General features: G+C 44.5%; 3 protein-coding genes and 3 long non-coding RNA genes across 7 annotated transcripts; 5 read left to right on the forward strand and 1 right to left on the reverse strand.

The window, feature by feature from the left end:
• Positions 1 to 12815: 12815 nt before the first annotated feature.
• Positions 12816 to 13700, forward strand: LOC120639589. Its single transcript, XR_005661504.1, has 2 exons — positions 12816 to 12908; positions 13347 to 13700. It is a non-coding gene; the product is annotated as an uncharacterized LOC120639589 (long non-coding RNA).
• A 2019-nt stretch (positions 13701 to 15719) lies between these two features.
• LOC120643118 lies at positions 15720 to 16160 on the forward strand. The gene has a single exon (XM_039919643.1). The coding sequence runs from the start codon at positions 15720 to 15722 to the stop codon at positions 16158 to 16160; it is 441 nt and encodes a 146-aa protein (XP_039775577.1).
• A 3737-nt stretch (positions 16161 to 19897) lies between these two features.
• On the forward strand, positions 19898 to 20338 carry LOC120643119. Its single transcript, XM_039919644.1, has one exon. The coding sequence runs from the start codon at positions 19898 to 19900 to the stop codon at positions 20336 to 20338; it is 441 nt and encodes a 146-aa protein (XP_039775578.1).
• A 2510-nt stretch (positions 20339 to 22848) lies between these two features.
• LOC120643120 (60 kDa jasmonate-induced protein-like) lies at positions 22849 to 23984 on the reverse strand. The gene is made up of 2 exons (XM_039919645.1): positions 23946 to 23984; positions 22849 to 23256 (listed from the first exon to the last, which is right to left on the reverse strand). The coding sequence occupies exons 1-2, from the start codon at positions 23982 to 23984 to the stop codon at positions 22849 to 22851; spliced, it is 447 nt and encodes a 148-aa protein (XP_039775579.1).
• Positions 23985 to 32804: 8820 nt separating this feature from the next.
• On the forward strand, positions 32805 to 44807 carry LOC120639590. Of its 2 annotated transcripts, XR_005661506.1 has the most exons (4): positions 32805 to 33361; positions 44161 to 44307; positions 44395 to 44626; positions 44769 to 44807. It is a non-coding gene; the product is annotated as an uncharacterized LOC120639590 (long non-coding RNA). The 2 variants fall into 2 exon arrangements; XR_005661505.1 differs by having other exon boundaries at positions 44161 to 44626.
• Positions 44808 to 63442: 18635 nt separating this feature from the next.
• On the forward strand, positions 63443 to 65194 carry LOC120639591. Its single transcript, XR_005661507.1, has 2 exons — positions 63443 to 63739; positions 64502 to 65194. It is a non-coding gene; the product is annotated as an uncharacterized LOC120639591 (long non-coding RNA).
• Positions 65195 to 138154: the final 72960 nt, after the last annotated feature.

The raw sequence follows: 138154 nt of genomic DNA on the forward strand, positions 1-138154 counted from the left end.
CTAGTAAGCCATTGCAGTTGTACATCAATAGTGTTGTCACCCATGAGTTTCATTCTCAGCCAAACCGCAAAGCTATTTATGTGATGACGTGTAATCTAGGCCTCAGACTTCCCTATTTTTTCAGGGAGGACAATATTCATGTGCTCATCCATATATGGGGCCACGAGGGATGAATTCTGTAGAACGGTGAAATTTGCTTTGCAGATTTCACTTTCAGGGATGTGCATATTAGATTTCTTACTTAGTGTGCCCTTTCCTTTCAGTCGCCCATCATAGCGTGACATGGGGACCCCAATCGGACTAAGTTCGTCAATGAAATCATCACAAAACTCAATGACCTCCTCTGTTCCATAGCCCTTGGCGATACATCCTTCTGGCCGAGAACGATTCCGAACGTACTTTTTTAAGTCTGCCATGTATCTCTCGAAAGGGAACATATTGTGTAGGAATACATGGCCTAAAATGTTTATCTCTTTCACAATATGAACTAGGAGATGGGTCATAATATTAAAGAACGAAGGTGGAAAGACCATCTCAAAACTAACAAGACATTGGACCACATCATTCTGTAGCCTTGTGAGCTTATTTGGATCGATTGCCTTCTGCGAAATTTCATTAAGAAAGACATATAGCTTCACAACTGCTAATCTTATATTTTTTCGTAGAATAGCCCTCAGCGTGACTGAAAGCAATTGGGTCATCAGAACGTGGCAATCATGAGACTTTAAGTTTGTGAACTTTTTCTTTTTCATATTAATTCTTCCCTGCATATTCGAGGACTAACCGGACAGTACCTTCATACTGTTCAAGCAATCAAACATGCTTTCCTTCTCCTCTTTGCTGAGAGTGTAGCTAGCAGGACATAAGTAGTGCTGTCCATTTTCTCTCTTCTCAGGATGTAGGTCTTCTCATTGTTTTGTTTCTTTCAAATCACGTCTTGCTTCCACTGTATCTTTTGACTGCCCATACGTACCGAGGAATCCTAGCAGGTTCACGCAAAGATTCTTCATCAAGTGCATCACATCGATTGCGTTGCGGACCTCCAGGACTTCCCAATATGGGAGCTCCCATAGTATGGACTTCTTCTTCCACATTGGGGCATGGCCGTTTTCATCATTCGGAACTTGTTGGCTTCCATGGCTCTTTCCAAACACGACATGGACATCCTTCACCATCGAGAAAATACGCTTCCCATTTCGGAACATAGGCTTAGCACAAGTTTCTGGTTCCCCTTTGAAATATTTTCCTTTTCTTTTCAAGGGGTGGTTGAGGGGAAGGAATTGACGATGACCCATGTACACGACCTTCTTACAATTTTTTAGATACAAGTTGTCGGTTTCTTCTAGACAATGAGTGCATGCCTGGTATCCCTTATTCGACTGTCCGGATAGATTGCTAAGTGCAGGCCAATCGTTGATGATAACGAAAAGCAATGCTCGCAGGTCAAAATTTTCATGTTTGTACTCGTCCCAAACACGTACACCTTCCTCCTTCCACAGTAGAAAAAGTTCATCAACCAATGGTCTTAGGTACACGTCAATATCATTGCCCGGTTGTTTTGGGCCTTGGATAAGCACCGGCATCATCATGTATTTCCGCTTCATGCATAGCCATGATGGGTGTACCTTTGTAATCGTTTGAGAAAATACGCGATGAAGGAGTACGGCCTTGGTCCAGATAATTTCATTCTCAACTCGCTCAAAAGGTGTGGATTTCATAATTGAGACCAAGACCGTACTCCTTCATCGCGTCCTCATATATACCGCACCGCATCGTGGATATCGATGCTAGCCTCGAATAGCAGTGTTTTCACTGAAGGATCAAGATTAACGACATATTCATGATCCAAAACATACACTTTTTAAACTTCTCGATGGTTTCCATATGAGCCCGAATAAATACATAATTAGAGTGCTAAAATAATGCAACTAAATGCATAACAAATAACAAACTAATTAACCATGCCACTTGAAAAAAATTAAAAAAATCCCTATAAAATATCCACATTGAAACAATCCAAAACACCTTCTCCAAATTCAAGTAATGGGTTCTATACATCTCAAATCCATCTATAAATCATAGGAAACGTGCTCATTCTATATATTTCTAAAAATCACAAATATCTCAAACTACAGAGCATGAAACAAATAATAAATACCATCAAACAAGAGAGAAAAAAGTTACAAACCTTTAGTGCACTTGGATGAGTGAAATCTCCACAAAACTTGAGAAAATGGGGCAGCACCTCCACTTTAGGTCGCCAAGGAGAAGAAGAACCCGAGCTCTCGGTCAAATGCTGGCTCGGGCTCGAGGAGGAAGAAGGGACCAGAATATATAGAAGCGAATTAGTACCGGCTGGAGACACCAGCCGGTACTAAAGCTTCACTTCTAGTACCGGCTAGTGGCTCAAGCCGGTGCTAAATGGCCACCATCACTACTAGAAAAAACTCATGTAGATACGCTTTAATTTTGGGATAGCTATGCTTTATTTCATCCCTAGTGGAGTGTAGATACGTTTCAGCAAAACGTATCTGTAACGTCTCCGCATGGACCGTGCCAAGATTTGTAGAGATGATTTTTTAACGTATCAATAGAAAATATGAGACGCTTTGTAGAGACGCATGCAGGGTCTTCCGCTTCACAATAATTGTAAAAAAAAAAGGAGAATGAGGATTCGAACCAGGGTCTCCCAACCAGCATTAAAGTCAAAGCCAGCTAACTAGTGCGTCCCCAGCAATTTATTGGTATTAGTATCACTGTTAATTGTTTTATCATGTACTTCTTGACTGAAGTGCCGGGACTTGATTTTAACACCTCCAAACTCCTAGTCAGATTCACGAAATAGATCCGACAGAGGAGGAAGACTTGATGCATAGATTTTTTGGTTACTTTGATAGACCATATATTTATAAAATATATAAAGGAAGACAGCAAGTTTACAAATTTTTGATACACTTTTTAAAGACATGTCAACACTACCTGTAAGACGATATGTGCATCAGCAGAAAGTTTTTGATACGCTTTCTAAAGACATGTCAACACTATCTAATAGCATGTCAATTTTTTTTGACATGTCTAATAGCGTATCTAGTTACTAACTTTACAAGTTCTTTATAAAACGTGTCAATACCGGTTTAAAAACATATCTAAGTTGTAAGTTTTGAAACGCTTACTGAAGCGTATCAACAACCATATCTAATAGGGGAACCACACAAAATGTAGACACGCTTTTAATAGCATAACAATGCAAGCGTAGTTAACAATGCAAGATGTTGTCGGCGATTATCAACATCACCGCTAGGATGGGTGCCCCTAGGCGGCTCCGCCCACGAATGCCAAGGGTGTGCAGGTATTTCGTAAACAACATATAAATCCGCAAGTACACGGAATACCGATGTAACATTTTATCAGGGAGTATTCTGGGGTGTCGTTTATATTACCACTGGGAAGGCGGCGGTTAAAGTATAGATGAATTGATGAACTAATCTTTATTGGATATTCAATTACATAAATATGGGTAAAATAAATGGTAGATAGTGGTAGTGTGACACAAGTTTCATACTCAACTCAGGATAAGATAAAAGGCAGTGAGATAGGAAGAAGTTAGCAGCTCGGGTTTCATGTACATTGGTTAATTATATAGTTTATATGATACTTTACAACATACACATGATCAAACTAGCTCTAGTCAATCTAGCACAACCGGGAGACCTCTTACGACTATTGTCAACTATTACGGTACTTTACGGACCTCCTACCCCCAATCCGAACGTAGAGGATTTCGATGGCACTAATAGGGCTGTCACCATTTGAAGGCTACCTCTACAAATCGTGGGAAAGGGAGACATCCATCAACACTTAGTTAACCCAGACACCACGTCTGCGCTAATAAACGATACTCTAGTATCCCGCGGAGTCCCACCCTTCGTATGGACAGACATCCTACTAGAACAAACATACGAATACTGGAATGGGTACCGGTGTACTAAAGCTAATTGACTAATCATGTCAAGCATAGAATAAGTATACAAACTAATTATGAAGTACATGTTTGACATCATAGGATATAAGTCATGCCAATATAAGCAACAGAATGATATGTCTAATACAAATATCTGAGAATTACAAAGGAGAGTAAGAGACGAACCCATACCAATTCTCCTAGGCAACCTCGGGGACTTGACGACTACTACTTCAGCCTAAACTCAACTAACCTATACAGCTAAACAAGTGAGAAGCTTGAGATTCAACTTGAGGTGAGAACTTGTGGTGTATCTAATCTCACCCCCTCTACATTTTATAATAGGGAGCCATGGGGGTGCACGGTGTCCTGCAACAGCTGAGCATTGCATAACCAACATCAGGAGCCAATCAGCGAGTACCACGTCGAAGAAGTAAGGCGGTGGTGGCTAAATGGGCTCGGTCGACCGAACTAGTCGGCTGATGGGCCAACGGCTCCAACCGCCCTAGCTTCGGCTGGGGGGGGGGCTGCCAAGTGGGCCCTCATTCCAAATCCAGGTGAGAGGCTTCTTGTCTTAGACCCGTTGGTGGGCCCTATATTCCGTGTGAGCCTGAATTCTGTGATCTGATTGGTAGACGTATTTTTACCTTGGATCAATAGGTGTTTGTAGCTTGCATTTTAGCTCAAATACCAATATTGCATATTTTCTAGAGGCATAGTGGGTTTTCCCCTTTTTTTGGATATGGATACGTGTAAGAAATGCAAACTCTCATGATTTTTTAATCAAATTGATGCTTGAAAATGGTCTTTATTGAGCGTCACAGACATATTTGCATGGAAACCAGCACATATGCCAGGGTTGCCAATGGGATTGATCGAGCACTCTCTGAACATTGAGCCCAAAGCAACACCCAAGAAACAACGCCTACGGCAATTCTTCCGGGACAAGCGGGAGGCGATCAAGAAAGAGTTAGCAAAACTACTCATGACTGGTTTTTATCAAAGAAGTGTACCACCTAGAGTGGCTAGATAACCCTGTACTTGTTCTTAATAATAATAATAATAATAATAATAATAATAATAATAATAATAGTAATGATAATAATGAAGGATGTGTGTAGATTATACCGATCTCAATAAGCATTGTTCAAAGGATCCCTTCGGGCTCCCTGCAAGGTGGTACTTGCTGATTCACATGGGATTCCATGTGCCCCATGCTACTCAGGTCAGAGCGTAAGCTAGCTATGCTTTCGGCTACTGGACTTTAGCAATCTAGGGTGCAGCACTCAACCGCTTCGCCTAGCAGGACAATGCTTGTATTGCTGTCCCATAGCCTCGTTTTCATGGTTTAGGCCGCTCCCATTTCACTCGCCGCTACTACGGGAATCGCTTTTACTTTCTTTTCCTATGGCTGCTGAGATGTTTCAGTTTGCCTGGTTGCCTCTTGCCTGCTCATAGATTTAGTAGACAGCTCAAAAGGTGGACCTATTATGGAATCTCCGGATCTATGCTTATTTTCAACACCTCGAAGCATTTTGTCGCTTGCTACGCCCTTCCTCGTCTCTTGGTGCCTAGGTATCCACCGCAAGTCTTTCCTCTTTTGAACCTCGCCATTAACATTAAGGCTATGTCATCCTAAGGTGCTACTAAATGGAAGGATCTTATCAACATCCATGAATGCGAAATCATTGATCAAACTGACGAATTGGTAAAATTGGTGCTATCATTGTGTCCACTAAGTTCACATGGTGGAGATAAGTGGACTCGAACTGTTGACATCCGCCACAAGGAAAACCACCACCTATAAGGCCTCCCCGACTGGTTCTACCATAGAGGACAATGATAGGCAATAATCCCCCCCCCCAACATAGCTTAAAACATTCATAGTACTATGCTCTCCAAGGTCTCTTCTCAAAATCTCAAAACAGAAGGTGTCGAGTAGGAATCCCATTCTAAGGATTCTTGTGGTTCTCGAAAATCCAGCTCTCCCCTTTGTTCGCCCGACTCTTAGATCTTAACTTAAGAATAATGGTTTAAGAACAAGTGATTGCTCTTATTTGACCCTTACTGTCCAACTAGAGAGTGGATGGCTAATGTGTTCCACTTGTTGAATAGGGTGTATGGTCGGTATGTGACCCCTAGACACCAAAGGCGTCCTTGGGGTGATCTCATTGTTCGTATGGGGTGGAGACGATGGGGTCGGTCCATCGATCTTCCTTCCTTTTGCCACATTTCACTCAAAGGGTTGAAGGGAGATAGTTCATCAAGATTTTTGCAAGGTCCAACTTGATCCTCTTCCCTAGGGATCCTAGATGAGGGAAGCCTAGGAGAGCCGTCGACTCTAATTATCGTCCATGTACGATCTATGCTAGATCTGACCAACTGCCCATCCTACCCCCTCTACCTTTTTGACAACCCATCTTTGAGTGGCATGTTTCCATCCTTTCCCCCATTACTTATAAAATGTGAGCCACTAGTTCGGGTAGAAGATACTATCATTACCGCCTGGAAAATTAGACAGCCAACCCATAATCGCAACGACCCAATTACAAGAGCGGATCTCTTCCAATTGAGCTATATCCCCCCCTCCTCCCCCCCCTGAGCCAAGTGGAGTATGCATAAAATAGTCAGATGCTTCTCATCATCGACTTGAATGCTGATTGCACTCTGCTATCCTTCCTTGATGGTTGCTGATTTTTTCCAGTATCACAAAAGAATACACCAGCGCAAGGATATTGTTGTAGCTTTCACACAAGAGTATTCTAGGGTATCATATGCACTAAGGAATGTGACTAATTATCTGAGACTTGGTCCAAGGATACCACACTACTGAAGAGGTAAGGAACATAGAGGATTTCTGAGGCCAAGAATCAAAGGTAAGGTAGAGGTAACTAGTCGTTTACTTCAGGCTACCAGCTTCCCAGGATAAGAATACCAAGCTCTGCTAAAATGGCTACTATGATATACCCGAGTATGGAGGATTTTGCTGGCACAAAACAGGGTTGTCACCACCTGCAGGCTACCTCAACAAACCGTGAGCTATATCACAACCAAAGGTAGAGTCTAGTTTAGACACAATGTCTACACCATCTTTTACTAACTCAAGAGTTGTACAGAATATCCATCTCTATATGAAGTCTTACTCTAGAGGCATCCACTAAACTAGTGAACGATGGTCCTATAACCAACTAGGGGACCAACACTACTTAACTAAGAAGTTAAAGCACAAAGAAGATCACAAACACTTACTATGATTGATAAGCATCCGTTGAAGGTACAAGCAGGCGGAAGGTGCAGTGCCGACAAACCGAGCGCACCATATGAGTGCCAATTGGGTTCGGTACAACGGAGCAAAGTACATCTCCCCGATCCTAGCGTACGTGGAGTGCGAGGATCCCACATGGTGGGATTTTTGCGTCAACACACTTCTTGGCACGCATGGTGGGACACGTCATCAACATCCACGACAACATCATGTATGGCTACATCAACATGGTCGAGGTTACATTAATTGACGAAGCCAAAGTCACTGATGATGAAACTCATGGAGAAGTCCACCATGACAATACAGTCAAGGTCACCAAGGAATAGCTCAGTGACGAGCAAAAGCAGCAGCTTCCTAAAGCCATTGAGGACTGAAGATGAATGCCTCTTGACATTCAGCATGCTCAACAGAAGGGGCAAAGTGATTCCGAAAGGTAACTTCCCCACGTTGTGCCATATTAACGTCACAGAAGATTCTGTTAAGTTCCAAGAGATGTTCGATCAGGCCAGGCATCTTGTTCTAATCAATCATTCAAAGTTCATGATGAGCTCAGTCCAGAATGCTATTTACGAGATGATGAAGAACATCAGGACTCCTGGATACACAAGGCCATGTTACTCCCAACTAGAGTCCTCGAACACCGCATTAGACAAGGTAGTAGCATCCGCTGCAGCGACCATCGGCTCCCAACCGATGGCACCCAGTACAGCCTGGCAAGCGCAGGATCCATTATAGGAACAGTGGGAATCTAGCGACCATCGGCTCCCAACCGATGGCCCGGCAAGCGCAGGATCCATTATAGGAACAGTGGGAATCTCATTAATCTATTCATGTGTGTCACTAATTAGATGACGAGGCATTTGTCTACCTTAAGAGAGTCATAGTTACTCCCGCCGTTTACCTGAGCTTGGTTGAATTTGTTCACTTTGACATTCAAAGCACTAGGCAGAAATCACATTGTGTCACCATCTGCAGGGACCATTACAATGCTTTGTTTAAATTAAACAGTCAGATTCCCTTGTCCATACAAGTTCTGAGTTGGTTGTTCGACACCTGAGGAAGGCCCCCAAGAAGGCCCTTCCTGGTCCGTCCCCCAGCCGGCATGTGATCGCCCGCTCTCGCCGCGTGAGTAGCTCAAGCAGTCTGTTGGCAGCCGACGGGTTCGAGGCCGAAACCCCAGAGCCCAACCCTTAGAGCCAATCCTTTTCCTGAAGTTACGGATCCATTTTGCTGACTTGACTTGCCTACATTGTTGTTCCATGGGCAGAGGCTGTTCACCTTGGAGACCTGATGCAGTTATGAGTACGGCCAGGCGTGCACGATACTCGGTCCTCTGGATTTTCATGGGCCGCCAGGAGCGCACCAGACACCGCGCGACATGCGGTGCTCTTCCGACCACTGGACCCTACCTCCGGCTAAACCATTTCTAGGGTTGGTAGGCCGTTAAGCAGAAAAGATAACTCTTCCCGAGGACCCCGCCGACGTCTCTGGACTTCCTAACGTCGCTGTCAACTGCCACATTCTGGCTCCAAAAATCTTAACCCGTTCCCTTTCGGGCAACACGCATGATCGTGCTCTCTGCCAGGGTTACACAGTCCCTTAGGATTGGCTTACCCATTTACAAGTGTTGTTCACATGGAACCTTTCTCCTTTTCAGCCTTCAAAGTTCTCATTTGATTATTTGCTACTACCACCAAGATCTACACCGACGACCACTCCACCCAGGCTCACGCCCCGGGTTTTGTAGCGGCCGCCGCACCCTCCTACTCATCGAGGCATGGCGCTTGCCCTAATAGCTGGGTGTGCATTGTGTGCTTCAGCACCATCCATTGTTGGGGCTAGTTGATTCTTGTTGTCGTTTCGTAGCGTCACAAATAAAATTCGCAAGCGCACGGATATCATCATAAGCTTTCACTCGAGAGTATTCCAGGGTTCCATATCTACAAGGGAATGTGAGTATACTATCTAAGGCTCTAACTCGTCCAAGGACATGACACTACTGAAGAGGAAAGGGGCTGAGAGGATTCCTAAGGCTCAGAACTTTGGATAAGACAAGATCTAGAGTCGTCATTTACTTCGGGCTAACGGTTTCCCCTGGCTAAAAGCTAGACACTCCGAAATCTGCGCACTGTTATGTAACCAATCATGGAGGATTACTGGGCAACAAATAGGGCTGTCACCACCTGCCAACTACCTCTACAAACCGTGGGGATACACAACAACCAAGTGGTAAAAGCTAGCCTAGACACCACGTCTATGCTAGTAATCACTGGATAATAATTGTCATATTTCCTAACAATAGCTTAGAGGTAGTTATGGACTCAATGAGGAAAGATCCAGAATTATACAAAGACATGACTGACATGTTGAAAAAGTAATTAATTCCAACCATACCCCCTCAGTCACCATTACTTTGAAATCATTCGATATATTCATTTTTTATCATGCACAGGTTTTGGAAGAAATTTGTTCACAAACATAGAGGTACTTTTACAGCCGAATTAAAATTTAAGAAAGACTTTTCAGTAAGGACTAGATTCTGCTTTACAGGTCCCATTTATTTTATTATGTATTTAAATGGATTTATGATGACTTTATTTTCTCCTGAAGTGTCTGCGGCAGGCACAGGGCAACAATATATGTGCATACTATGTTATGGAGAACCTTTATTGTGTAGTTGGAGCTCAGAAGACGTACACCAAATGATAGAAGGAAGTAAGTAAAAAACTTTGTCAATATTTCTACTCGTTTTGTAAATTGTTGTAGCTAATATTCTCACTTTTCCATGGATCGCTGCAATGCGAGGTCAGCTCCTTCCAGAGGAAAGGGTTTTGGTGATTCAAAAAGCCCTGTGTGGATTCACTAATGAGCAGGTCATCGACAAGAAGGGCGAATTCTACTATGATGGAGTGTCTAATATGATAATATTGTGTAAAACTTTTGTTGCACTTTGTATGTAATTAAGTATATGTTTATATCTATATATGTTTAACTTCTTATGTAAATAAGTATATGTATATATCTCTGTATATCTCATATCTATGTATGCGTATGTAAATATCTATATGAGCTCCAATAATCTTGTTCAAGATCTCCTCTAACTTGCAGAATCGAAGGTAGACTATCAGCCAGTCCACATTTCATCTCTTATGCTGGTAGATTACAGTTGGTCAAATCATTAATTTTTTTTCTTCAAACTTATTACATGTGCTCTCTGAAGCTCCCTGTTGCTGTGATTGAAATCATTGACAAGCATAGGGAAAAAATTTTGCGGCAAGGAAGTGACTTCAGAAGGAAAGGATATAACTTGGCTGCATGGAATTTGGTTCAGAAACCTAAATGATAGGGGGGCTAGGAGTCATGAATCTCAGTCTTCAGAATGATGCTTTGTTAATCAAGCAACTGGACAAGTTTTATAGAAAAGAGAACATCCAATGGATCAAGCTAATTTGGCAAAAGTACTATGTGGATATTGTTCCTCACCTTGCCAGGGAGAAAGGTTCCTTCTGGTGGAAGGACATCTTGAGACTACATGTAAAGTATAGAGGAATTACCCATTGTATTCCCAACAAAGGACATGCAATAAGTTTTTTGGATGATCTGATTGATGGAAGAATCCACTCTCAATCCCTGCCAAGCTTGTTCCAGTATGCCAAGAATCCAAAAATTTCCCTTTGGAAACTAAGGAATGAGGAACTTCTGCTGGACTGCTTCAATATCCCCATGTCCAGACAAGCATATGATGAATTCCTAGTCCTGCAGCAATATTTTTCACAGCTGCAATAGGTCACTGAGGAGCGTAAGGATGAATGGACCTTTATCTGGGACCATCAAAGATACTCTTCCAGCAGATTCTATCAACACCATTTTTCTGCTGAGGCCCTTCCTCCAACAATCACTTGGATATGGAAATCCAAATTTGTCCCCAAAATGAAATTCTTTGCTTGACTGGTGCTTAATGATAGGCCGAATACCAGAAACATGTTAAGAAGGAATAAATTTTTGGAGGAAGGTTACAATTGTGTTCTCTGTCATGACAATTGGGAGGAAACTATCAAGCATCTCCTCTTTTCCTGCACCTGCACAACTTCTAGATGGTTTGCTTTGGGGATTGTTCAGAGAGATGATGGTAACATCCATGAAAAACTATCTGCTGCTAAACAAAACTTCCCCTGTCCGTTCTTCATGGAGGTGGTTATGATAGGTGCCTGGTACATATGGAATGAAAGAAATGCTCTTATTTTCAATGGAAAGGCTCCAAGCTTGCTCGCTTGGAAGGCTTCTTTTAAGAAAGAAGTGGGTGATCATCTGTGTAGAATCAAACCTTCTCTTCGTGAGTCTATTTCTCTATGATGCCCTGTAATTTCCTAGCTTTGTTAGTTGATTAGCTAGTTTCTTTCTCTTTCTTTAGGCTAACCTCTAGTTAAGCCCTCCTTTGTAAGAGTTCAGGCGCACCCTTGTTTAATATAAGTTGCCGGGGAGCTCTTGCCCCACGGTTCTCGTTCAAAAAAAAATCATATATATGTATAGATATTCGTTTACATAATATTTATTCTTAATATTTAACATCCATCCATCCATCCTATAAAGGACCGATCAAACAATGCTATAGCCACCAAGAAAATTTCCCCCGCTGAGAAGGTGGAACATTGAGTACCCAAAAAACTACTCAGAAATCCCCCAACATGAAATTCAATGGTCCACAGCCTTTGCATGATGAGTCCAATGCCATCCAACGGCTGATCTTATATGGATCATCCGGCTTCAACGCAACGCACCGCTTCAGCCAACCGCCCGCGCGTCCGTCCCTCCCCCGCTCCCCTCTCCCTCTCCCTCACGCGCCCGACTCCCAGCGCGCGCCCGCAGTTCGAACGCTGGCGAGTCCTCATTTTTTTTTCCATTTTTTCCTCCCTCTCCCCCGCCACTCCGGCACGCGCCGCTCCCCCACCGGCGGCCACTGCCGCTCGCGGCCCCGCACACCAGCACGCGCCACGGCCCCACCTACTGGCATGCGCCGTGGCTCATCCGCGCCGACCGACGCTGCCCCGCGCGGGGGATGGGGCAGCCTGCACTAGCCGCCGCTGCCCAGCGCCCCTCCTTCGCCGGCCGCCATTGCCGCTCGCACGTACAGTTGCGCCCCTGCCCGCCGGTAGCCCGCTCGCCCCACGCCCTTGCGCCCATGCCTCCGCTCGCCCTCGCAGTTGCCGCTCCAGGACCCACCGACGACCAGATCTGGTCAGCAAAGGCCCCCCAGCACTCTCTCTCGATCGAGAGGGGCAGGGGCGGTGGATCTAGGGCGGGGACGCGCCGTGCCGCCTCACCTACCCGCGCAGGAGCTGTGCTGCTCACCCGAGTGTGAGCAGCCGCATGCCCCCCATCCCTCCCGGCGGGAGCCATGTGCTGGCCCAACCGGCCGCGGCCCTCCGCTGGTCGCGCGGCCGTGCGCAGGCACATGGAGCCCCGCCACTGCCGCCGCGGCCCTCCGCCTGCGTGCACGCACCGCCGGCCACGTGCCCTGCAGCATGCTCTCCTTCGGGACTCCCGCAGTTGTGTACACGATGTGGACATGCTCAACAATTAAGTACTTCGTCGTCCGGGGCTCCCACAGCTGCGTCTTCATCTTCTGGGCCGTAGGTGACATGCTGCTCAAGCTGGGAAGCCGGTGCCTCCGGTTAGTCACAGGTACCATGCTCTTCACATTCCTCTCGCCACACATTGCAGTTGCTATGCAAATCTGCTGCAGTTTTTACCGGACTGCATGTTCTGCATCCTCCCAGCCTTTCAGTCACTATTTCCATTTTGGTCAAATGTCCCAACTTAATGGTTCTGTCTTGCAGTGACAATCGGCTAAAAAGGAATTTGGGAAGAGAATGATGCTTCCCATCAAGAATCTGAAACTTTAATAAGGCATACATGTGTGGTTTGCCTTCTAACTGGCTCACTGCTACTTATATGCATATTTACAGGACGCAGCAATTAAAACAAAAGATTGGAGTAATATTGCCTAGAATGGCAGGAGCTATGCCATTGTTTAGTTGTTTTCACTCGATCAGCTTTTGTGCCAAGATATGTGGATGCTTATGCGGTGAAGTGATGGCCTCTGTATTGTCTTTGTGCCAGGAGCACACGAGCCATTAGCATCACTCATGGCACCTCTCATGCACAGATGCTCTTGAAGCTTCTCTCTGGTGAGTATTTGCTAATCATTGATGAGAACAAAAATGAATTAACCAGGATCTTGACTTGCATATGCATACATATACTTATATGCCTCTTGTCTGATGCTGATTGCTGTGAGATTCAGCTATAAGGCTACAAAACCAGTTTTACTCTCTTAAGAGATGTGGCTGAATGGCAGAGTGAGGAGGAAAATTACTCTGTCTTGGACATTAAGTTAAGTAATAATATATGTCTCACTTTGCTTTACCAAATTCATTGACCTATTTATTTTGTAAGTCATATTTGAAAACAACAGATATTATAAATGGTAGCTCTTGTTTTATCTATGTAAAAGTTGCATTTGTGAATTTTGTAGGTTGCTGAGTGATCATTGGGTTTCATTCATTAGTTTCTGAAAGCATCACGAAAACTCTGCTCAATGAATCTCATTGGCAAAGTTTATTGTTTGATTAGTAATAGTCATTATGTTGATTTTGGTATTTGTTTTGGACTCTGTCCTTTGTGTGAAACATATTTTCGGTTTTAACTATGTGTCTTGTATTGTTTGGTATACATCTAAAATTTATCCATGGCGTTAGCACGGGCATCTTACTAGTATATAGTAATTCACGTATACATATAATTGTAGGTCGTTTTGACTTTTCTAGATTCATATATTTTGATACGTATCTAGGCATACGTTGTATCTAGATGCATAGCAAATACTATGAATCTAGAAAAGCCAAAACGACCTACATTTTGGAACGGAGTACATGTATATGTGAATTCCTCTATATATGTAAAATATTAAGAACAAATATTATTTAAATGAATATACATATATATATATATTTATATGTATGTTAGTGGAGTTCGTACTTAGCTAGATTTTCAAAACAAAAGTATAATCGAAATAAAAAAGAATTGAATGAAAAGGAGAGGAGGGCTCCCGGTTGGTAACTCCAATCAGGACCAAAGGTCCTCTTTTGTCCCGGGTGCCTGACCAGGGAAGAAAGGTTCTCCCTTTTTTCCCGCCTTGGAGGGTTTCCCAACCGGGACAAATTAAGGGTTACGTAGTACTTGATGCACTATGGATTAAACTCTAGAATTAAAGAGCTTGAGGACATTAGTCGGGGTATCAGACTCATATTATAGAAGATTAATAATTCAATTTTTCAAATTGTTTTTTATTTTTCCACATAGGTAATATGAAATTATTTAGGCCTGTCACCTATATGTTCAGTTACTAGTAACGGGCATCGTCGATGTCGATTACCCATATGCCGTTACTGGTAACGGGTGTGATTGATGCTCTTTACTAATATTCTGTTCTTGGTAACCAGCATCATGTTAATGCCTGTTACCAGTGACCGAGTGGTAGTAGACGGTGGCTGGAGAGTGAGGAGTCGAGGACAAGGTAGGGTTCGAGAGGTTAGTCATATGTAGGAGGGTGCCAAAAAGGAATCATGGGTCGTTGTTTTCAGTCATGGGCTAGTTGCCCAAGGCCCAGTACGACTGTGCCGACACATAGTTAGACCCAGTTTTTAGTTTAACTAACCGACCATTCAACAAAATATATAAATATTTTTACCGACTTATTATATGGAGTCGGAAAATATTGAAATAGTGACAGACTGGTCGCTAGAACTCTATACCGACCAACTATTTATCGGTATTTATCTAGTTACAGCTACTAGTGTCTGATGGGATATTGGTGTTGTGGTATAGTGACGTCCTCTAATTTCACTACTTGAGAATAGTTTGTAGCTAATTCGTCTTCACTCAGGTACACATGGTCTACTTATGAAAACAATGTCGGCCATTATGTGGATCGGATCGGAGAAAATATTAATGATAGGAATTCCTCTGCCCAATGGAAATTGCTGTTTACAATCTTGTGGTGGTGGGGATTTCAAATTTGGGAGATGCCATGGTGCCCAAGACAAGCGGAGCTACGACGAACCTTGGGGTCGGAATGAGGGAATGTTTTAATGTGGTTTTATTGCCACTTTTAGCATTCAATCAAAGAAAACGAGGGAATGTTAATACCCAGAAAATTGAGCGTCAATAAAATCTGATACGTTTGGATCCTACCATTTTGGAGCATTGATCCACATCCATGCAGAGAATGGTACAGCAGGATAAGTTTAATTTCTTTGATAAATGGAGGGACGTTTTGATGGAATGTTAATTAGGCCGGAATAAATGCAATTAAAACTTATTCTTTTTTATTTGGCTGGCCGGCTATATATACGAGGCCAGGGCCACCTCCACCAGTATCCTAGCGCTTGTAACTCTAGACTTGCTTTCTTACGTACCATCCGACCAACCGCCATGGGCAAACAACAGAATCTCCTCCTTGCCATTGCCGTTGTGGCTTCCATCGTCCATGCCGCCACCTCCCAAACAGATGCGGCCACGACAGTGTACGACGTCCTGCAGCAGTACAACTTGCCGCGGGGTCTGTTACCGCTTGGCGTGCAGTCATACGCGCTCCACCCAGGCGGTGCTTTGGAGGTGACCCTCCCCGGCGAGTGCAACTTCTTCGTCACAGTCGCCGGCAAGCAATTCAAGTTTCGGTATGACAGAAGCGTCAGCGGGATCATCAAGTCTGGTTCCATCAGCCGTGTCTCCGGCGTGAGGTTGCAGGTGGAGTTCGCGTGGCTCGGGTTCAACCAGGTGAGCCGCGCTGGCAACGAGATCAATATCCAGCTAGAGAAGTCGACTCAGTCGTTCCCAGTCAGCGCCTTCGCCCAGAGCCCCCGCTGCAACTGAGGCTATATATTAGTCAGGAACCTACGGCCATTATACTTGGGATATGGAGCGTGTGTGCTAGCTCCTTGCCATACTTCAATTTTAATTCGTTCGTTGGCTGTTTTATGAAGTGACTATAATAAAATAATTTCGCCCTTTTCTGCACGTGAATGCATGTGCTACATGCTTTACATAATAATAATGTCTATCCGCTCTGCATGAATCTTGGAGACGCTCAAAGGCTATTTAACTAGTTTTTTTTATGAAATTCTACCAATATCCAAACATGAGATTGATGAACTATATATAATCAGTCGAGCTCTACGAGAGACCACCAAAAGTAAATACATGCAACCCCTTTTCTCCGCAGCCACTCGACTACCCTAGGAGTTGGGTGTGGGTTCCTGTACTTTTGAAGCAAGGCAGTATTAGGCTTACCGGTTTCGACTACCTCCTACTCCCGGCATGAGGTTAGTACAGTTCAATCCCCGATCAGCACAGCCAACAACGGTACGGTCCTTAACTGACACAGACGGGACTACACATTCCCCGTTTGGTCTCTGGTCCCAATACTTTCATCTTGAATTCAATGCTCCTGTACTGAAATAGAAATACATCCTATATCTCGCGAGTAATAGAAAATTACTCGACTTCTACCGAGTCCTAATTAGCGTGGCAAGGCTATCGACATACACCAACTAGTATAGGGCCCACGGAAACCTAGGGATCATGCAACTAAGGTTTCAAACAATTGTTGTAACTTAATGCATAAATACTTAATTAGATACATTGCATAAATTTAAATTAGGGGTTATGCACCGGGGCTTGTCTTTGGGCTGCTGCCTAGAGTTAGGGTCAACTGGGCCTTAGGCCGAGTCATTCGAAGTCCCCTCCTGAGTTTGCTCCGGCTGCTCCTGGGTTGGCTCAGCAATCACTTCATACACAACCTCCTCCGCTGCGGCTGCTACACGTATGCATATGATATGAGTGAATGCAAATATGATTTTTCAATTTTAGAACACCTGATATCCGAAAACAATTGCTAACGACTTGCCTTAACTTCCCTAAGTACTACATGTCAAAATAGAGCTAGTCCAACTGGTTTTATGTTTTTAGCATGCTCCTAACTCCAATTATGCATTTAACAAATTAGAAAAGCATTTTATCAAACATAAACAAAACTGCATATAAAAAGTTGTCAAACAACACATTTTATGGTTTAATCATATAGAGCATGAAGATACGAAGCTAACAAAATTAGTTTCTTCCCATTTTAATGACCGTGGGCCATCCGGATCAACCGGTCTGACTGACTGCTCATACCGGTCTGACCGACAGCTCACACCGGTCGGACCGATCCGGCCCGAGCTGACAGAAAAATTTTATCCCGTAATTAATGGTGGAAGTTTAAAACTAATGGTCGTGATTAAATTTAATTATAGGTAATTAACACAAGAGTGAGGTTGCTTCCCATTTTATTGACCGTGGGCCATCTGGATCAACCGGTCTGACCGACTGCTCACACCGGCCGGACCGATCCGGCCCGGGCTGACAGAAAATTTTTTATCTTGTGGTTAGTGGTGGATGTTTAAAACTAATGGTCGTGATTAAATTTAATTATAGGTGATTATCACAATAGGTGTTACATTAATTAGGCCGGAATAAATGAAATTAAAACTTATTCTTTTTTATTTTGCTGGCCGGCCATATATACGAGGCCAGGGCCACCTCCTATAGTACTCGATTGCGACTTTCCATGTAACCCTGTCCCGCCAGACTATATAAGGGCAGGCAGGGACCCCTCCAAAACAGACGATACACCATCAATCCTTAAGTCAATACAAACAACCACACAGGACGTAGGGTATTACGCTCTTGGCAGCCCGAACCTGTATAAATCTTTGTGTTCCTTACGCCATTGTGTTATTGATCTCAGCGAGTCTCTTCCTACAATCAACTACTCCAGGGATACCCATAGTAGGCTTGGCGGTTAAACACCGATAGTGTGAGTGTGATCTTTTAGAATTTTCGGCGATTTGAACGCCGTTTTGGTAAAGCATCGCCTGTGCAAGCTCAATGCACTGAGCGAGTTTATCTGAGACGCAGTCGATTCCGCTAGTATTGATTAGTCCTTGGGTTTTTCGAGCTGGTCGTCTACGCAGCCATTGAGAATTGTGGCATTAGTTTCCAAATCTTCAGGGCCGGCCATGTGGCTTCTAAAATAGGCGCCACGGTTAAGCCATGAACTGAAGAGGATGGTTTTGTTCCGTTGGCTAAGCCATGAACTGAAGAGGATGGTTGTGCTCGGTTTAGGGACGCCGGTGAAGTCGGAGGGATGCCATCAAATTCGTCGAGAGATCATCGAAGATGTGCCGCATGGTGGGCGCTAGCTGTCGGTGTTTTACTGGCACGTCTACCTAGGTATACCCCATGGTAGAGTATTAGTCGTGGGAAGTCGCCGAGACTAAGAACACGATGGTGCAAGCAATATGTGGTTTAGACAGGTTCGGGCCGCATGGATGCGTAATACCCTACATCCTGTTGGTGGTTTATTGTATTGCTTGAGAATTGTAGATGATGGTCTAGGGAGTCTATGCTTCGGACGGGTCCTTGCCCGCCGTTATATAGGCTGGGGAGCAGGGTTGCATGGAAACCCTAAATCGTTACGAGTCTTAGAGTATATCCCGAGTACTACTCGGGTGGTTTTCCTTCTATACTGACTAGTTCTAAGTCTAGGGAACTAGTTACACGATATTCGGGTATGAGACATGCCTGATCCCAAATACGATATTGATCTGTGCCATGTCAGGTTTCCTATGGCCCCGGGTCTGACACATGGCTCTTGACGAGTGGTAGTAGACGGTGGCTGGAGAGTGAGGAGTCGAGGACAAGGTAGGGTTCGAGAGGTTAGTCATATGTAGGAGGGTGCCAAAAAGGAATCGTGGGTCGTTGTTTTCAGTCATGGGCTAGTTGCCCAAGGCCCAGTACGACTGTGCCGACACATAGTTAGATCCAGTTCTTAGTTTTACTAACCGACCATTCAACAAAATATATAAATATTTTTACCGATTTATTATATGGAGTCGGAAGATATTGAAATAGTGACAGACTGGTCGCTAGAATTATGTACCGACCAACCGTTCATCGGTATTTATCTAGTTATAGCTACTAATGTCTGACGGTCCTCAGATTTCACTACTTGAGAGTAGTTTGTAGCTAATTCATCTTCACTCATGTACACATGGTCTACTTACGAAAACAATCTCAGCCATTACGTGGATCGGATCGGAGAAAATGGTAATGATAGGAATCCCTCTGCCGAATGGAAATTGCTGTTTACAATCTTGTGGTGGTGGGGATTTCAAATTTGGGAGATGCCATGCTGCCTTGGGGTGGGAATGAGGGAATGTTTTAATGTGGTTTTATTGCCACTTTTAGCATTCAATCAAAGAAAACGAGGGAATGTTAATACCCAGAAAATTGAGCGTCAATAAAATCTGATACGTTTGGATCCTACCATTTTGGAGCATCGATCCACATCCATGCAGAGAATGGTACAGCAGGATAAGTTTAATTTCTTTGATAAATGGAGGGACGTTTTGATGGAATGTTACTTAGGCCGGAATAAATGCAATTAAAACATATCCTTTTTTTATTTGGCTGGCCAGCTATATATACGAGGCCAGGGCCACCTCCACCAGTATCCTAGCGCTTATAACTCTAGACTTGCTTTCTTACGTACCATCCGACCAGCCGCCATGGGCAAACAACAGAATCTCCTCCTTGCCATTGCCGTTGTGGCTTCCATCGTCCATGCCGCCACCTCCCAAACAGATGCGGCCACGACAGTGTACGACGTCCTGCAGCAGTACAACTTGCCGCGGGGTCTGTTACCGCTTGGCGTGCAGTCATACGCGCTCCACCCAGGCGGTGCTTTGGAGGTGACCCTCCCCGGCGAGTGCAACTTCTTCGTCACAGTCGCCGGCAAGCAATTCAAGTTTCGGTATGACAGAAGCGTCAGCGGGATCATCAAGTCTGGTTCCATCAGCCGTGTCTCCGGCGTGAGGTTGCAGGTGGAGTTCGCGTGGCTCGGGTTCAACCAGGTGAGCCGCGCTGGCAACGAGATCAATATCCAGCTAGAGAAGTCGACTCAGTCGTTCCCAGTCAGCGCCTTCGCCCAGAGCCCCCGCTGCAACTGAGGCTATATATTAGTCAGGAACCTACGGCCATTATACTTGGGATATGGAGTGTGTGTGCTAGCTCCTTGCCATACTTCAATTTTAATTCGTTCGTTGGCTGTTTTATGAAGTGACTATAATAAAATAATTTCGCTCTTTTCTGCACGTGAATGCATGTGCTACATGCTTTACATAATAATAATGTCTATCCGCTCTGCATGAATCTTGGAGACGCTCAAAGGCTATGTAACTAGTTTTTTTTATGAAATTCTACCAATATCCAAACATGAGATTGATGAACTATATATAATCAGTCGAGCCCTACGAGAGACCACCAAAAGTAAATACATGCAACCCCTTTTCTCCGCAGCCACTCGACTACCCTAGGAGTTGGGTGTGGGTCCCTGTACTTTCGAAGCAAGGCAGTATTAGGCTTACCGGTTTCGACTACCTCCTACTCCCGGCATGAGGTTAGTACAGTTCAATCCTCGATCAGCACAGCCAACAACGGTACGGTCCTTAACTGACACAGACGGGACTACACATTCCCCGTTTGGTCTCTGGTCCCAATACTTTCATCTTGAATTCAATGCTCCTGTACTGAAATAGAAATACATCCTATATCTCGCGAGTAACAGAAAATTACTCGACTTCTACCGAGTCCTAATTAGCGTGGCAAGGCTATCGACATACACCAACTAGTATAGGGCCCACGGAAACCTAGGGATCATGCAACTAAGGTTTCAAACAATTGTTGTAACTTAATGCATAAATACTTAATTAGATACATTGCATAAATTTAAATTAGGGGTTATGCACCGGGGCTTGTCTTTGGGCTGCTGCCTAGAGTTAGGGTCAACTGGGCCTTAGGCCGAGTCATTCGAAGTCCCCTCCTGAGTTTGCTCCGGCTGCTCCTGGGTTGGCTCAGCAATCACTTCATACACAACCTCCTCCGCTGCGGCTGCTACACGTATGCATATGATATGAGTGAATGCAAATATGATTTTTCAATTTTAGAACACCCGATATCCGAAAACAATTGCTAACGACTTGCCTTAACTTCCCTAAGTACTACATGTCAAAATAGAGCTAATCCAACTGGTTTTATGTTTTTAGCATGCTCCTAACTCCAATTATGCATTTAACAAATTAGAAAAGCATTTTATCAAACATAAACAAAACTGCATATAAAAAGTTGTCAAACAACACATTTTATGGTTTAATCATATAGAGCATGAAGATACGAAGCTAACAAAATTAGTTTCTTCCCATTTTAATGACCGTGGGCCATCCGGATCAACCGGTCTGACTGACTGCTCATACCGGTCTGACCGACAGCTCACACCGGTCGGACCGATCCGGCCCGAGCTGACAGAAAAATTTTATCCCGTAATTAATGGTGGAAGTTTAAAACTAATGGTCGTGATTAAATTTAATTATAGGTAATTAACACAAGAGTGAGGTTGCTTCCCATTTTATTGACCATGGGCCATCTGGATCAACCGGTCTGACCGACTGCTCACACCGGCCGGACCGATCCGGCCCGGGCTGACAGAAAATTTTTTATCTTGTGGTTAGTGGTGGATGTTTAAAACTAATGGTCGTGATTAAATTTAATTATAGGTGATTATCACAATAGGTGTTACATTAATTAGGCCGGAATAAATGAAATTAAAACTTATTCTTTTTTATTTTGCTGGCCGGCCATATATACGAGGCCAGGGCCACCTCCTATAGTACTCGATTGCGACTTTCCATGTAACCCTGTCCCGCCAGACTATATAAGGGCAGGCAGGGACCCCTCCAAAACAGACGATACACCATCAATCCTTAAGTCAATACAAACAACCACACAGGACGTAGGGTATTACGCTCTTGGCAGCCCGAACCTGTATAAATCTTTGTGTTCCTTACGCCATTGTGTTATTGATCTCAGCGAGTCTCTTCCTACAATCAACTACTCCAGGGATACCCATAGTAGGCTTGGCGGTTAAACACCAATAGTGTGAGTGTGATCTTTTAGAATTTTCGGCGATTTGAACGCCGTTTTGGTAAAGCATCGCCTGTGCAAGCTCAATGCACTGAGCGAGTTTATCTGAGACGCAGTCGATTCCGCTAGTATTGATTAGTCCTTGGGTTTTTCGAGCTGGTCGTCTACGCAGCCATTGAGAATTGTGGCATTAGTTTCCAAATCTTCAGGGCTGGCCATGTGGCTTCTAAAATAGGCGCCACGGTTAAGCCATGAACTGAAGAGGATGGTTTTGTTCCGTTGGCTAAGCCATGAACTGAAGAGGATGGTTGTGCTCGGTTTAGGGACGCCGGTGAAGTCGGAGGGATGCCATCAAATTCGTCGAGAGATCATCGAAGATGTGCCGCATGGTGGGCGCTAGCTGTCGGTGTTTTACTGGCACGTCTACCTAGGTATACCCCATGGTAGAGTATTAGTCGTGGGAAGTCGCCGAGACTAAGAACACGATGGTGCAAACAATATGTGGTTTAGACAGGTTCGGGCTGCATGGATGCATAATACCCTACATCCTGTGCTCTAAGCACATGGCGTCCCAGTGCTCGATGTACCCCAGGTGCTCCGGGGTGAGATGCGCGTCGCCGCTCTCCCACCCCCGGGAGACCGTCTCCTTGATTGGCGTCAGCCGCAGGGCCTCGCACTGGGTCACTGTCAGCGTCGCCAGCCCCCGCTTCAGCGCCTCGACGTCATCGCTGCCAGCGGCGGCCGGGTCGTGGCCGGAGAGCGCGTGGACGGCACGCTGCGTGGGGTCCTGGCCCAGGGGCAGGCTCGGCAGGTTCGCCAGGCCGCCGATGAGGTCGCGGTAGCTGTTGCCGAACGGGAGGAGCGTGGCGTTGGGGATCACATGCTCGTAGCCGGGAAAGGCGTGCCAGTGGCTGGTCCGGTTGGCGAACCCGGCGAGGGACAGGTCGCACTACTGGAAACAAGTTATGGAACCGGTTGGAGAAGGCCTTAGGCACCGGTTTTCCAACCGGTTCCCGCAAACCAAGACCAATAGCCTAGTCTTAAGACACCGGGTTTTTCAACCGGTATCAAAGAGCCTGCCACCACCAGCGTGGCAGGCTCTTTGGTACCGGTTGGTCTTTCCAACCGGTACCAATGACCTTTTTTTTCTCCAAATCCAGTTTATTTATTACTGTTTATTCTTTTATAATTGCTAAACGCACTCGAGCTCTACAGTACTATACGTTCATTGGTCGTTCGTGTTCGTTTTCAGAGAATATTTGAAACTAACTAAAAGTGAAATGCGAGCATATAATTAAACTAATTAGATGAACACATATATTTACAAATATACAAACATCAAGGCATCACGTTTATAAATATTTACAAATGTCAAGTCATGTTTGTAGTCCAACTACTGGTCCCCTCAGGAGCTCGATGGAAGTCCTCTATGGATGTGACCGTCGTGATAGAACTCGCCTCTAGGATCCAAGATCTCGTTCAAAATGAATCCGGCGAGCTGCTCGCACACGGCGTTGATCCGTTCAGTACAGTAACATTCATCCCCCATTTGAGACATCTATCATTTAGGAAAAAAATATTAACATCATGTACGTTAGTACAATTATGAAAATGTACTAGTGAACTCTTTGGACGTACTCTCATGTCCTCATCAGTAGTCTTCCCACATGAAGTCATGATGTGTGAGTAGTCGCATACGTAGTAACCGTACCAATCAGTTTCTTGTTGTTGTCTCGCACACTTAACGAGAAACAAATAAATTACTCAATTTAGAACAATTTGGGATTATATACTTAACTAGACAAATCTTTATGAATCAACATACCGGATAATCCATGTTAACGTTCAGTTCGGGCCTCCATTGACCACGTCCTTTGTTATTTTTCACAAATTTTTTCCAAACCCTGCGCTCAAAGTTAAGTTTGATATTCAGGAATTGTTATTAACAAAAAAAGAATATGATTATGCAAACTGAACTTACCTGTTCAATGGGTCTATGATATGTTGGATTTCTCATTGAGTCAAAGACTATAAGATTGCTGGTCTCTACGGAAAGTATGAGTAAAATCCAATGATAACTGCAGATATAGATAGGATATATACATACATGCATTAGATGACTTAGTATTTATTTAGTAATATAACAGAGGATTGAGTCGACCAAGGCTTACCCAAAGTTGTATGATATGAATATATAGGATTTGTAACTTTGCCTAGTCAACGAATCGTACATGTTTTGCCACGTTTCCTTGTAATTTTCGTTGAACACATTCTGGTTGACTAGCAAAGGAGAAATGAAGCTGATCTGATGGTGCCATCCATGTTTTCGACTTCTTTGGGTCTCCTGTCTAAACGATACAATAGAAATTTTATAATGCACATATATAATTATGTTCTTATTAACAAAAAGTATTAATGTAGAGGTAAGTGATACTTACAAAATCTAAATAGTGATGATAGAGGCGTCGAGGGCTTGTCGATGGTAAATGTGATATAAATTTTCGAAGTACACCCAGAAGTCGTCCTCTCCGCGGAAGAAATCATGGTCCCGATACTTGACTCCAAACATTTTCTCTTCGGCATTCGACATTCGCAGGACCATAAATCAACCTGTTAATTTATGACGATAACACATGCCCCCTGGTTTTGGCAATGATAATTCCAAAACCACTTCGCCGCTTCATCTTCCCGTTGATGCTCATTAAAACGCACCATAACCACCATGGAAGACGCAACGTCTCTGCAACTGGCTCCTCGTGGAATGTGAAAGTGCCGATTCATCTTCCGTTTTCTCCTTATTTAATCTTACCCTGAACCGACTGCTTTCGCCACAAATTCATCTTCCTCCCTCAGCCAACAGCGCAGAAAACCCCAAACCTTCAGTAGCCATGGCGATCTCTTCCTCATCCGGCTCCAACTTCATCGACTATCCTTCTTCCCCTTCTTCTTCAAGCTCCTCCGCCTCCTCCCTCGACTCTATTTCTGAGAGCTGGGAACCAACGCCGGAGGACGTCCCGACGGCAGCGTACGAGGCGCTCGCTCCTCTACACTGGGATGCAGAGGAGTTCGACTTCGGGATCGTCTCCAAAGACGACGAGCCCAAAACCGATGGCAAAGACCTCCGACTCCTGTTCCAGGAGGAGCCGGAGAGCAGCAGTGATGAGGGCTTCTCCTGGGATGGAGCCGATTCCTCCTCGGAAGAGGAGATCGGCTCCTCCTCCAGTGGCGACGACCCGACAAATGGGAACATCTTCCTGTTCCTCGGGTCCTCCGAAGAGGACAGTGAAGAAGAACGCAGCGGCGGCGGCGGTCGGAGCAGCAACACCGAGGCCTGTGGCGGCAGCAGCGACGACGACGACAACGGAGACGGCGGAGATGCACCGGTGTGAAGCCCCAAACGCCGTAGGTACTAGGTACCTACGAGCGGTAGATGTAGGTAGTACTGTAGGAGTAGTACTGTAGCCGAAGGATTCATCCTTTGTCAAATCGGCTCTTTTGCTTGTAAAATTCAACCTCAATGAAATCCCTTATTTTCTAATCCGCTCACTCGAATCATCCCCCAAAAGCCGATGGCAACGCATCTGGCTTCATTAATATCCAAGAGCCGACAAAATTCAAAATTGGAAGCAACCCACATAAGAACAGAACACCACTTCCACTCTGAATCCAACTCGAAATAGACACTCCAAATCCGAGAGTAATTCGAGAATCCCGCTCCATAAGTTCGAGCAAAGACTCGCAAAGCATCCAGAATTCGAACCAGAGCCCGCAAAACGACCAAACCCTAAGTCAGCAGATCTGAACCATGGCGGACCCTGCAGCTCAAACAGCGAGATCTCCAAATGACGATACGGCAATTTTCGGCCTGAAGGTAATATTCAGCCTGTCCTTTTAACTTTCTTCAGTTCATTAAACCTTGAACGAATTAAACTCTGAAATATGACACCATATATAAACTTCTGAATCTCTGAACTCCAGGTGTCAGACATCCTTCTGCCGCATCCTTCCAATCCCAACTCCTTTTGTCTTGGTCCACGAGCTCACGAAAATCCCACATATTTAATCTCCTGTGAAACGAATAGAATCCCTTTCGTGAGCCAAAACATCAATTTAAATTCCTGGGCCGACTGCTTAAGAGCCTAGCCTAATCCACCTGAAAGTTGGATCACATGGTATAGCAGAGTAGCAAAAACCTATATACCCTTGTGGCAAGAACTGAACATAGCCGATGCACTCAGTCTGTCATTATCCCCTCTAGATAAAGATGAAAACCTTCTGAAGACCATCGGCTATTTCTGGTCCGACGCTCTGAACTATTTCCTCTTTGGTCATGGACCCATGACCCCTACTCTGCTAGATGTTACCATGATTACTGGCCTAGACATTAGATCCCCTGATCCTGCAGCTCACAGAATGGTAGAAGTCCCCTTCAAACTTTCATCTAAAACAGACTGCACAAACTGGAGCACTTACATGAACCAGCACATGAAAACAAAAGGCCCAGTAGGTAAAAAGGAACACACAGCCTTTCTAAATCTTTGGTTAGAACATTTCATCTTCTGTGGTCCCTCCTTAGCCCCAACCAAGAATTATCTTTCTTTGGCTTACCATCTGGCTCATGGCAATCGCACCAGCCTAGACAAGCTTTTCCTCGGAGAAACATACAGATGTCTCTATTTGATGACAACTAGCTTGCTCAGCCAAAGGAAACTCAGAACTGGAGGCTCTTGGTGGTTCATTCAGTTATGGGCACAACTCTATTTCCAGCACCAGATTCCAAACTTTCAAAGCCTAGCCAAGAATTCCTTCCCTGACGAAAATGGCAAACCAATTAGATGCACCAGCTACGGCCAAGCCCTATTCAGCCTCCCTGGCAGTAAACTGAACTCAACAGATGCAACAAAATGGTTTAAAGTTTTCTACAAAGGCCTAGAGAATCCCTTCTTTCCATTCACTGAATCTGAAGCCTTTGAGAATCCATCTACCTTTAGGCAGGATAGCTTTGCCGATGACAACAGCACTCGGCATCTATATTCTCTAATGATCCGACCTGGCTTCCTTCCTGTCGGCACAAGCACTTCCAACAGAATCATCAAACCAGGTTATGAAACCTATCAACCAGTCATAGCAGCTCGGCAATTCGGCCTAGGACAAGTCCCTCCCCACTTTCATATTCACCACATGGTGGAGAGTAGAGCTGATCTACCTGATGGTCTTACCGGTTCAAGATGCTACAGCATGTTTGACAATCTCCACATTCCAATACCAGCCGATCTATCCTTTACTCCCTCATCAATCGGATTTAACACCTGGTGGGAAATGTGGAAAACTCATGTATTCAGAAGAGCTTTAGGCCCTCTACTGCAGCAAATTGATCCTGAATATGCAATCCCCGAGGAAGAGGTACTGAACCTGTGCTCTTATTCTTTCTAAGCCCTCTCCCATTTCTCTTGGCTAACCTTGCTCACCTTGCTTGCAGCAACAAGATGGTCCAGAACCCATGACAAATAACGGGGAGCCATTCCACTTTCTCCCAACCGCTCCTGATATTCTCTTTTGCAAGGGATCACCGCCAATGAAGAAAGTGATAATGACTGTTCAGCCAGACTCACCCCAGTTGGCCTCTAAGCGGAGACAAACCTCTTGAAGTGCTGCCCCCCGAGTCCCAACTAAGAAAAGGAAGATCTTCATGAGACGGGTCATCAAGAAGACAGCACAACCTTCCCCAAGTCCATCAGACTCCAACACCGACCAGGTAATTCATCTCTCTGAAATTTCCTGAATGATTCTTTTCTTATGCACACGTACTCTAGTTGATTGTAATCCTTTCTCCAGGACGCAGCTGAAGACATCCTTAGCACTGGAAGCCCATCACAACAGGGAACCCCCGTTCATGAAGTCAATACTGGAACAACTGAAATCCCTGAACAGCAAGATCCAACCATCATCCGAGCAGAAATCCGCAGCGAAGAAACTGCAACAGATGACGTGATGATGGAAACCCAACCCGGAACTCACGATGCTCCGATAGAGGCGCATGACGAACAAGCTGACATAGCCGATGCTACTGTCGCTGCCCCAACTGAGCCGATCACACTTGGATCGACCATCGCTTCTTCCTCACAACAGGTAACATCGCATGAGCCGATTTTAAATCAGCTGATAACTCTGTTGATATACCTTGCTCCCAAAACTAACTCTGATATCTCCACAGGGCTTCAATATTTCAGATTTGCTCACCTTTGACCCAGCATCAATGGGTCTGATCGCCCCCGGAGCGAAGGTACCACCACCACAGCAGCCGATTGACCTCGCAGATCAGCTTCAACACATCAAAAATCTGATATCTGCTCCAATCAGTACCCTGGTCGATGACTCCAGTGAAATATAGAAAGTCCTCAAGCAGATAGAATCCCAACTCCCAGAGTCACTTCGGGTCAAGCTCTAGCCAGCCGGCGCTGCACTCTGCGCTTCTGTGAGCGGCTGAGCCCGTCAGGACACCATCGTGGACGATGATATTTATCCTCCCCTTCTAGCTCAAGGTCATCCCTGGATGGCTGCTCAATATGGTCGTCGTGACGTGCTTTGGGCCCCAAGCGCTGGAACACCGATATCTCGCCTGGCTGGTGTCCCCGAGGCCTGCACTCCAAGCAATCATCGATAGTAGGCAATCGGCTCATGCCGGAATTCCAATAGTACTTGAAGAACGGGTAGTGCCAGTGGTCACGTATAGCCTGGCGCCTCCCCAGCGTCCTCCCTGTGCGGTGCTCATACTCCTCCTTTTTCGATTCATATCGGCGGCGCAACTTGTACTGATACTGATATTTTTCCAGAAGCCAATTGGAAGCTGGGAGTTGATTGCGGATGTGATGCACTTGTTGGTCAGTAACATGTTGCTGCTCCGGCTCGTCCTCATCCTGGGGCCGTTTTCCAGAAGCGGCCTCTTTCCTCTGCTCGTCACAGCGGCGCATGGGTCCCGCCATGTTAATCTGGAACGCCAAGTTCTGGCCCTCAGGCCTAGAATCCGACAGCTCCACCACGTTAGCTTGTGGGAATGGTTGACTGTCCACCTTCATCGTGTGTTGGGCCAAAATTAATCGGCCTTGCTCGATAGCCGATTGGATCTGCCGATGCAGCTCCTTGCAGTCATTCGTGGCATGAGTGAACGAGTGGTGCCACTTGCAGTACAGCCTCCCCTGCAGCTCTTGCGTCGTTGGCAACTTGTGATTCTCTGGGAGTTTCAACAGCTTTTCCTTGAGCAGTAAGTCAAATATCTGCTCTGCCTTGGCCTTGTCAAAGTCAAAGCCCTTCACAAGTCCCTTCTGTTTGACCCACTTGCACGGGACGGGGCTTGCCCCCCGGGTCCACTCTGCCACAGCCACTTCTTGTTCCCCGCTAGAATCATCAGAATCATCTGCTTGGGCCATATTCACATGGCGCTTGAATTTTTCCTGGTACAGATCAGGGTGATAGTCTTCATATGCCATGAGCTTCTGTACCATGTGCGCCAGAGAGGTGAATTCCAACTGAAAAGCCAGATCCTTGATCGGCTTAGCGAGCCCCAGAACTGCCAAATCGACTGCCTCCTTTTCTATGATGCACGATGAGTAGCATTGATTCTTGACCTCTCTGAAGCGCTGCACGTACTCCGACACACTTTCCCCTCGCTTCTGCTTGACTTGGGCGAGGTCAGCAATCCCGGCTTCAGCAGCCTCTGAATGATACTGGGTGTGGAATTGATCTTCCAGCTGCCTCCAAGTCCGGATCGAATCTGGGGGTAGTGACGTATACCACCCAAAGGTTGAACCCGTGAGAGACTGGGAGAAGAAATGGACCCTTAGAGGATCCAACACTGAGATCATCCCGAGCTGCGTTAGATATCGGCTCACGTGCTCGATAGAGCTGGCCCCTTCTAATCCGCTGAACTTGGTGAACTCCGGGAGCCGATACTTGGACGGCAACGGGATCAAGTCGTAATCACTTGGATACTGCTTAGAATAGAGGATCGCCTTTCTCTTGGGCAGGATGCCGAACTGGTCCCTTAATATTGCACTGACTTGCTCCACACTCAAAACTCCGGGGACCGAGGGCTCAGCACTCGGCCCGATAGCGTACTTCACTAGCCATGCCTGCTTCTCCACATCTGTCCCTGAAGCTCCCGTATTTGCCAGCTATCCCGCATGCATTGGGTTGATGTTATCAGGTATGTACGTGTACGTGCACGTGTAGCCGTGCAGGATCTCCTTAGGCGGCTCGTTCAGGAACTGGCCTTCCCCGGGATCACCGCCGATCTTGTAGACGACGTAGATCGGCGAACTCTATGGCCCTGGAGTTGTGAGCGAGTACGATATTGGCGGCCTAGACTGAAGTGAGGCTTCTCCCCTATGACTCCCCAGGATTGGTCCTGATGGGTAGTACTGGTTCTTGATCACCTCCTGGACGACACGATGCGCCACACACTCGAGCTCATTCACCAGGCTTTCTGAGTGCCGATGAAGCGTGTGAGCCACCATGTAGTTCATCTCCTAGCGCAGGGCTCTGGTGCGCTCCTCTGATGGTACGGACAAATCAACATTGTCGAGAGCACCTTCGGGTGAGAACCCCTTCCACCTGATGCCGTGGTTGCGGGTCCTCTCGAAAGAGCCGATGAGATCGTCTTCAAACTGAGCTTTGACCACGTCGTATTTATGCTTGTGTTCTGGAGTCAGCTCGTCATATGTGATAGGTTTGGTGACCGGCGGGATCGGTGCTTGGTCCTGAGGTCCTGTCATCTCTGCGGCGGGCGTTGTTGCTTATGAGGGTCCCACCAGGTGTGCCAGAATGTGTTGTCAGTCAAAATCCACCGGCGAGTAGCGACAGGCAACACGAAGAGCCGGGAGGTCACCGGGGCACTGGCAGGCACTGCTCCCTCGTCAACGGCCCGCAATCCTAGCACACGCCACGGCTTCCTGAGACGCAGGGCAACCCTAAAGACCTATAATTGATCAGGAGGGTGCGAACGTGCTTGCGACGATTTGCCTGCATACACAAACACGTGCAAACATAAGTCTGAGCCATGGTCGGCTCCCCGGGACGACTCTTGCATCAGCTTTAAAGAGCCGATCGAGTCCCAGTGTCAGATTGGATCTGCATATCCAGATGGTAATGGACAAAGCAAATAACTGCAAAAACTGCTTCAATTAAATCTAGCTAATCTAATCCACGACGGTAAAATCTTCACTGCTAGATCGGAACATCCTACACGTAATTAGGCCTAACGAGCGTAATTGATAACCAAACCTTAACCAGAAAAGAGGCCTAAGAATAAGCGAAAGCCGATTCCCAGATCAATCCCTATTAAGATCAAGGCAAAGCATCTAATACGTCACCGGATCACCCAACCCGTTTGCACGGCCTAACCTAGCAGATATTACGCCGATTCTTAAATATAAGAACAAACCATAACAGATTAGATCTACTAGACAGAAAAGAAGCAGGGTGTCATCTCTACGCGGCTAACTCTATGCAACGAGAATTAGCATAAGATTAAAACATGAGCACGCAGAGATGGCATGATATTCGTAGATGATAAGCAACAAATGCACGATGAATCTACTAAAGATCATGCTACGAAAATCAGGATAATTAGCACTACTCGCCATAAAAAATGCTTCAGTACGAGTAATACCAAGGTAAAAGCAAGAACAACACTGCCCTGATCGCAAGAAGCGATCAGGGCAGCATGGCGCTTACTTGGATGAAACCCTAGAATTAGGGGTGGTGGTGCGCCGAGAGTTGTTGTTTTCGAAACGTGATGACGTTCTTCTTTTACAAATATCATAGGGTACATATTTATAGTCCGGAGACTTGGAAAACAATCTAAACTAACGTGTCCATATCGGACTCTATCTCTAACTCAATCTGAACTAAATCTAAGGATACATGGCCCAAATGCTCATGCAGGAGCCGATTCGTAAGCCTCCTTCAATTTCTTCATTAAGCCCAACTCACTCGCGGCCCATAAATTAACCTGTTAATTTATGGCGATAACACCTCCTTTAGCGTTAATCCAGTATCAGAAAGAAATATCGCGGCCTGTAGGTCCGCCTGGAGTTGTACGTCCATCCGGTGTAGGAGTGGCAACCCTGGCACCCGGAGGGGCTCGAGTTCTTTTTGTTGTGTGCCAAGCTGAGGAATGGTCTTGCCACATTTTTTCTTCATATTTCTCATCTTGTGTGCCTTTGTCAGAGTATGTTCATAGTCCGAGGGTAAGCTTTTCAGTTTGTGGTGGGTTGTCTAGGCTCGCGAGAAGCTTTTTCCCTAATTCTAGAGGTACCTTTTCCCTCGGCAGGGGGACTTTAGGCTTCAACTGTTCTTTTATATATCGAGCAGTGTCCTCTTCCAACTCCTCAGTGGTCTTCTCGTAGGTCAATTTTCTTTCGACCGTTTTCTGCTCCTTCTTTGAGGGTCCAGCCGCTGGGAGGGATGTTATCTTTTTCTTTCACGGCTACGTCCACTGGCGCGGCTTCAAGTTGACGTCTAGTGGCCCAATCTCTAGGAAGTTACCATGGCCCACGGTAGAGTCTCTCTGCATATCTAGAATGGAATGAAAAGGTAGGATGAGGATGTTGGGGGATCCGATCTGAGGTCATGCAATATTTTGGAGTTCGCTTAATGGGCCTCCTTGCAGCAAAAGGATGGTAGGCTATGGTCTGGCCGGCGTGGACACCCTCTGTGGGCTCCTATACCAGTACCAAAACATGTTCGCTTCTGCAAAATAAACAGCCACTCGAAGCATGCAGAGGAGTAAGTTACCCAAGATAATTAAATACAGTATGAACCAAAAAGAGTATGCAGGAGACCGGGAGAGACTGCAGACTTACTTGGCCTGGTCTTTATGTATCCCCAATGCTCGTTTCCATTGGGGGTTCCCATTGATATTGCTGCGGTACCGGTGGAGAACATAAGAATGGCTGTGATGTCGAAGGAGCAGATGCAGATGGGAAGTTTACCACAACGCGCCAAACATTTGCAGATCTTTTAGATTTGATCCACTCCCAGAGTGATAGTGTATGGTAAGATTCTGTTTACTCAACAAATTGCATACATGTCCATTCTTTGCATTCCGTTTTCATAAAATTAAGTAGGTGTTGTCGGTCGAAACCCACCGGCGAGCAGTGACAGGCAACACGAAGAGCCGGGAGGTTGCCGGGGCGCTGGCAGGCACTGCTCCCTCGTCGACGGCCCGCAAATCCAGCACACGCCACGGCTTATGAAGACGCAGGGCGTGCCACCTGACCTATACCCGATCAGAAAGGTGCGAACATGCTTGCAACGATCTGCCTGCATACACAAACACGTGGAAACATAAGTCCGAGCCGTGGTCGGCTCCCCGGGACGACTCTTGCATCGGCTTTAAAGAGCCGATCGAGTCCCGGTGTCAGATTGGATCTGTTCGTATCCGGATATTGATAAATAAAGTAAATAACTGTAAAGCTACTTCAATTAAATCAAACTAATCTAATCCACAACGGTAAAAGCTTCACTGTTAGATCGGAACATCCTACACGTGACTGGGCCTAATGAACATAACAGATAACTAAACCATAACCAAAACAGAGGCCTAAGAACTAGCAAGAGCCGATTCCCAGAACAATCCCTATCAAGGCTAAGATAAAGCATCTACTACATCACTGGATCGCCCAACCCGTTTGCAAGGCCTAACCTAGCATATATTATGCCAACTCTTATGTACAAGAGCAAACCGTAACAAATTGGATCTATTAGATATAAAAGAAGCAGGGTGTGTTGTCTCCGTGCAACTAATTCTATGCGACAAGAACTAGCATAAGATTGAAACGTGACTGCACAAAGACAACATGATATTCGTAGATGGTAGGCAATGAAAGCACGATGAATTCTACTAAAAGCCATACTACGAACATCAAGATAACTAGCATTACTCGCCACTTCCATATTCACCACTTGGTGGAGAGTAGAGCCGATCTGCCTGATGGCCTCACCAGTTCAAGATGCTACAGCATGTTCGATGATCTCCACATTCCAATACCAGCTGATCTGTCCTTCACCTCCTCATCAATCGACTTCAGCACATGGTGGGGAATGTGGAAAACACATGTATTCAGGAAAGCTCTAGGTCCTCAACTGCAGCAAATTGATCCTGAATATGTAATCCCCGAGGAAGAGGTATTGAATCTGTGCACTTTAATCCTTCTAAGTCCTCTATCCCTTTCTCTTGCCTAATCCTGCTCACCCTGTTGGCAGCAACAAGATGGTCCAGAACCCATGACCAGCAACGGGGAGCCATTCCACTTTCTTCCAACTGCCCCTGATGTACTCTTCTGCAAGGGATCACCAACAATGAAGAAAGTGATAATGACTGTTCAGCCAGACTTACTTCCGTCGGCTTCCAAACGAAGACAAGCTTCTGCAATTGTTGCCCCTCGAGTTTTAACCAAGAAAAGGAAGATGATCACAAGGCGAGTCATCAAGAAACCAGCACCAGCTTCCCCAAGCCCATCAGAGTCCAACACCAACTAGGTAACTCATCTTTCTAAAACTTCTTCTTTATTGCATACACATGTACTCTGGTTGACTGTAGTTCTATTTCCAGGACGCAGCTGAAGACATCCTTGAAACCAGTATCCCAGCACAACACGAAGTCATCGTTCATGAAGCTGACACTGGAGCAACTGAAACTTCAAATACTCTGACGGATGTACATGACGAACAGGCTAACACAGTCGAAGCCCCTGTTGTCACCTCCAATCCAACCGGATCGGCTACACTTGAACCGATCATCACTCCCTTTTCAGAACAGGTAACTTTATGAGCCAATTCTAAACCAGCCGATAGCTTCATAAATGCATCTTGCTCTAACTTCAGATATATCCATAGGGCTTTGATATTTCAGGTTTGCTTTCCTTTGACTCGGCATCAATCGGTCTGACTGTCCCTGGAGTAGAAACACCATCTTTGCAGCAATCGGCTAATTTGGCACATCAGTTTCAACTCATCAAGGATCTACTATCTGCTCCGATCACTACTCTGGTTGATGATTCCAGCAAGATAAAAGAAATTCTTGAGCAGATAGAATCCCGGCTTCCAGAATTACTTCGAGTCAAACTTTGGCCAGCCGGCCATCTTCCTTTCTTTCGGGCAGAGGTGAAGGCAGCTCAACAAAGAATAGAAGCACGTCGTTCTCAAGTCTCTCTGAAAACTGACATATCTCAAAAGTGCAAAGCCCTCAACCAAAAGAAAGCAACTCTAGATGCTAAAGCTGATATCTCCGAGAACACAAGATGACTCAACCTCTTGGAAAAGGAACTGATGGAACTTGAAGAAAAGGTCCGCAATACCCAAAGACTAATCCAAGAGGAGAAAGCTTCGATCGCAAACTCCAAGCAGGAAGCCCAAGAAATGACTGAACAAATACAGGCAGAGTTTGCAGAGATAAGCACCTTGAGTCGGCAGATAATATCAGGCGATGACAAGGACGACGAAGAAATCATTGCAAGAGCTGACGCTGTACGTGCAGAAGCCATCCATGCTATAGAAGGATTCCTGAACTAGTAGGACTATTCAGAAACATTTGATGTTGCCTGTTAAACCTGAAACTTGTACTCATTTAAAACACCTTAAGTTGATGGTTACACATCGGCTATCTTGCTTCTCATACGTATTTTACTAGCCAACTCAACATGTTGGCCTCTCATTCATTTTTTTTACCGGCCAACTCAACGTGTTGGCCTATCTCCTTTTTTTTACCGGACAACTCGACGTGTCGGCCTTTCTCTTTTTTTTACTGGCCAACTCAATGTGTTGGCCTTTTTCTTCTTTTTTTTTACTGGCCAACTCAACGTGTTGGCCTTTCTCGGTACAGCCAGATGGATCTCATCGGCTCTTGTTACTCGCTTTCCCACATGCTCGGGAAATACTTCTTGAGGTGTTGGCCATTGACAGCAACAAGAAATTTGACGCCGTCCAATTCCTCGAGTATGTATGCATTTCCAGGCAAAACCTGATCAATCTTGTACGGCCCATGCCAAGTTGGAGACCACTTGCCATACTTTTTATCTTTGGTTCCCAATGGCAATACTGCCTCCCAAACCAAGTCTCCAACCTGGAAATTCTTTGGCTTGACCTTCTTGTTGTACGCACGAGCAACTTTAGCCTTGTTTTCCTTAATCTTTTCCAATGACCAAAGTCTTAGCTCTGTCAGGTCCTCCACATTTTCATTCATCAAGGCTGCATACTGTTCGGTTGTCAGATCGTTCTGGAACTCGACACGCCTTGATCCCGCCATGATTTCCCATGGTAACACAGCGTCTTGGCCGTAGATCAAATGGTACGGCGATGTCTTGGTGGACCCGTGACATGAAATACGATATGCCCACAAAGCTTCTGACAACACCTCATGCCAGCGCCTAGTATATTCATCGATCTTTCTCTTGATCAACTTGATAAGGCTCTGGTTGGATGCTTTAGCTTGTCCATTAGCCTGGGCATAATATGGAGATGATCTGATCAGCTTAATCCCCATGTCAGCGGTGAACTTCCTGAATTCCTCTGATATAAAGACCGATCCTCCATCGGTTGTAATAGTTTGAGGAATCCCAAATCTATGAATGATGTGCTCTTTGACAAAGCTGATCACATCTCTTGACGCTACTGACCTCATGGGCACTGCCTCCACCCACTTTGTGAAATAATCTGTAGCAGCTAAGACCCACTGGTGACCCTTGCTAGATGACGGGTTGATCTGACCAATCATGTCCATGGCCCAACCTCTGAATGGCCACGGTTTGATGATAGGATTCATTACAGATGCTGGCACTATCTGAATTTTGCCAAACCTCTGACATGCCTGACATCCCTTGTAATATTTGAAGCAATCTTCAAGCATAGTGGGCCAGTAATAACCCGATCGCCTAATCAGCCACTTCATCTTATGAGCCGATTGATGAGTACCGCAGGTTCCCTCGTGAACCTCATGCAGGAGCCGATTTGACTCTGAAGGTCCCAGACATTTAAGCAGTAGTCCTTCCAAGGTTCTGTAGAACATATCATCCCCTATCAGAACAAACTTCATAGCCTTGAGTCTTATCCTTCTGGGTGCCCCTCGAGCCGAATCCTTCAAATAATTGAAGATATCGGCTCTCCAGTCTCCAGGTTCTAGAAACTGAATCTCCACATGGACTTCATCGGTTGTTTCCTTATACCCGGAAGCCATCTGTGCCAAATCATTGGCTTCACTGTTCAGAGTCCTGCGTATCCAGTGGAAATTGATGTACCTGAATCGTGACATCAACTCACGGCACTGCAGCCATATTGGAAAAAGAGCCTCACTCTCACATCTATATTCTTCCGTGAGCTGAGAAATCACCAGCTTCGAATCTCCAAATATTTCCACCGCTTCTGCACCAGCTTCGAGGAGCAGTTCCATCCCTTTGCGAACAGCTTCATACTCTACCAAATTATTGGTGCATGGGGCAGTCATCCTGATGGAAAAGGAGTAAGTCGCCCCTCGAGGCGACACCAACAGAATTCCCACACCACACCCATCATCACAAGCCGATCCGTCAAAGAACATAGCCCAAGCACGAATAAATAGTGCAGCAATATCAGTGCCGATCCTATCTGCAACAAGATCTGCCAGTGCCTGTCCTTTGACTGCTTTTGCAGGCTGATATCGAATATCGAACTCTGACAATGCAAACATCCATTTCCCAAGCCGGCCTTTCAGAACAGGAGCCGACAGCATGTGCTTTATGACATCCGATTTGCATGTGACAATTGTTTCCGCCGAGAGCAAAATATGATGAAGCTTTGTACATGTAAAGAATAAGCAAAGGGAAATCTTCTCGATTTCAGGATACCTGGTCTCGGCGTCTAACATGCGCCTGCTGAGGTAGAAGACCACCCTCTCTTGGCCATCGTGCTTTTGGATTAACATCGAAGCAATGGAAGTGTCACCCACGGATAGGTACACATAGAACGGCCTATCTTGCTGAGGAGGAACTAACACTGGAGGCTTTGACAAATATTCTTTGATTTCGTCAAAAGCTTACTGCTGTTCTGCCCCCCCAGCCAAACTCATCATCGGATTTGATCTTCACTAAACCCATGAACGGTTCGATGCGTCCAGACAGATTAGAAATAAATCGTCTGATAAAGTTAATTTTACCGATGAGCTTCTGCAACTCCTTCTTCATGGTAGGCGGCTTCATCGTCTTCACAGCTTCTTGACTCTTCAAGCCGATCGCAATTCCCCGTTCTTGCACTAGGAATCCCAAAAATTGACCGGCCGATACGCCAAAGGCACATTTCTTTGGGTTCATTTTGAGCCCAAACTTCCGAGTCCTCTCCAAGACCTGACGCAAATCTTCTAGATGCCCCCCAGCTGATTTGGACTTGACCACGACATCATCAATATAAATTTCTACCAGTTTGCAGATGAGATCATGAAAAATGTAATTCATGGCACGTTGGTACATTGCACCGGCATTTTTCAATCCAAAAGTCATAACCAAGTACTCGAACAATCCGACTGCACCTGGTACTCTGAACGCGGTCTTGTGTACATCCTCTGGGGCCATGAAAATCTGATTGTAGCCGGCATTACCGTCCATAAAGCTCATCATCTTATGGCCAGCTGCTGCATTGATCAATGTTTCTGCAACAGGCATTGGATACTCATCTTTTGGCGTTGCTCTGTTGAGGTCCCTGAAATCCACGCAGACTCGCCATCAGCCATCCTTCTTTTGTACGGGGACCACGCTGGAGATCCACTCTGCATACCAACATGGCCTGATGAATCCTACGTCCAGCATCTTTTGCACCTCCTTCTTAACCTCCTCTAGGAATTCGGCCTTCATCTGCCGTGCTGGTTGCTGAAACGGCCGAAATCCCTTCTTGAGCGGGAGCCGATGCTCGACGATATTTCTATCTAGACCAAGCATCTCAGTATAGTCCCATGCAAAACATCCCGGTACTCCTTCAACAGTGCTATCATTTGCTCATGCAAGATCGGGTCTAACTTTTTGCTGATAAATGTCGGTCGCGGCTTATCCCCGGGACCGATATCGACTTCCTCCAAATCGTCAGCAGACGTAAACCCATAACCTAGCTTGCCACCGTCTGAAAGATCGACATCGAAAGCAAACACAGGTAGATGACAAGAAAAATTTTCCGGCCAACCGCATGGGCTGGCTGCTCCCACATTTCCGTTATCATTCAGAACTGAATGCTCAGCAAAGGCCATTGTTTGTACACGATGTGACAATTGTAACCCCAAATACATATTACTCATTTTTTGGGGCCGGTCGCTGGGACCGGCCTCTCTAACCTTGTTGGATTCCGTAGCATGCCAGGACATGTCTACTCTGTGAGGCCAGTGGATAAGACCAGCCTCAGCCCATTTTTTGTCGCTTCGATCCGATCACAATCTTTCAGCGCGATCCCTGAGATCGGCTCTTGGCCTTCCGCATCCCAGGCGTTCATGTCCACAAGCGAAACCTCGCTGGAATCATCTGCACGGACCACCTCCACTTCATCGCCATCCCACTGGACCAAACATTGGTGCATCGTGGAAGGAACACAACATTTGGCGTGAATCCAATCCCTCCCAAGCATCACTGTGTATGTACTCTTACTATTGACGATGAAGAACGACGTTGGAACGGTCTTGCGGCCGACTGTCAACTCCACATTTAGGACACCCTGTGCCTCCGATAGCTGACCGTTGAAATCATTGAGCATGAGATTGGTCTTGATGAGATCAGCAGTAGAACGACCCAATCAGCGCAGCACTGAGTACGGCATCAGGTTGACTATGGCGCCAGTGTCGACCAACATCCTGTTCACAGGCTTGTCGTCGATGAAGCCCTTGAGATACAATCCCTTCAGGTGCTTGTAGCTCTTCTCCTTGGGCTTCTCAAAGATGATCGGTTGTGGGCCGAGATCCAGCTGCGCGATGGCCAATTCCTCCGGTTGGGGCGCCCGAAACTCCGACGGGAGCACAAACACCATGTTCACATTAGCCGACGGCTTCTCATCGGCTTTTGTCTGCTTGGGGTGCCACTCCCTCCTTGTGGGACGCCTCCCCTCCCTTCGCGGTCGCCTGACTTGCTCCGTGAGATCCGGACGCGCTTTCCTCAGCACATCGAGGTACTTTGCTTCTACCTCTTCAAGATTGCGCAGGCGTTGTACCCTGCGCTTCTGTGATCGGCTGCGCCCGTCAGGACACCATCGTGGATGATGGTACTTGTCTTCCTCTTCTGGCTCGAGATCATCCCTGGATGGCCGCCTCACATGGTCATCATGACGTGTTCTGGGCCCCAAGCGCTGGAACACCGATGTCTCATTCTGCTGGCGTCCTCGAGGCCTGCACTCCAAGCAATCATCTATAGTAGGCAATCGGCTCATGCCGGAATTCCAATAGTACCTGAAGAACGGGCAATGCCAGTGGTCGCGTATAGCCTGGCGCTTCCCCAGCGTCCTTCCTGTGCAGTGCTCGTACTCATCTTCTTCCGACTCGCATCGGCGACGCAACTTGTACTGGTACTGGTACTTTTCCAAAAGCCGATTGGAAGCTGGAAGCTGGTTGCAGATGTGACGCACTTGCTCTTCAGTCACATATTGCTGTTCCAGTTCGTGTTCATCCTGCGGCCGTTTGCCAGAAATGGCCTCTCTCCTCTGTTCGTCACGGTGGCGCATGGGTCCCGCCATGTTGATCTGGAATGCCAAATTCTGGCCCTCGGATCCGAAATCTGATAGCTCCACCACGTTAGCTTGTGGGAACGGTTGACTGTCCACTTTCATTGTGTGTTGGGCCAGAATTAATCGGCCCTACTCGATAGCCGATTGGATCTGACGACGCAGCTCCTTGCATTCACACGTGGTATGAGTGAACGAGTGATGCCATTTACAGTACAGCGTCCCCTGCAACTCTTGTGGGGTTGGCAGCTTGTGATTCTCTGGGAGCTTCAACTGTTTTTCCTTGAGTAGCAGATCAAATATCTGCTCTGCTTTGGCCACGTCGAAGTCGAAGCCCTTCACAAGCCCCTGCTTTTTGACCCATTTGCACGGGACGGGGTTTGCCCCCCGAGTCCACTCTGCCACGGTCACTTCTTGTTCCTCGCCAGAATCATCGGAATCACCTGCTTGGACCATGTTTACATGGCGCTTGAATATTTCTTGGTACAGATCAGGGTGGTAGTGTTCATATGCCGTAAGCTTCTGCACCATGTGAGCCAGAGAGGTGAATTCCAACTGATAAGCCAGATCCTTGATCGGCTTAGCGAGTCCCAGGACAGCCAAATCGACTGCCTCCATCTCTGTGATGCGCGATGAGTAGCATCGGTTCTTGACTTCTCTGAAGCGCTGTACGTACTCGGAGACAGTTTCCCCACGCTTCTGCCTAACTTGGGCAAGGTCGGCAATCCCGGCTTCAGCAGCTTCTGAATGATACTGGGTGTGAAACTGATCTTCCAGCTGCCTCCAAGTCCGGATCGAATCTGGTGGCAGTGATGTGTACCATCCAAAAGCTGAACCTGTGAGAGACTGGGAGAAGAAACGGACCCTCAGAGGATCTGATACTGAGATCATCCCAAGCTGTGTCAAGTATCGGCGCACATGTTCAATGGAGCTGGCTCCCTCTGATCCACTGAATTTGGTGAATTCCGGAAGCCGATACTTGGGTGGCAACAGGATCAAATCGTAGTCACTTGGATACGGCTTGGAATAGCCGATCGCCTTTCTCTTGGGCAGGATGCCAAACTGATCCCTCAGTATTGCACTGACCTGCTCCACACTAAGAACTCCTGGGGCCGAGGGCTCAGCACTCGGCCCGGTAGCATACTTTGCCAGCCACGCCTGTTTCTCTGCGTCTGCTCCAGAAGCTCCTGGGTTTACCAACTGCACCGAGCGTGTTGAATTGACGCTGTCAAGAATGTATGCACACGTGTAGCCGTGCGGGATTTCCTTGGGTGGCTCGGTCAGGAACTGTCCTTCCCCAGGGTCACCACCGATCTTGTGGATGACATAGATTGGCGAACTCTGCTGTCCAGCTGCCGCGAGCGAGTAAGACACTGGCGGCCTAGATTGCAGCGCAACTTCCCCCCTGTGACTTCCCAAGATCGGTCCTGACGGGGAGTACTGGTCCTTGATCACCTCCTGGATAACGCAATGTGCCATGCGCTCGAGCTCGTTCACCAGGCTCTCTGAATGCCGATGAAGTGCGTGAGCCATCATGTAGTTCATCTCTTGGTGTAGGGCCCTGGTGCGCTCCTCTGAAGGCATGGACAGATCAACGTTGTCAAGAGCGCCTTCTGGTGAGAACCCCTTCCACCTGATGCCATGGTTGCGGGTCCTCTCGAAAGAGTCGATGAGATCGGCTTCGAACTGAGCTTTGACTTCATCGTATTTTTGCTTATGTTCTGGAGTCAGCTCTTCATACGTGACAGGCTTGGTGACCGGAGGAACCGATGCTTGGTCCTGTGCTCCTGTCATCTCTGCGGTGGGCGTTGTTGTTGATGAATGTCCCACCGGGCGTGCCAGAATGTGTTGTCGGTCGAAACCCACCGGCGAGCAGCGACGGGCAACACGAAGAGCCGGGAGGTTGCCGGGGCGCTGGCAGGCACTGCTCCCTTGTCGACAGCCCGCAATTCAAGCACACGCCGCGGCTTATGAAGACGCAGGGCGTGCCACCTGACCTATACCCGATCAGGAAGGTGCGAACGTGCTTGCAACGATCTGCCTGCATACACAAACACGTGGAAACATAAGTCCGAGCCGTGGTCGGCTCTCCGGGACGACTCTTGCATCGGCTTTAAAGAGCCGATCGAGTCCCGGTGTCAGATTGGATCTGTTCGTATCCGGATATTGATAAATAAAGCAAATAACTATAAAGCTGCTTCAATTAAATCTAACTAATCTAATCCACAACGGTAAAAGCTTCACTGTTAGATCGGAACATCCTACATGTGACTGGGCCTAATGAACATAACAGATAACTAAACCATAACCAAAACAGAGGCCTAAGAACTAGCAAGAGCCGATTCCCGGAACAATCCCTATCAAGGCTAAGATAAAGCATCTACTACATCACCGGATCATCCAACCCGTTTGCAAGGCCTAACCTAGCAGATATTACGCCAACTCTTATGTACAAGAGCAAACCGTAACAGATTGGATCTATTATATATAAAAGAAGCAGGGTGTTGTCTCCGGCAACTAATTCTATGCGACAAGAACTAGCATAAGATTGAAACGTGACTGCACAAAGACAACATGATATTCGTAGATGGTAGACAATGAAAGCACGATGAATTCTACTAAAAGTCATACTACGAACATCAAGATAACTAGCATTACTCGCCATCAAAAACGCTTCAGTACGAGTAATACCGAGGTAAAAGCAAGAACAACGCTGCCCTGATCGCAAGACGCGATCAGGGCAGCATGACGCTTACTTGGATGAAACCCTAAGATTAGGGGTGGCGATGCGCCGAGAGTTGTTTGCGAGACGTGATGACGTTATTCTTCATAAATAACATAAGGTACATATTTATAGTCCGGAGACTTGGGAAACAATCTAAACTAATCTTGTCCCGATCGGACTCTATCTCTAATCTTGAATTAAATCTAAAGATACATGGCCCATGTAGCCCAAATGCTCACGCAGGAGCCGATTTACAAGCCTTCTTAATCTTCTGCTCTAAGCCCAACTTGCTTTCGGCCCATAAATTAAACCTGTTAATTTATGGCGATAACAGTAGGTGTGTCAACTTACCCTGATAAATGAACCTGCTTGATCAGGCTAGAGTTTTTTTGATGTTCTAATTTTATGCAGAGTATAGACAACTTCTTGCTTGACACTGGCATGAACCCAGTGTTGACAATCGGCAACTTTTACGCATACTCAACATCACCAAGAAGAAACCAGGAGCCTGGACTGGCTCTTAATCATAAGGTCAAGATGGTCCCCAAGGGTCTCGTGGTAATGTCTCGGTATATGTATCTCGATATATTTCTTTGCTATCTAACTAATCCTTCCGGAGGTGCTCCAATTGAAATTAAACTGCAGTTGGCAAGAGGCGTCCATTGAAGTATACAATAATGGGCTGGTTAACGACCTTATGAAGCCAGCAATCGACGAGGCAAGCCCACAAATGGATCTACCCATGGGATGAATGTCCAATTTATTGTTGAATGTGATGAAGGATAGTAGTGTTTGTCTGTTTGATACATCCAAATATGATGTAGGTTGATGAGCTGCTCTCGCGCGGTGTGAACGTGACAGTGTGTACCAAGGCCAGGTGAGTAGCAAGTACTACTTGTGACAATGTGTCTCAGTGATTTATTTCAGCAAGAATATTAGAGCTTGTATCCCCTGTGCAGCCATATTTATCTGAATACTTTAGTTTCTTAGTACTGAACCAAATGTTTCATTCTTGTCAGCTGGATGTGATATGCTCGACATTTGGTGCAGAAGCATGGGTAAGCAAACTGAAGTAAGGCTACAATCTTCCCATTCTCGGTAGCTCTTGCATGGCTTCTTTTATGATAAGAGTGTCCATTTAATTTAGCTAGACTATTAAAAGTGTTTAGCCTTAAGTTTATTTTCAGAAACACATATTTTGTCAAGAAACAATCTTACACAAAGCATTCACATCCCCTCAGGTAAGTGCCTTAACTTGCATGGCATTTTTAGCGCTAGATAGAAAGAGTGAACCAGAATTTTTCCATTGGTAGTCAATTTCAACATACTGGGCTCATGTGCTAAAATTACCTCGTAAAAGAGCTCATGAATAGGGCTGGATAACGAGCCAGCTCAGCTCGGTTGAGTTTGTATAACAAGCTAGCTCGGCTCATTATCTAAGCGAGCACAAAAGCCGGCTTGGCTCGGCTGGTTTGCTAGAGCCAGCTTGTTTAGCTCGTGAGCTGCACTAAAATGTGTTATCACACAAAAGATCTAGGCCGAGTCAGCAAAAGAAGCAAAACTAAAACTAAAACGTCATTTTTATGGAATTAGAACTTTTTCAAGAATAGTAGTACTACTATATAGATTATACACAAGGACGCCAATAGCAAACGGAGCTGCTAGTGAGTGGACATCCGATCCGGGTGCTAGCATCGGACGCCCAGACAACGGAAACGGAAGCCCAGACAACAGAAATTCCCGCCGCAATATATATTTCGTATTGCATGTAACATACAAGAAATAAATGCTCTGGTCATCTGGTGCGAGTTTCGAACATATGGAAAAGCCCCGCTGCAACATGGGTAAATATTTCATGCAACAATCTAGTTAAAATTTCCACTATGACAACTTATCTGTTCCCTGCAACATTGAATATCACTAGTTGAAACTTCCGAATAAATGTACCACAACACTGATGAAAATAAAGCTAATCCTAACAATGATCCACTACAGCATCACCAAAATTATTACAAGATCGCAGATCAACTGTCGGATATTCGAGAACAACCGTTGCAACATCGAGGAAAAGATAACTCCCAACAGAAACTCTTGTTACTGTAACATTCAAACACATATTCTGCAACACTAGAAATCACTGACCGCAACGTCCAAACTCACAAGTTGCAACAACAAAAAAAACCTTGACTGTGGCTACATGCCTACATGGAGAGAGGAAATCGGAGGAATGAGGATGATGTCTATGGTGCTCAGGTGCATGTCATGCTTATTGCTTACCGCGATGGTCAGCCGCGTAAAAGTGAGAAGCTCCCCTCCATGGCCTTGTCCGCTCATCGTCTTATACCTTTGCGTGCCGACACCATGGCGGCTCCTTGCCTCCTTGCTTTTGTCTGCCATCACCGAAGCAACTCATGTTCATGTGCCACCAGGGTCTCGGATCTCCTCACCTCCGAGTGAGCTCCTCGCCTCTGCCCATGAGCCATCAGGGCCAGGGCCTCATCACTCATCAGATCTTCTCACTGCCGAGTCAGCTCCTCGCCTCTGCCTTCCACTACTAGGGACAATTGTGGCAGCGGCGGAATCGCAGAACGCGCCTAAGGTTGGGGATAGTATTGGACTTGTTGGGTAGTTGAAAACTGGGCTTAGCTATATTGGGCTGCTGTGCTGCTTAGCTGTTCGCGAGCACCTAGAGCTAGCTCGTTATAACCACTACTCTAGCAGATCCTATCACCGCCTGCTCATCAAAATTGGCATCACTGCCGGTTTGACCACCTGTTGAATTAGAGTTGATGGTGATAAGGTAGCCCATCGCAATCGGGTGCACAACTGGTGGTACAATCGATTAAAAAACAAAAGGAAAGAAAAATCCTGCACGTTCGCCGCTGGTCCTGCCTGCCACCGTGACCGTGCTGGCTGCCCGCACCCCTGCACAGCCCGACGGCCGCTGCAACCGCGCCTACCCTGTGCTGTCTGCCTGCGCGTCGGCGTGGCAGCGCGAGCCGACTTCCTGGGCATCTAGCGCTGCTCCCGCCCTCCACGAAGCCACTGCGGCTAGACGCGCCGCTAGCCCCACATTGCAAAGAAAGGGAGGGAGAGTGGCGGAGGTGGCGGCAGGTGAGGGGTGATGGAGGGGGGAGGTGGGAGGAGCTGCAGGAAAGGCACTACAGAACAGAGAAGAAGGGTGGGGAGGGGACATACGGTGGGGGAAGATGGGAGGGGATATGCAGCAGCAAAAGAAAGGAGGGGAGGGTCCAGCAGGGGATGATGGGAAGGGAGGGGGAAGAAGGAAGGGACTGGGGCAGCAGGGATGAGATTGGCTGTAGAAAAAGAGATAAGGACAGAAATGAGAGCAAGAAGGATAAGAGACAAATGAAGGAAAAAAAAGATGATATGTATTGACATCACTACCGGTTCGTAATAATTGTTGAACCTATTACTGCTAGTTCGTCATATGACCCGGTAGTGATACCTACTATTACCGCCGGATGGAACTGCTGTGATATACAATCACTGCCTATTGGACTCGAACCGGCGGTGATGAGGCATTGGGAATAGGTCATTATGTAGTAGTGAACTACGAGAAAAAATGTGCTCAACTCGTTCAGAATTTACAGCGAGCTGAGCAAAGTCGAACCTGAGACAGCTGTGAGCGGAGCGAGCTAACAAGCCATGAGCTTTTTATCCGGTCCTACTCATGAATAATATGCGTCGATTGCACAAAGCTATTCTAAATCTATCAATGTTCAAGCCCTCGTTCAGGACTTACAGCACTGACATGCTTGTTAAAAACCAAACTGAAGAATCGAGGACACCAAACCAGAAATATTACAAAAAGCTAGTGTTTTAACCATTATTTCAATGCCATTCATCTTGAAAGCATTTCGTTAATTTTCATCACCACCAGCCAGAGGGTAAGAGTTACTGACATTTGAATCAACCCGTGACAATGTTTTTTTGGTTGTCCAGCTCGGAGCTGGACTAAACACTGCTAGAAAAATGCACATACGTACCGGGCGGAAAACCGGTACTAACCGGGGGTTCCCGCCCGGTACCGCTCATTTGGTACTAAGTGCGCGTGCACTTAGTACCGGTCGGACCGCCCAGTACTAAACGGCCTGTTTAGTACCGGTTGGTAACACCAGCCGGTACTATATTGCTGTCCATGCCAGCAGCTAGGCCGAGTAGTACCAACCGGTACTAAAAGAAGTTTTTTTCTTTTTGTTCCTTTATATTTGTTCTCTTTTTCTTTCAATTTCAATTAATTAGTATTAGTAGTCGTACTTACAGCAGTTTATGTATTCGTACTCGTACTCGTATCTAGAATTCGTATTTGTATATGGGGCAAAGCAAATAAAAGAAATTATATACATACATGGATAAAAGAAATGTTAGAAATTATATACATATATGGATAAAAGACATTAATATTTACAAGAATGAATTCAAATAAGTTTTTTCCGACAAATTCTTCAATAATTTTGGGGTGCGGGCGTCGCGAGGCCGGGGGGCGGCGGCGCCGGCGGGTCGGAGCTACGCGCGGGGAGGAATGCGCGCCACGTAGGGCAGGAGTGGCATCCTCCGCGGAAGCAGACCCACGGCACCGTGGAGGAGCGGCGCAGAGGCGGAGCGACGTCGACGGCGCGGAGGAGGAGCGGCGGCGCAGCGGGCCGGGACAACGGCGACGAGAATGACGAACTGGAGATCGAAATCCAAGTGTTGGTATATATATAGGATTGCCAATTTAGTACCGGTCCGTATCTATGCCCGGTACTAAACTGGCACCGGGGCAATTTAGCACCGGCCACAGACACGGACCGGTACTAAACTGGCAATTTAGTACCGGGCAGTGGGAAGGCCTGGTACTAAAGAGGCCCATTTGGCGGGAAATTTTCATTGTGGCCCTTTAGTACCGGGCGTTGACACGGCCCGGTACTAAAGAGCCACAAATGTTTTCTTTACAAGTTATTTTAGCTGTTGTTTATGTGTAATAAATTAATTAAAAATAGAATCATTTTGACCATTGTAAGGAACATGGCATCAATTATGCCATTTCAAGTGATTTTGGTGATCGAATGACAACACAACACTTGGACTAATATGATTGTTAAGATGATCATTCTCAGACTTTTAGGTTCAAGTGATGACAAAGAGAAAGAGAAGATGGGCATAGCAAGGCCCGAAGGGCCGCCCCTACGGGGGTTCCGCTACCCGGTTAGCGGACGGGGGTCAAGGGGGAGCCGCCCCTCGCGGGTCTCAGGGCAGCGCCCTGAAAGCTCTTCTGATCAAGAGCACCGGAAGAACCGACGCCAAGGGCATCGGTGCATCCGACGCTTGTCGGAAGAACCGACGCCATGATGTTTAGTGCAGGATGGAATCGAAGCCAAGTCAGCCTTTAGGCACCGGTTGAACCGACGGTCCAAGAAAAGGGCATCGGTGCATTGGCAGTCCTTTGTACCAGAGACGATGTCAAGTGCCCAGAAGAAGTTTCTTCAGCACCGGTTCAACCGACGGTGCATCGGTGCATACCACCGGTGTAATGACGTCAGCGTCCAGGAGAAGATTCCTTCAGCACCAGTTGAACCGGTGAAGCATCGGTGCAAAGCATCGGTTCAACCGGTGGTCACTGCGTCAGCCGTCAGGAGTCCAACGACTACTTCGGGTTATGAGTGACCGGAAGAACCGACGCTACCCCTGCCAGAGGCATCGGTTCTTCCGGTGATACGCAGATTTTCAGCTGACCGTTGGAGCAACGGCTACAAGACTTGGTGGCCTATATATACGCCTCACCCCGGCCATTTGAAGGGTGCTGGAGTTGCTGGACATCCCACACACACCCAAGAACATCTTCAACCACCATAGAGCTTCATTGTACATCATATAGGCTTAAGCACACTTGTGAGAGTGCTTAGTGCTTGTAATAGGGATTAGTTCTTGCGAGAGCTCCCTTGAGAGAAGTCTTGCTGCGGCAAGCAACTTGTGATCCGTCGTGTGACCCTCCGTCTTGGTGTGGAGTGGCAACGACACTTTGTGCGGGGGAAGAGGAGGCCCCCTCCTTGGTGGAGAAGCTCCGTAGTGGATTACGGCCGGGTGACCGAGAGAGACGGTGGCGGTGCACGAGACTCGGTGTCTTAGGGGCACTTGCCTTTGCTTGCCGGCATCGCCTTGGTGGCGAAGTGCAAGACGGTGATCGGAAGAGCCTCGGTGTCCCGTGGACGTAGGCGTTTGTGCCGAACCACGTTACATGACCGTGTCTACTCGGGAGTTTGCATCCCTCTTGCACTTACCTCTTTACTTACCGCTTTACGTTTCCGCATTTACTCTATCTTGCGTACCTTTACTTTCCTAGTTAGTTTGATTAGGATTGGCTAGGTTGCAAGTCTTTTAGGGGTAAGTAGAGAGTAGCATAGATAAACCTTAGTCATAACTAGCATGTATAGGACGCGTTAGGTTTATCTTATGCAAGTAGTTTGAGCCCTAGGTTAAAAAGCGATTAGCGACCCTATTCACCCCCTCCCCCTCTAGGGTCGGACACCTTGGTGATCCTTACAACCATGCAAAATTATATTTTTGTAGTTTATATCACTTCGTTAATTTGAATATTTATGTACTTAACTCATTATATTGAGTCCAAAATTTGTTTTATTAGCGTTCCAAAATCTTAATAAGTACTAGTCTTGCACTTGATTCTCAAAAAAAAGTATTAGTCTTTGCACTAAATTCAAAGTATTGACACTAAATTTTAAATTTCAATTCGTTTAAATATGTTTAAGTGCAATAAATTCAATAACAGGCTAGAAATTAGATAAATTTACTATTTAAGCACTTAATTTATCATATTGAGTTCAAAATTTGTTAAATTAGTGTGTGAAATGTGTTTTAGTGTTTAAAGTATTATAGAAATGCAAACAAATGCGAAAAAATGCTATTGTAACTATTAAAAATTAATAGTTTTATACTTTACATCACAACATCAAATCGATTATTGTAGGTTTACCCTCTCGATTATTGTAGGTTTACGCTCTGGACTCGTCATATTGAGTTCAAAATAAGTTTCAAATATATTTAATGGAACATTGAAAACTTTTCTTTTTACGAATGTCCTTTGATCATGATCACAGCGCAAGGAAGGAGCGTTCTCTTTGGATAACAGGATGCTGGGGTCAACATCGACCGAGAATGGAGGACGGTCATCAAACTGATCAAAGTCTTCTAACTTGTCCGAAATGTCTTCAACTCCAATAATTTTTCTTTTTCTTGAAAGAACTATGTGGCGTTTTGGCTCGTCGTCGAACATGCCTTGATTTTTCTTAGGTTTGCTTGCCATGTCCTTCACATAGAACACCTGCATCACATCCTTGGCGAGGACGAATGGTTCGTCTTTATATCCAATTTTTTAAGTCCACTAATATCATCACATACCGGTCTGTCGTTATGCCGCCTCCAACTCGATTCATCCATTGGCATCGAAACAAAGGAATCTTCAAAGGCCCATAGTCTAGCTCCCATATTTTCTCTATGACACCAAAGTAGCTGCCCTTATTTCCATCATGGCCTATTGCATCAATACGTACACGACTATTTTGGTTCGTGCTCTTTTCATCTTGGGCTCTTTTGTAAAATATATATCCATTGATCTCATACCTTTGGTATTGGATGATTGTGGCCGATGGTCCCCTAGAAAGCCATTGCAGTTGTACATCAATAGTGCTGTCACCCATGAGTTTCATTCTCAGCCAAACCGCAAAGCTATTTATGTGATGACGTGTAATCTAGGCCTCAGACTTCCCTATTTTTTCAGGGAGGACAATATTCATGTGCTCATCCATATATGGGGCCACGAGGGATGAATTGTGTAGAACGGTGAAATTTGCTTTGCGGATTTCACTTTCAGGGATGTGCATATTAGATTTGTTACCTAGTGTGCCCTTTCCTTTCAGTCACCCATCATAGCGTGACATGGGGACCCCAATCGGACTAAGTTCGTCAATGAAATCAACACAAAACTCAATGACCTCCTCTGTTCCGTAGCCCTTGGCGATACATCCTTCTAGCCGAGAACGATTCCGAACGTACTTTTTTACGAACGTACTTTTTTAAGTCTGCCATGTATCTCTCGAAAGGGAACATATTGTGTAGGAATACATGGCCTAAAATGTTTATCTCTTTCACAATATGAACCAGGAGATGGATCATAATATTAAAGAACGAAGGTGGAAAGACCATCTCAAAACTAACAAGACATTGGACCACATCATTATGTAGCCTTGTGAGCTTATTTGGATCGATTGCCTTCTGCGAAATTTCATTAAGAAAGACATATAGCTTCACAACTGCTAATCTTATATTTTTTCGTAGAATACCCCTCAGTGTGACTGAAAGCAATTGGGTCATCAGAACGTGGCAATCATGAGACTTTAAGTTTGCGAACTTTTTCTTTTTCATATTAATTCTTCCCTGCATATTCGAGGAGTAACCGGACAGTACCTTCATATTGTTCAAGCAATCAAACATGCTTTCCTTCTCCTCTTTGCTGAGAGTGTAGCTAGCAGGACATAAGTAGTGCTGTCCATTTTCTCCCTTCTTAGGACGTAGGTCTTCTCATTGTTTTGTTTCTTTCAAATCACGTCTTGCTTCCAGTGTATCTTTTGACTGCCCATACGTACCGAGGAATCTTAGCAGGTTCATGCATAGATTCTTCGTCAAGTGCATCACATCGATTGCGTTGCGGACCTCCAGGACTTCCCAATATGGGAGCTCCCATAGTATGGACTTCTTCTTCCACATTGGGGCATGGCCGTTTTCATCATTTGGAACTTGTTGGCTTCCACGGCCCTTTCCAAACACGACATGGACATCCTTCACCATCGAGAAAACACGCTTCCCATTTCGGAACATAGGCTTAGCATGAGTTTCTGGTTCCCCTTTGAAATGTTTTCCTTTTCTTCTCAAGGGGTGGTTGAGGGGAAGGAATTGACGATGACCCATGTACACGACCTTCTTACAATTTTTTAGATACAAGCTGTCGGTTTCTTCTAGACAATGAGTGCATGCCTGGTATCACTTATTCGACTGTCCGGATAGATTGCTAAGTGCAGGCCAATCGTTGATGATAACGAAAAGCAATGCTCGCAAGTCAAAATTTTCATGTTTGTACTCGTCCCAAACACGTACACCTTCCTCCTTCTACAGTAGCAAAAATTCATCAACCAACGGTCTTAGGTACACGTCAATATCATTGCCCGATTGTTTTGGGCCTTGGATAAGCACCGGCATCATCATGTATTTCCGCTTCATGCATAGCCATGATGGGTGTACCTTTGTAATCGTTTGAGAAAATACACGATGAAGGTGTACGGCCTTGATCCAGATAATTTCATTCTCAACTCGCTCAAAAGGTGTGGATTTCATAATTGAGACCAAGACCGTACTCCTTCATCGCGTCCTCATATATACCGCACCGCATCGTGGATATCGATGCTAGCCTCGAATAGCAGCGTTTTCACTGAAGGATCAAGATTAACGACATATTCATGATCCGAAACATACACTTTTTAAACTTCTCGATGGTTTCCATATGAGCCCGAATAAATACATAATTAGAGTGCTAAAATAATGCAACTAAATGCATAACAAATAACAAACTAATTAACCATGCCACTTGAAAAAAATTAAAAAAATACCTATAAAATATCCACATTGAAACTATCCAATACACCTTCTCCAAATTCAAGTAATGGGTTCTATACATCTCAAATCCATCCATAAATCATAGGAAACATGCTCATTCTATATATTTCTAAAAATCACAAATATCTCAAACTACAGAGCATGAAACAAATAATAAATACCATCAAACAAGAGAGAAAAAAGTTACAAACCTTTAGTGCACTTGGATGAGTGAAATCTCCACAAAACTTGAGAAAATGGGGCAGCACCTCCACTTTAAGTCGCCAAGGAGAAGAAGAACCCGAGCTCTCGGTCAAATGCTGGCTCGGGCTCGAGGAGGAAGAAGGGACCAGAATATATAGAAGCGAATTAGTACCGGCTGAAGACACCAGCTGGTACTAAAGCTTCACTTCTAGTACCGGGTGGAGCCACCAGCCGATACCAAATGTCCTTGGAGCCATTTAGTACCGGCTGGTGGCTCAAGCCAGTGCTAAATGGCCACTTAGCCGTTGCGCGCGGTGTCGGTGGAGCAGCCGGCTGGAGCCACCATCACTTCTAGAAAAAACCCATGTAGATACGCTTTAATTTTGGGATAGCTACGCTTTATTTCATCCCTAGTGGAGTGTAGATACGTTTCAGCAAAAGAGCGTCTCCGCATGGACCGTGCCAAGATTTGCAGAGATGATTTTTTAACGTATCAATAGAAAATATGAGACGCTTTGTAGAGACGCATGCAGGGTCTTCCGCTTCACAATAATTGTAAAAAAAAGGGAGAATTAGGATTCGAACCAGGGTCTCCCAACCAGCATTAAAGTCAAAGCCAGCTAACTAGTGCGTCCCCAGAAATTTATTGGTATTAGTATCACTGTTAATTGTTTTACCATGTACTTCTTGACTGAAGTGCCGGGACTTGAGTTTAACACCTCCAAACTCCTAGTCAGATTCACGAAATAGATCCGACAGAGGAGGAAGACTTGATGCATAGATTTTTTGGTTACTTTGATAGACCATATATTTATAAAATATATAAAGGAAGACAGCAAGTTTACAAATTTTTGATACACTTTTTAAAGACATGTCAACACTACCTGTAAGACGATATGTGCATCAGCAGAAAGTTTTTGATACGATTTCTAAAGACATGTCAACACTATCTAATAGCATATCAATTTTTTTACACGTCTAATAGCGTATCTAGTTACTAACTTTACAAGTTCTTTATAAAACGTGTCAATACCGGTTTAAAAACATATCTAAGTTGTAAGTTTTGAAACGCTTACTGAAGCGTATCAACAACCATATCTAATAGGGGAACCACACAAAATGTAGACACGCTTTTAATAGCATAACAATGCAAGCGTAGTTAACAATGCAAGATGTTGTCGGCGATTATCAGCATCACCGCTAGGATGGGTGCCCCTAGGCAGCTCCGCCCACGAATGCCAAGGGTGTGCAGGTATTTTGTAAACAACATATAAATCCGCAAGCACACGGAATACCGATGTAGCATTTTATCAGGGAGTATTCTGGGGTGTCGTTTATATTACCACTGGGAAGGCGGCGGTTAAAGTATAGATGAATTGATGAACTAATCTTTATTGGATATTCAATTACATAAATATGGGTAAAATAAATGGTAGACAGTGGTAGCGTGACACAAGTTTCATACTCAACTAAGGATAAGATAAAAGGCAGTGAGATAGGAAGAAGTTAGCAGAAGTTAGCAGCTCGGGTTTCATGTACTTTGGTTAATTATATAGTTTATATGATACTTTACAACATACACATGATCAAACTAGCTCTAGTCAATCTAGCACTACCGGGAGACCTCTTATGACTATTGTGAACTATTACGGTACTTTACGGACCTCCTACCCCCAATCCGAACATAGAGGATTTCGATGGCACTAATAGGGTTGTCACCATTTGAAGGCTACCTCTACAAATCGTGGGAAAGGGAGACATCCATCAACACTTAGTTAACCCAGACACCACGTCTGCGCTAATAAACGATACTCTAGTATCCCGCGGAGCCCCACCCTTCGTATGGACAGAAATCCTACTAGAACAAACATACGAATACTGGAACGGGTACCGGTGTACTAAAGCTAATTGACTAATCATGTCAAGCATAGAATAAGTATACAAACTAATTATGAAGTACACATTTGACATCGTAGGATATAAGTCATGCCAATATAAGCAACAGAATGATATGTCTAATACAAATATCTGAGAATTACAAAGGAGAGTAAGAGACGAACCCATACCGATTCTCCTAGGCAACCTCGGGGACTTGACGACTACTACTTCAGCCTAAACTCAACTAACCTATAGAGCTAAACAAGTGAGAAGCTTGAGATTCAACTTGAGGTGATAACTTGTGGTGTATCTAATCTCACCCCCTCTACATTTTATAATAGGGAGCCATGGGGGTGCACGGCGTCCTGCAGCAGCTGAGCATTGCATAACCAACATCAGGAGCCAATCAGCGAGTACCACATCGAAGAAGTAAGGCAGTGGTGGCTAAATGGGCTCGGTCGACCGAACTGGTCGGCTGATGGGCCAATGGCTCCAACCGCCCTAGCTTCGGCTGGGGGGGCTGCCAAGTGGGCCCTCGTTCCAAATCCAGGTGAGAGGCTTCTTGTCTTAGACCCGCTGGTGGGCCCTATATTCCGTGTGAGCCTGAATTCTGTGATCTGATTGGTCGACGTATTTTTACCTTGGATCAATAGGTGTTTGTAGCTTGCATTTTAGCTCAAATACCAATATTGCATATTTTCTAGAGGCATAGTGGGTTTTGCCCTTATTTTGGATATGGATACATGTAAGAAATGCAAACTCTCATGATTTTTTAATCAAATTGATGCTTGAAAATAGTCTTTATTGAGCGTCAACAGACATATTTGCATGGAAACCAGCACAAATGCCAGGGTTGCCAATGGGATTGATCGAGCACTCTCTGAACATTGAGCCCAAAGCAACACCCAAGAAACAACGGCTACGGCAATTCTTCCGGGACAAGCGGGAGGCGATCAAGAAAGAGTTAGCAAAACTACTCATGACTGGTTTTTATCAAAGAAGTGTACCACCTAGAGTGGCTAGATAACACTGTACTTGTTCTTAATAATAATAATAATAATAATAATAATAATAATAATAGTAATGATAATAATGAAGGATGTGTGTAGATTATACCGATCTCAATAAGCATTGTTCAAAGGATCCCTTTGGGCTCCCTGCAAGGTGGTACTTGCTGATTCACATGGGATTCCATGTGCCCCATGCTACTCAGGTCAGAGCGTAAGCTAGCTATGCTTTCGGCTACTGGACTTTAGCAATCTAGGGTGCAGCACTCAACCGCTTCGCCTAGCAGGACAATGCTTGTATTGCTGTCCCATAGCCCTGTTTTCATGGTTTAGGCCGCTCCCATTTCACTCGCCGCTACTACGGGAATCACTTTTACTTTCTTTTCCTATGGCTGGTGAGATGTTTCAGTTTGCCTGGTTGCCTCTTGCCTGCTCATAGATTTAGTAGACAGCTCAAAAGGTGGACCTATTATGGAATCTCCGGATCTATGCTTATTTTCAACACCTCGAAGCATTTTGTCGCTTGCTACGCCCTTCCTCGTCTCTTGGTGCCTAGGTATCCACCGCAAGTCTTTCCTCTTTTGAACCTCGCCATTAACATTAAGGCTATGTCATCCTAAGGTGCTACTAAATGGAAGGATCTTATCAACATCCATGAATGCGAAATCATTGATCAAACTGATGAATTGGTAAAATTGGTGCTATCATAGTGTCCACTAAGTTCACATGCTGGAGATAAGTGGACTCGAACTGTTGACATCCGCCACAAGGAAAACCACCACCTATAAGGCCTCCCCAACTGGTTCTACCATAGAGGACAACGATAGGCAATAACTCGCCCCCCCCAACATAGCTTAAAACATTCATAGTACTATGCTCTCCAAGGTCTCTTCTCAAAATCTCAAAACAGAAGGTGTCGAGTAGGAATCCCATTCTAAGGATTCTTGTGGTTCTCGAAAATCCAGCTCTCCCCTTTGTCCGCCTGACTCTTAGATCTTAACTTAAGAATAATGGTTTAAGAACAAGTGATTGCCCTTATTTGACCCTTACTGTCCAACTAGAGAGCGGATGGCTAATGTGTTCCACTTGTTGAATAGGGTGTATGGTCGGTATGTGACCCCTAGACACCAAAGGCGTCCTTGGGGTGATCTCATTGTTCGTATGGGGTGGAGATGATGGGGTTGGTCCATCGATCTTCCTTCCTTTTGCCACATTTCACTCAAAGGGTTGAAGGGAGATAGTGCATCAAGATTTTCGCAAGGTCCAACTTGATCCTCTTCCCTTGGGATCCCAGATGAGGGAAGCCTAGGAGAGCCATCGACTCTAATTATCGTCCTTGTACGATCTATGCTAGATCTAACCAACTGCCCATCCTACCCCCTCTACCTTTTTGACAACCCATCTTTGAGTGGCATGTTTCCATCCTTTCCCCCATTACTTATAAAATGTGAGCCACTAGTTCGGGTAGAAGATACTATCATTACCGCCTGGAAAATTAGACAGCCAACCCATAATCGCAACGACCCAATTACAAGAGCGGAGCTCTACCAATTGAGCTATATCCCCTCCCCCTCCCCCCCCCCCCCCCCCCCCGAGCCAAGTGGAGTATGCATAAAACAGTCAGATGCTTCTCATCATCGACTTGAATGCTGATTGCACTCTGCTATCCTTCCTTGATGGTTGCTGATTTTTTCCAGTATCACAAAAGAATACACCAGCGCAAGGATATTGTTGTAGCTTTCACACAAGAGTATTCTACGGTATCATATGCACTAAGGAATGTGACTAATTATCTGAGACTTGGTCCAAGGATACCACACTACTGAAGAGGTAAGGAACATAGAGGATTTCTGAGGCCAAGAATCAAAGGTAAGGTAGAGGTAACTAGTCGTTTACTTCGGGCTACCAGCTTCCCAGGATAAGAACACCAAGCTCTGCTAAAATGGCTACTATGATATACCCGAGTATGGAGGATTTTGCTGGCACAAAACAGGGTTGTCACCACCTGTAGGCTACCTCTACAAACCGTGAGCTATATCACAACCAAAGGTAGAGTCTAGTCTAGACACGATGTCTACACCATCTTTTACTAACTCAAGAGTTGTACAGAATATCCATCTCTATATGGAGTCTTACTCTAGAGGCATCCACTAAACTAGTGAACGATGGTCCTATAACCAACTAGGGGACCAACACTACTTAACTAAGAAGTTAAAGCACAAAGAAGATCACGAACACTTACTATGATTGATAAGCATCCGTTGAAGGTACAAGCAGGCGGAAGGTGCAGTGCTGACAAACCGAGCGCACCGTATGAGTGCCAATTGGGTTCGGTACAACGGAGCAAAGTACATCTCCCCGATCCTAGCGTACGTGGAGTGCGAGGATCCCACATGGTGGGATTTTTGCGTCAACACACTTCTTGGCACGCATGGTGGGACACGTCATCAACATCCATGACAACATCATGTATGGCTACATCAACATGGTCGAGGTTACATTAATTGACGAAGCCAAAGTCACTGATGATGAAACTCATGGAGAAGTCCACCATGACAACACAGTCAAGGTCACCAAGGAATAGCTCAGTGACAAGCAAAAGCAACAGCTTGCTAAAGCCATTGAGGACTGAAGATGAATGCCTCTTGACATTCAGCATGCTCGACAGAAGGGGCAAAGTGATTCAGAAAGGTAACTTCCCCACGTTGTGCCATATTACCGTCACATAAGATTCTGTTAAGTTCCAAGAGATGTTCGATCAGGCCAGGCATCTTGTTCTAATCAATCATTCAAAGTTCATGATGAGCTCAGTCCAGAATGCTATCTACGAGATGATGAAGAACATCTGGACTCTTGGATACACAAGGCCATGTTACTCCCAACTAGAGTCCTCGAACACCGTGTTAGACAAGGTAGTAGCATCCGCTGCAGCGACCATCGGCTCCCAACCGATGGCACCCAGTACAGCCTGGCTAAACCATTTCTAGGGTTGGCAAGCCGTTAAGTAGAAAAGATAACTCTTCCTGAGGACCCCGCCGGCGTCTCTGGACTTCCTAACGTAGTTGTCAACTGCCACATTCCGGCTCCAAAAATCTTAACCCGATTCCCTTTCGGGCAACACGCATGATCGTGCTCTCTGCCAGGGTTACCCAGTCCCTTAGGATTGGCTTACCCATTTGCAAGTGTTGATCACATGGAACCTTTCTCCTCTTCAGCCTTCAAAGTTCTCATTTGATTATTTGCTACTACCACCAAGATCTACACCGATGACCACTCCACCCAGGCTCACACCCCGGGTTTTGTAGCGGCCGCCGAGCCCTCCTACTCATCGAGGCATGGCACTTGCCCTAATAGCCGGGTGTGCATTGTGTGCTTCAGCACCATCCATTGTTGGGGCTAGTTGATTCTTGTTGTCATTTCGTAGCGTCACAAATAAAATTCGCAAGCGCACGGATATCATCATAAGCTTTCACTCGAGAGTATTCCAGGGTTCCATATCTACAAGGCAATGTGAGTATACTATCTAAGGCTCTAACTTGTCCAAGGACATGACACTACTGAAGAGGAAAGGGGCTGAGAGGATTCCTAAGGATCAGAACTTTGGATAAGACAAGATCTAGAGTCGTCATTTACTTCGGGCTAATGGTTTCCCCTGGCTAAAAGCTAGACACTCAGAAATCTGCGCACTGTTATGTAACCGATCATGGAGGATTACTAGGCAACAAATAGGGCTGTCACCACCTGCCAACTACCTCTACAAACCATGGGGATACACAACAACCAAGTGGTAAAAGCTAGCCTAGACACCACGTCTATGCTAGTAATCACTGGATAATAATTGTCATATTTCCTGACAATAGCTTAGAGGTAGTTATGGACTCAATGAGGAAAGATCCAGAATTATACAAAGACATGACCGACATGTTGAAAAAGTAATTAATTCCAACCATACCCCCTCAGTCACCATTACTTTGAAATCATTCGATATATTCATTTTTGATCATGCACAGGGTTTGGAAGAAATTTGTTCACAAACATAGAGGTACTTTTACAGCCGAATTAAAATTTAAGAAAGACTTTTCGGTACGGACTAGATTCTGCTTTACAGGTCCCATTTATTTTATTATGTATTTAAATGGATTTATGATGACTTTATTTTCTCCTGAAGTGTATGCGGCAGGCACAGGGCAACAATATATGTGCATACTATGTTATGGAGAACCTTTATTGTGTAGTTGGAGCTCCGAAGACGTACACCAAATGACAGAAGGAAGTAAGTAAAAAACTTTGTCAATATTTCTACTCGTTTTGTAAATTGTTGTAGCTAATATTCTCACTTTTCCATGGATCGCTGCAATGCGAGGTCAGCTCCTTCCAGAGGAAAGGGTTTTGGTGATTCAAAAAGCCCTGTGTGGATTCATTAATGAGCAGGTCATCGACAAGAAGGGCGAATTCTACTATTATGGAGTGTCTAATATGATAATATTGTGTAAAACTTTTGTTGCACTTTGTATGTAATTAAGTATATGTTTATATCTATATATGTTTAACTTCTTATGTAAATAAGTATATGTATATATCTCTGTATATCTCATATCTATGTATGCGTATGTAAATATCTATATGAGCTCCAATAATCTTGTTCAAGATCTCCTCTAACTTGCAGAATCGAAAGTAGACTATCAGCCAGTCCACAATTCATCTCTTATGCTGGTAGATTACAGTTGGTCAAATCATTAATTTTTTTTCTTCAAACTTATTACATGTGCTCTCTGAAGCTCCCTGTTGCTGTGATTGAAATCATTGACAAGCATAGGGAAAAATTTTTGCGGCAAGGAAGTGACTTCAGAAGGAAAGGATATAACTTGGCTGCATGGAATTTGGTTTAGAAACCTAAATGCTAGGGGGGCTAGGAGTCATGAATCTCAGTCTACAGAATGATGCTTTGTTAATCAAGCAACTGGACAAGTTTTATAGAAAAGAGAACATCCAATGGATCAAGCTAATTTGGCAAAAGTACTATGTGGATATTGTTCCTCACCTTGCCAGGGAGAAAGGTTCCTTCTGGTGGAAGGACATCTTGAGACTACATGTAAAGTATAGAGGAATTACCCATTGTATTCCCAACAAAGGACATGCAATAAGTTTTTTGGATGATCTGATTGATGGAAGAATCCACTCTCAATCCCTGCCAAGCTTGTTCCAGTATGCCAAGAATCCAAAAATTTCCCTTCGGAAACTAAGGAATGAGGAACTTCTGCTGGACTGCTTCAATATCCCCATGTCCAGACAAGCATATGATGAATTCCTAGTCCTGCAGCAATATTTTTCATAGCTGCAATAGGTCACTGAGGAGACCTTTATCTGGGGCCATCAAAGATACTCTTCCAGCAGATTCTATCAACACCATTTTTCTGCTGAGGCCCTTCCTCCAACAATCACTTGGATATGGAAATCCAAATTTGTCCCCAAAATGAAATTCTTTGCTTGACTGCTGCTTAATGATAGGCCGAATACCAGAAACATGTTAAGAAGAAGGAATAAATTTTTGGAGGAAGGTTACAATTGTGTTCTCTGTCATGACAATTGGGAGGAAACTATCAAGCATCTCCTCTTTTCCTGCACCTGCACAACTTCTAGATGGTTTGCTTTGGGGATTGTTCAGAGAGATGATGGTAACATCCATGAAAAACTATCTGCTGCTAAACAAAACTTCCCCTGCCCGTTCTTCATGGAGGTGGTTATGATAGGTGCCTGGTACATATGAAATGAAAGAAATGCTCTTATTTTCAATGGAAAGGCTCCAAGCTTGCTCGCTTGGAAGGCTTCTTTTAAGAAAGAAGTGGGTGATCATCTGTGTAGAATCAAACCTTCTCTTCGTGAGTCTATTTCTCTATGATGCCCTGTAATTTCCTAGCTTTGTTAGCTGATTAGCTAGTTTCTTTCTCTTTCTTTAGGCTAACCTCTAGTTAAGCCCTCCTTTGTAAGAGTTCAGGCGCACCCTTGTTTAATATAAGTTGCCGGGGAGCTCTTGCCCCACGGTTCTCGTTCAAAACAAAATCATATATATGTATAGATATTCGTTTACATAATATTTATTCTTAATATTTAACATCGATCCATCCATCCTATAAAGGACCGATCAAACAATGCTATAGCCACCAAGAAAATTTCACCCGCTGAGAAGGTGGAACATTGAGTACCCAAAAAACTGTACTCAGAAATCCCCCAACATGAAATTCAATGGTCCACAGCCTTTGCATGATGAGTCCAACGCCATCCAACGGCTGATCTTATATGGATCATCCGGCTTCAACGCAAAGCACCGCTTCAGCCAACCGCCCGCGCGTCCGTCCCTCCTCCGCTCCCCTCTCCCTCTCCCTCACGCGCCCGACTCCCAGCGCGCGCCCGCAGTTCGAACGCTGGCGAGTCCTCATTTTTTTTCCATTTTTTCCTCCCTCTCCCCTGCCACTCCCGCACGCGCCGCTCCCCCACCGGCGGCCACTGCCGCTCGCGGCCCCGCGCACCAGCATGCGCCACGGCCCCACCTGCTGGCATGCGCCGCGGCTCACCCGCGCCGACCGACGCTGCCCCGCGCGCGGGATGGGGCAGCCTGCACCAGCCGCCGCTGCCCAGCGCCCCTCCTTTGCCGGCCGCCATTGCCGCTCGCACGCACAGTTGCGCCCCCGCCCGCCGGCAGCCCGTTCGCCCCACGCCCTTGCGCCCATGCCTCCGCTCGTCCTCGCAGTTGCCGCTCCAGGACCCTCCGACGACCAGATCTGGTCAGCAAAGGCCCCCCAGCACGCTCTCTCTCTCTCGATCGAGAGGGGCAGGGGCGGCCGATCCAGGGCGGGGACCCGCCGTGCCGCCTCACCTACCCGCGCAGGAGCCGTGTTGCTCGCCCGAGTGTGAGCAGCCGCATGCCCCCCACCCCTCCCGGCGGGAGCCATGTGCTGGCCCAACCGGCCGCAGCCATCCGCTGGCCGCACGGCCGTGCGCAGGCACATGGTGCCCCGCCACTGCCGCCGCGGCCCTCCGCCTGCGTCCACGCACCGCCGGCCACGCGCCCTGCAGCATGCGCTCCTTCGGGACTCCCGCAGTTGTGTACACGATGTGGACAGGCTCAACAATTAAGTACTTCGTCGTCCGGGACTCCCACAGCTGTGTCTTCATCTTCTGGGCCGTAGGTGACATGCTGCTCAAGCTGGGAAGCCGGTGCCTCCGGTTAGTCACAGGTACCATGCTCTTCACATTCCTCTCGCCACACATTGCAGTTGCTATGCAAATCTGCTGCAGTTTTTACCGGACTGCATGTTCTGCATCCTCCCAGCCTTTCAGTCACTGTTTCCATTTTGGTCAAATGTCCCAACTTAATGGTTCTGTCTTGCAGTGACAATCGGCTAAAAAGGAATTTGGGAAGAGAATGATGCTTTCCATCAAGAATCTGAAACTTTAATGAGGCATACATGTGTGGTTTGCCTTCTAACTGGCTCACTGCTATTTATATGCATAGTCGCAGGATTCGGGGTCGATGCCTCGTCCCTCGACCCGGGAACGTCGTTCCGATTCGAGGGTCGGGGTCGAAGAGGTTCAGTGTCCCATTCAAGGTTGGATCGTGTCCCGGTTTGAAAGGGGTCGCAGCCCCATTGCTAGCAGATTTAATTGGGATAAAGAGGTTAAGGATAGTGGATTGGTGTGGTTTTTGTTAGACAATGAGCTGAGTACGTGTAGCATGGTCTAAATGTACTCTTTTATATGTTTCTTATATGCTTGTGCAGATTAGTTTCTTCATTAGTAGCATATGTATAGTTTTTGTCTTTATCGACCCGAAGATATCGACCCCGATGAATCAGGGTCGCGTCCCACATAATAATTTATCATTCCATAGATGTATACCCCCTTCGTACCATAATTTTATAAAGTGACGACCCTCGACCCCGTTCCTCGACCCGGTCGACCCAGGAACTTTGTGACTATGCTTATATGCATATTTACAGGACGCAGCAATTAAAACAAAAGATTGGAGTAATATTGCCCAGAATGGCAGGAGCTATGCCATTGTTTAGTTGTTTTCACTCGATCAGCTTTTGTGCCAAGATATGTGGATGCTTATGCGGTGAAGTGATGGCCTTTGTATTGTCTTTGTGCCAGGAGCACACGAGCCATTAGCATCACTCATGGCACCTCTCATGCACAGATGCTCTTGATGCTTCTCTCTGGTGAGTATTTGCTAATCATTGATGAGAACAAAAATGAATTAACCAGGATCTTGACTTGCATATGCATACATATACTTATATGCCTCTTGTCTGATGCTGATTGCTGTGAGATTCAGCTATAAGGCTACAAAACCAGTTTTACTCTCTTAAGAGATGTGGCTGAATGGCAGAGTGAGGAAGAAAATTACTCTGTCTTGGACATTAAGTTAAGTAATAATATCTGTCTCACTTTGCTTTACCAAATTCATTGACCTATTTATTTTGTAAGTCATATTTGAAAACAACAGATATTATAAATGGTAGCTCTTGTTTTATCTATGTAAAAGTTGCATTTGTGAATTTTGCAGGTTGCTGAGTGATCATTGGGTTTCATTCATTAGTTTCTGAAAGCATCAAGAAAACTCTGCTCAAGGAATCTCATTGGCAAAGTTTATTGTTTGATTAGTAATAGTCATTATGTTGATTTTGGTATTTGTTTTGGACTCTGTCCTTTGTGTGAAACATATTTTCGGTTTTAACTATGTGTCTTGTATTGTTTGGTATACATCTAAAATTTATCCGTGGCGTTAGCATGGGCATCTTACTAGTATATAGTAATTCACATATACATATAATTGTAGGTCGTTTTGACTTTTCTAGATTCATATATTTTGATACGTATCTAGGCATACGTTGTATCTAGATGCATAGCAAATACTATGAATCTAGAAAAGCCAAAATGACCTACATTTTGGAACGGAGTACATGTATATGTGAATTCCTCTATATATGTAAAATATTAAGAACAAATATTATTTAAATGAATATACATATATATATATATTTATATGTATGTTAGTGGAGTTCGTACTTAGCTAGATTTTCAAAACAAAAGTATAATCGAAATAAAAAAGAATTGAATGAAAAGGAGAGGAGGGCTCCCGGTTGGTAACTCCAATCAGGACCAAAGGTCCTCTTTTGTCCCGGGTGCCTGACCAGGGAAGAAAGGTTCTCCCTTTTTTCCCGCCTTGGAGGGTTTCCCAACCGGGACAAATTAAGGGTTACGTAGTACTTGATGCACTATGGATTAAACTCTAGAATTAAAGAGCTTGAGGACATTAGTCGGGGTATCAGACTCATATTATAGACGATTAATAATTCAATTTTTCAAATTGTTTTTTATTTTTCCACATAGGTAATATGAAATTATTTAGGCCTGTCACCTATATGTTCAGTTACTAGTAACGGGCATCGTCGATGTCGATTACCCATATGCCGTTACTGGTAACGGGTGTGATTGATGCTCTTTACTAATATTCTGTTCTTGGTAACCAGCATCATGTTAATGCCTGTTACCAGTGACGAGTGGTAGTAGACGGTGGCTGGAGAGTGAGGAGTTGAGGACAAGGTAGGGTTCGAGAGGTTAGTCATATGTAGGAGGGTGCCAAAAAGGAATCGTGGGTCGTTGTTTTCAGTCATGGGCTAGTTGCCCAAGGCCCAGTATGACTGTGCCGACACATAGTTAGACCCAGTTCTTAGTTTTACTAACCGACCATTCAACAAAATATATAAATATTTTTACCGACTTATTATATGGAGTCGGAAGATATTGAAATAGTGACAAACTAGTCGCTAGAACTCTATAACTATTTATCGGTATTTATCTAGTTACAGCTACTAGTGTCTGATGGGATATTGGTGTTGTGGTACAGTGACGTCCTCTAATTTCACTGCTTGAGAATAGTTTGTAGCTAATTCGTCTTCACTCAGGTACACATGCGCCTTGTTCGGCTGGCTAGTTCAGCCAGCAGCAACAGTGTTTTCCTCTCACGCCAAATCAGCTCAGCCACCAGCCAACCAGCCAGCCAGCAGTATTTTCCTCTCACGCCAAATCAGCCCAGCCACCGGCCAGCCAGCCAGCCGAACGAGGCCATGGTCTACTTACGAAAACAATGTCGGCCATTATGTGGATTGGATCGGAGAAAATATTAATGATAGGAATTCCTCTGCCCAATGGAAATTGCTGTTTACAATCTTGTGGTGGTGGGGATTTCAAATTTGGGAGATGCCATGGTGCCCAAGACAAGCGGAGCTACGACGAACCTTGGGGTGGGAATGAGGGAATGTTTTAATGTGGTTTTATTGCCACTTTTAGCATTCAATCAAAGAAAATGAGGGAATGTTAATACCCTGAAAATTGAGCGTCAATAAAATCTGATACGTTTGGATCCTACCATTTTGGAGCATTGATCCACATCCATGCAGAGAATGGTACAACAGGATTAGTTTAATTTCTTTGTTAAATGGAGGGACGTTTTGATGGAATGTTAATTAGGCCGGAATAAATGCAATTAAAACTTATTCTTTTTTTATTTGGCTGGCCGGCTATATATACGAGGCCAGGGCCACCTCCACCAGTATCCTAGCGCTTATAACTCTAGACTTGCTTTCTTACGTACCATCCGACCAGCCGCCATGGGCAAACAACAGAATCTCCTCCTTGCCATTGCCGTTGTGGCTTCCATCGTCCATGCCGCCACCTCCCAAACAGATGCGGCCACGACAGTGTACGACGTCCTGCAGCAGTACAACTTGCCGCGGGGTCTGTTACCGCTTGGCGTGCAGTCATACGCGCTCCACCCAGGCGGTGCTTTGGAGGTGACCCTCCCCGGCGAGTGCAACTTCTTCGTCACAGTCGCCGGCAAGCAATTCAAGTTTCGGTATGACAGAAGCGTCAGCGGGAAAGACCAACCGGTACCAAAGGGGCTGCCACCAGCGTGGCAGGCTCTTTGGTACCGGTTGGTCTTTTCAACCGGTACCAATGACCTTTTTCTTTTTTTCCCAAATCCAGTTTTTATTTATTATATTTATTACTATTTATTTTTTTTATAATTGCTAAACGCACTCGAGCTCTACAGTACTATACGTTCATTGGTCGTTCATGTTCGTTTTCAGAGAATATTTGAAACTAACTTAAAGTGAAATGCGAGCATATAATTAAGCTAACTAGATGAACTCATATATTTACAAATATACAAACATCAAGGCATCACGTTTATAAATATTTATAAATGTACAAGTCATGTTTGTAGTCCAACTACTGGTCCCCTCAGGAGCTCGATGGAAGTCCTCTATGGATGTGACCGTCGTGGTAGAACTCGCCTCTAGGATCCAAGATCTCGTTCAAAATGAATCCGGCGAGCTGCTCGCACACGGCGTTGATCTGATCAGTAGAGTAACATTCATCCCCCATTTGAGACATCTATCATTTAGAAAAAAATGATTAACATCATGTACGTTAGTACAATTATGAAAATGTACTAGTGAACGGTTTGGACATACTCTCATGTCCTCATCAGTAGTCTTCCCGCATGAAGTCATGATGTGCAAGTAGTCGCATACGTAGTAACCGCACCAATCAGTTTCTTGTTGTTGTCTCGCACACTTAAGGAGAAATAAATAAATTACTCAATTTAAAACAATTTGGGATTATATAGTTAACTAGACAAATCTTTATGAATCAACATACCGGATAATCCTTGTTAACGTTCAGTTCGGGCCTCCATTGACCACATCCTTTGTTATTTTTCATAAAATTTTTCCAAACCCTGCGCTCAAAGTTAAGTTTGATATTCAGGAATTGTTATTAACAGAAAAAGAATATGATTGTGCAAACTGAACTTACCTGTTCAAGGGGTCTATGATATGTTGGATTGCGGACTTTGGATTTCTCATTGAGTGAAAGACTATAAGATTGCCGGTCTCTACGGAAAGTATGAGTAAAATCCAATGATAACTGCAGATATAGATAGTATATATACATACATGTATTAGATGACTTAGTATTTATTTAGTAATATAACAGAGGATTGAGTCGACCAAGACTTACCCAAAGTTGTATGATATGAATATATAGGATTTGTAACATTGCCTAGTCAACGAATCGTACATGTTTTGGCACGTTTCCTTTTAATTTTTGTTGAACACTTTCTGGTTGACTAGCAAAGGAGAAATGAAGCCGATCTGATGGTGCCATCCATGTTTTCGGCTTCTTTGGGTCTCCTGTCTAAACGATACAATAGAAATTTTATAATGCACATATATAATTATGTTCTTGTTAACAAAAAGTATTAATGTAGAGGTAACTGATACTTACAAAACCCAAATAGTGATGATAGAGGCGTCGATGGCTTGTCGATGGTAAATGTGATATAAATTTTCGAAGTACACCTAGAAGTCGTCCTCTCCACGGAAGAAATCATGGTCCCGATACTTGACTCCAAACATTTTCCCTTCGTCATTCGACATTCGCAGGTACCATCTATGCAAAATGAACATCTGCGTACCTAGACTTTTCTCCTCTTCCTCAGTGACAAAAGGTTTTCCATGCTGGAATGAAGTAAGAACGGGAGCGACAGGGATTTCCGCCTCCACTTGCCCTGTTGCCTTCTCTAGCATTAATCCAGTTTCAGAAAGAAATATCGCGGCCTGTAGGTCCGCCTGGAGTTGTACGTCCGTCCGGTGTAGGAGTGGCAACCCTGGCACCCGGAGGGGCTCGAGTTCTTTTTGTTGTGTGCCAAGCTGAGGAATGGTCTTTCCATATTTTTTCTTCATATTTCTCACATTGTGTGCCTTTGTTAGAGTACGTTCATAGTCCGAGGGTAAGCTTTTCGGTTGTTGTGGGTTGTCTAGGCTCGCGAGAAGCTTTTTCCCTAATTCTAGAGGTACATTTTCCCTCGGCGGGGGGACTTTAGGCTTCAACTGTTCTTTTATATATCGAGCAGTGTCCTCTTCCAACTCCTCAGCGGTCTTCTCGTAGGTCAATTTTCTTTCGACCATTTTTTGCTTCTTCTTTGAGGGTCCAGCCGCTGGGAGGGATGCTGTCTTTTTCTTTCCTTTTTCTGGTGCAGGAGGAGTTGGAGTACTCGTGGCCCTTTGCGCCGGTGGAGACGGTGGTGAAGGAGATGGTTGTGGGGACGGCGGTGAGGGAGGCCGCGGAGACGGGCGATCGGTCTGCACTTTAGCCGTTGTGCTTGCAGTAAGTTTGATGTTGGCTTTGCACCATAGAACGACCCCGTGCAGTGCGTCTCCCAATGTCTTCTCTCCATCCCCTCCAACGAAGTCAAGCTCAAGATCCTCATTGTTTCCAACTATCTGCTCGACTGTGACGGAGGTGTAGCCAGGGGGTATCGGCCTTCCACAAATTATAGTAGAAGGATTCAGGGGCAGGGCTGACCCGTATGCGACATGAATGGATATATTCCTTGCTCGCACATGAAGCTCGCACGGTCTCGGCATGGTGACATCATCCACTGGATACCTCTGGTCATCTACCGCCATTGGCTCAATCTGGGGTTGCAGTTCAGCTTGTACGTCGGGCGCCGCCGTGGATGCACAGCTGCTGCGTCGCTGTGAGGGCGGGCTTATCACAACATCCGGGTGCGACCCAGCAGTGCCCCTTTGGCTCAGAGCTAGCTGCACTGCCTCATTGACCCTAGCGTCCATCTGAGATTCCAAGGACGCAACTTTCCTGTTCATCTCTTCTTGTATGGCACGGAGTTTCACTTCCTGTTCGGCTTTGCTCTTTCGGTGAGTCTTGTAAGAGGAATCTCCGGCCCAAGCAACTTTCCATGGGACCACGCCGATGCCGCGGGCTCGTCCAGGGTGTTCCGGATTCTTTAATGCCCTTGTCAGCTCATCATTCTCCCTTTGAGGCTGGAATGTTCCTTGTTGGGCCTCATCTACTGCAGTGACTAGATCGCGGGACACTTCTTGCATATGCTCGGGCATGACCAAACTTCCATCCAACTGGTTTAGTGTCACGCCATTAGCAAATAACCACCACTTGGATCTATCCGGCCAATCCCAAGTCGTCGGTCTGATGCCTCTATCCATAAGGTCCTGCTCCATCTTCTGCCACTTTTTAACTGACTTCTTGTACCCGGCAGCCCCAAGGTGTTGGCTGTACTTCTTATTTGCTGCATTCACCTTGGCCTGTTCGGATTTTTCTTGGGCTTCCTCTGATAGTTTGTATTGTTTGAACTCCTCCTAGTATGGTTTAACCTGAGGAAGATTGTCCCAGTTCGGCTCCTTATCCTTCTTGATGTAATTGATATACAACTTTTTCTTGAAAGTTGCAAAGGCAAGGGCCATCTTTTTCAAGGCATATTTCTTCACAAGTTCTTGGTCAACTCCTTCAGGAAGAGTGAACATATCCTTTAGTTCTGCCCATAGCATTTCCTTTTGATGTGCAGGCACGACGTGTTGCTGTTCTTCGGGTTTGCTCGTTTTCCATAGTCTTGTGGTGATAGTTTATAGAACAAGGAATAATTGGCTATACACATAAGAAAAAAAATGTGACAAAAGGAGTAATCTGGTAGAATAAGGAATAATTTTCAAAACTTACATTTATATAGACGAACAGAGTAATTCGCCTTATACACAATGATTAATCTGATTCAACAAGTTTTTTTTTCATATTTGTGACTTGAGCTGAAGATTGCTAATACAATATTATTGAGAGACTGATTGAGCTTTCAAGAGGCTGGGCCTACCTTTCATCGTAATTCGCTGCAAATAAATAGATACTTCGTGGCATCTATCAAACGATAATTTTTTAGGCTACCAATAAAAAATTGTTCAGACTACTTGGAAATTACTCCATGAAAATGGTTATTAACTTTAAGTCGCTTTTCAACGTAGCTAGTAGTAATTATCTCTACTGTATTAATATTATCAGGTATTTACATGAATATATAATAAAACTAATGAATCGTGGAACGAATCATCCAAGTGCGTACCGCAAAATCTGTCTTGATCTTCAATTTCTTGTCAAATTTGCCTGGATGATTTTTAGCGAATTGTTTCCAAATCCTATGCATGATTAGAACAATTATAGTCAAGTAACAAAGTGATTCAAATTATCGGTCATCGACGGAGTAGTGGTAGAATTACTTTTTCATCATGTTAAGAAGATTTTCGTATTGTTCTGGATTTCTCCTAAATGAGTCCATAACCACGAGTAGGCTCTTTTCGGGAATTATGACAATTAGGACCCAGTGTTCACTGCAAGATTATACGGAGGCAGTTCTTGGTAGTTAAGGTTTAAACAATTCGATTACAGAATAGAAAGAGTTAGACGGAAGGAATCACTCACGCAAAGTTGTAAGGAAACAATATCATTTGCTTGTTGTGATGAACGCTTATATACTTGAACAAGTTTTGGAATAGCTCATCGGAAGTGTCGCGTAGAATCCTCCAATTACAAGTAATTGAGTCGATGAAGCCGAGGTGAGAGTATCCCTTTCTCCTGCAAGTTTGTATCTCCATTCTACATGATACCGAATAAATCAAGGGATCAGTATGTTGAGATCATGCAAAACAATATGTAAGGAGAGTAAAATACTTACAGAACCCACAAGCCGACCATAGAGATGTCGAGGTCCTCCTAATGCAATAGTTGGTAAATTTCTTCCCAGTTTATCCATATAATGGCCTCCCCCCGCAAGAAATCATCATCTTTAATCTTTGCGCCCTGCATGAAGATGCAATCGGCCATCGCACGCATGTAGTGCTGGTGCAGCTTATACATTTGCGTTGGAAGCACAGACACTACTTCGGGGGGTACAAGAGATTTGCCCAGCTCATACGTCCATTTGATGACCACATCGGCCTTTGGAATATCTTTTCCCCCTACAATCTGAGCCGCCGTCAGGTTTGATTCTTTCAAAAATGTAACAAAGTCTTGTTGTTGCGTTGTCTGTCCCACTACGAGAGGCTCTATTGATTGTTTCTTTTGGGCTCCGAGCTGTGGAACGTCGGACGACGACGACTTTGATTGTCTCTTCTTTTTCTCAGTAATTTTGCTAATTGTGCGTTTGTAGTCTGAAGGGGGATCTCTCAGAATGAATTTCTCTTATTTGCTTCGCACATTCCCTTAAAAAATTTTAAATCTACCGGATTTATCACTTTCTCGGGCTCTGGCTTCGGCTTCGGCTTGAAGTGCTTTTTAACTCTTTCTTGAGTTATCCGATCGCATTCTTCAAGGTTCATGTCCCAGGGTTTAATAGGAGCCTCCTTGGTTTTCTTCTTGTTTTCCTTCTTCTTTGGAGGCTCCTTAGCCGGTGTAGCTACCTTCTTTGCCGGCGGGTGTTTCTGCTTCTTTGCCGGCGGCGGAGGGGGTGACCATGGAGGCGACGGTGACGCTTGAGTGTTCATCAGCGCATGAGATGATGGTGATAGAGAATGTGCCGGTGAACCTTGCTGAGGCAGTGCTGCCCTTGGGGGGTTTTGCAGAGATGATGGCCTTGGAGAGGCATGCTGAGATGCCGGTCTTGGTGTTTGATCATCCGATTTTAGGACAATGTAGCGCTTATCCCATAGGATGTAGCCATGAATGACTTCTGCTAGTGTCCTTTCCCCATCGCCTCCAGGAATATCAAGCTCAAGCGTCTCCCAACCCTGGCACACCTGCTCCACACCAGCTCTTGTATATCCTGCCGGAATTTGCTGCCAGTGGTACACGTCGCCTGGTTGGGTTGGCATGGCGGTACCGTACGCAACAGTGAACATTAGGTTCTTAATGGCAGTCTGTAGGTCACAAGGTGTCCGCTGGGTGATCTCATCCACTGGAAATCGCTGCGGGGCCGTCGCTTCAACTGCGGCCTGGATCCCCGTTGGCTCGACGGCGACGTCTGTGGAAGCGCAGCTGCTTTTCCGCTGAGACATATGATCGGCTGCGACATTAGGCTCTGGAGGCACCGTTTGCGCTTGCTATTGCTGGCTCATTGCTATGGCCACTTGGCGTTGAACCTCTTCCTCCAGTCTTTGATCGTGTGACATGAGCCGTTCCTCTAGCCTTCGCAAGTGCTCCCGCTCATCATTCTTTCTTCTTTGCCGGCTTATATATGATTCAATGTAATCCCTGAACCCATACTTCCACGGAATCACGCCTTTGCCTCTTGTGCGGCCCGGATGCTCTGGATTCCCAAGGGCGTAAGTCAGCTCGTCCCTCTCTCTATCTAGCTGGAATGTTCCCTCGGCCGCTGCTTGTATGGCCTACTGTAGTCTCTGGGTTGCTAGCTGGATCTTTGGCCCATAGATGCAGTCCCCAGTCAATGGGTCCAAGCTTCCCCCGTGACCATAAAACCAGGTCCTTGACCTTTCAGGCCAGTTCATGGTCGCAGGTTGGATGCCTCTGTCCAGCAGATCCTGCTCCATCTTCTCCCATTTGGGTATTGCAAGCTTGTAGCCTCCTTGGCCTAGAGTGTGACGGTATACTTTCTTCGAGGCATTGTCTTTGGCCTTCTGCACCTTCTGAAGCCCAAGCTCTGAAGACTTGTATTCCACAAATGCATCCCAGTGACCCCTGATCTTTTTGAGCTCGCCGGTAAATACGGGTGTGGTCCCGGTCTTGATATATTTCTTCGTCAAAAGTTTCTTGAATGATTGCAGCTGTTCGGCCATCTTACTCAGGGTCCAGCGCTTGCATATCTCTTCGAATTCAGCTGGAACCGTGAAGTTTTTCTTAAGCTCCCGCCAGCACCATTCTTTTTCTCTTTTGGGTACCGCATCCCGTTCCTTGCTTGGATTGGAAGCTTTCCAGAACCTGAAGCTGATCGGGATATAGTCCCTGACAATACATCCGGATTGTCTTATGAATTTTTTGGCGGCAGCTTCTGGAGCGATCGGTTCGCCATCTGGACTAACTTCCGTTATAATGAACCGCCCTTCCGGTTTTTTCGTCGGGCCTCGCTTCGTTTTTTTCTGCTGCGACGATGATCCAGATGGCTATAAAAAAACATTCATAGTATTCATATAGATTCAGATGAAAATATGATTTTCACTACAAATAAGTATAGTTGTGATATGTACATTAGCACTTTGTTCACCAGCAGCGTCATCCTGAATAGATGGTGGCTCAATTCCATCACCGGACATATTCAAATATATGTCGTTATTGCTGCCATCATCAGCTTGTTCAGGGACATCTCCTTGACCTTCGGCAATCATATTCAACAAGAACTGTTCGTCTTCCGCATCTGTGTGTCGTGGGTCCATCATAACTAAAATATGAATACAAATAAAACTCTTAAAAAATTATCTAAATAATCCACATATTTAGATCGGTAACGATAGGAAACTATCGGAAACGATTTGGTCGGTAAAGGTAACGATCGGAAACTATCGGAAATGATTCGGTCGGTATCTGAAACGATCGGAAACTATCGGAAACCATTCGGTCGGTATCGGTAACGATCGGAAACTATCGGAAACGATTCTGTCGGGATCGGTAACGATTGGAAACTATCGGAAACGATTGTGTGTTAGCGCGAGTTCGAGAGCTCGAGAAGTAATATAAATGACATAATTAAATAATAAATACATGATAAATTAAAGGCTTCGAATGATATAATTAAATAATAAATACATGATAAATTAAAGGCTTCGAATGACATAATTAAATAATAAATACATGATAAATTAAAGTCTTTGAATGACATAATTAAATAATGAATATATGATAATTAAAGTCTTTGAATGACATAATTAAATAATAAATACATCATAAAAGAAATTCTCTCTAATTCTCTATTTCCTTCTCTATTTCTCTATAAATTCTCTCTAATTCTCACTATATCTCTATAAATAAAGAAAACACTATATCCATAATTGCATTCTAATAATGTCTCTATAAATCAATTCTACTTAATATATAATAAATAAAACACTATATCCATAATATAATTCTAAAAATATCTATATGCATAATTGAATTCTAGTTAATATAAAACTGAATTACATAAACATAAAATTTTAAAAGAAAAAAGAAAATGCCGGCGGCCATACTCACACAGGGCGGGGAAAGCTAGGGCGGCGGCCTTGGACAACGAGGCACAGCTGGCGGCGCGGTGGCGCGCAGCGGAGAGGGTGGCGGCGTGACGGCGTGCAGTGGAGGCCGCCGGGGGCGGCGAAGACGAGGGCGCGCGCGGAGTGGAGGGCGGGGCGGCGAAGACAAGGTGGCACGGGGGGAGGACGGCGGCGCACCGGTGAGCGGCCTGGCGGGGTCGTCATCCAAGGCGGCCGGGGCGTGGAGGCGGCGGAGGTCGGGGATGGTGGGGGACGTCGACGGTGCTTGGGGACGGCGGCGGAGCAGGAGGCGCGATGGGAGCAGGGGAGACGACGGCGGCGCGGCGCAGATCAAGAACTGTGCCCAAGTGTTGGAGGAAGGCGGAGGAAGAAGGACATATATAGGGGGATCCCCTTTTGTCCCGGGTGAAGCCACGACCTGGGACAAAAGGCCCTTTTGTCCCGGGTCCCCGGGTGAAGCCACGACCCGGGACAAAAGGCCCTTTTGTCCCGGGTCGTGGCTTCACCCAAGACAAAGGGGGGGGGGGCTATTGTCCCGGGTGAAGCCACCACCCGGGACAAAAGGGCCTTTTGTCCCGGGTCGTGGCTCCACCCGGGACAAAAGGTGTTTTTGGGCGGGCCGGGAAAATTCCCAGCCCGCGGCCTACCTTTAGTCCCGGGTGGATCTACCACCCGGGACAAAAGGGGCCGTTTTCCTTCATTCCCGCCAAATCTTATGTTTTTTTGTTTCTTTTTACTTCGCTTTTAAAATAGGCTTTGATTAGTTAATTTAGTTAATAAAATTATGATTCCAAAAATTATGGAACAAAATTTCTTATCTCTATATAAACTTGATACACGCAACAAAAATAATTAATTTTCATTCAAGTGATGGGGTCAACGAAATATCTATCTTTTTTGAAATCATATTTGTTATTTTGACCATGCAAAAATATATTAGGTGAACGAATTTTTTGAAACTGTTGCTTTTCGACAGAAAGTGGATTCTATCACGATATTAATGTTTAAAAAGTGAATTTTACATAAAATTAAGCAATTTCATGATATTAATGAGTAGTGTGTGAGTTTGAGAGATAGTGTTTGTGTGTTAGTGAGATTGTGTGTGTTAGTGAGATTGTGTGTGTTAGTGAGAGAGTATAGTGTGTTCATGTGAATGTAATTTCATGAAATAAATAAAATTAGTTGAGTAATCCATTATTGAATGAAAATTATAATTGAGTCTGGTAATTAAGTGAAAAATATAAAAAATGATATATATAACACATATAGTATAATTGTACAGTACATATATAATAAAAATATTTGAATTGCGATTACTTTTTTATACAATAATATAAAATAATTCAAGTACATGAAGGATTAGCGGTAACAGACTTTCTCTTCACAAATGTCCCTTGATTATGATCATGGCGCAAGTATGGAGCATCATCATTGGCTAGCAGGATGCATGGATCAGCATTTATTTCGAAAGGTGGAATGGCAACAAAATTATTATATTCTTCTGACAAGTCTGTCTTGTCCTCCACTCCAACGATGTTTCTCTTTCCTGATAGAACTATGTGTCGCTTAGGCTCATCCTTTTGCTTATTTATCCCCTTCTTTGGCTTGCTGGACATGTCCTTAATGTAGAAAACCTGAGCGACATCCTGGGCTAGGACAAATGGCTCATCTCTATACCCAAGATTGTTGAGATCAACTATTGTCATCCCGTACACATCTTTTGTTACCCCTCCTCCAGATAGCTTAACCCATTGGCAACGAAATAGAGGCACCTTGAAATTGGGACCGTAATCCAGCTCTTATATCTCTTCAATGTAGCCGTAATATGTGTCCTTTTTTCCATTATTGTCTGTGGCATCCATACGAACACCGCTGTTTTGGTTGGTACTCTTTTTATCTTGGGCTATCGTATAAAATGTGTTTCCATTTATCTCGTACCCTTGGTATGTTAAGATATTCCAAAATGGTCCCCTAGCCAATAAGAATAGTTGTTCACTTATATCCATGTTATGCATTAGATGCTTCCGCAACCAGCTGCAGAAAGTGTTCATGTGCTCACGTGTAATCCATGCCTCAGACTTTTCCGGGAATTTGGAGAACAGAATTTTCTTGTGTTCCTCGATATATGGGTCAACCAAGGATGATTGTTGAAGAACCGTATAATGCGCTTTCTTGAATGAGAAATCATCTGAGCAGATATAAGATTTCTTTCGTAATGTACCCTTTCCAGTTAGTCTCCCCTCATATTGCGATTCAGGGACTCCAATCGGTTTAAGGTCATCAATAAAGTCAACACAAATGTCAATGACCTCCTCAGTTCCGTAGGCACTGGTGATGCTTCCTTCTGGACGAGCTCGATTACGAACACATTTCTTGAGTACCCCCATGAACCTTTCGAATGGGAATATGTTGTGTAGAAATACTGGTCCGAGGATATCAATCTCTTTCACAAGGTGCACTAGAAGATGTGTCATGATGTTGAAGAAAGATGGTGGAAATATCAGCTCAAAGCCAACAAGACATTGCACCACATCGTTTTGAAGCTTTATCAAATTCTCCGGGTCAATTATCTTCTAAGAAACTGCGTTGAGGAAGGCACATAGCTTCACGATGGTTAACCGGACGTTATCAGGCAGAATCCCCCGCAGCACAACCGGAAGAAGTTCGGTCATAAGCACATGGCAGTCATGGGACTTGAGATTTGTAAATTTCTTCTCTGCCAAATTTAAGATTCCTTTTATATTGGATGCGTATCCAGATGGAACCTTTATACTGCTCAAGCAGTCAAACATGGTTTCTTTCTCTTCCTTGCTAAGAGTATAGCTGGCAGGACTTAAGTATTGTCGTCTATTATCTCGCTGTTGTGGATGTAAGGCATCTCGTTCTTCCATACATTGCAATTCTTAATGTGCTTCTACTGTATCTTTTGTCTTTTCGTACACTCCCAAGAATGCTATCAGGTTGTCGCAAAAATTCTTCGTGAGGTGCATCACATCAATTGCCTGACAAACATCTAAGACTTCCCAATATGGTAGCTCCCAAAATATAGATTTCTTCTTCCACATGGGCGCCATTCCGTTTTCGTTCGGAACAGGTTGGCTACCAGATCCCTTTCCAAAAATAACTTCTAGATCTTTTACCATGTTGAAGACGTCTTTACCACTACGGTGCATCGGTTTTGTTCGGTGGTCCACTTGGCATTTGAAATGATTGCCCTTCTTTCGTACCGCATGCCTGATGGGAAGAAACCGACGATGACCCATGTATACAACCTTCTTACAGTGAGTCAACCATATATTATCGGTATCATCTAAATAGTGTGTGCATGCTTTGTATCCTTTGTTCGAATGTCCTGACAAGTTACTAAGAGCAGGCCAGTCATTGATCGTTACGAACAGCAATGCTCGTAGGTTGAAGTTTTCCTGTTTGTATTCATCCCACATCCGTACACCTTCATCGCCCTAGAGTAATAAGAGTTCTTCAACCAATGGTCTTAGGTACACATCAATGTCATTTCCGGGCTGCTTTGGACCCGGGATAAGCACTGGCATCATGATGAACTTTCGTTTCATGCAGAGCCATGGTGGAAGATTGTACATACAAAGAGTCACAGGCCAAGTGCTATGACCACTGCTCATCTCACCAAAAAGATTCATGCCATCCGTACTCAAACCGAACCTTATGTTTCTCGCATCTAAATCAAATTCAGGGTATGTTCTATCTATTTTTCTCCACTGCGACCCATCAGCGGGGTGTCTCAACATCGAGTCTTTCTTGTGTTCCTCTTTGTGCCATCGCATCAACTTAGCATTATATTTATTTCTAAACAGACGCTTCAAACGTAGTATTATAGGCGAATACCACATGACCTTCGCAGGAACTCTCTTCCGGGGAGGTTCCCCCTCGACATCTCCAGGATCATTTTTTCTAATATTGTAATGCAATGCACTGCATACGGGACATGCATCCAAATTCTCGTACTCGCCTCGGTAGAGGATGCAGTCATTGGGGCATGCATGTATCTTTTGGACTTCCAATCCTAAAGGGCAAACAAGTTGTTTGGCTTCATACATTGTGGTAGGCAATTCGTTGTCCTTAGGAAGCATTTTTTTAACAAGTTTGAGTAATTCACCAAATTCCTTGTCGGATACACCATTTGTCGCCTTCCATTGCAGCAACTCCAAGGTGGTGCCAAGTTTCTTCAATCCATTTTGACAATCTAGGTACAACAACTTACGGTGGTCCTCTAACAACTTCTGGAACTTCAACCTCTCCGTTTCACTCTCACAGTCTGCCTGCACATTGTGCAATGCCTGCCCCAGATCGTCGCTGGGATCATTTTCTGCTACATCTACTTCGGGCTCTTCCATGGGAATATCGTCATCGATTGCACCGATTCCAGCATTCTCGGCAAAGTGGTCGTCAAAATCTTCTTCTTCATTGTCTTCCATGGTAACCCCATGTTCTCCGTAATTCGTCCAACAAACATACTTCTCCATGAAACCATTTGCGAAAATGTGGCTGTGTAGGATTCTTGAAGATGAGTAATCCTTGTTATTGTTGCAATGAACACACGGACAGCACATAAAACCATTATGCTTATTTGCCTCAGCCACAGACAAAAAATAATGCAGGCCATCAATGAATTCTTTTGAACGTCGGTCAGCATTGTACATCCATTGCCGGTCCATCTGCATTTTAAAGAAATCGATTTGAATTCTTTACACATATTTAATAAATAAAATATATCAAACCTAAATTAAACTAAATGTAACATAACATGAATAATTAAAAGATCTGCTTAATCCATTAATAAAAATGAATATATGTCTACTTAACATAACATGAATAACTAAATGTAACATAACATCTTGATTAATTAAAAGGAGTACTTAATCCCTTACAGAACTTAACAAAGGAGTACTCAACATGAAACTTAAAAATTCGGACAACAACACATAGGTTTTCAACCGTCCTTGCGTTGGAACGCAGAATGCTCTAACGGATTTCTTGCTGGCACAGAAGAAGATGGCGGAGCTGAAACCTCCGAGTTTGGTGGTCGCGAACCGTAACACCGCAATAAATCCTCAAGATCAAACGGAGGTTCCTCGTCCCTTGCCACGCATTCTCTATATTTTTTTTCCAAATAACGGAGCGCTGCCCTAGAAAAGCACTACGTTTCTTGGACCGACGACCTACTCGAGTTGTGCCCTTCTCTCCAGAAGGACAACGATCACCCCCACCGGCGCCACTCCCTCCAGCTGCTGAAGCCATATTTTACTGAAAAATACCTTTATTTTCCACAAAATTATAAATTCTTACCATTACAATGCAAATATTATTTACTATTACAATTACAATGATCAGACTAATAAATCTTGCAAATAACAATGAAATCATATAAAAAAGACGAAATGTATCATTAATTGAAAGAAATCTCTATAACTTCTAATTACTTTGACACCCTTCAGTTCCAGGAGAACACTCTTTTCAATATCCAGAAACCCTCTAGAAGAAAAAAAAACCTTTATTTCTAAAAATGTATATGTCACTAACCTCGACCCTACGGTGATGACACTGCCTTTCGGGGGGACACGGTGCAGTACAAGGATATCACCAATCGGCCAGTCGCAGCACCAATATTTACGATTAATAGGAACACAGCACTTGGCACAGGCAGCGTGCTCGTTGATATGCTCTCAGTATAACAACGGCCATGCTGACTGCGTCAAATGCTGTCTTAGTATCAATCGGAAGTGCTGGTGATGTGACCAGCCGATTCGCGACGTCCTTATAGCGCATCGTGTATCCCTGAAAGGTAGTGCCATCACCGTTGGATGGAGATTAACGACATATACTTGTTTCAAAATAAAGATTTTTTTAGCTTCTAGATGGTTCAATGTGAGCTTGAATAAATACATCACTAGAGTGTCAAAATATTCCATTCATAATACAAAAAATTCTAATATACTCATTTCATTAATTCATTCATGAATACAAAAATCAACTATCCACAATATGGTCATATATACAAGTACATCATATGAAGTGTCTACACTCATTGTAAAAATTTCTATTATCCACATACTCATCTAAATCTAAAAGAAAATCACACCTACATATGCAATCTAAATGTCCAAAATGAGCTAGCTACACATTTTCTCTATTTCTAAAACATGAAATGAGCTATACAAGCCAAGGAAGAAGAGAAATATAAGCCCCAAACCTTTAGCGCCGATGGATGGACGGGGAATCAAAGATCTTCACAAATATGGTGAAGAAATGAGCAAGAACTCCCCTCCCGAGCCAAGAACAGCAAGAACAAGTGAGCTGAATGGCTCGGGCGGTGGGAGAGGGAAGGGGATAAGGGGGCCAAGGAGTTTTGTCTCTGTTGGAGACACCAACCGGGACAAAAGGGGGGCCTTTGTCCCGGTTGGAGCCACCAACCAGGATAAAAGGCCACCCTTTTGTCCCGGTTGGTGCCTCCAACCAGGACAAAATGCCCCTGTGCCCCCCGCTAGCCCAGCTAGCAGTTGGACCCGGGATAAAAGTCACCTATTGTCCCGGGCCCAAAGGCTGCCGGGACAAATGGCTTGGAACAAAGGCCTATTTTGTAGTAGTGACTACTGCATTGCATTGGAGTAAAAGGACATGTACTGGCTCGTTAGAGCTCCGTCAAAACTAGCCATGCTCGTTAGAGCACTTCTTTGGTTCTTATATCAGGATCTTCTTCTCGGGCTGGCGAGGCCAACACGACTGCCGGGCTGCTTGTCTCTCTATTTGTAAAAGTCCTAATCGGTACTCACCGCACTTCTAGCGCGCTCCTGGGCCATAAAGGCTTAGCGCCTCTCCGCTCCCCGGACATCTACGGACACAGCCGAAACGGCGCGGGATCCTGCCGTCTCCCTAGGCAGTTCCACCCGAAGGGAACACTTCTCCGCGGACACCAGCTCTCAAACTAGCTGCACACGGCCACATAAAAGAGCCATCAAACACGAAGGTTTCTCCTATAGGGTCCCTAGCGTAGGCGCTCATACCACGCACGGACATGGCTGGCAGACACAGGGGTAACAGAAGGGAGCTACTCCATTAAGACACGAGCGGGCTTACATACAGCTTTTCATTTTGGGAAGCCCCAAGAACTGGGAAGAACAGAGGAGGCACACCTCAACACGGCTATGTTACAGTGGACACACTCTCTAGGCTATGTATTATACAGTGTTGAATAGGGACTGGAACACTCTCCCTGCTAGCTACTCTCGCTCTGGCTTGTGCGTGATGCCTTTGCGATGCCTTTCCCCAATGCCTTCCTCCGATGCCTTGTGCATGCAGCAGAGCACCGTCTTTTATAGACGCGGCCGGTAGTGCTTCTAGCAGTGTCGTTCTAATCGCCGCAAGCATGGGCTTGATTGCCTCGCATGCCACAGAGTTGTGGAAACTTCTGGCTTGTACTTCCTTGGACAGATATGGCTTTAGGCTTGGAATGCGCTTCCTTAGATGGATACGGCTCCTTTATGGAGACAGATTTGAGGATGGCTCCAGTTTTATTCAAACAGATGACCAACAGATGACGATATTTAATTATACAAGCATTCATTCATATTTATATTTTTCTTATAGGCATTCGAGATATTCGTACATTCCACGGCATAAGCATTGATTCGAGAAAATTTATCAGGATATATACGTGTAGCTACTCTCATCATCAATATTCCACCGTGTGTATGTTCTCATACTCATTTATCACTTTGAGTATGTTCATATACTTATTCTAACATACTTCAAAGGTATATACATGAAAATTTCAAAAGCAGTCCTTTTTTTAAATATATATGATTATACCTTATTATTAGTATATAAAATAAGTATGTCCACATATTATGTATGGTTACATACCTAATGTATATACTATCACAGATGTCCAATTATGATCACATACTCCATGTACATACTCTTCGTTGGATCAGATACGTAATATATGATGAGATATACATGTATATATAGAGTATATATATTAGGAGCCTAGGGCTTTCAATAAGAAATGAAAGCCCCGACCAACCAACTAGCTTTCTGGGCCGAACCAACTCCTCAACTAACCGGCCCATTGAGCCCAGCCCAGACCCAGGCATATATAAACACATCCACCTCATCCCATAACCCTAATTTCCTCCCCCCCCCCCCACATGCCTCCTGCGCCCCCGCCGGCGGCTTGCGGCGACGCTGGAAGGGCGCAGCGGCCCGGTGCGGTGCTCGACCGGTGGAGGCACAGATCCGGCGGCGGCCGGGCGTGCAGGCCCAGCAGGGTGGGCGGCTACTTGTGGCGGCACTGGAAGGGCGTGGCGAACTGGCGATGCTCTCGGCCGGTGGAGGCGCGGATCCGGTGGCGGCCAGGCGTGTGGGCCCGACAGGACGGCGGCTTACGGCGGCGCTGGAAGGGCGTGGCGACCTGGCGAGGTGCTCGACCGGCGGAGGCTGGGCGTGCGGGCCCAGCAGGGCATGCAACGCGAGGCGCGGGCGGGGGAGGGCAGCCAAGCCGGCTGCAGCGGCGTGGCAGGGGCGCCACACGAGGAGCAGTGGGGTGGAGTGGCAGCAGCTCGGGTCCAGCAGATCCGGCCACTGGCGCCCTCCACCAATGGCATGGCGGTGTCCTCTCCGGCAGTGTGCGGCGGTCCCGATCCCCTTTCCATGGCGGCGTGGCAATCCCCCCACCCCCCGCGGTGCGCTGCCCCTCCGGCTTGCGCCGAGCGGCAAGGAGGTGCAGTTGCGGTGGCCGCACGACATGGTGCCATCACCTGCAAGCTGCATCGAGCGTCGGCGGTGGCCCCTGTCCAAGAGGCGGAGGCTGCAGCGGTATCGAGTGGATTGGTACGGAGGCGGCTTGTTGGAGTCCTCTGGCTGGGGTGCGGCGGCAGCACTCAACAATCCCCCTATCCCGGCGGTGTGAAGGTGCCCCTTCCCCGGTGGCGTGCGGCGGTCCTAGACTCCTCCCCGGCGGTGGTGAACGGCGCCCTCGGCTTCCTACTGCGCCACCTCAAGTTCACAAGTGAGATCCATGGCAGGCTTAGTGACCTGCTGACGACGGCGACGCCCAGAAGCAAGGGGGACACGCCTCTGCACTGCACCGCCAGGGCCGCGGAACACTCTGATGGTCGTCCGCCTCATGAAACTCTCCAATCTGCTCCTCTATGACATATCTCTATGGCATCTATGACATATGGTCATAGTTTTCTTTTGTTCCAGTTAGATTCGAAATTTAAAATTTTCATCCCAAGATGTCATGTCTCATTCTATGCGTGTATGTACATACCTCCATGGCATCTTCGATATACGTTTCTATACTACCATATAAATTATTCTACCATAGATGGGGTACTATGCGAAGTATCCGTGCATGTATTTCTACGCTACTTTGGCTAAGCTTCTATGATCTGAAATCATCAACAAATCGTTGGATTGTATTCCTACGTTACTTCGGTCAAGCTTCTATGATATGAAATCATGAACAAATTGGATTGTATTCCTACGCTACTTAGGCTAAGGTTATATGATCTGAAATGATCAACAAATTGTTGGGGTCATCAGTGCATTCTTGAAACTTATGTACTGAAATCTAAAAGCTTCTATGGTTGCCAAAACAAGGTCAGATGAAAGATTTTACTAATCATAAAAAATTCTTACCTGCAGAAACGCTTCAAATTCCTGCACGTGGAGGTTTTTTATCAACGATTCTACGCTAGTTGCCACTGGGATTATATGCTAGTTGAGCGCATCCAATTTATATGCTACGCCCGCTAATATTGGTTTATATGCCTACGATTTTATAGTAGATGGATTCAAATTTAAAATTCCAACAAAAAGGCATTGATCTCACGTGGTGACTAGATTCCAATTTTAAACTTCACAATACAATTGTCCGGATACTCCGGGTAGACATGTTCGGACATCCGATCGACATCACCGATACTTCGGGTATATGTTTCTATCTCCATGTTTCGCAGGAACCTCTGGGTATGGTTTCTATAATAGAAATTTCAAATTTTAGAGATAACTTTTGCCTCTACACATATGTTTATATGATTGCACGCATATGGTTCTACGCCATGTTTCAGGACAGATACATCAATGACTATAAATATAGCCATGTTTCAAGATAGATACATCAATAGCTATAAATATGGTCATATGTACAGATTTCTATGATATGCTACATATTTTTTCTATAGTTCAATTTTCAAATTTTAGAGGGAATGTGCGCCCCTGTACGTATGTTTCTATGACTGCAAACATATATGACTATAACTATGAGCTTCTATGATGCCTAGATTCAAATTTCAAAAAAATTATAAAAAATATTTTAAATGGATCTCATATGATGCAAAAAAATACTAGTAATCTAGTGGTGAAAACCGTTTGAGAACTGAATATCCGAATGAAAAATTATTGCAGAAAAAGACACAAAAATAATTGCATGCATGGGTCAGTCACCTTTATCTCTCCTATGCCACGTCCTGCTAGCCTCGGCATGCATACGCGCTGGGTCGGTCCACGCGTCCTAGAAGTCTTGTGCTAATGTCGTAGAAACTAGGGGTGCCCGGGACGCATGGCGCGCAGGGGCGCGGGCCCGCCATGCTGGTTTGGCGGTCGACGGCACGGAGCGCTCCACGCGGTCGACGCGCTGCCCGCGCTCGTGGCGGTGCTAGTGGCTCCGCTTTACATATGTACTGTGCTCTTCCCGGCTTCAATTTTCACATTTTCTTTTTTAAATTTTATGTGTTCTAATTTTTATCTTCAACCTTTTTTATTCCTTTTGAATTTTTATCTCGAAATTTTGTGTCACATTTATCTCCAATTTTTCAATCTCAGAATCTTTTGCTTGGACTTTTTTTGGCTCTCTAATTTTTTCTTGTACAAAAATTTTGCACCACGACTTTTCTCTTCAAAATTTATCGATGTCAAAACATTCTAGTCCAAACTTTTATGTGTTCTAATTTTTTTGTCTTCAACTTTTTTGTTTCTTTTAAATTTTTTTATCTTAAAATTTTGTGTCAAAACATTTATCTCCTATTTCTGTATCTCAGAATCTTTTGATTGGACTTTTTTAGCTTCCAGTTTTTTTCTTGTACAAAAATATTGCACCACGACTTTTCTCTCCAAAAATTTTTGATCTCAAAATTTTCTAGTCCAAACTTTTATGGAAGCTTTCTGTTTAGAGTTTTTTCTTTCAAATTTGTTTCTAAAAGTTTTATTTAGAATTGTTTGTATAAGTCTGGTTCAGTTATTTATTTGTATAGATTAGGTTAGTCCTTTTTATAATATATAAATATAGCACTATATATCATTTTGCTAGAGAGGGGGAAGCGAGACAAGGTGACGTGAGCATCTAGGACTCTGGAGATGGTGCGGACTGAAGCACTGGGCACATGCTAGGATTGGCCGGACGGAAGGAATCACGTGTGCTTACAAAATCGACCATACAGAAGCCAGTTTACAGTCGACCGTAAATTAGAGGTCCCCGCGCGGGCCTCTGGTTTGGCTGGTGCCGCGCGGGGGCGCAATGCCGCCTGGTTGGCTGGGGCTTCCCGTTTCCTATTAGAAGCCCTGGCTTCTAATAGTGGGACCCTATATATATATATATATATATATATATATATATATATATATATATAAGAGTCTACAAAATCAAAGATGTTAAGTACACTGCAATAATATATTTCATAATGGATACAATAGCACTAAACTGATATCATTATTTTTTTCTATAAGCTTAGCTAAACTAAAGATAGTTTGAAGGTGAAAAAAGAATTAGAATGCTTAAATTTTAGGAAGAAGTGGGGATACATGTAAACCTCAGCAGCATTAGCTTTTTTCGCGGCCCATATAAACCTCTTAGCAAAGGCTTCCTCCTTAGCTTTTACAGTTATAAATTAGATGGAAAAGTCCAGTTTATACTTTCAAATTCAACTTTTAACTACGAAACCGAGTAAAGAGAGGCATCAGACCGTTGAAACCGAATAATTTTGACCCATTGGATGGTTTCAAAGTTAGAACTATGAAACTAGTATCATTTTTACATTAAAACTATGAAACTAGTATCAAAAGTTTTCTAAAAAGTAGCCTATATATTGGTGCTCTATTTGTAGCTTATTTATTCAAAAATAATAAACAAAACCACAAGCAAATAAATACTAGGAACATAAAAATGTTGGAACTGAATAACTGACAAGCAGAGTGAGTATAGATAGATTATATTTTTAGAAAGAAAAAGTCCGATTTACACCCTCGAACTATCGTAAAAGTTCGATTTTTAACTTTCAACTACAAAACTTGGCAACAAAAGCCATCCAACTATTAATACTGGACAAATTTAGCCCTTAGGGTGGTTTTGTATTTTTTTTAAAAAAATCTATTTAGATCTAAGAAATCAAAACTAGTTCATTTTAAATCAAAATAATATGAAACTAGTACCAAATTTTTCTAAAAATGTAACATATCTATTATTACTCTATTTGAATCTTAATTATTCAAGAATAATAGGCATAAATGCAAGTAACCAAATATTATGAACACAAAACAATTGGATCTGAATAACTAACAAGTATATCATACCAATAGATAGGCTAAGGATTTAGAAAACTTTTGATACCCATTTCATATTGTTCTGATTTAAAATGAATTAGTAGCAACAAGCATGACTCCACATGAACTCAGCAAGTAAACAATCTAGCTCATCCAAGCACAATAATCCTCTAAAATGAAGTGGATCGGAATAACATAGAAAGCAGTAACACAGTTGGGAAAAAATAAACTAGAAGCCAAAAGAAAACATAAATCACATCAGCAACGAACAGTTAAAGCACACAATGGTTACTGCTTATTCTAGTAGACGTTAATCAGCTTATTATTCTTCAAACGAATTGAATGAGTAGGCCTGAGCAGCAGGTCCCCTAGTCTGTGCCATTATTCACCAGCACACGAAGCACATTGCTCAGGCCCAGGCCGAGGATGTCGCGGCGGTAGCTGTTGCCGTGCGGGAGGAGGCTCTTGCTCCCCGTGATGGCGAACCAGTGGTTGCTCGCGTTGGCAAAGCCGGGGATGGCCACGTCGTCGTCGCCTGTCCTCACGGCTAGCCTGGTCCGCCGGTCCCTCCGGATGCCGTCGTCGGCTTGCAACTCGACGAGCATGTAGCGCTTGTCGGCGGACGGATGGAATTGCGCCACCGTAGCAATGCTACCGGCACAGAGCGCAAGTGTGAGGAGGAGGACCGCAACAGAAGAACGCCTGCCCCCCATGCTGAAGTGAAAGATGTATCAGCGACTGAGCCAGTAAGAAGAGAGAGGCAAGGGTCACTCTACCCTATGATATGAGCGAGAAGTGTATATGTGGTGAACCTGGGAAATGCGCTCACGCATGTCGCGTTGGACATTATTTGTACTAGTAGTTGCCCAATGCAAGGACCATGCACTGCCAGAGCCACATGGTTGTTAATTTCCTCATAAAGTAGGTGTGTTGAACAAAACCCACAGATGATGTTGACACAAATCAATCTTTCAAAAAAAAATAAAGATGGGGACACAAATCTTGAAGCAACAATTCCATAACTCTACTGATGCTGACGCAACAATCTTGATGCAACAATTCATAATCTACACTTATACTAAAGCTTTGGAATTTATATCCTACTTTATCTGCAATATGAATGTCCACCATGATCAATGTTGTTTATCTAGTCTAGAAGATGGATGGAGAGGGAACTAAGGGCCAGGTTAGCGGGGGCTTCAGCTTCTGCAAAAAATAGCTCGAGTTATGATTTCTCTAGTGAATTCTCTTGTTAGAGCTGAAGCCATTTTAAAAAAACAAGTGGCAGAACATCTTACATTTTTTTTAGATTAAGGGAGCAGAACAGCTTACATGAAGATGATAAATACCCAATATATGCATCTAGCTATTTTGTCTGATTTATAGACGTATTTTATGTTTTTCTACAATTTACAACGTGGTTTTAGTTTATAATAATATAATTTCATTTGCAACAAAAGTGACTAATAGATTTAATTATATATTAAACTATCTCTTTTCTTTTTCCTCTCTTCATTTTCTTTATATCCTTTACTTTTCTTTTTTTCTTCCTTTTTCCTTCCTTATCCATTCTTCCTTGACTCTTTCCCCATCCTTCTAACACGTCGGAAGAGACGCCACTCCCCGACCCAGTCCAAGCCCATCAGTTATCAAGCCGCCGCTGCTGCCCCGCAAACCTGCCACCGCTTCCCTACCACCCCGGAAGCCCCTCTCCCCTAACCCCGAAAACCAATTGCCATCACAAGCTCGAGGAGGAATACAAACATTGTTCGTAGGCCCACCTGCAGATGGCGCATCCCTTCTACGATGCGTTGGCCGCCACTTGGATGCGCGATAGATAGATCTGCCAGTCCAGTACTACCCACAACGTGGCCCCGCTCGCTTCCCCCATCCCTATGTTGGGGCTGCGCCTCCTCGGCCGCTGCTGATCTTGTTCAAGTGTTGCTGCTGCTATTCTACCACTGTTGCCCCACTCCACGAGCCGCTCGAAGATCCGATGGTCCTAGCAGAGACTGGACTGGTGGATCACACGTTCGGCCATGCCTGCACCAGCGGGTGCAGGGGATTTATAACTCGTGTTTCATAAAAAGAAAAATCACAAGAGCACTCGAGTCGTCTCCATGGCTGTGCGTTCCTGACCCCCAGTGAATGTCCCAGCCGCCTCCATGGGCCTCTGTGTCGCCCCCGCCTCCCGCTTGCTGACGGTAGGGATGGTAATGGGCTATGGCCCTATTGACCTCTTTAGAGCCTAGCATGATCCTTAACTCAAAATTATATAGAATTAGAGCCCGACCATTTTAAAATCCGATCCTTAGATTCTCTAGGCCAAATTTCAAAACCCTTTATCACCCCTAGCTGACGGAGGGAGACGATGTGCGGATGGGGACTAAGTGGGTTTGCCCCGTCCACCACGGATATACATCGCGCGGGCTACAATATACTGATCCATCGCCTGAAGCATGCGCGTGGGCCGAAATAAACAATTAGCCCACTAATTAATTTAGTGCATGCAGCGGCAGCCTACAGCTTTTAGCCCACGGTTGGAAAATGTGCACATGCAAGTTTGCCCGATGTGGTGGTGGAAACTGACAAGTCTATAGTATATTTCCTCTTGTCATTTCTCTTCCTTGCTAATGCTAAGTTGAATACTTTCCATCTTATTTCTATTTCTCTATTTTTCTTTCCTTCCAATTGTTATTTTTATTTCTTTTTTATTCATTGTATTTATATTTTTTTATTATTCCTCTTTATTGCTTTCTATTCTTAAACCTCATATATAAAATTGTTCGACCTTGTTAACTTATTTGTTCGTGATATTTATTTTTTATTATTTACCATATACAATTAGATGTTCGTGATGTTTAATATTTTGTTCGTTGTACATAATTATTTGTTCGTTATGTTTGAGTACAAGTGGAGTATGAAATGTACTAATATAAATATAAATATATATTCATTTATATAATATTAGTCTTTAATATTTATCATATATATAGGACTTCACATATACAATGTTAATTCCTATATATATGATAAATATTAAGAACTAATATTACATAAATGAATATATATATATATATTAATGGAGTTCATATATATATATATATTTACATACACATAAATAGATATACTTAGATACATACATATATACTTAATTACATACAAAGTGCAACACAAAAGTCAATTACATACAAAGTGAAATAAAAGTTTTACTTAATTTTGTCATATTTACTTCTATTATGTATGTTTGACACGCCATCATAGTAGAAGTCCTACCGGGTCCAGGACCTCGTGAACAATAAATCCGTTCATGGCTTCTTGAATCGCCAAGATCCTTTCCAGGACCTCGTGAACAATAAATCCGTTCATGGCTTCTTGAATCGCCAAGATCCTTTCTTCTGGTATGAGTGTATCATGCATTGCATCAAGCTGTGGGAAAATGAGAATATTGATTAGAACAATTTACAAAATGAGTTGCATGCAACTAAGATAATGTTTTTACTTACTTTCTTCTGCCATGCGGTATCGGTCTTTTGAGAACCTATTAGGCCATGGACATTCTCCATAACATAGTATACGCATAAATTAGTTCCTTGCGCCTGCCTACGACACTTTAAGAGAAATAAATGAAGTAATTTTCTATCAATGTATACATATATATTAAAGGATATGGAACATGCAAATAAAGTAGAATCCCATCCGTACCGAAAAGTTTTTCTTCCATTTTAGTTCGGCACTGAAATTGCCACTATGCTTTCGAACTAATTTCTTCCAAACCCTGAACATGAACCCAGACGAATAAAGATAGTTGTTCACCATGTTGCTCATGTCTTTGTATTGGTCTGGATCTCTCCGCAAAGAGTCCATAACAACTGCTAAGCTCTTGTCTGGAAATATGACAACTAGTATCCAGTGATCTCTGTAAGATTTCATGTACGGTTAATAAAATTCAGTTATACAGAACTAAAATAGTTACATGGCAGAAAAGACTTACGTAAAGTTGTACGGTAATATAATGTAAGTCTTGTAATGTTGAACGCTTATGTACTTGTACAAGTTTTTTAATATTTCTACAGGATTGCTGTGGAGATTCTTGCAATTCACAACCGATGGTCCACAAAGCCGATGTGGTAATACCCTTTTTTCTGACATGTTTGAATCTCCATCCTACGGGATACATAATGAATTAAGGAATCTCCATCCTTAGTTATATATGGTAATGAACAAGATTTAAAGAACACACTTACAGAAGCCACAAAGTGACGATAGAGATGTCGAGGAAGTCCTGATGGTATAGTTGGTACACTTCTTCCCAATCAATCCATATGATGGCCTCTCCACGACAGAAATCTTCATCTCCAATCTTTGCGCCCTGCATGAAGTTGCAATCTCTCATCGCCTTCATGTACAAGTCATGTAAGCTTCACATTTGCGTTGGAAGCAACTACACAATCTCTGGGGGGACAAGGCTAGTGCCCTCCTTATATGGCCATCTCACCACTTGAGCTATCGGATAATCTTTCAGCGGATCCGGATCTTGATTCGAAGCCCCTGTTATCTGATCAGTAGTGAGCTTTGATGATTGCAAGAACCCCAGAAAGCCTTGTTGTTCCTAGTTTAGAACAACTAGGGGTTGTATTGACTGTTTCTATTGGGCCCTGAGCTGTGGAACATCGGACGCTGATGACGACCTTGATTTCCTCATGTCGTATGATTTCTTAATTGAGCGATCGTAGTCCGAAAGCGGTTTGTCAATGAACTTTCTCCTATTCATTTTCTTCATTCCAATAAATTTTTTTAATTTTGCCGGGTCCAGTGGTTTTTCCTGATTCTCTGGCTCCTTCTTTTTTCGCTTCTTTGGTGGTGGTGGAGGGGGTGAGCCAGGAGATGGCGGTGAGGCAGGAGTAGTCAACGGCTGCCCAAGAGATGAAGATGAAGGAGAGTGTTCTGGGCATCTCACGGGGACGGTGGAGGAGGAGGTGAATGACGAGCGGGTTGCGGCAATGCTGGACTTGATCCCTGATCGGTAGCCTTGAGGATGATGTACCACATGTCCCATAGGATGTAACCTTGAGCGGTGTCTGCTAGTGTTGTCTCCCCGTCACCTCCAAGAATATCGAGCTCGAGATTCTAATAATCATTTCACACCTCCTCGACCCCAACTTTAGCGTATCTAGCCGGGATCTCCTGCCCATGGTACAACTCGCTTGGTGTGGTTGGCATGGCGGAACCGTACGCAATCATGAACCTTAAGTTATTAGTGCAAGTTTGAAGTGCACAAGGTGTCCGCTCGGTGATCTCATCCACTGGATAGTGCCGCTCGGCCGTTGTATCAATAGCGACAATTCCCGTATCGGCAGGGAGGCCTGTGGAGACACAGCTGCTTTTACGTTGAGATAGGCCGGCCACATCGACATTAGGCTCAGCAGGCGCCGCTTGCTGTTGCTGCTGCTGGCTCATTGCTAAGGCCACTTGGCGTCTAACCTCATCTGCCATTCTGTCATCTTGTGAGAGGACCTGTTCCTCTAGCCTTTGCAAGTGTAGTCGCTCCTCGTTCTTCCTTCTATTCCGGCTTCTATATGTATCGATGTAATCTCTGAAACCATATTTCCACGGAACCACTCTCTTGACCCTTGTACGCCCCGGATGTTCTGGGTTCTCAAGGGCGTAAGTGTTGTCGGTCAAAACCCACCGGCGAGTAGCGACAGGCAACACGAAGAGCCGGGAGGTCACTGGGGCGCTGGCATGCACTGCTTCCTCGGACAACAGCCTGCAATCCGGCACACGCCGAAGATTTCGGAGAATGTAAGGCGTGCCACCTGACCTATACCTGATCAGGAAGGTGCAAACGTGCTTTAAACGATTTGCCTGCATGCACAAACATGTGTAAACATTAGTCCGACCGTGGTCGGCTCCCCGGGACGACTCTTGCATCGGCTTTCAAAGAACCGATCGAGTCATGGTGTCAGATTGTATCTGCATCTATCCAGATATTGATGAATAAAGGAAATAATTATGAGAAACTTGCTTCAATTAAATCTAGCGGATCTGATCCACGACAGTAAAAGCTTCACCACTAGATCGGAACATCCTACACGTAACTAAGCCTAGCGAACATAACAGATAACTAAACCATAACAAAAAACAGAGGCCTAAGAACTAGCAAGAGCCGTTTCCCAGAACAATCCCTATTAAGGATAAAATAAAGCATCTATTACATCACCGGAACATCCAATCCGTTTGCAGGGCCTAACCTAGCAGATATTGAGCTAATCCTTATAAAATAAAAACAAACCGTAACAAATTGGATCTACTAGATAGAAAAGAAGCAAGGTGTTAACTCTACGCAACTAATCCTCTGTAACGAGAATTAGCTTAAGATCAAGCATGAATGCATAGAGAGAACATGATATTCGCAGATGGTAAGCAAGAAAAGCATAATGAATCTACTAAAAGCCATGCTACGAACATCAAGATAACTAGTACTACTCACCATCAAAAACGCTTCAATACGAGTAATACCAAGGTAAAGGCAAGAACAATGCTGCCCTGATCGCAAGAAGCGATCAGGGCAGCATGGCGCTTACTTGGATGAAACTCTAGAATTAGGGGTGGCGGTGCGCCGAGAGTTGTTGTTTGCAAAACATGATGACGTCCTCCTTTACGAATATCATAGTGTACATATTTATAGTCCGGAGACTTGGGAAACAATCTAACTTAATCGCGTCCAAAACAGACTCTAATCTAAACTGAATCTAAAGATACATGGCCCACATGGCCCAAAATACTCGCGCAGGAGACGATTTACAAGCCTTCTTAAACTTCTACTTTAAGCCCAACTCGCTTTCGGCCTATTAATTAACCCTGTTAATTTATGGCGATAACACATGCCCCCCTGGTTCTGGCAATGATAATTCCAAAACCACTCTGCCGCTCCATCTTCCCGTTAATGCTCATTTAAAACCGCTACAATCACCAAGGAAGACGCAACGTCTCTGCAACTGGCTCCTCGTAGAATGTGAAACTGCCGATCCGTCTTCCATCTTTTTTACTATTTAATCTCATCCTGAATCGGCTCTCTTCACAGCAAACTCATCTTCCTCCCAAAGTCGAGTAGCACAGAAAAACCCCAACCTTCAGTAGCCAGTAGCCATGGCGATTTCCTCCTCTTCCGGCTCCAACTCCATCGGCCATTCTCCTTCCCCTCCTTCTTCCCCTTCTTCTTCAGACCTTTCTGCCTCCTCCCTCGACTCCATTCCAGAGAGTTGGGAACCGACGCCGGAGTACAACCCGGCGGCAGCATATGAGGCGCTCGCTCCTCTGCATTGGGATGCAAAGGAGTTTGACTTCGGGATCGCCTCAGAAGACGACGAGCCCCAGACTGAAGGCGAAGACCTCCAACTCCTGTTCCAGGAGGAGTTGAAGAGCAGCAGCGACGATGGCTTCTCCTGGGATGGAGCCGATTCGTCCTCGGAAGAGGAGATTGGCTCCCCCTCCAGCGACAACGAGCCGATGGGAGGAAAGCCCTTCCGGTTCCTTGGGTCCTCTGAGGAGGACAACGAGGAAGAGAGCGGCAGTTGCGGCAGCTGGAGCGACGACGCCGAGACTGACGGCGGCAGCAGCGCCTTCAACGGTGCCAGCGACGACAACGACGATGACGACAGCGATGGCGGAGATGCACCGGCTCGAATCCCCAAGCGTCGTAGGTACTAGGTGCCTACGAGTAGTAGTTGTAGGTAATAGAGTAGTAGTAGGACTGTAAAGCTGAAGGAATTATCCTTTGTCAAATCGGCTTCTTGCTTGTAAAAATCCAATCTTTAATGAAGTCTTATCTTCATCTCGTTTGTTTGGATCTCACCCAAAAAAGCCGATGGCATCGCATCAGGCTTTACTAATGTCCAAGAGCCGACGGAATTCAAAATTGGAAGCAACCCGCATAAGAACAAAACACAACTTCCACTCTAAATCCAACTCATAATAGACACTCCAAGTCCAAGAATAATTCAAGAACTCCGCTCCATAAATTCAAGCAAAAACTCGCAAAATCATCCAGAATTCGAATCAGAACCCGCAAAACAACCAAACCCTAAGTCAGCAGATCTGAACCATGGCGGATTCTGCAGCTCAGACGACGAATTCTGCACCCAACGATGTGGCAATCTGCGGCCTAAAGGTAATATTCAACCTGCCCTTTTGACTTTCTTCAGCTTGTTGAGCCTCCAACAAATTAAACTCTGAAATATGACACCACATGTAAATTTCTGAATCTCTGAACTTCAGGTGTCAGACATCCTTCTGCCGCATCCTTCCAATCCCAAATCCTTTTGTCTTGGCCCACGAACTTATGAAAATCCCACAGATTTAATCTCTTGTGAAGCAAATATGATTCCTTTCGTAAGTCAAAACATTGATTTGAACCTCTGGGCCGACTGCTTAAGAGGCTGGCCTAATCCTCCTGAGAGTTGGACTACATGGTATAGCAGAGTAGCAAAAACTCATATGCCCTTGTGGCAGGAATTGAACATAGCCGATGCACTTAGCTTATCATTATCACCCCTTGACAAAGATGAGAACCTTCTGAAAATCATTGGCTATTTTTGGTCTGATGCTCTGAACTGTTTCCTCTTTGGCCACGGTCCCATGACCCCTACTCTGCTAGATGTCACCATGATCACTGGTTTAGACATTGGATCCCCCAATCCTGCTGCCCACAAAATGGCAGAAGTCCCCTTTAAACTTTCATCCAAGGCAAACTGCACAAACTGGGGCACTTACATGAACCAGCACATGAAAACAAAAGGTCCAGTGACTTTAAAGGAACACACAGCCTTTTTAAATCTTTGGTTAGAACATTTCATCTTCTGTGGCCCTTTCTTAGCTCCAACTAAGAATTACCTTCCTTTGGCCTACCACCTGGCCCATGGCAACCGCACCGGCCTAGGCAAACTTTTCCTTGGAGAAACATACAGATGTCTCCACCTGATGACAACCAACTTGCTTAACCAAAAGAAACTCAAAACTGGAGGCCCTTGGTGGTTTATTCAGTTATGGGCACAACTTTACTTTCAGCATCAGATCCCAAACTTTCAAAGCCTAACCAAGAACTCCTTTCCCGACGAAAACGGCAAGCCAATTAGATGCACTAGCTATGGCCAAGCCCTATTCAGCCTTCCTGGCAACAGACTAAATTCAACAGATGTAGCAAACTGGTTCAGAGTTTTCTACAAAGGACTAGACAATCCCCTCTATTTTCCATTCACTGAATCTAAAGCTTTTGAGAACCCAACTGCCTTTAGACTGGATAGTTTTGCCGATGAGGACAGCACTCGGCATCTATATTCCTTGATGATCCGACCTGGCTTTCTCCCTGTTGGCATGAGTACTTCCAATAGAATTATCAAACCAGGCTATGAAACCTATCAACCAGTCATAGCAGCTCGGCAATTTGGCTTAGGACAAGTCCCTCCCCACTTCCATATTCACCACTTGGTGGAGAGTAGAGCCGATCTGCCTGATGGTCTTACCAGTTCAAGATGCTACAGCATGTTTGACAACCTCCACATACCAATACCAGTCAATCTGTCCTTTACTCCCTCATCAATCGGCTTCTGCACATGGTGGGGAATGTGGAAAACTCATGTTTTCAGAAAAGCTTTAGGTCCTCGACTGCAGCAAATTGATCCTGAATATGTAATCCCCAAGGAAGAGATACTGAATCTGTACACTTATCCTTTTTGAATCCTCTATCCCTTTACTTGACTAATCCTGCTCACCCTGCTTGCAGCAACAAGATGATCCAGAACCCGTGACTAGTAATGAGGAACCATTCCACTTTCTTCCAACTGCTCCTGATGTCCTCTTTTGCAAGGGATCACCATCAATGAAGAAAGTAATAATGGCTGTTCAGCCAGACTTACTCCAGTTGGCTTCTAAACGAAGACAAACCTCTACAAGTGTTGCCCCCCCCCCGAGTCCCAACTAAGAAAAGGAAGATGATCACGAGGCGGGTTATCAAGAAGTCAACACAAGCTTCCCCGAGTCCATCAGAATCTAACACCAACCAGGTAACTCATCTTTCTAAAACCTCTTCTTTACTACGTATATATGTATTCTGGTTGACCGTAATCCTATTTCCAGGATGCAGTTGAAGACATCCCTAATACTAGTAGCTCAGTACAACACGAAGTCATCATTCATGGAGCTGACACTGGAGCAACTGAAACTTCCAATGCTCTGACGGATGTGCATGACGAACAGGCTGACATAATCGAAGCCCCTGTTGTCATCTCCAAACCAACTGGATCGGCTGCACTTGAACCGATCATCACTTCTCGTTCAGAACAGGTAACTTTGTGAGCCGATTTAAATCAGCTGATCACTCCATTAATGCACTTCGCTCCCAACTAATCTTCAACATATCGGCAGGGCTTCAACAATTCAGACCTGCTCTCCTTTGACCCAACATCAATGGGTCTGAATGCACCAAACGCAGAAGTGCAGCCACAACAGCAGCCGATTACAATTACAAATCAGCTTCAGAATATCAAGTGTCTGCTCTCTGCCCCAATTACTGCTCTAGTTGGTGATTCTAGCGAAATAAAAAACATCTTTGAGCAAATAGAATCCCAACTCCCGGAGCCGCTGCAAATCAAACTTTGGCCAGCCAGCAATCTTCCATTCATCCGGGTAGAAGTGAATAGAGCACGACAAAGAATAGAAGCACGTCGTTCTCAAGCCTCTCTGAAAGCTGACATTGCTCAAAAGTGCAAGGCCCTCAACCAGAAGAAAGCAACTCTAGATATCAAAGCTAACGTGTCTGCCAACATGAACCGACTCGACCTCCTGAAGAAAGAGTTGGCAGAACTCGAAGAAAAGGTCCGCACCACCAAGAAACTCATCTAGGCCGAGGAAGCTTCTATTGCAAACTCCAAGCAAGAAACCCAAGAAATAGCCGAGCAGATACAAGCAAAGTTTGCAGAGATAAGAACCTTGAGTAGGCAGATAGTAACAGGCGATGACAAGGATGATGAAGTAATCATAGCACGAGCAGACGCCATCCGCACAGAAGCCATCCATGCCATAGAAGAATCCCTGAACTAATAGATAGGCTCAAGAAACATTTAGTATTGCCTGTTAACCTGAAACTCGTAACTGTTTAAAACATCTTGAGTCGATGGTCACACATCGGCTGTCTCGCTTCTCATATATTATCTCTCTCTTTTTACTAGCCAACTCAATGTGTTGGCCTCTCGTGATTAATTTTTTTTACTGGCCAACTCAACGTGTTGGCCTCTCATGATACAGCCAGATGGATTTCATCGGATTTTGTATACCGCAAGCGCATGGTTTCGTGTAGCTTTTCCCTTAGAGTATTCCCCCAAGGTTTATCAATCCACGGAACCAAAGAGACAAGAAACAATCTACTAGCATAGAGATTCCTTTGTATGAGATGGTGAAAACGAATCTAATCTACTAAAAACTCGATAAAAACCGAAGGTAGCAAGAGAAAGTTAGAGATAACCAATCTAGATCACCTAGATCATGCATATGTTGTAGTTCTAGCTAGATAAAGTGAAGTAAGATAGATGTGAATCTCAATGAAAAGCCTCTTTAAACCCAAAATCTCCAATCCGATCCCTCGATACCCTACCTACTAAGTGGCAACGGCCTGTCACGACGCCACCCCTTTCAACAAGATACCCTGAAGCAAGTCGAACCCCCTTTGGTAGTTCCGCCATGAACCGCTAGCCACCATGACTACAAGATCATGCTAAGTGATCTATCTAGATAATAGATCTAGGATGAAGCGAACCCAAAGAAAAGAACGAAATCGAAAGAGGAGAACATGGTCGCTAAACATTCGGAAACACAAATAACTTCACCATGAATGATAGTACATCACAATATCACAACCGGGGCCCTACCTTGATCTTGATGATCCTAGCTCCAGAACTCCGACGTGATCTTCCTTGCAAGGTTCCCACGTCGGCTAGGGCGAACCCTAGACAACTAGCACGACCCTCGGCTCTGTGAGAGGTGTCCCTCTATCTTCTCTGCTCCTTGGCGTCGTCTCCCGAATTGATCTCTGCGTGAACCTTGGGGAGGGGTCTTTAAATAGCCTCAGGGAACCCTCGGTCAAAGGGGAGGTCGAACCGACCTAAAAAAGGTCTGGGCCGGCCGGCCCAATGAACCAAGGCCGGCCGGCCTGGGTCTTTCCTTCGCCGGCTCGTGCTCAACTTTCTCCCCAAGTCTCCTGGAGTCTTCTAGAGTTTATGTCTTTCATGATTGCACCCCTTTAGACGTCGTTATCTTCAAGATTTCTTCGAGGAGAAGGATAGGATGAAAAATCCTTCCTTAAATATCTCTTTGCTTTGCTTAGCCTCGAAGTATCTTGATCTTATCTTGTGGGCTTTGTCTTTTGGGCTTCATTGGAGGGTGGATGTGCATGAATGGGCCTCTAATCATCATGGCCTTCGATCCTTTGTTCGGGCTTTGGCCTTCGTCTTTCTTCGTGTCATCGCGTGATCGTGGGCCTCGCCATTTCATGCTCCAAAATTGGTCAAAAACTTGCAAAAACGAAGTACCTCCAAAATATATGTGCAAACGTGAAAACGACCAATAATTGGGCCGAGGTTAGGATGGTTAGTGATTTTGATATTAAATTCATGCCATTATCAAAGTTAAACAGGGGATAAAATGGATACTTAAGGAGCGCCAACATTCCCCCCATGCCTAAACCTTGCTCGTCCTCGAGTAAGTCTTTGATAAAAATCAGCACTGCCTTTCAGTGTCCAATCCCTGCACTTGATCATACACGAGAAAACACAATGCTCCCAAAATATTTTACAATTAGTAATTCAAGTTGTAACCAGCTTTTTCAATGTGGAAGGTAGATACAAGTTAAATACTTCCCCACAATTATTAAGCACATGCTCTCAAAATTAAACAAGTCTCAGAATTAAGAAAGTAAGTTCCATAAGTAATGCTAAACCAAGATCAATAATTCAAACCTCATTGCAATTTGCTCATGGAAACTCTCAGCTCATCTTGTCTCTCAATCTTGCTAGAACTCTCTCCTTTCTTTCTCTCATATGTATGTGTGAGGCTTTATCTGGAGCTCTAGAAAGGTTAGTCCTAACAAAAGATATTATAATCAAGATATTATCAAAACAAGAAATACTTCTTATGGATTTACCGAGACTCGTCAAAAAGACCATTGGAAAAAAATTTCTTTGTCTAGAGGGAGAGAATGGAACACACACTTTAGATGGTGGACATGTGCAAATGGCAACGGTTGATCCCAAGGCACGACTGAAGTCCTTGTTATCGGATTGCACATGGTTGGAATAATTGAGTATAGAATAATCTTCAAAGTACCTGGAGTTTAATGAAGCTAAAGGAACCGAGGAGCTTTTCATCATCATTCATTTTTTTTCTTTTCTCTCTTCCTCTTTTTTTTCTTTCTTTTTGCTCCTCAGAACCATTGGCAACACAATGCACTTACTCCACCTCCCCCCATGCTTGAACGTTTGCTTGTCCTCAAGCAATGAAGTGATGATAACTTGATGGAGTGAGTGCACAAAACCTTTATCTATTCTCTGGACTCAACTTTGGAATTCAATGGAGCATCTCCTCGTGAAAGATTGAAGCCAACAGAGGAGGAAAAGGGGCAGGCCGGCCGGCCTAGGGGTGTTGAGCCGACCGGCCTACTGCCTGTAGGCCTCCACTTCTTCGGATTTTTCTTCTGCAAACTCTTTGATGCTTCCCAAACTTATGTTTTACTGAGTTTTGCTCTTGATTCCACTGTTTTGCCGTCGAAATAAATATATACTCAATATATAGGTTGTGGTCAAGGAGGTGTTTCACAAAAAAGATGTTTTTGGTTAAGGGTGGATATCCAGCGAGGTTTGCGATGTTCCCGGTATAGAAACTCACAATACATGGATAGAATGGCTAGCAAAAGAGAGGTACGCAAAAATATAGAATGGTCAGCTTCTTAGTCTCGTACCAAAGAAGATAAATCCTGAATTAATTCACTTGAAAATAATTCTTGCTCTATGGTTTGATATGATATATCATTTAGGCTTGTAGAAGGGTAGAGCAATTGCAAAAGGTATCATTGACAAGGTTAGCTCAAAATTAAATCCAAATTAAATTTTCCTTGACAAGCTTAAGTAAGAGAGCAAGAGTAAAAGATATGGGTCTTAATTTATCATAACCTCCACAATTGAATTAGCCGGCATTTAATTAATTTTCAGATCATGTTAGAGAGAGCATTAGTTTAATCATGCATAAACCAAGCACAAGAAAGTAGACAAAGCGGCAATGATCATCATATTTTAACAAGGCACAAACTTTCTATCATCATTACTAACCATAACATTAAAGCATAGGTGATGCATTTATTTATCATGGTGATGAAAACAAAAGAAAGCAAATTGCACACATGCTGAAATAAATAAAACAGAAAATTGCTACACACACAAGCTTGCACACATGCTGAAAATAAATGAAAAAAAATTGAAAATCCAAACCACACGTGCGAGCATTTTATTCATGGTCATGCCGTCAATCAATCTCCTTGATTGGCTCTTGCGTTGTATCCTTGATCATAATACTGCTGAAATGCTCCTCCATTAAATTGTTCCGGTGGTGCCAGGCCTAGAAGTCCCATTTGATATGTGATTCCCGCAGTTCCATCTTCTAGTTGGGTTGTATGCCTCCGGATGGCATCTATATCTTCCATGTTTCTTCTCGCATAAGCACCCATAATTCTCATTCCTTGTTCTGATTGAGGGAGGTCAAAATATTGTACTCCAATTGACGGGTCGGGCATCTCTCCTTGATATGACGAGGGTGGGTAGCCGTAGTTGCTAAATGGTGGGGGTGCCGCCGCAGCGTGCCCCCATGCTTGTTCTTGGCTTCCTTCCCATTGACTCATCCATCCTTGCGGGTATCCCTGTTCACTTGATGCACCTTGAAATTCATTCCTCCAATAAGCAGAACTTGGCAGTGGAAGGTTTACTTCCAAGTCTTCTTGTTGTGCCGATGCCGATGTCCCTTCAATTAACTTTCCTCTTTTGGATTTCTTCACCTTTTTTCTAATATTTTCAACTCGCCAATCAGTCCTCCCTCTTGCAAATAATTTCAGCCTTTGATCGGGGAGGGAAATATCCATCTCAGAAATAGTAAATCCCTTCTTTTCATCCCCTCCGATATAATGGCCTTGCCTCAAATGATCAATCCCAATATCTCTTCCCGGGACATAAAATTTTTGGATCACTCGTAACCTCGGATTCATGGCTCGGGCTATCATTGTGAGATAACATCCCGAACCAACTTCTCCTGTGCCAGATGATGCTTCACAAAGCCACCTTTCAACCATGATGTTGGTGGGATCAATTACTTGTTTCTTCACCAATGCAGCATACATCCAATTTAATTCTTGGTCGGTGACCTTCGATTCTCTCATCCTCCCGAGAATTCTCTTGCTCAACCAAGAGTGGAATATTTGGAGGGTAACATTACTTATATTCTTTCTTTGGCGGTTGACATCTTTTTCTATTTTTGTCCAAAATTCATCAAGCTCTCCATCTTCAACTTGCACCATTTCATATGCATTATTTTTGAATCCGAGCAAGTTTCCTATTTCTCCATAGGTGATTACTTTCTCTTCATTCTTGAGCCTAAATTTCAGACATGGAACTTCTTCATCATCCATCACTTCCGTTGATTTTTCTAATGTCATGAACATCTCAAGAGCCACTTCTTCTTGCATATCAACCGTGACACCGTCGGAAAATAACTTCCAACCGATGTTCTCCAATAGCTCATAGATGTCATGATGAAATCCCAGCTTCACCAATGCTTCATCATCAAAATCATAATTTGCTCGTAGTCTTCCCTTCATGAACTTAAGCCTTTCTTCTTCTTCCTTCGACAAGATAATAAACCCATATTCTGAATTCTTGGGCTTGTATGGTGGTGGTACGGATGACCTTGTCGAACGCCGTGGAGGAGGTGGCATCCCTTCGGTGAATCTCATGGAGGAGCTTCTCGGGTCTCTCATCCCACCAAGGAGCAACATGTCGCTCCTCGGTGCGGGGTTGTCTTCCTCCATGCTCCGCGGAGACTCGGAGACCGAGTGCCTCCGCGAAGAACTTGCCGATGCGTCGGATGTTGATGAATGCGTCCTTCTCCTCCCGGCGATGAACTTCATGAGGCTACTCATGGTGACTCCTTGCTGCACACACTCAAAAACAAACACACTGGGGGTTTCTTGCCGGCGGGAGAACAATATATCGAAGAGTGGAACAAACTAGGAATTGTGGTGAATTTTCTGAGATTTTTGGAGTAGATTTTGGTGGACGAATTTTTCAGGGCTCTAACTGATGTTTCTGGGCGAAGAACTTGAAGAACATAAGCAAGGAAATGGGTGAGGAGTATACCTGCCAAAGGAGAGCACCAGAGGGCTTAAATAGGGGCCAGGCCGGCCGGCCTAGGGCCTTGGGGCCGGCCGGCCTAGGGGATTTCTGGCTCCTCTCCACTTCAATTTTCTCTGGTGGCTTCCTGGTGCAATTATTTGCTTCTGTCCAATACATCTTGCATGCTTTGCACCGTCCAAATCTTGTGAACCACTCCTTCTTTGCCTTTGATGTCCACTTGCAACATTATTTCTCCACTTTGTGTCATTCACCTTGTCCCATGCTTAATCATTCATCACATGGTGCCATCTTTGCTGAAAATCACATGTCCTTCCCATGCATGGCTGCTCCCTCCTTTGAATTATTTGCATATGGTGGTAGGTAGAGAGCACAACTCTTTTCCGTGAACTCACTTTGATCAATGGATGTTAATCAAGCACATAAACCCTTTCCAAATCATGCTTAGATGTTTAATCCTCCTCTAACTTCGAAATTTCAGAATTGACTCAAAGCATGCAATGAGTTTAAATGAATAATTAGAGGGGAATTGAAACATCTTTACATTTGTAAGTCGAAAATTTTTTCCCGACTACATTAATTTTGGTTGCACCGGAACCGTTCACTTTCATGAATTGATAGCGAACAATCTCGAATTCAACCATGGGTCTTGGGTTTAGGTTCTAATTTTTGCCAAAATGAGAGAGAGAATTTTGAAAAAGAGAATAATTAAGGTTAGGAAAATTCTAGTCCTATGGTAATGAAACTGAAAATTCTCTCTATGTTTGTGCGAACCTACGCATCAAGAATTCAAGTAATATAAACATAGCGCGGCTCTACTCGTGTGTTTTATCTCAACTTGGTCCGGCCGTCATGGACAGGACGGTCGCCAAAAATAGGTATGAAATTTTGGATGTGGCTTTCTCAAGAAGAGGCAAATAAATCATAGGATGTCTCATGTCATTGGTTTAAAATAAGAAATAACATCGGAATGACTAAGCGAATAAAATCCAAATCGAATTGTTTGACCGAATTACCAATTGTTCAAAAGTATATCATGTTCTTGCGTAGCAAATTTCTCGACTCACTTACCTAAACTTTTCGTTGGTTGTCCTCCCGGCAGCTTATTCTTGACTCGACGAATGGGTTGAACTCCCGGCAGCTTTATTCTTGACTCGACGAACGGGTTGCCTCCCGCAAAGCGCTTCGTTTATAGTCTATAGCTAGACTTTCTTCTTCCTCACTTCGGACCAATGCTCGGTGATGGCGCTGCAGTCTTGGGTACCCACTTCCGCACAATACTTGGTGCGGGTTTGTCTTCTACGTTAGTCGTCTTTTTGGTCTTCACAGGCGGGCTTTTAGCTTTCTTCTTGACGGGTGCAACGATCTTCTTTATCGCGATGGACGCGACAACTTCTATCTCCTTCTTCGCTTCCTTCTTGTTCAGCTCCTCTTCTTTCTTTGGCTTCTCCTCTGTGACATGGCGGTGAGGCGGAACATATTTGACATTGATCATGTTGCATACCTCGAGGCGTGGACAAAACTTGAATTCGCTTGTGGTGCCATTGATGTCGAACTTTATCTCCCCCTTGCCAACGTCGATATTCACCCTTGCGGTCTTGAGGAAAGGCCTCCCAAGTATGAGAGGTGCCTTGCTCCCTTTTCCCATATCGAGAATCACAAAGTCAACGGGGACTAAGTGTTCTCCAATCTTCACGGGCACGTCTTCGGCGATTCCCAAAGGATAACGAACGGAATTGTCCGCTAACTCTAGGCACATGGCGGTGGGCTCCGGCTCCGGTAAGCGTAGCTTCTCGAACACATTCTTTGGCATGACGCCCACACTTGCACCGAGATCACAAAGTGCTCTTTCGAACATAAGAGATCCAATGGAACACGGGATGGTAGGACATCCGGGGTCCCTCTTCTTTTCAGGAGCTTCATTAGCGATTGCCGCGCTACATTCCTCGGTTAGTTTGACAGTGCTTGGCGGTATCTCGCGCTTGTTTCCCATGATGTCTTTGAAGTAGCGAGAATACGTTGGAACTTGTTGAGCGTCCAAGAGCGGCATATTGATGCTCAGCCTGCGTACCATGTCAACAAATTTGTTGAATTGCTCATCTTCATGTTTACCTTTGCGGTATCGTGGCCTTGGCGGTAGAATCTTGGTGTCTATATCATCTAGCTCAAACTCTGGCTCTTCGGTGACTATCTCTGGCATAGGAGTAGGTTCCTTCTCCTTGATGATGGTCTCCACTTCAACTCTTGGCTTAGGCTTCCTTGCTCCTGCTGCATGTTCGGGTTCTTCGGTCTCCTTTCCCGAGCGAGTTTGAATTGCCTTAGCCGTCTCCGGACTTTGAGGTTGCCCGGGCAATTTTCCTTCGTTGCTAGATAGGCGTCCGGCGAGCTGGGCTACTTGTGTTTCTAGCATCTTCATCATGTTGAGTACTTGAAGGTTAGAGCTCCCGACCTTCGTCACCTTGCCATCAATGTTCTCCAGGATCTTGTCCATAGCCTTGAACTTGGTGACGGTGTCCTTGTTGATCTTGCCTTGCTCCTCCATGAACTCCTTCAATTGTATACGAAGAGGCACCGAGTTTTGAATGGAAGAGCTTGCATAAATTGGGGTCTACCTTGCCCGTAGCGGAAGTTGGTTGGCGGAATCCATGCTCCCTTCTTCATGTAGTCGAGCATCTTGGCTTCCTCCGAGCAATTCTTTTGCACATGGCCGTACTCTCCGCATTCTTCACATGTAGACCTCGCTTCGGGTGCCTTTAAATCAATAGCTTGGGCTTCTCTCTTTTCCACTTCCATCTTCTCCAACCTTCTCATGAGCGAGTCGATCTTCCCTTCTAGCACTTCTTCGCGTTCCACTTGTAATACACTCTTCGCGGCGCCCACGGCTTGGAGTGGTTGTAGGCGCCCCGATGATGCCCATGCGTCATTGTCCGCCACCTTCTTGAATAGCTTGAAAACTTGAGTAGGCGTGAGCTCAATGATAGAACCTCTGGCCGATGCGTCAATGATCCCCCTTGATGCAGTAGTGAGGCCTTGATAGAACTTCAAGACCACATCCTCCCTTGAGAACTTGTGATGAGGTACGGCGCGGATGTAGTCGTTGAAGCACTCATAGGCTTCCGCAATAGTCTCCGTCGGGGCTTGCGCAGAATCTGGGTCTTGCCCGGCGAGTAGAACTCCATCATGAATTCTTTCATCAAGGACTCCCAATTTTGCACCGTGTGCGGTGGTAGACAATGAAACCATTGCAGCGCTCTCCCAAGTAGAGAGAACGGAAAGAGCCTCGCTCTTATTTGATCTTGAGTCATGCATGTCGAAGGTGCGGCATAGTTGGAGGAACGCTTGAAGGTGTAGATTAGCGTCTTCTTTTCCAGTGAAGGGCAACCTTTGCACCATCCTTATGATTGAAGTCTTGATCTCGAACGGAACTCCGATGTTGTCGAGATTTTGGATCGGCAAGTCCCGAACGTCCGGAGTGCATAGCTCTCCGATCGTACGCTCCGGCTCCGGTAGCGCTATCCCTTGGTGAAGTGGCGCCTCCTTTGGACTTGTTGGTGGAGTTGCTTGAGGTGAAGACGATGAATCATCGACTTCAACTTTTGGATCTACTAGTTCCGGCTTCCTTGATCGTGCTTCTCGTCTCCTTTGCCTATAAATTTTTTCTGGATCATCCACAAAATTTTCGGGTTTATTGGAGAGGCTCCCGTCCATCTCCTGTTAGGGGTTAGTGAAAAAGAAAAAATATATACGAGATCTAAAAGATGAATATACAAGATCTAAAACATAAAAGAAAAATAAATCAAAATAAAGAAAACTCTAGATTAGATTGATTTTCGTGGAATAGATCCATTTTTTTAGTTAGCTCAGAAAAAATAAGAGATCTAAAAAAAGTCAAAAAGAAAAATCAAGAAATATTTACGAATGCAAGTAAGATTGGATCTTAAATCGATGGTTCCCCAGCAACGGCGCCAGAAAAGCTTGTTGACGCTCCTTAGCGCCCCCGATTTATATACCGCAAGCGCACGGTTTCGTGTAGCTTTTCCCTTAGAGTATTCCCCCAAGGTTTATCAATCCACGGAACCAAAGAGACAAGAAACAATCTACTAGCATAGAGATTCCTTTGTGTGAGATGGTGAAAACGAATCTAATCTACTAAAAACACGACAAACATCGAAGGTAGCAAGAGAAAGTTAGAGATAACCAATCTAGATCACCTAGATCATGCATATGTTGTAGTTCCAGCTAGATAAAGTGAAGTAAGATAGAGATGAATCTCAATGAAAAGCCTCTTTAAACCCAAAATCTCCAATCCGATCCCTCGATACCCCACCTACTAAGTGGCAACGGCCTGTCACGACGCCACCCCTTTCAACAAGATACCCTGAAGCAAGTCGAACCCCCTTTGGTAGTTCCGCCATGAACCTCTAGCCACCATGACTACAAGATCATGCTAAGTGATCTATCTCGATAATAGATCTAGGATGAAGCGAACCCAAAGAAAAGAACGAAATCGAAAGAGGAGAACATGGTCGCTAAACATTCGGAAACACAAATAACTTCACCATGAATGATAGTACATCACAAGATCACAACCGGGGCCCTACCTTGATCTTGATGATCCTAGCTCCAGAACTCCGACGTGGTCTTCCTTGCAAGGTTCCCACATCGGCTAGGGCGAACCCTAGACAACTAGCACGACCCTCGGCTCTCCGAGAGGTGTCCCTCTATCTTCTCTGCTCCTTGGCATCGTCTCCCGAATTGATCTCTGCGTGAACCTTGGGGAGGGGTCTTTAAATAGCCTCAGGGAACCCTCGGTCAAAGGGGAGGTCGAACCGACCTAAAAAAGGTCTGGGCCGGCCGGCCCAATGAGACTAGGCCAGCCGGCCTGGGTCTTTCCTTCGCCGGCTCGTGCTCAACTTTCTCCCCAAGTCTCCTAGAATCTTCTAGAGTTTATGTCTTTCACGATTGCACCCCTTTAGACGTCGTTATCTTCAAGATTTCTTCGAGGAGAAGGATAGGATGAAAAATCCTTCCTTAAATATCTCTTTGCTTTGCTTAGCCCTGAAGTATCTTGATCTTATCTTGTGGACTTTGTCTTTTGGGCTTCATTGGAGGGTGGATGTGCATGAATGGACCTCTAATCATCATGGCCTTCGATCCTTTGTTCGGGCTTTGGCCCTCGTCTTTCTTCGTGTCATCGCGTGATCGTGGGCCTCACCATTTCATGCTCCAAAATTGGTCAAAAACCTGCAAAAACGAAGTACCTCCAAAATATATGTGCAAACGTGAAAACGACTAATAATTGGGCCGAGGTTAGGATCGTTAGTGATTTTGATATTAAATTCATGCCATTATCAAAGTTAAACAGGGGATAAAATGGATACTTAAGGAGCGCCAACAAGCGCTTAGCTGCTTCTTCTGATTCAGCCGGAACCTAGAAGTTCTGCTTCAGCTCCTGCCAGAGCCACTCCTTTTCTCTTTAAGGCACCGCATCCCTTTGCTGGCTTGGATTGTTAGCTTTCCATAACCTAAAGCTTATTGGGATGTGGTCCCGGACAAGACATCCACATTATCTAACGTATTTCTTTGTGGCTGCTTCTGGAGCGATTAGTTCGCCATCTGGAGCCACTTCTGTTATGATGTATCGCGCTTCCAATTTCTTGGTCGGGCCTCGCTTCGTTTTTTTGCCCTGATTTGATGATCCAGATGGCTTTAAAAACCCAAGTGTTAAGATGTTAAGATATATTACTCATTGTAAGTACGACTTAGAACAGAATGATCGATGTTAAGATATATACATTTGCTTCCTAGTCATCAGCATCATCTCTAGGTTGATCAATTTCGTCGCCACCGGACATATTAAGGTATATGTCGGTATTGGCGGCATCACTGGTGTCGTCGGCATGACCTGCCGCCGCGGCGCTACCGGATGCAATCATATCCATTAGGAACTGCTCATCATCCATCGCATCACGTCGCGGGTCCATCTAAACTAACTATTGAATATACAAATTATTTTGATCAAATTAAAGTAAGTATGCAATTTTATACGAATTGTTCTAATCGATTTGTTCTAATCAAATTATACACCTGTTTATCCAAAATATACATAAATTGCAAGGATCAAAATTTTCAACTAAATTTCCAAGAGTCAAAATTGCCAACTAAATTTCCAAACTAGATTTCCAACTAAATTTCCAAACTAAATTTCTAAAAATCAAAATTTGCAACTAAATTTCCAAGTATCAAAATTTTTATCTAAATTTCAAAATTAAATTAATTCACTATATTTCCATCTATAGCTAACAAACATCTACAAATAAATATAATTCACTAAAGAAATTAACTTGAATCGCACACAAACAAATTAACTTGAATCACAATGAAATTGAATGAACTTGAAACTAATTCACTAAACAAATTTGAACGTAAACAAAAAAATAAATTCATCAACAAATAATCTAATTTATCCAAAAAGTACTAACTTTGAACATCAATTTAATATAAATTTGAACCTCACTAAACTAAACAAAAATTTGCAGCTAAATTTGAACCTCACTAAACTTAACTAAACAAAATTCAGTAAATTTGTAGCTAAATTTGAACCTCATCGAAATTTGCAGCTAAATTTAAACCTCAGTAAACTAAACAAAAATTTGCAGCTCAATTATATTATAGAAGCTAGCTAAACCCTGCCCCATGCCGGCGTGCCTAGGGCAGCGGGATCGGGGGTCGGCGTGCTCACAGCAGGGCGCGGGACGGCGACACGGTGGAGCGAGGAGCGAGGTCGACGACGGCGAACCGCACGTGGTGGCGCTTGGGGCGGGGACGGACGACGACACGGCGGCGGCGCACGGGGCTAGGGCCGGGGCAGGGACGACGACGAGGGCGGCAGTCGTGGATGACTTATTCCGCAGGCGTGCTGTCGCACGGGCAAGGTTGGCTGCGTGCTGTCGGGGCGGGGGGACGGCGGCAGGCGGCGCTCCAGGGCCGGGGGACGGCGGCGGCGGCTCGACGATGCCGGTGAATGGGGACGACGGCTTGGGGCGAGCGGGCACGACGACGACGATGAGGCTGCGGCGGCGGCGGTGGAGGACGAGATCGAGAAAATCCCAAGTGTTGGAGAGGAGGGGGAGAGGGGCATTGTTATATATATAGGACGGGTGCCTTTGATCCCGGGTGGAGCCACGACCCGGGACCAAAGGGGGTTTTGGCGGGCCGCGGCAAAAATAAGCCTGCGGCCCACCTTTAGTCCCGGGTGGATCTAACAACTGGGACAAATGAGGCCCGTTTTTCATTCTGGCGCCAAAACTTGGGGCTATCAGCTTTTTTTCATTTCTTTTTTTATTTGTCTTTTTGAAATGGGCTTTCAGCTTTTAATTGCGTAGAAAATAATTTATGAGTCCAAAATTATCAAACAAAGTTTCTAAATTTATTTAGATTCATATATGTCTAGCCAAAATATTGCTTTTTTATTTAAGTGATAGGATCCATAATTTATATAACTTTATACATATTATAATTTTTATTTTGACCATGCAAATATGTATTAGATAATAGAAATATTTCAAACTATTGGCTTTCAAAATAAAATGAGTTTCCTCGACACATTAACGTTAAAAAGGTGATTTTCACATATAACTTAGACAATTCATGTTACTAGTCAATGTGTTGTTTTGCGAGGAGTTTGTGATTGTGAATGTGTGAGGAGAAATTGATGCAGTACATATATAATCAAAATATTCAAATTTCCCATCACATGTTTATGAAATATTACATAATGATTCTAATACATCAAGGATCAGCAGGTACTGGTATGGTAACAGACTTTTCTCTTCACAAATGTCCCTTGATTATGATCACGGCGCAAGTATGGAGCCTCCTCATTGGCTAGCAGGATGCATAAATCAGCATTGACTGTGAAAGATGGAATGTCAACAAAATTATTATAGTCCTCTGACAAGTCTGTCATGTCCTCGACTCCAACGATATTCCTTTTACCTGAAAGGACTATGTGTCGCTTTGGCTCATCGGTTTGCTTGTTGATCCCCTTCTTTGGCTTGCTAGACATGTCCTTAACATAGAAAACCTGAGCAACATCCTGGGCTAGGACAAATAGCTCGTCTCTGTACCCAAGATTGTTGAGATCAACTATTGTTAAGATCATGCATTGCATCAAGCTGTGGAAAAATGAGAATATTGATTAGAACAATTTACAAAATGAGTTGCATGCAACTATGATAATGTTTTTTACTTACTTCCTTCTGCCATGCGATATCGGTCTTTTGAGAACCTATTAGGCCATGGACATTCTCCATGACATAGTATGTGCACAAATTAGTTCCTTGCGCCTGCCTCCGACAGTTTAAGAGAAATAAATAAAGTAATTTTCTATCAATGTATACATATATATTAAAGGATACGGACCATGCAAATAAAGTAGAATCCCATCTGTACCGGAAAGTTTTTCTTCCATTTTAGTTCGGCGCTGAAATTGCCACTATGCTTTCGAACTAATTTCTTCCAAACCCTGAACATGAACCCAGATGAATAAAGATAGTTGTCATTGATTTCGAAAGCAATGGTGATTGAGGTGGTATGAAAAGAATTAATTACTTGTTAAACATGTTGCTCATGTCTTGGTATTGGTCTGGATCTCTCCGCAAAGAGTCCATAACAACTGCTAAGCTCTTGTCCGGAAATATGACAACTAGTATCCAGTGATCTCTGCAAGATTTCATGTACGGTTAATAAAATTCAGTTATACAGAACTAAAATAGTTACATGGCAGAAAAGACTTACGCAAAGTTGTATGGTAATAGAATGTAAGCCTTGTAATGTTGAACGCTTAAGTACTTGTACAAGTTTTTGAATATTTCTACAGGATTACTCTGGATATTGTTACAATTAACAACCGATGGTCCACGAAGCTGATGTGGTAATACCCTTTTTTTTGACATGTTTGAATCTCCATTCTACAGGATACAAAATTAATTAAGGAATCTCCATTCTTAGTTATATATGGTAATGAACAAGATTGAAAGAGCACACTTACAGAAGCCACAAGGTGACGATAGAGATGTCAAGGGAGCCCTGATGGTATAGTTGGTACACTTCTTCCCAATCAATCCATATGATGGCCTCTCCACGAAAGAAATCTTCATCTCCAATCTTTGCGCCCTGTATGAAGTTGCAATCTCTCATCGCCTTCATGTACAAGTCATGTAGCCTTCGCATTTGTGTTGGAAGCAACTGCACAATCTCTGGGGGGGACAAGGCTGGTGCCCTCCTTATATGTCCATCTCACCACTTGAGCTATCGAATAATCTTTCAGTGGATCCGGATCTTGATTTGAAGCCCCTGTTATCTGATCAGTAGTGAGCTTTGATGATTGCAAGAACCCCAGAAAGCCTTGTTGTTCCTGGTTTAGAACAACTAGGGGTTGTATTGACTGTTTCTGTTGGGCCCCGAGCTGTAGAACATCGAACGCTGATGACAACCTTGATTTCCTCTTATCGTATGTTTTCTTAATTGAGCGATCATAATCCGAAAGCGGTTTGTCAATGAACTTTCTCCTATTCGTTTCCTTCATTCCAATAAAAAAATTTAATTTGCCGGGTCCAGTGGTTTATCCTGATTCTCTAGCTCCTTCTTTTTTCACTTCTTTGGCGGTGGCAGATGAGGTGAGCCAGGAGATAGCTGTGAAGCAGGAGTAGTCGACGGCTACCCAGGAGATGAAGATGAAGGAGAGTGTTCTAGGGCATCTCGCGGGGACGGTGGAGGAGGAGGTGAACGACAAGCGGGTTGCGTCTATGCCGGCCTTGATCCCTGATCGGTAGCCTTGAGGATGATGTACCGCTTGTCCCATAGGATGTAACCTTGAACGGCGTCTGCTAGTGTTGTCTCCCTGTCACCTCCAGGAAAATATCGAGCTCGAGATTCTAATAATCATTGCACACCTCCTCGACCCCAACTTTAGCGTATCCAGCCGAGATCTCCTGCCCATGGTACAACTCGCCTGGTGTGGTTGGCATGGCGAAACCGTACGCAACCGTGAACCTTATGTTCTTAGTGCAAGTTTGAAGCACACAAGGTGTCCGCTGGGTGATCTCATCCACTGGATAGTGTTGCTCGGCCGTCGTATCAATAGCGGCGATTCCCGTATCGGCAGGGAGGCCCGTGGAGGCACAACTGCTTTTACATTGAGATAGGCCAGTTGCGTCGACATTAGGCTCTGCAGGCGCCGCTTGCTGTTGCTGTTGCTGCCGGCTCATTGCTAAGGCCACTTGGCGTCTAACCTCATCTGCCATTCTGTCATCTTGTGAGAGGAGCTGTTCCTCTAGCCTTCGCAAGTGCAGTCGCACCTCGTTCTTCCTTCTATCCTAGCTTCTATATGTATCGATGTAATCTCCAAAACCATATTTCCACGGAACCACTCCCTTGCCCCTTGTACGCCCCGGATGTTCTGAGTTCTAAAGGGCGTAAGTCAGCTCGTTCTTTTCGCTATCAGACTGCAAACATGGGATTTCTTTCCTAGTGTGCCCTTTCCATTTAGTCTCCCCTCATACCACGATTCAGGGACCCCAATCGGTTTAAGATCATCAATAAAATCACCACAAAATTCAATAAACTCCTATGTTCTATACGCACAGGCGATGCTTCCTTCTGGACGAGCACGGTTACGAACACATTTCTTTAGTACACCCATGAACCTCTTGAAGGGGAACATGTTGTGTAGAAATACATGTCTGAAGATATCAATCTCTTTCATAAGGTGCATTAGAAGATGTGTTATAATGTTGAAGAATGATGGTGGAAATATCAGCTCAAATCCAACAAGACATTGTTCCACATCGTTCTGCAACTTTGTTAGATTGACTGGGTCAATTATCTTTTGAGAAATTACATTGAGGAAGGCACATAGCTTCATGATGGTTAATCGCACGTTCTCAGGCAGAATCCCCCGCAGCACAATGGGAAGAAGTTCAGTCATAAGCATGAGGTAGTCGTGAGACTTTAGGTTTGTCAATTTCTTCTCTTGCAAATTTAGGATTCCTTTTATATTCGATGAGTATCCAGATGGGACCTTGACACTGCTCAAGCATTCAAACATGCTTTCCTTTTCTTCTTTGCTAAGAGTATAGCTGGCGGGACTTAAATAGTGTCATCCATTGTCTCGCTTTTCAGGATGTAGAGCATCTCTGTCTTCCATTCATTGCAATTCCTGACGTGCTTCTAGAGTATCTTTATTCATTCTGTACACTTCCAAGAATCCTATCAGGTTGATGCAAAGATTCTTTGTGAGGTGCATCACATCAATTACATTGCGAACATCTAAGACTTCCCAATATGGTAGCTCCCAAAAAATAGACTTCTTCTGCCACATGGGCGTCAATCCGTTGTCGCTCGGAATAGGTTGGCTTCCTGGTCCCTTTCCAAATACTACCTCTTGATATTTGACCATTTCAAAGATGTCGTTGCCAGTACGGTGCATCGGTTTTGTTCGGTGGTCCGCTTGCCCTTTGAAATGCTTGCCTTTCCTTCGTACCTGATGTCTCACGGGAAGAAACCGACAATGACCCATGTATGCACACTTTCTGCAGAGAGTCAACCATATATTATCGGTATCTTCTAAATAGTGTGTGCACGCTCTATATCCCTTGTTTGATTGTCCTGACAGGTTACTAAGAGCAGGCCAGTCATTGATGGTTACGAACAACAATGCTCGTAGGTTCAAGTCCTCTTGTTTGTATTCGTCCCACATCCGTACACCTTCCTCATGCCATAGCAATAACAGTTCTTTGACCAACGATCTTAAGTACACATTGATGTCATTTCCGGGCTGCTTTGGGCCCGGGATAAGTACCATCATCATGATGAATTTTCACTTCATGCATAGCCATGGTGGAAGATTGTATAAGCATAAAGTGACAGGCCAAGTGTTGTGCCCACTGCTCATCTCACCGAAAGGATTCATGCCATCCATACTCAAACTAAACCTTATATTTCTCGCATCCAAGGCAAAGTCTGTGTAGGTTCTATCTATTTTTCTCCACTGTAACCCATCCGCTAGGTGTCTCAACATTGAGTCTTGCTTGCATTCATCTTTGTGAAATCGCATCAACTTAATATTCTCTTTATTTCTAAACAGACGCTTCAAACGTGGTATTATAGGTGAGTACCACATGACCTTGGTGGGAACTCTCTTCTTGGAATGCTCCCCCTCGACGTCCCTAAGATCATCTTTTCGGATCTTGTAATGCAATGCACCGCATACGGGGCAAGCATCCAAATTCTTGTAGTCACCTCGGTGGAGGATGCAGTCATTGGGACATGCATGTATCTTTTGCACCACCAATCTTAGAGGGCAAACAAGCTGTTTCGCTTCGTACGTTGTGCTAGGCAATTCGTTGTCTTTAGAAAGCATTTTTTTTCAAAAGTTTTAGTAATTCACCAAATCCCTTGTATGATACACCATATGTTGCCATCCATTGCAGCAACTCCAATGTGGTGCCAAGCCTCTTCAACCCATCCTCACATCCTGGGTACAACAACTTGCGATGGTCCTCTATCATCTGCTGGAACTTTAGCCTCTCCTTTTCACTCTCACAATCTTCCTGCACACCGCACAATGCCTGCCCAAGCTCATCGGTGGCCTCATTTTCTGCAGCATCTACTTCAGGCTCTTCATGGCAGTATCATCATCAAAGGCACCGAATCCAGCATGGATAGGAAAATTGTCATCACAATCTACTTCTTCATTGTCTTCCAACATAACACCCTTTTCTCCATGTTTGGTCCAACATAAGTATTTGGGCATGAAACCAAGACGAAAAATGTGACTGTGAAGGGTTGTTCTAGAGAAATAATCTTTATTATTCTGGCAGTGTAAGCATGGGCAGCATATGAAACCATTTTGCTTGTTTGTCTTGGCCACATTCAAAAAATAATGCAAGCCATCAATGAACTCTTTGGTACGTCGGCCAGCTTTGTACATCCATTGTCAGTCCATCTGCATTGTTTGATTAACATGAATAGAAAATAAAGATCCAAATTAATATCCAATCACACAATTTGATTAATACCATTCTTCATACACCACGATTAATTAAAAGGTCTACATAATCCATCACACAAACATGATAATTTAAATGGCCCAAGCTGAAATAATAGCAAAAACAATACATGCATGCTAATACAAACTACTCACGAGACCTATTGAACGAAGCCTCATGAACCGCCTCGCGAAGTCTTTCCACATTTCAGTCAAATTCTGCTAGCCCCGACGCTTCACGCCTTGCATTATATCGAGCCATCAACTCGCGATCGTCATCCGTACCATGTAGTTCGACATTAAATTCATGCTGAAATTTGCGATTTTCTTTTCCAAAGTTCAAAGCATTGAAATGCTCTCTTAACCTAACGACGAATACAACATCTCAGAAGTCCAACACGCTCCTCAGGTCGGAACTCAAGGGAATGTCTGGTGGGCTCAAGTTGATTGCGTACCGACGCCCGAGCGGACGCACGACGCTCCAATGTACTCACAGGTGGCAAACTCATACTCCGTACACTTATCTTTATTTACAACAAAATAATGAAAACACATACAAAATACAACTAATTATTCATAATACAAAAAAAATAAAATGTTACTCTCATTGTAATATATACATACTCACATTGTAATATATACAAACATACTCACATTGTAATCTATACACTCTCATTATTGTAAACAAAAATCTAGTTTTGATTTGTAATAATAATATGAACTATCTATACATGGAAAATCACACATCAACTCTCTATACAAGAAAATCACACATGAACTCTCTAAACTTATCTAGATAAACTAAAACAAGTACTACACACATTTGAGTTCATATGGTATAAAAATGAACAAACTTCCCCAAACCTCCCATTTCTCTATTTCTAAACAATAAAAAGTGAGCTAAACAAGAAATGGATGATGGGAGAAACAAGCTCCTAACCTTTACAGCTGTTGAATGGACAGGGAATCAAAGAGTTTTCACAAATCGTGGAGGAAATAGGCAAGAACTCCCCCCACCTGAGTCAAGAACAGCAAGAACACTTCTGAGCTGAATGGCTCAAGCGGGGGGAGGAGGAAGGGGATAAAGGGTTGGGGCACTTTTATCCCGGTTGGAGCCACCAACCGGAACCAAAGGGCCTCCATTTGTCCCAGTTGGTGGCTCCAATCGGGACCATTGGTCCGAGGGGGAATTGGTCCCGGTTGGTGCCTCCATTTGTCCCGGTTGGTAGCTCCAAGCAACCAACCGGGACAAATGGAGGCACTTTGGTCCCGGTTGGTGGCTCCAACCGGGACAAAAGGCCTCTGGGCCCCCACGCTGCCCGGCTAGCCATTGGACCCGGGACTAAAGCACTCTTTGGTCCTGGGCCCAAAGGCAGCCGAGACAAATGGCCTGGACCAAAGGCCTATTCTGTAGTAGTGAAGCTTCAATTTAGCCATGTATTCGACTCCAATTCGACACGAACAATTGATGTTGTTGTACAAGCAAGGAGTTACGGGACGGTTGGATGTGCTAAGATATGGGTACTAAATAAAGCTTAGCCTTAGATGTGCTAATAGGGCTAAACATAGGCAAATGTGAGCTAATCAAGGGCTAATGGGCCCTAAAGGCTAAATAGCCACCATCTATGTAATTAGATCAACAAGTAGTCTATATTTAGTCCTACTATTTGGTATGTAAATGAATAGGCTAAAGTTTAGCCACTTGGATCCAAACACTCCCTGTAACCCTGGATTAGTGTGGGAGAAAACCAACAATCAGTTGTTGCGGAGTAAATAACTTTAGCAGACAAAGTAAAAATTCAAATTTGTTATAAATTGCCCCTTCGCAACATTATTTGTTCTAGGAAAATTCGGAAGGATTGTAGGATGCACAATTAGTAGTCACACGCAGGAGGGGTGGTTGGTAACTTTAAGAATCGGCGTAAAACCTACTAATGTAAAATTTTATGTGTTTCAGGACTCTGTCATGATTGCAATTTGCGATACCCAACCATTACCATAGCAACATGCAAGAATCCATATGAACTCAACAAACACAGTCAATCTTGCTATTCCGACCACAATAATTCTCTAAAGTGGAGTGGAACACAGAAAGCAGTAACATGATTTTGGCAGGATAAAGCATGAGAGACAGAAAAGAAAACAATCTGAAAAAATAAGGTACACATGGACGACAATTAAAAGCACAATGGCTAGACGACGAGACGCAAGCTTTGTTGTTACTCCCAGCAGCATGAGCAGGTCCCCTAGTGTGTGCCATTATTGTTCACCAGCACACTCAGGAGGCTGCCCAGGCCCTGCATGGGGATGTCGCCGCGGCGGCTGCTGCCGTCGCCCCCCGGGAGGGCGAACCAGTCGTCCTTCCCGTTGGCGAAGCCGGTGATGGACATGCCGCCTGCTGTCCTCATGGCTAACTTGGCATTGCCACCGCGGCCTGTCTGCAAGACAACGAGCACGTAGCGCGCACCGGCGGGCGGATGGAGTTGCGCCACCACAGCAAGGCTGCCGGCGGCGAGCGCGAGGAAGAGGAAGAGGAGTGCAGCAGAAGAACGCCTGCCATCCATGCTGAGAGATCTATTGTTGTTGCCGATTGATGAGCCACTAAGAGAGAGCTGTTGTCCCCAATGATATACGAGCAAGTTGTGTGTATGTATAAGTGATGAACTAGCTAGTGGAAACGCATTCACGCATGTCGCGTTGGACATCTGTACTAGTAGTTGTCCAATGCAAGAACCGTGCACTGTCAGAACCACATGGTTGTACCTCATAAACAAAGTGTGTTGATGAGGAGAATCTACAGATGTTCTATAACTCTGCTATTCCATCAACCGCTTGCTTGGAGGAGGAGCAATGGTCTTGGAATTTTCAGGTTATAGTACGCAGATTTCTACTAAAACTTAGGGATTTGTATCCTAAATTTCCTTTCCAAACAAAGCCTAAATGTATGGGGCGTAACCTAAATGGACTTGTAGCTGTGTTACATGTCAACTTGAAATGGATTAGTGTTTGTAACTCTCTTTAACATGGGGTAGATAGGGGAAATATCTTCTTATTAGATATAATGAAAAAACTTTCATTTCTTTCACTACAAGAAAAAGAGGCATTCGTCCGCCTCCAATTAGTACTAGTTACTTTATACCCGATACTAATACCAATTTAATACTGGTTCTGCAGCACAGAACCCCCGAGATATTAAGTACCAAGCCATAAGAACACCCAATACTACATGCCACCATTTAGTAATGGTTGGTGTTAAATGTGCATCACAAGATTTTATAGAGTTAATACCAAAGAAGTCCATATGCTCTATAGTCATAAGCGAGTGTGTAGTGGTAGGAAAGGATCTCAAAAGGAGAAACAACCGAAATAAAAGTTGTAGATATGGAGGAGTTATACAGCTTTGTAGTTCACAACTTTTTTATTTGAAATCACTTTGATATCGAAATATTTGATTCATAAAATTTTGTCTATACCTATTACTAAAGCGAGTAAGGTTTCTACCCAAATTTTTGATATGGTACATTGGTTTGGTCCATCTATGTTATTGACAGGTGGGCCTTAGTCCATCTCGTATGCGAGTCGAACCAACCCTCTCCGTTCACGACTTGATCACGTAGATCCCTACAAATTAACACATGAGCGCCAATACGTATCCTATACTTATACCAACTTTGTCAGTCGCAAGGCATGGGCATAATTGCCTAATAAAAGTTAATACCAAAGGAATCCATACGCTCTCTAGTCATAGGTGAGTGTGTAGTGGTAGTTAAAAATCTCGGATGAAGAAGCGACCCAAAGTTGTAGATTTTAAAAAGTTATGAAATTTTGTAGTTGACAATGTTTCATTTGGAATCATCTATCCAAAGAAATGATGTTTGAATTGCTCACATTTGAAATTTAAATTTTTTGAATGACCTTGGATGAGGAAACGACAAAAAAATTTGTAGATCTCGAAAAGTTATGCAACTCGATAGTTGTTAACTTTTTTATTTGGATCATCTATAAAAGGGAAATTACATTTAATTTTCTCACATTTGAATCACATTTTGAAATTTAAATTCTTTGAACGACCTCGGGTGAAGAAATGACCAAAATGAATGTTGTAGAGCTTGGAAAGTTAAAAAATCTTGTAGCTGGTAACTTTTTTATTTGAATTCACTTAGTGTCCTAAATAATCATTTTAAAATCAGATGGACGTAAAATGGCTAGGATGAATATTCTAAATGGACACAAGTGTCTTATTGGGCAGTGCTCTTTTTATTAGGAGCTTGTGAATTCTTCATGCCTACAATCAAGCTTTTGGAATGTGTTTAAGGTACTCTTGAAGCGAAAATCATTTCTGCGTATGCCTAGCGAGGCTCAAGTAGCTTCGCATGTAGGCCTTATCCCACTAGTAGAAAACAATCGCATGTTCGGTCTAAAATCCATTAGGCCCTTTTGGATGTGCTTATTGAGACTAAAAGTCTATTGAAGATCTACTTTTCCAGCCGTTACCCCTACTACACATTATCCACCCATCTCCACCTTAGGGGTAACATGGTCTTTTATACAATTCATTTTATGACTTTTAGTTCCCTTTATCCCTGGTTTCAAATAGGAAGGGGACTAAACTTTTTAGTCAAGGGACTAAAATTAATTCTGGGACTAAAGGAACCAAACAGGTCTTAGGGTCTTAGGCGCACTTTGGATGCACTTGGTCTTGCTTGAACGCTTTGATTGTGGTGTAAGACACTGCCGAGTTTTAGGCTATTTTGTCATTTCATATGAAGAAGCGGGGTTCTGTTCTTTCTTCTCCTTTTCCACCTGCACAGCATCTTTATCTTTTTCTATGCTTTCTGAAGAACCGTCTCGACTTTGGCGAGTACTGAAAATCGGGGGGAAAAGAGGCCGTGCGTGCTCTGCCCGCTGCCCGCTGGTGCTCGGCCGGCAGCTGAGCCCATTGATAGTTTAAAGTTGATGTTGAAAGCCCTGGAAGGCCGCGGAATTCCAAGGTAGCTGGGGACGACCGCGTCTGCTAGGTCGTGAAGCCAAATTGGTTCTATTCGACACTGATGAAATGGACAGCCAGTTTTTAGTCATTGCTTCAAGTAATCTCTCCTGTAGAACGTGCTAGTCGAAGGACAGAAGAAACATCGTCACAGCTCTTCCCGAGTCATGGCAGTTTACATTAGTCAGTCCGTGACTGGCCAGCTACACGTATGTTAGGATAATCATGACTTGAGTTTGTTTCGAGTCAGTTTGATAGTTAGCGTGTGCGTGCGTTGCATGGTTTAGTCCGTAGATTAGTGCGTGTGTAGGCATGCAGCTAGTTGCAGTGTTTGCGTGAGGTAGTTGCAGAGCATCCAGACATGCACTCACGATCAGTTTGGAGGGCGTCCAGGTCTTGCGGTTGTAGCGCAGTGGCTCACGTACGAGAAGACCGGATCGCTAGGAGCTCGTGCGTACGTGTGCGCGCGTGATCGCAGGAGTTAGTTGCCAGGAGCTGCGGCTATAAAACAATCATGTATGCACTTCGTTCGGTTCAAGCCGAGCAGAGATGAGTGAATAACAGGCCAAGATACAGGCGTTCGTCGCCGCAGTGTTCGTCGCCGGTAATCCTTGTGTGTGTTCCTCGTGTTCTATGATCGTCCGTCGATCCTCGGTTCCAACAATTGGTATCAAGAGCTTGGTTGAGAAGAGGGGAGGCGGCGCGGCGGCCAGCAGAGCCGCGGGCTGCACTGCAGCACGCTGCAGGGCGCGGGCGCGACGTGCTGCGAGTCGCCGGTGGCGGCACTTGGGCGCAGGCACAGGCGCCATAGGCGTGGCGCACAGTGTGAGCGGCGGCGCGAGACGGCTTGAATGGCTGCGACATGGCGTGCGCGTGATGCTCGGCGCGGGTGCGGCACACGCACCGGCCAGTGGTGTGTGCTGCCGGCAAGGCAGCGGTGGCTCAGCGCGGCAAGGAGCGCGCTGGCGGCGGTGAGGCGAGGTCGCCGGGCTGTGTGTCGGCCTGTGCGTGATCGCCAATGGTGGCGCAGTGGCAGTGGATCGTGTGTCGATCCTGCCCGGCCTGATGCGGTCAGTGGCGTGTGTGTCGCCGGAGCTGGAGGTGCGGCGTGTGTCGCCGGAACCGTAGACGACGGCGTGTGTCGCCGGCGGAGAAGAAGCTCGGCGTGTGTCGCTGAGGAAGAAGATGGAGGTGCGTGGCGTCGATCCGCATGGAGGAGGCCGCGTCGTTCGGGCGAGCTAGTGGCTCATGGCGACGCTGAGTGGGTGCTGCAGAAGATGGCGTGTGTCGCTGGAGAACAAACAACAGCGTGTGTCGCTGAAAAGAAGGTTGCAGCGTCCGTGTGGAGATGAGGCATGCGGCGATGGCGGAGTCCAGTCAGGCGGCCGTAGCGGCGGCCGGTGGCGATGAAGACGACGGCGAGCTGCAGCAACTCCAGCAATGGAAGTCATGATTAGGGGGAGTTTGTTAGGATAATCATGACTTGAGTTTGTTTCGAGTCAGTTTGATAGTCAGCGTGTGCGTGCGTTGCATGGTTTAGTCCGTAGATTAGTGCGTGTGTAGGCATGCAGCTAGTTGCAGTGTTTGTGTGAGGTAGTTGCAGAGCATCCAGACATGCACTCACGATCAGTTTGGAGGGCGTCCAGGTCTTGCGGTTGTAGCGCAGTGGCTCACGTACGAGAAGACCGGATCGCTAGGAGCTCGTGCGTACGTGCGCACGCGTGATCGCAGGAGTTAGTTGCCAGGAGCTGCGGCTATAAAACAATCATGTATGCACTTCGTTCGGTTCAAGCCGAGCAGAGATGAGTGAATAACAGGCCAAGATACAGGCGTTCGTCGCCGCAGTGTTCGTCGCCGGAAATCCTTGTGTGTGTTCCTCGTGTTCTATGATCGTCCGTCGATCCTCGGTTCCAACAACGTACGAATTGAATCAGCAGCATATGCTGTGCTGAAGCTTTATTGCAGGGACCTGGTCACCTGTGGAATTCCGCGGCCGCTCCATATCACCGATGACGAACTGATGCAGCAAGCACCGTGTCTTCACCGTTTCACAGCTCGTGCGTATCACTCCATCTCAAATTATAAGACATTCTAACTTTAAGCATATCAAATTTGAGCAAATTTATATAAATAGACTAATAAAATTTGCGATACCATATTTTCATAGTACACCTATTTGGTATCATAAATCTTTTTAATTATCTCTGTAATATTGGTCAAACGGTTTGACTAAAAAAATTAGAATGACTTATACTTTTGAAACGGAGGAAGTATATAGTGTATAAAACAAGGCGGACCGAGGGTGCAGGCGCACCTAACCAGGGCACACGGTACGTCTGAATTATTCAGAACACTGCATGGCCATGCCCCCCAGGCACCTTCTCGCCAGCACCCTAGTGGCAGCTGCGCTGCTCGTGCTCGCCGCGGCGGCGCCCGGGCACGATGCCTCGGAGGCGAGCCTGCCGGGCAACAGCACCGACCTCGCGATGCTGCTAACCTTCAAGGCCGCGCTCTCCGACCCGCTCGGCGTGCTCCGCCTCAACTGGAGCGGCAGTGTCCGGCCCCTGAACATGGCCTGAGAGCCATTCAGTTTCGTCAGTCAAATTCAGAAGTTGAAGCTCTAGTGGAAGTCGGCGTTGGATCCTCCAAGTGGATGTCTTCGCTGAGAAGCGGCCGATTGAAGATCTATGGTGGAGATCAAACCATCTTTAGTCACCGCTTGTTAAACAGTAATTTGGGTAATTCAATTACCTGTTGTAATTCGGATATCTGTAATAACGCCTTGGCTGGAACGGAGAGAACTCATCGGGTCATTTCGTGAACTAAGTAAACCCTAGGTGAGAGTAGCTGTAGCCGCGTCTGCTTCACCGGCGGTGCCTGGATCGGTGTACGAACCCTAAACCTATTGATTCAGTGAATTCAGTTTCTCTTCCTTGGAATTATCCCCATCTATTTGCTATCTTGTTTCGGTATTTCTGTGATCCTCACAATTGGTATTCAGAGCCAGTTCGTTTCCGGCGAGATCCACTTGCTTCCAGAGCCAGTTCCTCGTTTCTAGTCCGATCGGCGTGGTGCGAGGTGGTTTCGGCTCACCCATAGAAAATCCCACCCTCCCACCCGGATTCGAGGAAGACACCCTTCAATTACCCCTCATCTTGCAGTTGATTTGGTTGTTGGTGAGGGTTGCAGAGCAATTGTCTCTGTGTAAAATCCCGGGAACCACACCGATTCAATATGCAGCGGCGACGGCGGGAAGCACCATTGATTCGGGTTGCAAGACTAGTTCTTGTGTAAAATTCCAAGATCAATTCCGTGCTTCGGGCGGTGGTAGATTTGGTTAGCAGATCTTGAAGCGGAGGGTTTTGCCCAAACCAATTTGCAAACCAGCAGATGGGGAAGGCTGGAGCTGCACTGGAGGATGAGCAGTACGCCACCTCAGTGGAAGTTGATGGCATACGCCGAACACTGACCAACTTCATGAAAACACAGGAAGCTAGTAATGAAGCAATGAAGAAAGGTTTGGATGATGTGCTAACAACACTTACAAAATTGAATGGTCCATCGGTTGAAGACAAGGGTTCCAGATTTAAAGTTAAAGATCCCCATCATACAAACCCACAACACTCTAGTCATGCCTATGTTCCTGCTCTAGACGAGATTAATGGGGGCCACCATGATTCTGTTTTTGTGGAATATGATTTGAATGACTGTCCTTGGAATGCTGATGAATTAGAATAGTTCTATGAATTTGCTACTGCTCCTTCTAATGAACCCCCACACACAGTCAGGCCTCAGCAAGTATATCAGCACCAAAACAGGTATGATTACCATCAGGTTCACACCCCTATATCCTGACACTGTATTTTTTCACCCTCCACCACTTTTCCATAATCATATGCAAGTTCAGCACAGAGCTGTTGCAAAAGGCCCTAAATTAAGTTTTCCTGAGTTTGATGGATCTGACCCAGATGGATGGATTAGAAAAGCTGAGAAATATTATGAACTAGTGGGAGTCCCAAATGAAGATAGAGTAAAAATTGCTGTGTTATATATCTCGGGGAAAGCTGAATATTGGTGGCATGGCACAGGCTACAATGCAAATATTCTTCCTTGGCATCAATTTTGCAGAATGATTGGAGATAGATTTAATGAAACATCTTCTTATGAATATGTGGATAGACTGCAATGCAAATATTCTTCCTTGGCATCAATATTCTTCCATTGGGAAATTCCACAACCTCAAGCAGACAGGAACTGTTTCTAAATATGTGGACAAGTTTGAGGAATTCATGGGTTTGGTCAAGAGAAATAACCCATCCTTGCCTGAGGAATATTTCAGCAGCAGTTTTGTCTCTGGTCTCAAGGATCACATTCAACACCACTTACAGTGCCACAAACCCACTAACCTAACCAATGCTTATTGGTTTGCAAAAAGATTGGAACAAGCCCAACCAGTGGTTAAAAGGTTTCCTTTTGTCAACTCTACACAGAAAGCTCCCAAACCTTGGGTCAAGGATAAAGAAGTGAAAGATCAGGCAAACCCAACAATTGCTGACTTGAGAGCAGCTAGCAAATGCTTCAAGTGCAGAGAACCATGGGTCCCTGACCATGCTAAAGTGTGTAAAGGCAAGCAAATTTTTAAGTGATCCTTGTTCAAGATGAAGAGGGGCAAGAAAATGTACATCTGGTGAATGATCAAGAAGACACAGAGTCTGAAACATTTCAAGATGCTTCAGACCACCAAGTACATTCCCTGAAAATTTCTATGCATGCATTACAAGGCACATCCTCCTTTGCAACTACCTTCACTCTGAAAGTCAAACTAGGGAATACATTTGCTACTGCTCTAGTGGACACTGGAAGTGATGCCAGTTTGATTAATGCTAAGTTTGCAATCAAGGCAGGGTGTCAAGCTTCAACTGCTCCAAAGATCAAGGTGGCTGCTACAAATGGGCAAACATTGTTCAGTGAAACAGTCTGTTTGGATTGTCCTTATACAATACAGGGCCATCAATTTAAGTCCAATTTGAGACTGCTGGATATTCCAGGGTATGATATAATATTTGGGGCAGATTGGATATATGCTCACAGTCCTGTGGGATTGAATCTCAAGACAAGAGAATTTTCCATCACAAAGAATAGTGAAATAGTAGTCACTTTCGTGGATGAAACATTACCTGCTAAACAGCATACTATATCAGCCAAACAACTGTGCAAAATTCTGAAAAAGGGAGCAGTGGGTGCAGTCATGGTACTAAGCAATGATAATGGAGATGCCAAACAGCAATCAGTACCAATACCCCATGAATTACACAGACTACTTTTGGAGTATGATGATATTTTCCAAGAACCAAAAGAATTACCCCCACAAAGGCAAATTGATCATACAATTCCATTGATTGATCCTGCTAAACAAGTAAATCAAAGGGCTTATCGAATGCCACATCATCAGCAAATGCAATGGAAGCTCTTGTAGAACAGCTACTGACTTCAAAAATGATCAGACCCAATGTCAGTCCATTTTCTTCACTTGTGATTTTAGTCAAGAAGAAGGATGGAACTTGGAGAATGTGTGTGGATTACAGACAGCTAAATTTAAATACCATAAAGAACAAGTACCCAATTCCAATCATCGAAGATCTGCTGGATGAGCTGTTTGGGACCAAAGTTTTTTTCTAAAATAGATCTGAGATCTTGCTATCATCAGATCAGGATGAAAGCTGAGGACATCCATACTACAAGATTTCACCCCAAATGCAACGGCCTAAAAGTGTTGCAATATGCCAAAAATGGTTGCAATAGACAAAATTGCAACAAAAAAATTTGGTTGGGAGGCGTTGCCACTGATGTCGTAGCAATAGGTTTGCGCAACAGTTTATTTTGGGGTTGCAACAGGTTTTTCCCTATTGCAACACAATGGTGTTTTGTTGCAACACCATGGAGTGTTGCAAGGCATAGCATAAGCAACCACTGTGGGTGTTGCAATACTAACTATTGCAACACACTCATTGTTGCTAGAGATACATATTGCCACATTCTCAAAGGGTGGCAATAGGTGCACTAGCAACGACAATGGTTGCTGCAATAGAACCTATTTCCACGCATCAATAGCATTGCAATAGATGGATCCTCTATTGCCACACTATCTTTATGGTTGCAACACATGGCCACTCTATTGCCACACTAATCATTTTGGTTGCTATAGGCGAAACACTCTATTGCCACCACAAATATTTGGTTGCTATAGGTGGCAACTCTATTGCCACACTAAACATTGTGGTTGCTATAGGTGGAGCCCTCTGTTGCCACGATAAATGTTTGGTTGCGAGAGGTTGTCGTTCTATTGCCACGACAAATGTTTGGTTGCTATAGATGGAAGTTTTTATCGCCACGATCAACACTTGGTTTCTATACTTGGACCTTCTATTACCATGCATATTGTTTCATTGGTATGAGGTTTTTGCCGCACCGTTTGTTTGTTGCTATATCATATATTGCAATACCAAATGATTATCCTAATATGACAAATGGTAGCTTCAAACAATATTTGCACAGCGAACAATATATGATGAATGAAGCATTTAGACATCTATTAAACTAAAATATTCTTTGTTCCTAGAAATCATTAATTGAACCATCCAATGACAAACTTAGTCGATAACACACACAACTGAAACTCCAAAACACACTAGCTAGTTTGAATACATTAAAATATAATGAGCTTATAGCGCTGCAGCAAAGGTTGTCTTGGTGCTGATCATCCCTTCAATCTTGCACTCCACTCAAATTGCATTTTGGTTCTGAAAAAGAATCATTGACTTGGCATGAATCAGGTAAGCTAAAATTGTTTTTTTTCTTGCCAACAACAGCGTGGAGCCGACAAAGCAATCAATTTGGAATCTTAAGCTAAAGACCAGTTGGTTTGCAAATAAATTTGCAGCATCATTCAAAAGTAAAATTCCTCATGAAAAGGCTATATGATCAATTTTTCCTTATAGCAGTGGCAATGTATTTTGCTATCAGCTGCTAGACTTAATGGAATGTACCCAACAACGATATCTAATTTGCAAATTTGCAGCATGATTATCTTATAAAATCTAGAATGCTAAATCAAACTTACAGCTTGGATTAACAAAAATTGACACCTGAAGCTTTATGGATGAAAAAAATGCTTTTGCTATTAAATTGTCTACAACGTTGATCTCATTTGGGAACATCTACTATGGGGACATCTATTAATAATTATACAGTTAAATGAGTTAGTTTTATGCAGAAAAAGAATCATATTTCCATGAATGTATCACCAGAACTTTTAATTATTGATAATAAAGAATGATTATCAAGACCTATGCAACAGCATGGCTTTCATTTGATATATCAAACCTTAAAACATAGGAGGGCCCCGAATTTGATGACTGCACAGTCTGAATATTACTTGGCAGCAATATGTTATGCTACCAAGACAGTTAGGTATTTACACAAAAAATATTCCCACCGATAGAAATCTGATTCCCAAATATTCACAGGTAGTGGAGTTACAAGAAAAATCACATGTGCACTGCTAGATTGTTGATTCCTTTTGGATACAGCACGCTTTTTAGCCGCATTATCCTTTAGTGCTTTTGCAGTAGTATAAAGAATTGTTGTATTCCCTCCTTTGTATTGGCCTATTTGTTTGTTGTTCGCAACACTACTTCTTGTTGTGCGAGTAGTATTAATACCTGCAGGTGCGGTACATGCGAGTTTTGTTTGCAGGGGGCTGCTATCTAGGTTACCTTGGGAATCAATAGTTAGAGGGGAAATTAGGCCCCACATATAGACTATATATGACATGACAACATTAAACACTATTCAATTCTCACTCTCAGTCTGCCTGCTGATGTGTTCTTTCTTCACTTTCGGTAGTTGTTTCATTTCCGTCACCCATGATTGTTGCAGGAGCAACTTCTGCAATTTGTTGCCTATCATTGTTAGCCTGCATTTAAAGTTTTGTCAAAAAAATCATGAGTAGAGTTTGAAAGAACAATAATAATATTGTTTACACGTTCAAGTTTCAATTTATATGCATAATTTCTTTACCAAAACAACGTCTTTACAATATGTAAGAAATAAACTTCTACAAGCATGGTATGTAGACAACTACCTGAGCACATGGTTTTAGTTCAACAAACAATAAAAAGACTAGACCAGCTTACAGATATAGAACCTAGACATAGATAAACACATCAATTAAATGTACTGGGCAAGTTAGGATTTTGCATCAATATAACATGTTGTAATGATGGTTGTCCTTGTGCTGCTTGCATTAATGACATAAACTCTTTCTTAAGTGCTTCTCTATTAGCCTCCCTTGCCTTCATCATTTCTTCCATCTGACACCTATGTTCTGCCCTTTCAGCTGCCCTTTCTTCCTCTTGAGTTTCAATTCTTTCTTGTAGCTTCAAGAATGCATCCATGAGTGCCTCATCCTGACGGACATGGTGCTGGTAATCCTCAGACAGTAGTTGCCTTCCAGTTGGGTACTTTTCTATGTATCCATTAGCATGGAGCTTGGTTGATTTGCAGTTTGTTGTTTCCTGGTAGGCTGACTGGAAAATCTGGTTTTGCAATCGTGCCACGAAGTTGCATCAGAATTTTTGGCAACGTAAACACCCGATCCACCCCATTGGACCCTAAACTCATGTTTTGGTGTGTTTCGTACTGTTTGAGTAAATTTGGGACCGTTTTGTAACCTTACGAAAGTCAGTGCAAAATGGGCCAAACTAGTGCAAAAGTTAGTGCCACGAAGTTGCGTCGGAATTTTTTTGCAACAAACGCAACTGATCTAGCCCATTGGACCCTAAGCTCATGTTTTGGTATGTTATGTACTGTTTGATAGAAGTTGGGACCGTTTCATTACCTTACAAAAGTCAATGCAAAATGGGCCGAACTAGTGCAAATGTTGGTGCCAGGAAATTGCATCAGAATTTTTGGCAACATAAACACCCGATCCACCCCATTGGACCCTAAACTCATGTTTTGGTGTATTCCGTACTATTTGAGTAAATTTGGAACCGTTTTGTAACCTTACGAAAGTCAGTGCAAAACGGACCAAACTGGTGCAAAAGTTAGTGCCACGAAGTTGCGTCGGAATTTTTTGCAACGAACGCAACCGATCCAGCCCATTGGACCCTAAGCTCATGTTTTGGTATGTTTTGTACTGTTTGATAGAATATGGGACCGTTTCGTTGCCTTACAAAAGTCAGTGCAAAATGGGCCGAACTAGTGCAAAAGTTCGTGCCATGAAGTTGCATCAGAATTTTTCGCAACGTAAACACCTGATCCACCCCATTGGACCCTAAACTCATATTTTACTGTGTTTCGTACTGTTTGAGTAAATTTTGGACCATTTTGTAGCCTTGCGAAAGTCAGTGCAAAACGGGCCAAACTGGTGCAAAAATTCGTGCCACGAAGTTGTGTAGGAATTTTTCGCAACGAACGCACCCGATCCACCCCATTGGACTCTAAACTCATGTTTTGGTGCATTAGGTACTGTTTGACTGAATTTGTGACCATTTTGTAGCCTTACGAAAGTCGGTGCAAAATGGACCAAACTGGTGTAGAAGTCCGTCCCACGAAGTTGCGTCGGAATTTTTTGCAACGAATGCACCCGATCCACCCCATTGGACACTAAACTCGTGTTTTGGTACGTTTCGTACTATTTGAGTGAATTTGGCACCGTTTTGTAGCCTTACGAAAGTTGGTGCAAAATGGGCCAAACTGGTGGTAACGTTCGTGCCACGAAGTTGCGTCAGAATTTTTCACAACGAACGCACCTGATACACCCCATTGGACACTAAGCTCGGGTTTTGGTATGTTTCATACTATTTGAGTGAATTTGGGACCGCTTTGTATCGTTACGAAAATCAGTGCAAAATGTGCCAAACTGGTGGTAAAGTTCGTGCCACGAAATTGCGTCATAATTTTTCATAACGAACGCATGCGATCCATCCCCTTTTACCCTAAACTCTTGTTTCGGTGCATTTTGTACTGTTTGAGTGAATTTGGGACCGTTTTGTAGCCTTACGAAAGTCGGTGCAGAAGGGGCAAACTGGTGCAAAAGTTTCTGCCATGAAGTTGCGTCGGAATTTTTCGCAACGAACGCACCCGATCCACCCCATTGGACCCTAAACTCATGTTTTAGTGCATTTCGTACTGCTTGAGTGAATTTGGGCCCATTTTGTTGCCTTATAAAAGTCGGTGCAAAATGGCCAAACTGGTGCAAAAGTTAGTGCCAAGAAGTTGCTTCGGAATTTTTCGCAACGAACACACCCGATCCACCCCATTGGACCCCAAACTCATGTTTTCGAGCCTTTTGTACTGCTTGAGTGAATTTGGGACCGTTTCGTAAACTTACGAAAGTCGGTGCAAAAGTTAGTGCCAGAAAGTTGCATCGGAATTTTTCGCAACGAACGCACCCGATCCACCCCATTGGACCCTAAACTCATGTTTTGCTGCCTTTCATACTGTTTGAGTGAATTTGGGACCGTTTCGTAGCCTTACGAAAGTCGGTACAAAACGGGCCAAACTGGTGCAAAAGTTCATGCCACGAAGTTGCGTCAGAATTTTTCGCAACGAACGCACCCGATCCACTCCATTGGATCCTAAACTCATATTTTGGTGTGTTTCGTACTGTTTTAGTGAATTTGGGACCATTTTGTAGCCTTAAGAAAGTCGGTGCAAAACGGGCCAAACTGGTGTAAAAGTTCGTGCCACGAAGTTGCGTCGGAATTTTTTTGCAACGAACACACCCGATCCACCCCATTGGACCCTAAACTCATGTTTTCATATGTTTTGTCCTGTTTGATAGAATTTGGGACCGTTTCATTGCCTCACGTGCAAAATCGGCCAAACTAGTGCAAAAGTTCATGCCACGAAGTTGCATCAAAATTTTTGGCAACGTAAACACCCGATCCGCCACAATGGACCCTAAACTCATGTTTTGGTGTGTTTCGTATTGTTTGAGTAAATTTGGGACCGTTTTGTAACCTTACGAAAGTCAGTGCAAAACGGGCCAAACTGGTGCAAAAGTTAGTGCCACGAAGTTGCATTGGAATTTTTCACAACGAACGCAACCGATCCAGCCCATTAGACCCTAAGCTCATGTTTTGGTATGTCTTGTACTGTTTGATAGAATTTGGGACCGTTTTGTTACCTTACAAAAGTCAGCGCAAAATGGACCGAACTAGTGCAAAAGTTTGTGCCACGAAGTTGCATCAGAATTTTTCGCAACATAAACACCCGATCCACCCCATTGGACCCTATACTCATGTTTTTGTGCGTTTCGTACTGTTTGAGTAAATTTTGGACCGTTTTGTACCTTGCGAAAGTCAGTGCAAAACGGGCCAAACTGGTGCAAAAATTCATGCCACGAAGTTGCGTCGGAATTTTTTGCAACGAACGCACCCGATCCACCCCATTTGACCCTAAACTCATGTTTTGGTGCGTTATGTACTGTTTGAGTGAATTTGTGACCGTTTTGTAGCCTTACAAAAGTCGGTGCAAAATGGGCCAAACTGGTGCAGAAGTTCATGCCACGAAATTGTGTCGGAATTTTTTGCAACGAATGCACCCGAACCACCCCATTGGACACTAGACTCGTGTTTTGGTACATTTCGTACTATATGAGTGAATTTGGGACCGTTTTGTAACCTTACGAAATTCAGTGCAAAACGGGCCAAACTGGTGCAAAAGTTAGTGCCACGAAGTTGCGTCGGAATTTTTCGCAACGAACGCAACCAATCCAGCCCATTGGACCCTAATCTCATGTTTTGGTATGTCTTGTACTGTTTGATAGAATTTGGGACCGTTTCGTTACCTTACAAAAGTCAGCGCAAAATGGGCCGAACTAGTGCAAAAATTCGTGCCACGAAGTTGCATCAGAATTTTTCGCAACATAAGCACCCGATCCACCCCATTGGACCCTATACTCATGTTTTTGTGTGTTTCGTACTGTTTGAGTAAATTTTGAACCATTTTGTACCTTGCGAAAGTCAGTGCAAAATGGGCCAAACTGGTGCATAAATTCATGCCACGAAGTTGCAACGGAATTTTTCGCAACGAACACACCCGATCCACCCCATTGACCCTAAACTCATGTTTTGGTGCGTTAGGTACTGTTTGAGTGAATTTGGGACCGTTTTGTAGCCTTACAAAAGTCGGTGCAACATGGGCCAAACTGGTGCAGAAGTTCGTGCCACGAAATTGCGTCGGAATTTTTTGCAACGAATGCACCCGATCCACCCCATTGGACACTAGACTCGTGTTTTGGTACATTTCGTACTATATGAGTGAATTTGGGACCATTTTGTAGCATTACGAAAGTCAGTGCAAAACGGGCCAAACTGGTGGTAATGTTCGTGCCACGAAGTTGCGTCGGAATTTTTCACAACGAACGCACCTGATCCACCCCTTTGGACACTAAGCTCGTCTTTTGGTACGTTTCGTACTATTTGAGTGAATTTGGGACTGTTTTGGGGCCTTACAAAAATCAGTGCAAAACGGGCCAAACTGGTGGTAAAGTTCATGCCACGAAGTTGCGTCGTAATTTTTCTCAACGAACGCACCTGATCCACCCCATTGGACACTAAGCTCGTCTTTTGGTACGTTTCATACTATTTGAGTGAATTTGGGACCGTTTTGTATCCTTACGAAAATCGGTGCAAAACGGGCCAAACTGGTGCAAAAATTCGTGCCACGAAGTTGCGTCGGAATTTTTCGCAACGAAAGCACCCGATCCACCCCATTGGACCCTAAACTCATGTTTTGGTGCGTTAGGTACTGTTTGAGTGAATTTGGAACCGTTTTGTAGCCTTACGAAAGTCGGTGCAAAATGGGCAAAACTGGTGTAGAAGTCCGTGCCACAAAGTTGCGTCGGAGTTTTTTGCGACGAATGCACCCGATCCACCCCATTAGACACTAAACTCGTGTTTTGATACGTTTTGTACTATTTGAGTGAATTTGGCACCATTTTGTAGCCTTACGAAAGTCGGTGCAAAACGGGCCAAACTGGTGGTAATGTTCGTGCCACGAAGTTGCGTCAGAATTTTTCACAACAAACGCACCCAATCCACCCCATTGGACACTAAACTCATGTTTTGGTGCCTTTCGTACTGTTTGAGTGAATTTGGGACGTTTCGTAGCCTTACGAAAGTCGGTGCAAAACGGACCAAACTGGTGCAAAAGTGTGCCACGAAGTTGCGTCGGAATTTTTCGCAACGAACACACCCGATCCATCCTATTGGACCCTAAACTCATGTTTTGCTGCCTTTTGTACTGTTTGAGTGAATTTGGGACCGTTTCGTAGCCTTACGAAAGTCGGTGCAAAACGGGTCAAACTAGTGCAAATGTTCGTGCCACGAAGTTGCGTCGGAATTTTTCGCAACGAACACACCCGATCCACCCCATTGGATCCTAAACTCATATTTTGGTGCGTTTCGTACTGTTTTAGTGAATTTGGGGCCATTTTGTAGCCTTATGAAAGTCGGCACAAAACGGGTCAAACTAGTGTAAAAGTTCGTGCCACGAAGTTGCATCGGATTTTTTTTGCAATAAACACATCCGATCCTCCCCATTGGACCCTAAACTCATATTTTTATATGTTTTGTACTGTTTGATAGAATTTGGGACCGTTTCATTGCATTACGTGCAAAATGGGTCGAACTAGTGCAAAAGTTCGTGCCACGAAGTTGCATCGCAATTTTTGGCAACGTAAACACCCGATCCACCCCATTGGACCCTAAACTCATGTTTTGGTGCGTTTCGTACTGTTTGAGTAGATTTGTGACCGTTTTATAACCTTACGAAAGTCAGTGCAAAACGGCCCAAATTGGTGCAAAAGTTAGTGCCACGAAGTTGCGTTGGAATTTTTCACAACGAATGCAACCGATCCAGCCCATTGGACCCTAAGCTCATATTTTGGTATGTTTTGTACTGTTTGATAGAATTTGGGACTGTTTCGTTACCTTACAAAAGTCAGTGCAAAACGGGCCAAACTGGTGCAAAAGTTAGTGGCATGATGTTGCGTCGGAATTTTTCGCAACGAACGCAACCAATCCAGCTCATTGGACCCTATGCTTATGTTTTGATATGTTCTATACTGTTTGATAGAATTTGGGACCATTTCGTTACCATACAAAAGTCAGTACAAAATGGTCAAACTAGTGCAAAAGTTCGTGCCACGAAGTTGCATCAGAATTTTTCGCAACACAAACACTCGATCCACCCCATTGGACCCTAAACTCATGTTTTGGTGTGTTTCGTATCGTTTGAGTAAATTTTGGACCATTTTGTAGCCTTGCGAAAGTCAGTGCAAAACGGGCCAAACTGGTGCAAAAATTCGTGCCACGAAGTTGCGTCGGAATTTTTCGCAACGAATGCACCCGATCCACCCCATTGGACCCTAAACTCATGTTTTGGTGCGTTAGGTACTGTTTGAGTGAATTTGGAACCGTTTTGTAGCCTTACGAAAGTCGGTGAAAAATGGGCCAAACTGGTGCAGAAGTTCGTGCCACGAAGTTGCGTCGGAAATTTTTGCAACGAATGCACCCGATCCACCCCATTGGACACTAAACTCGTGTTTTGGTAAGTTTCGTACTATTTGAGTGAATTTGGGACCGTTTTTGTAGCCTTACGAAAGTCAGTGCAAAACGGGCCAAACTGGTGGTAAAGTTTGTGCCACGAAGTTGCGTCAGAATTTTTCACAACGAACGCACCTGATCCACCCCATTGGACACTAAGCTCGTCTTTTGGTACGTTTCGTACTATTTGAGTGAATTTGGCACCGTTTTGTAGCCTTACAAAAATCGGTGCAAAATGGGCCAAACTGGAGGTAAAGTTCGTGCCATGAAGTTACGTCGTAATTTTTCACAACGAACGCATGCGATCCATCCCATTTTACCCTAAACTCTTGTTTTGGTGCATTTCGTACTGTTTGAGTGAATTTGGGACCGTTTTGTAGCCTTACGAAAGTCGGTGTAGATGGGGCCAAACTGGTGCAAAAGTTCCTGCCACGATGTTGCGTCGGAATTTGTAACATTCCAAAAATTTAAATTCATAAATCACTCGAATTCTAAAACCATTTTCAAAATTTATTACAAAACTAATCCTTTGAGCTCAATTTCCTTTGTTATCTAATCCCATCTTTTGCCTAAGCACCTTATAAATTTTCTCCCTTCAATCCATCGAGTGCACCAATCATCTTTTCCCTAATATCTCTTGCTCTCTCTCCTCCTACCTACTCCCATCATCAACATCACACGAGCTACACTCGAGAGCCAGCAAGCCAAGCAGCACTCACAGCGCACACAAGCTAGCTACGCATGAACACAAGCAAGCCATGGCAACAGCATACACCCCTGCGGCTCTCACGCCCTACCTCACCGCGGACCCACGCCCAGTGCAGCCCGTCAAACTAGGGGCCCCCTTGCCGTGCCTCTTCCATGCGCCGCACGCGCAGCTCCCTGTGCGCCCACACGCACCACGCGCCC

Source organism: Panicum virgatum, chromosome 7K (assembly GCF_016808335.1).
Source record: "Panicum virgatum strain AP13 chromosome 7K, P.virgatum_v5, whole genome shotgun sequence".
NCBI classification, from domain to species: domain Eukaryota; kingdom Viridiplantae; phylum Streptophyta; class Magnoliopsida; order Poales; family Poaceae; genus Panicum; species Panicum virgatum.

Coding starts and splice junctions, on each gene's coding strand:
- LOC120643118 (XM_039919643.1), top strand. CDS start 15,720: ATGGGCAAACAACAGAATCTCCTCCTTGCCATTGCCGTTGTGGCTTCC.
- LOC120643119 (XM_039919644.1), top strand. CDS start 19,898: ATGGGCAAACAACAGAATCTCCTCCTTGCCATTGCCGTTGTGGCTTCC.
- LOC120643120 (XM_039919645.1), bottom strand. CDS start 23,984: ATGACTTCATGTGGGAAGACTACTGATGAGGACATGAGA. Junction 23,257..23,945: donor CTACTGATGAGGACATGAGA/GTACGTCCAAAG, acceptor TGTTTCCAGTAG/TGCGACCTGTCCCTCGCCGG.